The sequence below is a fragment of the Uranotaenia lowii genome, chromosome 3 (assembly GCF_029784155.1).
Source record: "Uranotaenia lowii strain MFRU-FL chromosome 3, ASM2978415v1, whole genome shotgun sequence".
Lineage (NCBI taxonomy): Eukaryota > Metazoa > Arthropoda > Insecta > Diptera > Culicidae > Uranotaenia > Uranotaenia lowii.
This window is the reverse complement of record NC_073693.1, coordinates 334,494,436-334,638,614: the sequence shown is the minus strand read 5'-3', so window position 1 is coordinate 334,638,614 and position 144,179 is coordinate 334,494,436. Positions and strand designations below refer to the sequence as shown.

At 39.0% G+C, this 144,179-nt stretch overlaps 6 protein-coding genes across 14 annotated transcripts; 3 read left to right on the top strand and 3 right to left on the bottom strand.

The window, feature by feature from the left end:
- Positions 1-591: 591 nt before the first annotated feature.
- On the top strand, positions 592-30,036 carry LOC129756366 (dual specificity protein phosphatase MPK-4). 2 transcript variants are annotated; one of them, XM_055753223.1, is made up of 6 exons: positions 592-870; positions 12,012-12,689; positions 12,752-12,851; positions 12,920-13,155; positions 27,420-28,100; positions 28,167-30,036. In XM_055753223.1, the coding sequence occupies exons 2-6, from the start codon at positions 12,386-12,388 to the stop codon at positions 28,268-28,270; spliced, it is 1,425 nt and encodes a 474-aa protein (XP_055609198.1). In that variant the 5' UTR covers positions 592-870; positions 12,012-12,385; the 3' UTR covers positions 28,271-30,036. The 2 variants fall into 2 exon arrangements, with proteins under 2 accessions (XP_055609198.1, XP_055609197.1); XM_055753222.1 differs by having other exon boundaries at positions 592-1,354.
- A 6,000-nt stretch (positions 30,037-36,036) lies between these two features.
- On the bottom strand, positions 36,037-113,750 carry LOC129751792 (high affinity copper uptake protein 1). 8 transcript variants are annotated; one of them, XM_055747514.1, is made up of 6 exons: positions 113,646-113,750; positions 112,871-113,418; positions 51,282-51,607; positions 46,364-46,653; positions 45,797-45,826; positions 36,037-37,963 (listed from the first exon to the last, which is right to left on the bottom strand). In XM_055747514.1, the coding sequence occupies exons 3-6, from the start codon at positions 51,507-51,509 to the stop codon at positions 37,759-37,761; spliced, it is 753 nt and encodes a 250-aa protein (XP_055603489.1). In that variant the 5' UTR covers positions 51,510-51,607; positions 112,871-113,418; positions 113,646-113,750; the 3' UTR covers positions 36,037-37,758. The 8 variants fall into 8 exon arrangements, with proteins under 8 accessions (XP_055603489.1, XP_055603487.1, XP_055603488.1 ...); XM_055747512.1 differs by having other exon boundaries at positions 113,552-113,744; XM_055747513.1 differs by having other exon boundaries at positions 112,871-113,408; positions 113,552-113,744.
- LOC129753853 (uncharacterized) lies at positions 99,044-103,213 on the top strand. The gene has a single exon (XM_055749701.1). It carries the CDS (start codon positions 99,044-99,046, stop codon positions 103,211-103,213), a length of 4,170 nt encoding a protein of 1,389 aa, XP_055605676.1.
- A 7,799-nt stretch (positions 113,751-121,549) lies between the features above and the next one.
- Positions 121,550-130,747, top strand: LOC129756481 (DNA repair protein complementing XP-C cells homolog). The gene is made up of 3 exons (XM_055753381.1): positions 121,550-121,863; positions 122,100-124,254; positions 129,596-130,747. Exons 1-3 carry the CDS (start codon positions 121,727-121,729, stop codon positions 130,520-130,522), a joined length of 3,219 nt encoding a protein of 1,072 aa, XP_055609356.1. The 5' UTR covers positions 121,550-121,726; the 3' UTR covers positions 130,523-130,747.
- A 353-nt stretch (positions 130,748-131,100) lies between these two features.
- On the bottom strand, positions 131,101-132,167 carry LOC129758172 (uncharacterized). The gene is made up of 2 exons (XM_055755634.1): positions 131,731-132,167; positions 131,101-131,664 (listed from the first exon to the last, which is right to left on the bottom strand). Exons 1-2 carry the CDS (start codon positions 132,084-132,086, stop codon positions 131,154-131,156), a joined length of 867 nt encoding a protein of 288 aa, XP_055611609.1. The 5' UTR covers positions 132,087-132,167; the 3' UTR covers positions 131,101-131,153.
- A 4,006-nt stretch (positions 132,168-136,173) lies between these two features.
- Positions 136,174-142,230, bottom strand: LOC129753852 (uncharacterized). The gene has a single exon (XM_055749699.1). The coding sequence runs from the start codon at positions 142,228-142,230 to the stop codon at positions 136,174-136,176; it is 6,057 nt and encodes a 2,018-aa protein (XP_055605674.1).
- Between the last annotated feature and the right edge of the window lie 1,949 nt (positions 142,231-144,179).

The window sequence follows — 144,179 nt, the reverse complement described above, 5'->3', positions numbered from 1 at the left end:
AGGTATTTTCATTCGTTGAAACCGCAACAACCGCAGGAACTGAGCCAACTGAGCTGTTAACAATGAATTAATTTTTGGATAATAGAATAGACCACTGAATAAGGACTGCAGAGTGAAGTTTGCGTGTCACGTCAAGTGACGCACAGAGTAAGTCCTTCTGTAACTCGATCATCAATGTATTTTTAATACATTAAGAAAAATCGTACTGTCATAACTTAGAACGGCAGACATCCGGTTCCAGAAATATTTTGCCTTCTTTTGTTAGTTCCCTGAAAACATACAGCCCTCGAATCGAGAGAATAATTTTGAGTTTGGCTGCCGATCTGCATTTTGAGTAGCAATACGATTGAAGACATGAAAAAAATTCAAATTGGAGTTCGACTTTAAAACTAATTTTTGGGTATGCCCGTCAAAGATGCCCAGTCGAACTCGAAGTTGAAGTGCTGTTTTGAACCAAAACAATACTTAGTTTTGTGTTTGAAAAAAGGAGCGTGTACACAAGAAGAGAGAAATCCATTGCTCGTTCGCTCTCTCGAAATGGTTTTCGCGCGCTGCCACTCCGCCACCATGCCTGATTGTTTATATCCGACCCACTAGTGCGGGTGGGTGGTGCTGGTGAATTTTCTTGACTTGAAAGGCTGCTGGTGGGCCAAGTTTTTCCGCTCCAGGACCTCCCATACTCTGGTTTTTCCGGCACAACAACAACCGCCATCAGGAGATAGATGTAAACAAAAATCAAAGAGCTGTGAGCACACCAGTTTTTTGTGCTCTTCGGAGATTTCTTTCAAAAGTGAGTCCGCAAAAGTGTGAATTTTCGTGACGTGCCCCGTGCCTGTATTAAGTCATCACCAGTCGTCATCGAAAAATCTTGTAAGTCGTATCGGCCCGTGATTTTCACTACATTGAAGAAAAAACAGCACAAAAAATTCCCTTTTGTTTTCAAACGCACATCATCCATAACACTTCATTCCAAAATCTTTGAAGCTGTGGCAATTTCTTCCCCCGGGTCACATCAGGGCGTATTATTGAACGGTGTTTTCCGTGACGGCCGCAATCACGATCCCGAAATCGCGTACAAAACAGTGAGCACTTCTCGCGCGTTGGTGTAGAAATTTCGTGGTTTCGATTACCTTACTTGCTGACCATTTGGAACTAACAGCCGTGACGACATCGAATCGATTTTTCATCATTCATCCTCACAGCGGAGATTGGATTTTTTTTCTCCTTCTGCAAGTTTGGCATCTATACTGGTCCCGAGTGAGAATTTGTATTCCTATTGTTCATTTGAGGATTCATTGGACCAGTTTCGAGGGTCACCTAGGAAGGAATTATTAAAAAAAATTCAGTGAAAAAGGTAAGACATTTTGAATTATGCTGCTTTTTGCTGCTGGAAGGACTGATATTTACATCATGTTTCCGGTCAAGTTCATGACCTGCGGGTAATGACCGGAAAATAAAAATATCACCAGACTCAGATAGCTTTTATGCGACCGTCCATGGAATTGATTTCTCAATTTATGAATCTTATATTCCTTTTTTTAAATATTTATCTTATAAAAATTTCGTTTTTCATGTTTTTTTAATATTTTTCATCAATTCGATTGTTGTTGATTATTTTTTTTCAATTCTGTCATGTTTTTAATTTTTGCAATGTTTCCATTTTTTGGATTTTTTCTATTTTTTTATGTAAAGATTGCAATTTTTACCATTTTTGTATCTCTGTCATTTTTAGATGTAATGTCATTTGTATTAATTTGTCATTTTTTATGTTAGGTATTTCAAATTTTTCTTTTCGTTTATGAAATTTTTATCTATTTGGCATTTCAGTTATCTATTTATGCCCTTTTTATCATTTTTTATCATTTTTGTCATTCTATAATTTTTTAGACGAAATTTTGATATATTTTTTTCCTGAACTGCGTTTTCCTCATTCTTGTTTTAATTTTTTATATTTTTGTAACTTTGTTATTTTGTTCTTTCAACATATTTGTTTTTTTTTATTCTTGTGATATTTTTCATTTTTGTAATTTGTTGTTATATCTTTTACTTTTGTTATTTGTTCCTGTAGTTTCATCTTTTTGTCATTTTTTAGTTTTTTTTCTGTCACTTTGTTGTTTTCATGTTTTAATTTCTATAATTTGGTTCGGTCATTTATGCCATTTTTATCATTTTTAAGTACATTATGGTAGTTTTTAGTCAGTTATGTCATGTTTATCGTTCTGTTTGTTTTTGTTTATTTGTCATTTTGTATCATTTTTGTTCTTCTACTAACAAACAATCATCAAGTGCATACACTTAGCTGCAGTGTTTGTTATTATCGGCAGAATTCGTTTTTTCCTTTTTTTCTCAGGGATTTTAAACCAAATTGGTTTATTCATCCCGAAAGGCAGAATTGCAACTGTATAAATTTTTCTCATTTTTTGTTATGTTGTTTGTTTGTTTTATTGAGTTTATAGAGGCATTAAATTTACAATTCATTCGCCTCTTGTAGATAAAAGAAAAAGAAGAGATAGGATATACAATACAAGTTACCTACTTAAATCTGGTTAAAAAGTTCCGTTATTCTTAAGAAGTCTAATAATTTGTCTTCAGTCGCTTTTTCATTTGCCAGGATATTTCGCACTCCGTAAGTCGTTCGCTATACGCTGATGCTCGTAGATTGGACATTCCGTTAGAATGTGCTCGATTGTTAGATAAGTTCCACAATTATCACACTCGGGTCGTTGGTTTGGTCCTCCGCCTGTATAGTGACTGTGGGTTATTCTTGTATGACCGACACGTATCCTGGAAAGCACACGCTGTTCATTTCGTTTGTCTGGGTCTTTCCATATTGAAGAAGTTCCTTTGATTTTTCTAGTGAACAAATTTCTCTCCCGGTTCCAGCAAGATTCCCAAGAAAGTTTTACCATTTTTTCGATCCATAGTTTCAGGTCTTCTCCGGCAGGGCTGGTAGCGAGTCACTTTTTAGTGACTTGGTCACTTTTTTTGTGTCAGTCACTAAAAAGTCACTTTTTTCATCATTTGGTCACTAAAGTCACTATTTTCCGAAAAATGGTCACTTTTATCACCAAAAGTCACTTTTTTCACCGAAAATAAACCAATCAAAGAGTAATTTGAATTGCGCGTGTCAATATTGACGGTAGTAACGGTAAATTACTTGATCAGTCAGTCAGAAATTTTTTTCGCCTCCGGCGGAATTTCAGCATAAATCACCCTTGGCTTGAGACATTTCGATCTACGACATTATTTGACGTTCATGCTTTGAAACTAACTTTGATTGAAGATTTTTGTTTTCAGTTCAATCAACCTTGGAAACTTGATATACAAAAACCCTATCTCGTCTTTAGAATGGTTTTTATTAAGAACTGTAACTAAGATTGGATTAAAACGAACCATTTTTTTATTAAAAAAAATCAAATGTTATGTTGATATGAAATATTCTTTAAATAAAACAATTTCAGACTCAATTTTATTTTGTGTTTTTTTTTGCGCGAGGAAGAATGACCTTAACGGGTTAAACTCCTATCAAAAAGAAAAAAAATGTTTACACAAGGCCACAAAATTTACAATTCTTATCAGGTGTAATAAATTTAAACGGTAATTTCAACAAATTTGGGTTCCCCGAATCTGCAATATTTCTATCAGGTTTTGTTATTGAAATGACTGTTGAAAATAAGTAAAAATCTTTAGAAATTTCTGCACTTTTTTTTTACAAAAACTCAAATCAAAAACATATTATTTAAAAATAAAAGTTTTATATGAATTGATGAGCTTTAAATAGAATCAAGTTTTTTTTACACTTTCTGCTGTGTTGTCAAAAATACTTGTAATGATATTTTTCCATAATCAGTTATCTATCAATGTTTGATTTCACTTAAACTGATAAATATAATAATGAACTCTTTATCACCGAAACTAAATGTGTTCGGCCGAATTTGACAAAATTTCTAGTTTAGGACACTATTTACCAAATCAATAATTCAAAAAAAAAAAGCACCAAAATGGTTATGGTGAAACATGTTTATTGAAAACACTCTTCCTGAAATGTTTTAAAAACTAATCTTTTTAATTTCCATTTTTTTTTTCATTTTCAAATAAATAACCGAATTTTGTTGCACAGTTTTTTTTCAATTTTCTAATCAACTTGTCGGATTTTTTTTAATCAAACTTTTTAAATTTTAAGATATATTTTCAACAATTGTTTCCTTGTTTTTAAATTCTGAATTTTCATGTCTTCAACCATAAGCCTTAAACTCCAAATTTTTAAGAATAAAACATAATTTTCAACCTTCTGTTCATTCTAGGACTCAATATTTTAATCAAAAGAAACAAAACACTCAGAGCTTGTAATTAAAAGCTTAAAAACCTGCGATTGAAAATTTAAACACTTTTTATTAATATTTTTTATATGAAATCATGTTTTTTGGATCGATCATGATTTTTAAAATTATCTCAAAAGTTTGGAAAATTGTTCTAAGTAGCAACTTTAAAAATAAATTTTAATACGCAGTGTTAACTAACTTTGTATTTGATTTGTGCTTTGAATATTAATAACAAAAGTTTTGAACTCATTATTTTTAATTTTTTATCAGTTTTTATCATTCACATAATTACTCATTTTCAAACATTTCTTTGTCAATGTAGTTGAACATGGAGGATTTTATTTTATTAAAGGTTTTATGTCTGGCTTCTATAACTGGCACTTTTAAAATAATTATAAATATATTTTTCTCTTTATAAAATTAAATTAAAACATCAAACATTGAATAAATTCTGTTCAAAATTCATTTCTTATTCAGTAATCGATAATTTACATTTTAAATCGTGTTTAATTATTTTTTGTTCAAATAAAAAAAATTACAGCGGAATTTCTCACTAAACTTCCAGTTGAAAATGAGGAAAAGAATTCCAAATTAAGATGAATAAAAATAACAATTACATTGAGTAACAAAAAAAGATTTTTTGAAAATAGTCCAGGGTTTTCCAACTGAATTAGACTAATATTGACTCCCTGAGTCCGAAAATTACCATGGTTTTGTTCAATCAGGTCAAAACCCCTATTAGTAGCATATTGAAGCCTATATAGCCATATGGCTGTATCTCAAAAAGTTGACCTGATACAGCAAAATCAATGTGATATTCTAACTCAGGACACAAAAATTAGTCTAAATCAGCTGAGAAACCCCAGACTATTTTTGGCTGTCACCCAGTGTTATTACCATTTTCCTAACATCTGTTCATGCTAAGTTTTGTACAAAATTTGACATTTATTTTAGAATTAAGATATTTTTTAATTTTAAATTTGCTAAGAAATTCTTTTGAAATTAATTTATTTCTTACTTTCTTGACTTATCGAGAATTTCAAACATTCATTGAAATAAGTTTCCAAAATTTTGTTTATCAGTCATTTTTTTAGTTTTTGTGTTGAACATGAGTGACAAACGGTGTAAGAAAACCCTTTCCTTTTCAATTGTTTATTTTTGGTATTGTTATTAATTTTATCTAAATTTGAATTTTGAAAACCCCCCCGGAAGGGTCCATCGCACGGGCCTGGGTGGTCAGATTTTTTGTACTTCAACGTTATTTTTTTCGTTCTACATAGTCACTATTTGGTCACTTTTTTCGGTCCTCAAAGTCACTATTTGGTCACTTTTTTTCAAATTTTGGTCACTAAAGTCACTACTATTTCATTGTCAAACCGCTACCAGCCCTGCTCCGGGGATATTCGTTCTCCAGAAACTCATACTATGTCCGATTCCAGCCAGTTTATCGGCTTCTTCGTTGCCCTCAATCCCACTGTGTCCCGGAATCCAGATGAATGTCATCTTAGAAAGGTCCTTCAACTCGAGTTCTTTTAACCAAGGATGTTTTGTTTCGAAAGCTTTCAATGCGCTTGCTGAATCAGTATATTCTTTGACTTCATCACTCGGAATTGAATTCACAGCGATATTCAAGGCTGCAATTTCAGCTGAAAATACAGAGCATGCATTATAAAGCTTGAGAGATATTGAATTATTTGATGAAAAAACTCCTGCACCAACTCCATTTGCAGATTTTGATCCGTCAGTAAAAATTTGTTCGTGGTTTTTAAATTTCCGGTTTACAAGCTCATTGAATATCATTTTTATTTTGAAGGGATTATCTCCAGCGCGAACTTTTTCTTTGATGCTCTAATCGATTTTAGGCATAGGGTGATTCCAACGTCGATCTCGTACACTGGGTGTCTCGGCCACTTCGGGCAGAACTTCTGCAAAGTTTTTTGTGAGTATACTGTTGATATGGCGTTGTAGGTGTGTTTCTTCTCCGCTTGTTTTCTCTAGAAATCCAACAATTCTGTTTGTTAGGATTTGCACTGTCTTTAGGTGAAAAGGTATGCATCCAGATTCGATCATAGGTACAGGAGTTAGTAGGTGAACTTGGCATATGACCTGATGCCTTTTTAATAATCTTATTATAGATAAGTGCTAATGTTGAAACTAGTAGATCTAGATTGCGGTATGTAATTTTGATACCGTAAAGCAATTTAGAGGTGAGTATACTATTGCCAACGCGGATTATTGTGTGGCGGTTATTATTTTGATGTCTGCTGCTTATGGCCGACAACAATCTCAGTCGACTATCGCACTCGTTTTTCACTATTTCAAAGTGTCGCTTGAAGTTCAAACTTCTATCGAAAGTAACACCCAGGACTTTTACATTTTTTTAAAAGGTATCGAATTGTATCTGATCTTTACTACACGGTCATTTGCTCTGTGATTTGAATTACAACAGTGAAATATGCAACTTTTTTCTGCAGAGATCATAAAATCGATTTCATCTGCCCACTTTGATACGATACGGATTGCATTCTGCTGTTTCCTACGTGTTTTAACATAAGATTTACCAACTGTTAAAAGTAGTATATCGTCGGCGTATGCAAATGCATACATGTCCTTGGGTAAGTTATTGAAGACATTGTTCATGGCGATCAAAAAGATAGTGACTGAAAGCACAGACCCTTGTGGGACTCCAGTTTCTTCGCAAAATGATTGCGAGAGTGAGTCACCGATTACTACTTGGAACAAGCGATTTGATAAAAAAATTTCAATGAACACACACAAGCGTCCATTGAGCCCCACTTCAAAAGTTGCTTTAGAATGGCATCCTTCCATACACGGTTGTATGCTTTTGATAAATCCAAAATTCCCATATCGACATGATGACCCGATTCTCGTGCATCGTCTAGCACTTCCCCTAGACAAGCGAGGTAGGTACCACATCCACGGCCCCTGCGAAATGCGAATTGACGATCATCGAGCAAATTATTTTCTTCTAAAACGGTAGTTAGCCTCCTATTAACCATGCGTTCTGCTATTTTACCAATGCAACTAGTGAGGCTAATAGGTCGATAACCCTCTACTGTACCGTGATCTTGTCCATTTTTCGGGATAGGGATAACAATGCTTTTACGCCATTCGTCGGGGAATGTGCCAGTTGTCCATATTTCGTTGATGCATTTAAGGAAAACTTTTTTCCCGATGTAAGGTAACCGTTTGAGCATCGGGTATCCTATGTAATCTGAGCCTGTTGAGGAGCCTTTGGTAACGCTGTTACTTACTTGGAATGGACTGATTTGAAACTCGATCTTGTTTTTAGTTTTTAAGAATTGTTCGCTATAATTCTTGTTGGCGGAAAGGGATTCGAAAAACTTGCCGAATTCGTTCGCGATCGTTGGAGCGTCGTCAGTTAACTGGTCATTTATTTGCAAAGTTATCCCTCGAGATCTTTTTTTACCGCTCAGACAGTTGACACGTCGCCACAACTCAGAAATAGAACTGTCTGGACTGATGCCATCTAAAAATTCCTCCAACGAAATGCGTTTGGATTCCTGCATACACTTACGGGCAGCGTTCCTAGTTTTTTTTAAATGTTCGAAAATTTCTGTACGTCTTGGGTCATCTTTGGGTGTTTTTTGTAATTTTCGTAGAGCCTTCCGACGTGTCTTGATGGCCTGCTCTACTTCCTTATTCCACCAATGTACAGCTTTCCTTCCAGGTTTATTACTGGTGCGGGGGATGTTTGCTGCTGCTGCTTCTTGGATTCGTTCGGCAAAATCCGATATGGAATAGTTCTGGTCAGGATCTAGGGAATCCATGATGGCATACTCGAAATTTTCCCAGTCTGCTTCTCCGTAGATCCACCTTTGGCGTCGAGTAGTTGTAGGGATAGAATGGTGAGTTTTAATTTCAATCGGGTGATGGTCGCTGCCCAGCGAGTCCCAACCGATTTCCCATCGGATTTGGTTCAGAAGATCAAAAGATGCGATGGAAAGGTCGATATGACTTGTTTGATTGCCCCGGCGAAAAGTTGTTGTCCCATCATTAAGAACAACCGCATTTTCTTCCTCAATGGTTTGGATTATTGAAATACCTCTGCTGTCATTTTTGGGGGAGCCCCATTCCGAATGATGGGCATTAAAATCACCGAGTATGAGGGTACGGTCTAGAGAGTTGTGATATCAAATCACGAAATGTTTGCTCGAAGTTGGTAAGATGGGTTGATGACGGGACGTAAATTGAGACGATTGTAATGTTATTACCGGTCAATTTTACTGCCGATGCTAATAAAGTTGTTTCTAATCTCAGTACTGAATGAGGGACAGTTTTTAGAACGGCAATGCTGACATTTTGCCAGTTGTTCGAGCCGTGCTTAGAGTACCAGCAGTAGCGGCCTCCTAACCAGGAGTTTAAATTTGTGTTGGGTTTGGTATGAGTTTCCTGGAGTGCAAGGACTATTGGAGAATTTCGAGCAGTGAGAAGTAACAGGTCGTTGAGGTTGTTCGCCAAACCGTTAATATTCCATTGAAGGCAGAGTCGGCGCTTAGCATTTTGTTGGTTGGATTCGTTCTGTAGTAGGACATCATCAGTTGGGTTCGGCGTGGGAATACGATTGATTTCCGATGGATCTTCGTCGATGGTTGATGCGTTTAAAAGATTAAGTGCACTGGTATATTGTTCTTGAGAAGAATGTGATAGGGTACTTGCCTGTGTATTGGCAGGTTGCCCTAAACGGACAACCGCCAGAGGATCTTCAGGTGCATCTGGTACTTCTCTGGTCGGGGTCAGAATTTGGCTACGCTTTGGTGATTCAGGTTGTTGAGATCGGTTGGCTTTTTCGGAAGATTCACCATCTGCGAGTTGGGGTATGAACGTACCGGATGGATTTTCTTTCCAAAAGCACTTCCGTATGCAGTTGTTGGGCTTTTAAAGGCATGTAGGTGGGTGAATTGCTAAAGGTAAGGGTATTATCGGAAACGGTTTGACGGAGTTTATTTCTATGTTGATCTTTGTTTGTTTTTTTCGTTTGGTCCGCCATGAGGAGTTCGAAGAGTTTGTTCAAGAGTTTCCGTATCAGATGTATACATATCCATTTGACGAGAAACCGTTTCAGTGTTTTCTTGATCTTTGTTGGCCATGTGGGTGGTATTCTTCATTGGAGGGCTGATGGAGTTAGCTACACGTGTTTGTGAAATTCCTCTGTTCCGCTCAATCTCGTTTCTTTGCTCAAATTTGTCGAGGTTAACAGTTCGTGATCGGCTCCTAGTTCGGTCCTTAGTATCGTTGTTTGGCGTAGTTTGTATATTGCTGTTAACGTATCGTACACTCAAGTCTTCTCTAAGGTTTTGAATTTCATTGAGAAGCCTTTCGATTTGCATTGACTGTTGTTTGTTGTTGTTTGTCAAACTTGCGATCAGTTCGTCCTTTCTTCTGTTTTCCTTGATTAGTTCGTCAAGTTTAATCGAATCTATTCGATTTTGGGCTGTAGCTTGAGCATAACTGTTCTGTCCGCTTTCGACTCGCTTTCGAGCTTCTGCATAGGTGATGTTGGAATCGATTCTCACTTTGACTATTTTGGCTTCTTTTGGATAGACTTCACACTTTTTGTATCCTGGTCTATGTTCTCCTTCACAATTGCGACAAAATTGAGGCATTTTGCATTCGGGTTGTTCGGTGCTATCAGTTTCATCAGGATTTGTCATCGGATGTTCTGCAGAACAGTTGAAACAACGTTTCGGCCCTTTACAATGTTTCGATGAGTGCCCATACTCGAAGCATTTGTAGCACAACATGGCGTTGGGATAGCACGTTCTGGTGGCGACTCGTAGTAGTCCTACCTTCACGTATTCGGGGTACGTTGTTTGTTTGAATCTTGCTTACGAATGATCCTGCGTACTTCTGAGACATTTTGGTTGGCGAGTTGTTCTTGAATTTCCGTTACGTTCATTTTGATCAAGTCATACGATGAGATGACGCACTTGCAGGAGTAAGTTGGGTGGTACTTGATTGTTATTTTTGTGCCATCGAGTAGACATTGAAGAGCCAGCAATTTGTGAACCTGTTCCTGTTTCCTGGTCTTTATAGTGTATTTCGTACCTTGGGCTTCGCTATGGGCCGATTCGACACTACCTACTGCCTTATCTATTGATTCGCCTATAACAAGCGGGTTTTTACGTAAGATATGACCGTCGATTCCAGTCATCTGAAGGATTATGATTCGACCGAATTCTTTGTTTTGGTCCATGAACGATGGGAATCTTCTACCAAGAGGTCCATCTCGAGGCCCTCCACTGGCGGAGGCCATTTCTTCTTAGTGATTCAATATATTGAGATCCTAAGTTTCGCACCGCTTAGCTTTAAACTGGAGCTAAGCTAAGTGATAGCAGTCACCTGCTACCTACCCCAAAAGGTGCATGTATTGTGCTGTAATCGTTATCAGCACAAATCGCGCCTTCAATTTGCATGCAAGTTTATGTGGCGTCAACAAGGCAATATGGCGTCTTCGAATGTGGAATATAGATTTCTTATTCGGTAAAAGTTTCGACAATATTTCACTTTATAGTCTTCTTTTTGTGAAAACCCAATACACTTAGCGTTCTCGACACTTTCCGAACTCAAGAATAATTAGAATTAGCATTAAACTGAATCGAGATCAATGCTAAAATAAGATAGGAAACAAGAGGTTTTATCTGCACCACAATGAACAATCAATTGCACAGTGGGACTGATTTTTTTTTGTTATTTATTTTTTATTATTATTTATTTATTTATGTTTTTTTTTCTTTTCTGACAATTTTTTGAATTTTCTCGTTCTTGACATTTTTTTTTCATTTTTTCATATATTTCATGTTTATGACTTTAAAATTTTTGTATTTTTGTTAACTTTTGTATTTTTTGTAATTTGAAATTTTTTTCAATTTTAGGATACCTTTTACCTTGAACATTTTAATTTTTTTTTCTCTCTTCTTTCATCTTTTCGTAATTTTTTTATTTGCGATTTCATCTGCATTTGGCATTTTTTCAAGTTTTTCATGTTTTCGTTGATCAATTTGTTCTGTTTAGTGTTTTTAATATTTCTGTCATTTTTTTTTCCTCTTTTGTCATTGTTTTTATTTGTGTAGTTTTTAATTTTTTATCTATCTTTTTTGTTACTTCTATCATTTTTGCCCTCTTTGCTATTTTCTTCATTGTCATCAATTTTGTAATGTGCTGTTTTCATTCGATTTTATCTATCTGTATCTGTATGTGAGTTCGCGAGCTATTTTGTTGGCAGCAAGATTTGTTACAGAAACTTCTTTGTCAATCCTATAAAATGAAATGTCGAATTAAAGACTTTTTGAATTATTGAGATTATTTTTTTTGACGGTCGCCATGCATAGAAATTTGTCAAAGTTTTTAACTTTTTGGCAGCTCTCCAGAAATGAAATTTTCACAGTCACATGAACAAAAAATATTATGTTATTGAAGTTGTTCAAATAGTTTTCGGATTTTATTAATCATGTTAGAATGTTTCGTCCATTAATAAATACATACATCACGAAACATGTTTGGCCGTGATCTCCGATAGCAGAACTCATCATCTTAATATTTCCTGCTCTTGTTAACAATATCAATAAGAATTTTATGACCTTTGCTGGTAGTGACGTTATTCGAGAGAAATTTAATACCGTTCCATTCAATATTCTTTCACCGTAGGCATAAGAAAGCACCAGACAGAAGCCGCAGAATCAAGGAAGGAAAGCTCAAAACCCACTCACAGAAAAAGGATAACTAAAGGATCGAAGAAAAGCATCTACACCTCTACAACACACTAACATCATACTTCTGCAGCGCCGTCGTGGCAACACAATAGCTTCCACAATCATCGGCAGTCGCTGCTAGCCATTCGGTGGCACCGGAACGCTTTCCTTTCAGTAACAGCAGCATAAGGTTTAAGGTCGCAAGTGCAGGTGGTGAGTCCACCAACGGGGCGGCACACACAGGAACCCAGAACCGAGGGCTTCGTCAACGGCTTCAAAATAGGTCAACTGAACAGCAACTCCCGTTTCAGCGTAAATTCTTTCCCAAATATGAACGACGGTGGTGAAATTGTGGTCAAAAAGGTGCTGGGGCACATACCGAAAAGCAGCACGATAAAGCCACGACCGAAACCGGATTCGAGTATACAATATCGGATAACGCGGGAGGATCTGTCCGGGGGGCCGGTTAATTTGGACGAAATCGAGCCGGGTCTGTGGCTGGGTAATGCTACCGCGGCAGCCGATTTGCCAACGTTGGAAAAACTTGCGATTCGAAGCGTGCTCACGATCGATTCCTGTCCACTGCCAGCCCATGTGACCGAAAACCCCACGCTGCGGACAAAATATATCCAAGGTATATGATTGCTTATTTTAAAAATGTCAACACAATAACGAAATTTGCTTTTTAAATTGCAGCTTCCGATGTGCCAAGGGAAGATTTAATAAAACACTTTGAAGATACCAACAAATTCATCAAGGAGAGCCTGGCTGAGGAACGGAACATTTTAGTACATTGGTAAGATACCGAGTTTTTTTTTTATATAGTCTAAAAACATGCGAACTAAATCATTGATTTCGTTTCAGCTATTTCGGTGTCAGTCGAAGTGCGACGATCGTTATTGCCTATCTGATGGAGAAGTATCGGATCGGTTTTGATGCCGCATTGCATCGTGTCAAATCGAAAAGGCGATTCGTAATGCCCAATCCGGGTTTCATCAACCAGCTCAAACTATACAGTATCATGGGTTTCCGTATCGATCCCACGAACGAGCGTTACAAGCTGCACCGTCTGAAGTTAGCCGCCGACAACGTGCGAAAAGGTAAGAGCAACTCTTTATCTAACAAAGTTAATTTAAATCATCGACAAAATCCATACAAATTTAAATTTGTATGTAGTCGAATTTTCTATGGGAAATTTGAACAAGATCTGCCCCAACTGTGTGTATTAAAAAAAGTAAAAACAACTGAAATATCACGGTTGTTCTCAAACAAATTCGGTTCACTAGTCGAATTTGACACTTTTCCTCGAAGCAATCGAGCGTGTCTTGGGAAAGAAAACCACACCCCGCTAATCGATGGGCAGGCAGGCAAAACTAATAAACCAAATCTCATTAATGGTCGGCCGATGGTTATACGTTCAATTTAGCCGCCGAATTCGTTTATATTCAGGAAGGCTCCGCAAGACTCCAACCGCATGCAACAGTCAGTGTCAGTCTCTCGGTCGTCCTCCAAAAGTCCAAACCTTTGGGCTCGACCCAGGGCCGTCAAAAAAGTGAAAGCGAAGAAAAGTTATTAGAAGAACTAACTTATGGAGCGAAGCCGGGGCTCAGCCATCATGTGATAAGCATTTCCGGCGAACGGAAACAGTCATCAACATGATTTATTAAAACGTGCGGGGGGAACCGATTCAAGTGGGTGGTTTTGTTGTTGGGGGGAGATCACGCGGTAGTTTGTGGAGAATATCAATAGCACGGAAATTTTATTTCGTCCTCACCGCGTCTCTGTTAGCAACCGCACAAAAGTTTTGCGACCGGCGGATAGAAAGATGGTTCGATCGGGAAACGATTTCGAGTTGGTCCCTTTTTTGCAGAAGAGGAGGGGAAAAAGGTTTTCTGTTAGTGAAGAATTTTATTGATGGCGAGGGGGGCTTCAAGCTTTGGTTTATTCTTGGAATAACAGACGGTTGTTAAAGCGTAAACGATAATGGCCTGAAATTAGGAGTCAAACAGACTGATAGGAATTGTTCCCAAATGAATGGGTATTTACGATTTGTCCACGAGTTTGAACGTTCTCCTTTATTAATCAACCCGTTCCTGAAGATTATCGTCATCATATCAATTAATTATTCTTTTGTGCTGTTTCCCTTTTTTGATGACCAAACCGACCGGATATCGTTCCACTGATTTTGTAAGGAATCTATTTCCACAAAGGGCTTTCTTTATAAATATCAATGACAAATGAGGGTTCTATTTTATTTATTATTATAAAAAAAACTAAGAATAGTTCTGAGTAAAAATATCTATTTCAAACCTTTATTTTTAACGCTGAACATAAAACTTCTTATTCTTTCCAATCCTTTTATTGCGATTCGGGTTCTAACATCTGACACATATTTTTTTAAAAAGACCCCAAAAGGGATTTTTTTTTCTGAGCGTCCATAAATAACTAATGATGCAAATTAAAAAAAAAAAGAATTCATTGGGGGTCCAGGAGAATTTTTTTGAAATCTTGTATGAGAAAACAAAATGTTTCGTTCAAAAATCGCCATAGATGTACCAGTCCTAAAATAAATAACGGTGGATGATGAATATTTCTTGTTTTTTTTTCATAAAATTTTATGGAATAAAAACTATCTTGTACCCCAAAAAAGATGTTCGATGTTGTACAAACAAAATCTAAATATATATTTTTTATGTTTATCATCTCTGATTGCTGTTTTGGAATCTCATTAACCTTAGCATGACAATAAAAACTCGTATTAAGAATTTTTGCATAGCCAATGAGTTTGTTTGTTCAGAGAACCTTGGCGAAAACATTCCATGAAATTATCGAAAACGCAGCATGCAAAATCTGCCATTTTTAACTACTTTGCATTCTTACTCGCTTTCCAAGTAATCAAAAGCCTAATATTTACTTAAATGAACGCTTTGAAAGTAACATATTTGCTGACAAATTTGTATGGGAAATTCAAATCCTGTGAAATGTTATGTGTTGCAGGCTAAATGCAGGCTAGGCCTACAAGATTTTATGCCAAAATTGAACAAATCGAGATAAACCGCATTTTGTCGAGTTTGGAATCCGACGCGTAGCATCATTGCGACACTAAATATAGTAAATAATCTTAGGGTTCAATTGAGATTGATAGAGCATTTTTTCTCAATTTAAGATATTTTTGGAAACTGAATTAAAAAGCCGCTGGAAATTGAATAGAAGGTCATTTAGACTTGTTTTGGAACTTAAAGTTTCGATAAGAACTTAAATTTTAAGCTGCATAGAACGTACTTCAGATCAATGATAGGGCTGAGTAAGCTTTTTCGTAAATATATGTATATGTAAATATATGTATGTGGAATCCACCTTGGGTTTACAGGGCTGGTAGCGGTTTGACAATGAAAAAGTAGGGACTTTAGTGACCAAAATTTGAAAAAAAGTGACCAAATAGTGACTTTGAGGACCGAAAAAGGTGACCAAATAGTGACTATGTAGAACGAAAAAAGTAACTTTGAAGTACAAAAAATGTGATCAAAACAGGCCCGTGCGAAGGACCCGTCCAGAGGGGACTGATAAACTAAATTTTGGAAACATATTACAATAAATGCTTCAAATTTTCGATAAGTCAAGAAAGTAAGAAATAAATTAGTTTCAAAAGAATTTCTTAGCAAATTTAAAATTAAAAAAAATCTGAATTCTAACATAAATGTCCAATCTTGTACAAAACTTACCATGAATAGATGTTAGGAAAATGATAATAATTGTTAACTTTTATTCATCTAAATTTGGAATTCTTTTCCTCATTTTCAACTGGAAGTTTAGTGAGAAATTCTGCTGTAGTTTTTTAATTTGAACAAAAAATATTTAATCACGATTTATAATGTGAATTACCGATTTCTGAATAAGAAATGAATTTTGAACAGAATTTATTCAATTTTCGATGGTTTAATTTAATTTGATAAAAAGAAGAACATATTTATGATTATTTTAAAAGTGCCAGTTATATAAGCCAGACATAAAACCTTTAATGAAGTAAAATCCTCCAGTTATCAAAATGTCATTTTTGAAGCTTAAATAATAACTTCATGTTCAACTACACTGACACAGAAATGTTAGAAAATGAGTAATTACGTGAATGATTAAAACTAATGAAAAATTCAAAATAATGAGTTTAAAACTTTTGTTATTAATATTGAAAGCACAAATCAAGTACAAATTTAGTTAACATTGCGTATTAAAATTTATTTTTAAAGTTGCTACTTAGAACAATTTTTCAAACTTTTTAGAATAATTTAAAGAATCATGATCGATCCAAAAAACATGATTTCATATAAAAAATATTAATAAAAAGTTTTTAAATTTTCAATCGCAGGTTTTTAAGCTTTCAATTACAAGCTCTGAGTATTTTGTCTGTTTTGATTAAAATATTGGGTCCTGAAAGAACAGAAGGTTGAAATTATGTTTTATTATTAAAAATTTGGAGTTAAAGGCTTATGGTTGAAGAACACGAAAATTCAGAATTTAAAAACAAGGAAACAATATTTAAAAATATGTCTTTAAAATTTAAAAAGTTTGTTTAAAAAATTCGGCAAGTTGATTAGAAAATTTAAAAAAAAACTGTACAGTAAAATTCGGTAAATTTTTTTGAAGATTGAAAAAACAATATGGAAATAAAAAAGGATTAGTTTTTAAAAACATTTCAGGAAGAGTTTTTTTCAATAAACATGTTTCACTATAACCATTTTGGTGCTTATTTTTTAAATTATTGATTTGGTAAATAGTGTCCTAAACTAGAAATTTTGTCAAATTCGGCCGAACACATTTAGTTTTGGTGATAAAGAGTTTATTACTAGAAAAATCAAACATTGATAGATAACTGATTATGGAAAAATGTCATTACAAGTATTTTTGACATCACAGCAGAAAGTGTAAAAAACCTGATTCTATTTAAAACTCATCAATTGATTCAATGATTTTGATTTGAGTTTTTGATAAAAAAAAAAGTGCAGAAACTTCTCTAAAGATTTTTAATCATTTTTAAAAATCTTTTTTTTTTGTGGCGTTTGAATAATTATTTTCAAAAGTCATTTCAATAACAAAAGCTGATAGAAATACTGCATACATATTTAGATTCGGGGAACCCAAAATAGTTGATATTACCGTTTAAATTCATTGCCCCTAAGAAAAATGTAAATTTTGTGGCCTTGTGTAAATTTTTAAACCCTTTTTTTAAGTATTTAGAAGAACAAAAAATACGAAATAAAATTGAGTATGAAATTGTTTTTTTTTTAAGAATATTTCATATCAACATAGCATTTGTTATGACATTAAAAGATTTTTTTTCATAAAAAAAAATGGTTCGTTTCAATCTCAATCTTAGTTACACTTCTTAATAAAAACCTATTCCAATACAAAAAATTGATTGAACTAAAAATTAAAATCTACAATCAAAGTTAGTTTCAATTCATGAACGTCAAATAATGTCGTAGATTGAAATGTCTCAAGCCAAGGGTGATTTATGCCGAAATTCCGCCGGAGGCGAAAAAAAATTCTAAATGACTGATCAAGTAATTTACCGTTACTACCGTCAATATAAACACGCGCAATTCAAATTACTCATTCATTGGTATATTTTCGGTGAAAAAAGTGACTTTTGGTGATAAAAGTGACCATTTTTCGGAAAATAGTGACTTTAGTGACCAAATGATGAAAAAAGTGACTTTTTAGTGACTGACCCAAAAAAAGTGACCAAGTCACTAAAAAGTGACTCGCTACCAGCCCTGGGTTTAGGGCAGCGCCGCGGTTGTGGCAAAAAAAAATAACACACACGTCTATTTTAGCTACCACGCAACACAATCATAACCACTCAATGAGACTTCTAAGGGAATGGAATCGTAAGCAGAGGCACTTACGGTATCCAGGGTTAAAAGGGGGAAAAAGTCTCGAGAAGCTGTAACCATGTTGTTGACTAACCAAGATAGCATGCAAACTATAATTCCGCCGCCAAGGCTTCCGAAAAGAGAGTGCGTCCTTGTTTTGTAATTTGTAATTTGTAATTTATTAACTTAAACGTAGCCTATCAGTACAAAAAGTTATCAAATACTTTATTTTTTCTCAACCATGCCAAATTCCCTTGACATAAATTGAGAAACGTCTAGTATTCGAAACGGGAACTAGCATGCATGGTAACCCCCTCTTTTTGTATAACGAGGATACCCAGATGCACCTACCCTTGATATAATTAAAATACAATAGATATATAATATAATAAAATATAATATGAATATAATGTTATAGCATATGCTTAGTATTACATACATGAATGAAGATGTGTTCAAATTATATAATTTAGTACAACTTAAAAAAGTCATCTACTGAAAATGGCCGGGCTTCGACCAGACCGAACTGAGCGCCATGAAAAAATTGGAAACAACTGAAATCGAATCTATTCTCATTTATATTGTAGATAGAAAAGGAAATAACAATAAATTCCATGGATAATAAACTATCGACTTTCATTGATCAAAATCAAATATTTTGTCTTTAGATGAAAATATTAGCTTTAAAAAAGCTAGCCAGTTAAAAAAAATGCTGATAGCTTTCAGTGCGGTTTGATCGAATCCCGACCAAATATGAATTTCTAAAAGAAATACGGCTGAAAATATGTTATACAAAATGATGCTTTAAATAAAAATAATATAAAAACATAAAGATACATAATTCCATGATGATATCTACTTATTGTGAATATTATTTCGTAAAGATTAACATTGTTGTTGAGTTATCCGTTCTATCATAATTTGTTTCAAAACAATTAATCTGAAAAAATTAAAACGTAATCTGAAAACATAAAAGTTTCATATGGTTGAAAATTTGAAAAGTAATGGCCCTTTTTCTGCGCCGCGCATGAGGTGACGATTGTCACGTCACCTCGAGTCACCGTGAGATTTGTCACCTTATTCCCGGAGTCGATGCGGGTAAAGTGATAGAGGTTCATTTCCTAGGTGAGTGACTGAGTGACCACGAACGTCAATCCGATCAGTTTGTTTTGATTTGGTTTGTGTTTCGGAATTACATAATCAAATTCCAGAATAACGGAGAAAAATTCCAGCTCTAAAAAGGTCTCCGCTGTTTTCCACGGCATAAGCAAACAGTTTAAGCGTAAAATAAGTTATTTTCCTACACCGTAGCCACCACAAGGTTGCTGTGGAAAAGCAGTAGTAAGCAACCGAGGAAGGAAAGTTTTCAACAGGCGTCTGGCTGAATGTTTACTTCTGTTGATTCCTGCGGAACGAGTTGAGTATATATCCACATGACAAATCCACACAGGTATTCAGTTATTAGATTGAGGTTTCATTTGTTATTACTATTTCAATTAATAAAACTCACTTCCCACAGTGACATCAACTGTGGATTGTGCATTCTGGGAGAGCCATTCCTTGAAAAGCCTGTGTTCCAGGAAAATATAGAGCAGTTTGGCCTAAAGCATCAAGCTAACATTTTAAATAACGGAAAAACCAAACCGTCGAAAGATTGCGTTTTTACGGCTCCTTTGGATAAGATGCTGGAATCGGATTCTGATGAAAGAACAACATGGCAAGGGACCCGAACCACGAACGTATACCGATCAGTAAGTATTTTTATGTTTTATCACCGTATATTTTAGCATAAATCTAAATTTATCATCCAAAAAGTTCTCTTTCCATCATGTCTAACTTTGAACTTTCATTTGTAGATTTCCAGCATCCACCTGGCAGGATGTTTACATACCGAAAAAGATGCGAATGCTTCTGGCAAAATTGTCCTGATTATATCACCCCTCAAAAGATCTAATGTTAAGATTATAAATTTCAATTCCGAATCAGATATCACATTACACTTTCTGATTGAGGTTTTAGATTTCAGTTTTTAGAATACGGTTTCAGGATAGAACGCAAATCTCAGAACCATTTTTTAGATAAGATTTCTTCTTTAGTTTTCTTGTTGAATTTTAAATTCCATATTTGAGGTTTAAGTTTATCATTCAGTTTTTATTTGGTCTAAAGCTTGGACGCAGTCTTTTCTGACAAATAACCCTCACTCATGTTTTTCTCTCGTTTGTTGGCTAGAAATATTTTTTAAGATAGGGGCATTATTAAACGAATCTATATAATTTTAATCACAAATAAAAATGCTATAATGAAATATGCCGTCTCTTTTTATAAGTCATATGTGATATGTTGAGTATTTATAAGTCGCCCTAAAAATAAGTTATATTTTCGTTGTTGAATTTTGGAGAAGATAAAAATTTAAGTTGAATGAAAGTGCGCGGCCATTGGTGGTGCTTTCACGGTACAAGCTGATTTAATTATAGAAAGATTCCCCGAAATTTTGAAAAATGAAAACGAGAACTATCCAGCAATCGCGAGCTTTTTAATTTTGAATTTTAATCCCAGAAAAACTGCATGAGCAATCTGATTGTGTTCAAAATTATCAAACTTCATTGTAAATAAATACTTAGAACCAAAATATTCCATTTTGTATAAATTTTCCGTTCAATTTCTCTCTCGTTGCCACCTGAAAAGGTACCGACAATTGTCACCAGACCAGAATGGGGTAAGAGCTCAAAAAGTTCATCCGAAGTGACGTTCCTCACCTAAACCGACTACTGGAATAGAGTGACTTGGGTGAGTCGACTATCGTCACGGCACTCGCGGCGCAGAATAAGGGCAAATATGTTTTATTTCTGAGAATGAATAATTTTAGGAATAGAAAAGTTATTATCCATTTAAAGAAATCTTTATAGAACTTTAAATCTACAATTTTTAAAGCTACCTACGCTTCGGACAACTTAAATGAATAGTAAAATTATTTCGATGGAATATTTGAATTCTCGATAATAACCAGATGCAGACAAATAATGTAAGCCGTCGTTTTTTCAAATTCTTTTTTTCTCCAATATATTCTGAAAACTGAACCTTAAATAAATTAAAACAATATGATAGGGTAAAGTGTTTATTATTTAATCCTTAAATATTTGTGTTAAGATGGTAAATTTATTGGGCCATGTTTAGAATGTGCATTATCTGAAAAAGTGAAATACAAATTAAAGCACACCCCCTTCAATGAAGAAAATTGAAATAACATTTAGATTTTTTACGCTTATGATATTTTTAATCACGTCATGTATGTATGCATGTATGCATGTAAGGGTTCCTCCATCTGTGACATCTGAAACCTGAAAAGTGTGTTGCTGGAAAAATCATGTCAGAATCTATTTTGGATAAATTTAATGGAACAAAATATGAGCATTTCTATTAAATGTACAGCAATCAGTTTGTCATATGAGTTATATTATGTATTTAAATAAATTTTTAGAAAAATAGTGAAATGACATAAAAATGGATTTACTGAAATATTTTGTAAATATTCTATGATGAAGAATTTACGGCACCTAAAAATTTATCAAGCTTAAAAAATTACAACAAACCACAAAAATCTAATAAAAAAATTGAGTAGTTCATAAAATATTTCAACACGACTCCTGCGTATTAGCAAAAACCAAATTTATGTACTCAAAGTATTTTTTTTAGAAAATCGCTGTTAATACCTAAGATTTGGAAATTCTAACAATTTTTTTTTAAATCTAAATCAATCACAACATTTTGCATGCTCAATGTTTGGAAGAAATTTGCAAAAACGTTTTGAAATATATCATCAATTTCAAAAATAAGTTTTACAACTGCGATGGGCCATAACTTTTAGAAAACTTGTTGTGTCTTTCGAATAAAAATAATATTGTTTCAATGAATCGTTAATCTCTGTTCACAGTATATAGCGCTGATGTGGTTTAGTGGATAGGCTGGCGCGAGTCTGGTAACCCAGGCGTACTGGATTCGATTCCCGGTATCGGCAAGAAAAACTTTTGGGTTCGAATGCCATAAGTTGCCGACAGGTGAGATGCTTGGGGAGTAAGTAGAGGCCAGTCTCGAACCCACCCTTGTCCTTCCTCCAACTGGTATCAGGAGGTGTTGGTTTATTATCTTGAACTGCATTCTGTCCATATCCAGCCAGAATGGATATAATGAGGTGCATAACCAACGTCTCATGATCGCTTACGCTTATTCTATGCTTCCTACTCTAAACTTTAAAAAAAATTCTTCTCCAAACTATCTCTAATTTTCATTTCCAGCGACAGCTCCCCAAGCTATTTAAACGCCACAAAAAAAAATGAATCGTTAATATCTGTTCACAGTATAAAAGAAAAACTAAAAATCAATCACACACCAATGTTCCGAAAATCAATCATTTTCACTGAGCCATGCTTTACTACTTTACATGCTTGAGTAAACCAATAGAATGAAAATCCCATAAAATATTTTTTCTTGTTTTCTTAAATGTAGTGGTCATGCACCATTTTGAACGAGAGCTCGAGTCTTTATGCCATTAGTACTTTTCCAATCATATCATTTTTGGTCCAATGCATTTCAGAGCATTTTTTGGCATAGAGTTGGCGCCGAGCGGCATTGAAATTTTGCAACCTCATCGTTGGATGTATCTACCTACATATTTTCGTTGAAAAGGGTGCTCATTATGCCCCGGATGCTCGTTATGCCCTTATTTTCGCGAAACAATCTCAATTAACCTCAACATTAGCCCAAGTAACACAGATTCAGCTAACTAGCATTCGGAAGTGTTATTATGGTTTTATTATGACATTTTATAGCGGTCGTTTTATAACGGTTTTATAATAACCAAATGAAAAATGCTTATTAGGGGGCATCCATAAATTACGTAACGCTCCTAGGGGGGGGGAGGGAGTAAGCTTTAGCGTTACGAATTGTGACATAGGGGAGGGGGGGAGGTATGCTCGTCGTTACGTAACGATAATTAAACTTAAAAATTTAGGTTTAATGGCAGCTTTTTTCAGATCATGCAATTTTTGCTGAATGATAAGCAATCCAAAATCAGCTTAAAATTTGTAAGCTTTTACAAGATTGAAACTGGTTTGTAACCATGGTTGTACTCCATTTACCCGAAAACCATTGCCCAGAATGTAAATCCCCAGAATTCCAATCGCCAGAAAAAACCATCCCCCAGAATTGTTTTCCCCAGACGAACCATTCCCCAGAAAAATTTTCGCCAGTATGTACCATTTCCCAGAAAATTTTTCACCAGAATGAACCATGTACCAGACATTTTTTCGCCAGAAGAACCATTCCCCAGAAAATTGAAAACATTTATCCTTACTAAAAATTATTTAAAAAAAAAGAATTGTCACAAAAAAATGGGGTTTCATAACTTTATTGTTTTGCGGCAAAGCCGCAACCAACGAGGATGAAGGGGCTGAGGCGGCACAAAGCCGCCGAAGCTCCCAAATCCGAGGAGGCCGCCGACCCGCCGTCGGAAGCGGCGGCCCTAAGACATTGGTCTAGGTCTGCCGGGGCTTCCTAGGTCTGCGTGAAAGCTAGGGGTGATCCCTTAGCCCCGTCCGCCACGCGACAGCGTGAAGGACAAAACGTCTTTCAAGTTCGAACGCGCAGCGTGAGGAGTCGGATACCAAAACGGTTTTTTAAAGGACCATGGTAAGCATTGAATCAATTAAAGTACCCAAACCATAAACAAAGCACAGTATTGGTTATAAAATAAATTTCGTTGGAAAATTTCAAAGTCGTAGTTTCATTTAAAAAATCATTTTGAAAAAATGAATTTCGAATCATATGAAATATTCAAGAATTCATTAGAAAAAAAAACAAATAAAAATACTAGGGGAAAAAATCTGGGATTTGTGCCATTCTGGTAAATGTTTCATTCTGGGGAAAAAAATTCTGGGAAATGGTCCATTCTGGGAAAAAAATTTCTGGTAAATGGTGCATTCTGGGGAATTTTTTTCTGGGAAATGGTTCATTCTGGGGTTTGATTTCGGGTATTTGTCATTCTGGGAAAAATTCATTCTGGGCAATGGTTTTCGGGTAAATGGGATACAATCTGTAACCATTCCTATTTAAAGATTCAAAGATAGACTAAACGTGTATTGGATATCCGTGAAATAACCGTTGAAAACCAAATATTATGTACATTTACCCCCAAGAACTCAATCCTATCTTGAAAAAAATAAAGTAAACAAGATAGATCACCAGTTAACAAGCACAGAGAAACTCGTAATAAGACAATTAATTTTTTTTTATCAGAGATTTATCATCAGTGTGTACTGAGAAGCAATTTGGAAGGATAATAATTTTGTTTTAAAGAACGTTAAAAAAATTATGTTATATTTTTTTTACCTTGGAAAATCAGTGTTTAAAATCATGAAAAGATGGGGGGGGGTTAATTGTCAGCGTTACGTAATTTTCATAGGGGGGTATGTCGAAGCGTTACGATTTGTGACATACGGGGGGGAGGGGGTCAAAAAAGTGCATTTTTTGCGTTACGTAATTTATGGATGCCGCCTTATCTTGTTTCGACCATTTTTAAGGGAGTTTTCAAAGTGAGTAAGCTTTTTCGTAACTGTTTTAAAAGACTTTTTTCTTGCCTGGATTGTTTTTTTCCAGTTCGTTTCTTGAAACCAAAGGAAACATGGAAGTAATCAGTACATTAATATTTTTAAAGCCTACTTTTTGAGAATCAAAAGTGGCATCGGGGGTCAGGGACGGTCCTAGAGCTCGCTAAGGGGGTGCTTTTACAAATTCTCAAAAATCAAACAATAAAAAAAAACTTTTATACCACGTGAATAAACCTGCATTTTTAAAGAGGAATGGGGGGGGGAGGGGGTAGGTGTAGCCCCTTTTCTTACAATATGAACTCATAGAACTTAGTTTAAGATATTATTAAAAATTTCAAAATTAGAGAATTAATTTTAACTTTTTTAACCTCTTCTCTATTTTTTTTCGATAATCTTTGATACAACTTCAATCTTCGAATCTATAATTTTCCATGTGAGAGAATGTTGATAAAGGCTTATTTTTTTACTTTGTATATCAGGAAAACTTTATGATCTTATTAAGAAATTTCTTGTTATAAATGTTAAAAATGATTTAGGCCTGTTGTTGAATAGAAGAGATTTTTAAGAAACTTTTCAATCTTTTTTTTTCATGGGCTTCTTCATATTAATGAAAGTTAATCGAAACGAAATTTAAATGATTTTCATTTCTTAACTAAACGTTCGAGAAACAAATATTTTAGATTTTATTTTGATTATAATTGTAATAAACTTAAAACTGATTTTAAAACAATTATTGATCATGTTATATTTTTCAGAATTATGATTCGAAAATATCATGTTGCTGTTAATCACTTCTCAAATTCATTTCTCATTGTAAATTGTAGTTCAAGAATTTCATTTCTAAATTTTATTCTATTCTCTCTTTATATTAGAACTTCAATAAATCTGAATCGAATGAATTGAAATTTGAATCATTTGTTTGGAATAGTAACATAGTAACAAGCTAACAAAGAGAGTAAATAAAATGAGAAATTATGTTCACATTTTTTTATATTTTTTTTCCTTTTTCTTCGATGTTTTAGAAATAATTTAAAAAATTGCTATGATTTTAAGTAATTTGGGAGTGTTTAAAAACTCGCACAGGTTTTATTGAAAACAAAACGTTTTGCAGTCTTCTATAAAGAAGTTAAATGAGTTAAAAACATTAATATTAAAAAAATTCAAAATGCCCTTTTGTGATGTCAGAAATGAAATAGTTATAGCATTTTCAATTGAATTTTTTAAAAAATTGACTAATAACTTTTTTTCTTCTAATATTAACATTAATATTAAAAAAATTCAAAATGCCCTTTTGTGATGTCAGAAATGAAATAGTTATAGCATTTTCAATTGAATTTTCTTAAAAAATTGACTAATAACTTTTTTTCTTCTAACTAAAGCATTGTATCTCTGAAATTCGAAAATCTAGGTAAAATCTTGATCCTTCATAAAATTCAGGATAAAAATATATTTTTAATCAGTTTCTAGTTTTTATGTAGGCTTTTTATTTCATTGAGCTGCAGTTTTAGAATTATACGAGCCATAGAACCAAAACTAGAGGTGATTGACAAAATCTGACGGAATGTTTCATGATCTTTCGAAACAGTTATTGAAACATTAGACTGAGTCGATTTGGGGTTTTTTTGAATTTGTCAAACCCTGGGGTCTTGAAAGCTTCGTTTTGGTCCAAAACCCATCCATGATTTTTTGCAGAATTTTTAAGTAACGTTTACATGAGTAAATTTGAACTTTAAGGTTTGTATGGGAAAATTGTACATGTTGTACTGAAAAATCAACATCATTTTTGTTTCTTCTGTGGAACCGAGCCTGCTAATGGTTTTTGTGCCAATTTATAAATTTCTTACAGGAAATTTTCCGCTGAACAACTTTGTCGAATATCTCAACTTCGCATCTTTTTAGACAAAAAAGTTATTAGCTGTTCAACAGGTGTATGTCTTTTTGGATTGATAAACCATGAATTCAATTGACACCACTGCTTGTGCCCCACGATAGCATGAAAAGTGATATTACAATGCTTCGCTAGGCACCCAGCAGTGGTGTCATCAACGGTTTTTATTCTTGATGTCAAAAGTACCTTGTAGTGGGTTTTGAATACAATTTTTTTGCTCGATTTTTCGTTGTTGCGATTGTCCGGGCAAAAAGGGGCATGGAAAGACAATTAAATCTGACTTATATCTTCCTTATCCAAAGAGCCGTATAAAAACTTTGAACTTCATAAACGGTTAAATGGAAAGCTCGTCGACTTTTAGTGAGATTTCGATCTAAAGGATAGCGTCCTTGTCTTCTAAGCCAACGGTTATAAGATCAAATCTCGACCGTCAAACAACCTTTCAAAATTAAGGTTGGCGCATTAAAAAAATGGAAACCTTTAAATAGAAAAAAATAGCAAAAAATTTACCGCATACTTTGTACCAGATACATCGTTTGTCATGGCTTGACTCAAAATAGATGATTTTGGCACTTGAGTCACAAATAAAAAAACATCAAAATCCTCGAAATAATAGATTTTACTTAGGCTCTGCAATGGTTTACACTAACACGGACATCTCTTTGAATGAATCTTGGAATGGTTTATCAGTTCAATAGGGCCATCAAATATAGATAAAAGAAAGGAAATTCCTATTTTCCAAAACAATCTCACAGCTGAGATTTACAGGTTAAACCAGGATCAGAATCACTGTCCAATATACAGAGTATCTGGAACAGGATCTACGATCAAATTTATTTTTAGATAAAGATCATGATGATCCAGGACAGGGGTTAGGATCAGGAAAAGGATCTGGATCCTATATCAAGAACGGCATCAGGATGAGAATCATGACTCGGAATTTTTTAAACCATATTCTACTTAGATCAGGATCAAGAAAATAACAGAATGTTTTCTTTTTCCAGCAAAACGCCTGCCAGTGAACTGCATGGACGTGGTAAAGCCAGATCCGGCTGTAACGCAGGAAACACCGGAACCGATCGTGTACCGGTGCCGCAAGTGTCGCCGGGTGGTGGCTTCGAAAAGCACACTGCTGGCCCATAAGCCTAGGCCCCCGGGACAATCTCCGGCCCGAAGGCCTATGCTGGGCGACATGCCTTACGCCGCTAGCATAGACAATGCCGACGAAAGTGACACTGGTGAGGAGGGTGGCAAGGAAGAGGGAGAAGATGAGAAGGAAGAAGGAGATGGAAAAGCAGAATCGGGAGATCAAAAACCGGAAGAAGCTCAAGGACCGGATGAATCATCTGGCAAAAAAGATGAAGAGGTTCTCGTAGAAGGTGCAGCAGGTGGCAGCGATTCGAATGCGGAAGAAATACAGGCCGCATCAGAATCGGAAGTGAATTCTGCTGCCGTTGGACCGATACCGGTGAAGGAATGTTCGGTACCGAATTTGGCAGAGCAGTTGAGGAGAAGTTCAATCGGCAGTGACCAAAGCAATCGATCATCAGAAAAGGACGGGCTCTGTAGACAGATTTACTTCACGGAACCACTCGCTTGGATGACCGATATTTTCCACAATACCCAGGGTCGGTTGTACTGTCCCAAATGCACGGCCAAGCTGGGCAGCTTTAATTGGGTCATGGGTAGGTTTTGAGTGATATGGATTTTTTGTAAATGTTTGTTCTTACATGGTTTAATTCTTATTTCAGCTACCAAGTGTCCGTGTGGATCGGAGATCTACCCAGCATTCTATTTGGTGCCATCGAAAATCGAATACTCAACAGTTGTGCAGAATGTTCAGGTAACGGTTTAGAAGATTTTTCAAAAAAGCCAATATAAATATGCTTTACACAAAACGATAAGTAAAATCATGTAAATCAAGGTCATGCGAAACGAGCTAATTAGCAGGACTTCCCCTTATTGCATTTAGCACTTTTCGAGATCATGGCTGTCAAAAGTTTTGTACTGAAAGATCAAACTTAGAAGTTTTTCTCTTCAGCGATGACGTACACGCGATCTTTTTAGAACAAATCAAGAAAAAAATCGTGACTGGACAGGTAAACTAGTGAGAAATTTAAGATGTAGATTTACTATTGAAAAAGCAAACAACCGTAATCGCGTTCAAGTAATGTGTAGTAGGTTTTTACAACTTTTACTAAATAATTATCGGTGTAAGTGAAAGTAAGGTCAACTGATATTACAATATAGAAATATTGCAACTGTTTTCAGGACAACCTTTGTCACATTTTCTTCACCAACTTATCTGAAAAGATAGGTTCTTCAAGTAGATTTTTCCCTTTTCATTTGTTTTTATCAGAATATTTTCCCCCGGGGTCTTTCGACACTATTCTTGAAGACAACTCGTTTTGCATTTTCCGTCAAATTTCAGAGTCAAAAAAAATTATAGTTTGATTCAAATGAGGTAAAAAATAAATTTTTAAACATAATTCAGTTAAAATTTCAGAATCAAAATTCAATATTAGAATCAAAATTTTTCACGTTTGTATCATTATTTTGATTAAAAAAAATAAAAAAAAAAATGTTCAGAGCCCAAATGCAAAGCTAGTTGTTGGCATTTCTCTGAGTTTAGAATCTAAAGAAACCCGAAAATGCCCTTCCTACCCCAACCGAGACCATATGAAGACAACTAAAACATATTTAAACCACCTACCTTTATTATATCTATACATTTATAATGAAAAAAAAATGAACATAGCCTTTAAGCGTCCAAGACACACAAGCACAACTCAGAGCCAGGCTTGATATAAAGCCAGGCCATACAAAATTTAAAAAAAAGCATAACTCAAAGCGGCAACCAACAAGTAATATTGAGAAACAATAATCTATTTACATTTGTCTTCTATAAAAATGGAAAGAAATGAAAAAACAACAAAATGCAAATTTAAAAAAAATGAACGTAGAGATTAAAGTTTTGCGAAAAAAGATTACAAACTGTCATTTATCGTAGTTTCATATACCATTTGCTGAAAATAAATAACTAGAGGAAAAACAACCACAAATAAAGTAATATAAAAAAAACATGCGGAAAATACGTCGTAAATTATTTTTAAAATAATAATCAATGGCTTAGCGTACGAAAAGAAAAAAATAAGAATTGTTACTTGCTGTAAAACTGAACAAAGAAAATCAAAACAAAAACGGAAGAAATTTGCTTAAACTTGCCTAAATTGTTAAAACAAAACAAAAACACATGTTCTTTAATAATGATGAGTGACTAAAACAAAACGATGCCTGATATTCTGTGAGCTAAGCCGAAACACGGAGCAAAACCATTCACACACGTACAGACAGACCGATACAATTCTTCCATTAGCTCTGAGAACATTTTTAAGGTTTTGCTGCGCTTTATAGAGTTTGTTTTTTCAACTGTTTACCTATGCTTTGGTACGATAGGCGAAATATTTGGCGCGGTCCGAAATATCTGAATCTGATTGTTTTCTATTTTATAAAGATCGAGCGTGCATTCTTGTTTTCGTTCGTCTCATATAATCAAAATCGCCATAGTGAAAAGAAATGTTCATGAAAACACACTTGTTAAACGCTGAAACAAATTAAAATAAAAACGACAAAAATAATACGGAAATGTTGTTGGAAATGGAAAGAAATCGTCCTGAACAAATTCTGAGATTTAGAAAAAAGTTCAAGAGGGTGTGTGTGTTAGACATGATCGCAAGGTGAACCTTATGACAGTCTACCTTTAGATTAGTAAACTTGGCTAAACCATTGCATCGAAGTTCCCGTGGAAATCTGAGAGATAAACTTCAGAGCAAATATTACAAGATTCAAAGTGTTCAAAACCTTTCGATGAGGTAAAAAGAATGTAGGGTAAAAAGAGCGAAGCTATTTCTAAAGAGGGCTGTGGACGGAAAGTTTTATGAATATCGTGTTTATCGACGAGAAACTCTTCGCTGTACAGCATTTTGTGAATAAACGTAGAACTGAGTTTGAATGCTATATAGGAAGGTCACGACGAACTGACAGTCGTAATAGTAACTTGCATTGGTAGTAGTAGTAGGTTAAGCCGGAATCAACATGGTGAACCTCAGAAATTGTCGAGCAGCGTGCTAGTCACCTTTAGGCTAGGCGGCGAGCTCAACAGGCGAGAAACGATGCCGACAGAGAAACGAAAGGTCCGTTTATCGAGCAGCCAGGGTAGCACTCAAGCTAGCAATCAGGACGAGCAAGAAGAACTGATACAGAGCACTGTAGCAAAGCGTAGACGACAATCCGTGGGGCCTAGCCTATGAAGTTGCACTAGCAAGATTCGGTGGCCGAGGTCGCCGAGCCAAAAGTGTCCAGAGAAGTTGAAGGAGATCGTGGTGCCCCTTTTCTCGCAGCATGCGCTAGCGCTAGCCCCGTACGACGCAGTAGTCCACGACATCGTTCCAGTAACGAACGAGGAACATATGGCCATCACTAAGAAACTTGCGGTGAATAAGGCCCGATGCCCGGACGGAATCCCGAATTCAGTAGTGAAGGTGGCGGCACAGACCGTTCCAGATATTTTCAGAGTGGTGTTACAAAAGTCGCTCGACGAGGGATCCCAACCTGTGAAAAACTGCGAAGCTGGTGTTTCTACCGAAACTGGGAAAACCTCTCAAGGGTATCCAACAGGCCTATTTGTCTGTTAAATACCCTTGAGAAACTACTAGAGAGGATAATCTTCAACAGACTTACTATATGCACAGAGGGTGAAAGTGGACTGTCGATCAGACAGTTCGGTTTTGGGGAAGGTAGATCCAAACTGGACGCCATCCGAATGGTGACAGAGTACGCGAAACGCGTTTATCAAAAGAAGAGGACAGGTGTTCGTCATTGCACCATTGTGACGATCGACGTTGAAAATGCCTTCAACAACGCTAGCTGGGAAGCTATTACTTGAGCGCTTCAGAGGATGCGTGTTCCCTAAACACTACAAAACCGAAACTGGGTTACGCTCTACTGCCCTAACAGCGGGTGTTCCACAGGGTTCCATACTGTTAACTCTGAAACTAACAGGAGTCGTGCAGATAGTAGGATTTGCAAACGAAATCGTGCTTATGATCATCAGCGAAACAATCGAGGAGGTAGAAGACCTTGCAACGTCTGTAGAAATGGTTGGCATCTGGATGGAAGGAGTCCAGATAACCCACCATAAACCCGAAGATCTGTTCGTAATCAACAAAAAAGTTTTGCCGCACATGACGATTACTGAGGACTGAGGACATACTACATCTTCGAAACAGCAGCTAAAGAACCTCGGAGTAATAGTCGACAGCCGCTAAAGTTTTGGTGCACATGTTAAATACTGTTGTGATAGTGCGTCGAAAGTCATCGACCGACTCATTGGCCTGGATTATGCCGAACTGCCATGGTCCGAAGAGTAGCAAGACACAGCTCCTTGCGAGCGTTGCATTGTCGAAACTACGATACGGAACTCTATCCTAGAGGTGGGCGCAATAGATCCAAACTACGGATTAGCTAATAGCTATGCGAGTTTGTTGTGCATACAACATCTCTACAGATGTAGATTTTGTCATCGATTCCCATAGACATCAATCGGGCGGAGGATAAAAAATGTTACGTAGCAAGAGCTGTTAGAGCAGTGCGTAAAGCTCAACGAGCAGGATTAATGCTCAAGTGGCAGGAGCATTGGAACGTATCAAGCAACGCAAGATGGACGCATAGGCTAATCCTGTGGCTTTTAGGCTTTTAGACTGGGTGAATCGGAAGTATGGAGAGGTCAACTTCTACCCGACACTGTTCCTTTCGGGTAATTTGGGCAGTGGAAAGGAGAGACTTTATCTGGTTGGTGATAAAACTAGGAATACTCTATTTCCAATGATTTGCTACCTTAAATACTAAACCATTTCCATGGTTACAATTATTAACTGTTTATTCATTATAAACAAACATCATGCGTGTGTTGCTATTCATCTCATCGATTGCTTCGATGAGACGAATCTGAACACTCCTCAACACTCGCATTCCGCAGTCTTCTTACTGCCTCCGGCGGCTCCTCCTGAAGATAGGGCTACTCCTCTTCAACGCACGCACCGGGACATGCTCTTGGGCCCTGTTGCAACTCGATGACCTTTCATGGCACCAGTTCAACGACCTCCACCGGGATCTGACACGACGACCCGACGAGTGGCTTTCGGTCCGATGACCTCCCAATGGGTCCAGCTCAACGACCTTCACGTGGCTTTCCAGTCCTACGAGCTTCCGTGGTACCCCGCTCGGCCCAATGACCACCTCCTGGTTCCTGACTTGACAATCTTCCAAGATACCGGCCCGCCAAGCTTTCAAGGCCTCCGGTCTATCGACCTACCAGTAATTCTGTTCCAAATGGCTCTAACCCAACGACTTTCTATGACACCGGTCCGAATGTGGTTTGGATACGGCTCGACGTTCTTATTTTGGGCCGATGCCTCACCAGTGGCACGACGACCTTCCGCTGGCTCCCAATTCGCCGACCTTCCAATGGATTTTGGTCCCCTTCCAATGGATCCGACCCAACGAGCTTCCAGAACACCGATCCGACGACCTCCCAGTGGCTTTGATCCGACGACCTTGTTTGGCTCGGGCCGGACGCTCTTCTTTTGGCTCGACGCCTCACCAATGGCACGACGTCCTTCCAACTGGCTCTCGGTCCGCCGACTTTCCAATGGCCTGGCATAACGACCTGGCTCAGCGCCGAGTACCTGCCAGTGACTCTGGTTTCTGTTTTGATGACCTTCCAATGGTTCCTGGCTCGTTGTCCTTCCTTCGGCTTCGTTGCTGGATGACTGTCTACTCTTGTTTCCACTTCTTCTCCTTTCCATCAGTGCTGGACTCATAGCCTGTTGTAGCAGCACTTGGGCAATGGAAACGAGAGACTTGTTCTGGTTGGTGGTAGAACTAGAAATACTTTATTTTTAATGATTCGCTACCTTAAATACTAAATTATTTCCATGGTTACAATTATGAATTCTTTGTTTATTATAAACAAACATCATGCGTGTGTTGCTATTCATCTCATAGATTGCTTCGATGAGACGAATCTTAACAGCAATACTTTCATCGGTTTAAGCTTATCAGCTCGCCATATTGCCCGGAATGCGGAGAAATCGGCAGAACATGCAATATTTTACGTGTGGTGAGGCTCAAAAGCTATCACGTACTCATCCTGCAGCAAGAGGATGTGGAGAAACTAAATATTTGACTGGAAAGTTCGAGCCCGAATGCAGAAATCGGTGCTTGATTCACCAGGCATGGATTCGATTAACGCATCATCTTCTTTCAGGGAGTTTCCTTTCTCCGGGTATTACACTTGCTCCGTGGCCATGAAACGGTAGGTTTTGATGTTTGATTCCAAATCTTTATGTCTACTCCCGCGTAGATAAAGGCAATGCGGTCGTTATCATGGACAGAAAAGGATAACGACAACAGAGTTCGAGACATGATAGTCAATGATCCATATGAGGAATGTGTTTTGAAAAATGGTGAACCAAAAGTTCCACTCAATACGACGATAGAGGAGGCTAACGTCGTGAGACAGAAAGTCACCCTCCTGATGGGTGATGTCAAACTAGAAAGAAAATTTCTTGTTCTGAACCCGAAAGTCGTCTCTCTCTATTGCTTGCCGAAAATCCACAAAAAGCCGATAGCTATGCGACCCATCTCCTCAAATATAAGTACAACTACGGTGAAAATGGCAGCACGGTTGGTTGAAGAAATGAAAAAGTACCCTGTGAAACATTGCAAGAGTGTAAAAAAATCAGTGGAACCGGTCGAACGCCTCAAAGGATTTAAAATGCGTCGAGGCGGAATATTAGTTTCCTTCGACGTCTCCTCACTTTTCCCCAGTGTACCAACCTCAGATGCCTTCAACAGCTTACGGGGGCACTTGGAACGTCGCCGGGTGCCTCCCAACGGAAAAGAAGCCTACCTTGCAGTTGCAGAAGTATGCATGAAGCAAAACTTCTTCGTATTTCGGGGTAAGTTTTTTAAACAAACCTTTGGTCTGAGCATGGGCAGTAAACTTTCTCCACTTTTGGCGGAAGTTTTTATGAGCGACTTGGAAGCAGATTTTGAGAAAAGCGAAAGACTTTTCCCACGTGTCGGGTGGCGCTACGTCGATGACATCCTTGCCTCGGTAAAGGAGCGTTATCTCACGCAGACATTAGAGCTTCTAAACTCCAAACACAGGTCGATAAAATTAAAAGTAGAAAAAGAATTTGGGGGAAAACTTCCTTTTCTTGACCTTCTAATCTCAAGGAAAAAGGACAACACCATCAATTCCGGAATATATCGGAAACCAACCTCAACCGACCGATACATAACAGCAGATTCCAACCACGTTGGTTCGCAAAAACAAGCCGCCATCCATTCCATGGCGCACCGCCTGTACCATATTTCTATGGAAATGGCAGAATTTGAAAAGGAAAAGCTTAAAATCCTTGAGGCAGGTTTTTGAACGGTTTTGACAACGAATTTTTCCTCAACATGCCCGAAAAAGGTACCGAAGTGATGCACCCACTTTCAGGCCAGAAAAAGAAGAGCCCTACAGAGTTAGCCTGCCATTCCACCCTAAACTAATTAATAGAAAAATCCTTTCTCAACACGGTTTGAAAACAGCATACAAGCGCGGCAACACCCTTAAGGATCGGTTGGTCTCCTTGAAGGATAAGATTCCGCAAGATTCCGCAAGATGAGAGATCTGGAACCTATGAAATTCCCTGTGAGAGTTGCTCAGCTGTTTACATTGGCCAAACTCGTCGCAAATTTAAAGTGTACATAGGAATGCTGTAGACAACAACAGGGTCAATGAATCCAGCGTAGCCGCCCACGCAACGGAAATGAATCACTCCAAACTGGGAAAAAGTGATCAATAGGAAATATGTAAGAGAAGCCTCACATTTGAACGCATGGGAGTCGATGTTCATTAGTACGAGAAACCGCTGATAAATGAAGATGACCCATCAATTATGTCGCCGCTTTTCAACTTTACCAATAGGAAACTCTCATAAAGGAACCATCTTTCGACGAATACTACGACACTCGTAATGCGATCCTGCTAGTAATTTCTTCGTGTGATCAGTCGAACATCGTCCTGTAGATGGGCAACATCAAGCCCGAAACCGGTCCACAAAAAGGTAATTTTGAATTCTTTTTTCTTTTTGTAAGAACGTTAAGTGTCGTGTCCTGTAATACGTCGTGTGTTAATTGTGTAGTTAAGTTCTTACATTGGCACAAATCCGTTTAAAAATGAGTGTCTTTTTTAGTATTTTAGCAAGAACCTCAAAAAATTTAAGTCTCATGCAAAAGCTGAATAGCCTCCTATTCAGCTTTGATTATGGAACTTGAAAGTATCGAAGAATAATGCTGTAAGTGGAATGCTTTGCATTTGTTAAACCAATCTTAATAAGATTTTAAGAGCCTGTTTTATGGAACTTTTGGTTACATACGATCTGTACCTACACAAAAAAAATGTCCGAATATCTATCGCAACACGTGATTACAAGTCCGAACCACAATTTAAAAATAGAAAAAATGGAAATGGTGATATAATCCCGTTTTAAGAAAAAAAAAACCCAATTCGGTTCAAACTGGTTGTATTTTGAAAAATATGTTGTTTTTTTGTTGTTGCTATTTTTGGGGTTGTAGTGTTTATGATGCAGTGTTTAGTCCTAAACTATTCACAAAACTAATTCGGTATATGTAGGTTGTTTGTTTGTTTTTCTCGGTTTTGCAAAGCTCAGTTGTGTATGTGTATCTTGTGTGCTTCAACAAAGATCTATTGCTACCATGCAACCAATGGGCATTTTTGTTGTTCTCAATATTAATTCATTTGTGAAGGTGATCACTTCGCATTGACTTGATATTTTCGGTTTTGTTTGCTTTTGAACTTGTTATAAATTTTTTGAGTCATGCTATAGTTATTGTAAACATAAAAAAAACTATTCAAATGAAAACGAAAATCTAGTAAAAATGGTTTTCCTTAATCGATAAGGCTTATTTTCCAAATTTTGATACAGAACTGCCAACCTTTCTATTTATTCTGTGCTTTTTGTCGATTTCGATTCTATAAATTCTTTACATTTTCAAATTGCTTGTCTGGTACTGTTTTTAATTTTTTTCTCAAATATTGGCACTCAGGGTTGCTTGGCATGTTTCAAATTATACCTCGAAAAGTGCATCAATGAAAGTAACATCAAAGTAAGAAGGAAAAATGTTTCAAATGGTATTCTACATTTTTTATATGGATTTTTATTATGAACACCTTTAGGAAGAACAATTGATTATTGGTTTCGGTTATGATTTTCGATAAAATTCAACGTATAATATCGATTTGAATTCAAACAATTTTCAAAGCTAACAAAACCACATTTTTGACACAGTTAAAAACTTTTACCACTGGTTGCATGGTTTCTCATTTTATGCAGTATTTACAACGTCGCGAGTTTTGCACCTCAAATCCTCAAATGTTAACCGTGTTGTTTGGGTAGGATGATAGATAGATATACAGTTCGGAAAACGGATCGGTCCGTTATCGTTTTAAAAAGGTAAATAAAAATGACATACTTACTAGGTAGTATGTATTATCAAATGCCTTACTGCAGTTGTAGTTTGTGTTTGATTAACCGTCTGTGTTTTCGTTTTCTGTGTTTGTTTAACGTGCAATTTTTTGTTTTTGCTTTCTCACTTATTTGCACTAAGCACGTTGGACTTTCGATTCCTGTTAAATACCTGTTTAGCACAATTTACTTTGCTATATTGTTTTATTACACATCTGAATATATGTATAGTATTCGTTTCTGTTGTACTGGCTACAAAATGTGTTTGGCGGCAGAGCCTCACTTGCTTGCTTGCCCGACTCTTAATACAGTTAACAATTTTTTTACATTTTTTTTTCGTTGAGAATCATAAACGGGATAACTAATCTAATACAGGTTAAAAAGAGAACAAAACGGGTAAACAAAAACCAAATTTAAAACCCTAACCACCTTTTATCGCCAACACTATCTTTTTTCTAGTGCAGGCGGTTACGAGTTATATAGTCTTTTAGGCAATATTCACAGTTTTTGTTTTTTATAATTTATATATACCCTACTATGTAATATACTCTAAAATGTAAAAAAATATTCCTATTTTGAGTTTCCATTCGTACACTTTGCCATTCGTTCTCCATTGCTTTGATGATGAGAGCATCGCCACCGTTTGTGTGTTTCCTTCGGCTGAGCTTCAAAAACGCCGATTGCTCCAACGGCGAATGACCAGCGTTTTTTGCCTCAGGGCCGGCTGCTGATCGGCGGACCACTAGTGGCAGTGTTCCGTTACGTCGACGACCACGGATTTCTTCCAGCCGAACAGGAAATAGCCGAGGGCAGCGCCCAGAACGACGGCCACGCACAGCCACGTGTTGTAGGTCATGAAGATCAACATCAGCAGGAAGCTCAGCGTCACCTGGAGGATGTGCAGGAACGTCTGGAACAGGTGCATCGCCGACAGCATCGTCGGTCTGCTTGGGAAGAAAACCGGGTGGAATCGGATTAATTGGTTTTGGGCATCAGGCTGAGAGAGATTTAGTTTAAATTTTGAAAGAGATGATTCTATGGCCGTGCTTGCTGATATGGTTTTTTATGTTATATAGACAAAATGTGTTTTCTTTATTTGCATTACATTTAAATTTGGAATTACAATTAAAAACCCCGATTTAATACACTTGACAAAGGATTGAAGCCTTTCTTACAGTTTGTTAATTATATGTGGATACATATTATACAACATCATAAACAAATGAAAGGTTTCTTAGTTCTGAATCATCAAATTATGATTAACGAATTTCTTACGCAGTAAATCCAAAATTATTTGAATTTATCATTTAAAATTGTATATAAGATAAAAGAATTTGAAAATTATCATAATTTTCATATTCATCCTAACTTGATTGCAACTTATTGGTGATTCTTAAATTACTGGATCCTGGAATATCCTGTATGGTCATGTTTCTATTATTTTTTTAGAATCAAGTATAATCTCAATGAATCCTTTTTGAAGTTACAGCTTATGGTAACTTGAAAATAAGAATTAAGAATACAATTTAAAAACAGATGCCCAACCATGTGTTTCAGATAATTTGACGTTCATCCGGATTGACCTCTGAAGTAGAGAAATAGTTTATATTGAAAACGTAATTGGGTAAAATTACAATCGCCGGAGTAAAATACGTTTCGGTAACGTTGGGCCCAAACACTAGTTTACAAAATTTGAAAAAAAGTCGTGAACTTTTTTGACCGACATATATTTTTAATCGAAAGCGGGCGCTGAATCCGAAAATGAAATTCAAAAAATTCTCATTAGAACTGTTTTTAAGTTATGCTCCAATTATGAAAATTTGAAAAAAAAAATACTTTTACTTAAATTAAAATATCTCGGACTGAATAACAGTAATTCGAAATCTCTATTTTCCATATTAAAGGTGAATAAATATTCGATCATTTGAACTTCATGTTTGCGTATTATCAACAGTATTGTTGATATCCGTAATAGTAAAAATTATATAAAAACGCATTCATTAGGAGGAAACGTTGTTTCAGCGAGAGTTTTAGACTCGATGGTAACATTTAAAAAAATCTGGTTTTCTATTGACCTTAAATGTCAATTCAAAACAAAGATTTCAAGTAGTTATTTATCAAAATCGGTTGAAAATTGAAGAAGTTATGTTTACTTTACCATAATAGTAATTTTTACACAACGCAGTGCGTAAAAAGTACTCATTTGGTGTTAGACAAAATTTGCGGACTTTGAACCGCAATAACTTTTTTGTTTCAAGTCCAATCGTGTTGCAGTCTTCGGCTGAAATATTTGTCTGACTTTGGCTTTAACAAAATGAATCATAAAAAACAAAAGGTTGTGAACAAGACTCCTTATGAAATGTGGTTTGATCGAAAACCCAGGCTGAATAATCTTCGGATTTTCGTACGCAAAGATTCCGAAGGAAAAGCGGCAAAAGCTCGATCCAGCTTCAGAACGGGTCGAGTCGATCCATTGAAATCCATCGAAACGTAGTCTTCAATGAAACCAGCATAATGGAGCCTGAACAAAACCGCGTAGATCCACTTTCCTCGTCCATCGAGAAGCCCAAGATTTCAACAGAACCAGAATCAACATTCGAGCGGTTAGCCAATGTACCAGAACAACAAAACACTGTCGAGCGGTTAGCCGAAGTATCATCACCCGAACCCACATCCGAGCGGTTAGCCGATGTGCCTGTTAATCCCATTCAAACTGTGAACAACAGTGCGATTGAGGATGAACCCGGCGAAAGCAACTATGAAAGCAGTGCAGAATTCCCAGACGATGAGGACGACGATGATGTACACAATTCCGTCGATCCGGAACCGGCACTGAGACGAAGTCAGCGAACTCGAGGAGTTACTCAACGGCTCGTGGCCAACGTAGCCGCTGTTATTGATGAGGAGCTACCTCAAAACATCTACGAATTGAAGCGCCGAGACGACTGGGAATCCTGGAAGATCGCCATTGACGAGGAGATGGCTGCCTTAGCAGAAAACAAGACTTGGGAAGCGGTCAGCTTACCCACAGGTCATAGAAAACCCATTCTATCGAAGTGGGTGTTCACCATAAAGAATGACGGTCGCTACAAGGCACGATTGGTTGCAAAAGGGTGTTCTCAGAGACCAGGACTGGACTACTGGGAAACCTTCGCTCCGGTGACCAAGATGGAAAGTGTTCGCACAGTCTTGGCGTTGGCAAACGAACTCCACATAGTCGTTCATCAGATGGACGTCAAAACTGCAATTCTTAACGGAAATTTAGAAGAGGTTATCTTTATGCAGTTGCCAAATGACGACATCGGCAAATCGAAGGTGGTTCGGCTGCAGAAAAGCCTGTACGGCTTGAAACAAGCGGGTCGTGCTTGGAATCAGCGATTCGACGATGAGATACGAAAACTTGGTTTCGTGCGTTTACCAATCCTGCAAGCAAGGACTCATTCTCATCCTGTACGTGGACGACATCCTGATTGCCGGCAAAGATTTATCAAAGGTTATCTGGATAAAAACCGAGCTTGGAAAGTTATTCCAAATGAAGGATCTGCTGGAGGTCAAGACTTTCTTGGGAATGACCATCAAGCGAGATTTCAGTAAGAGCATCATCGAGATTTCGCAATCAGGATACGTCGAGAAGGTTTTGCAGCGATTTGGTATGGCCGATTGTAAACCCGTAGGCACACCGCTTGACACCAACGTTCGGTGGACGAAGCTGGACGATGGTGAGGTCATCACCGAGCAGCCATTCAAGGAATTGATCGGTTGTCTCCAATATCTGGCGACATCTTCGAGGCCAGATATCTGTGCAGCGGTTAGCGCACTGAGCAAATACCAGGCCAGCCCGGCGGATAGGCACTGGCAAGGCCTGAAGCGTGTTCTGCGATACCTTCGAGGTACGACCGATACGGCGTTGGTATACCGCAGAAACGCGAAACCGGAAATACTCATCGGGTATGCAGACGCAGATTTCGCTAACGATTCCGATGATCGAAAATCTGCATCGGGCTATGCATACATGATCTTCGGGAATTTGATTTCGTGGTCAACGAAACGTCAGCAGACGGTCAGTCTCTCATCGACGAAAGCTGAGATTGGAGCGCTGTGCCACGCGGTGAAGGAAGGTTTGTGGCTAACAAACTTCTTGGATGAATTGGGTGTGGTTAGCACTCCTTTCACATTGATGGAGGACAACATCCCGTGCATCCAGTACCTGCAGGAGGCGAGGACCCATCAGCGGATGAAACACTTGGATGTCAAGTACGCGTTCATCAGAGAGATCATAAGAAGCGGCCAGCTTTCTTTGCGACATATCTCAACTGAGGATCAGCCAGCTGATGCGTTCACGAAGGCGTTACAGAGGGCGAGGCATGAGAAGCTGTTCAGCACTCTCAATTTGCGAACTGAGGGGAGGTGTTGATACTTACATTTTCTTCCGGAGAAACTCCCGGACCCGTTTCCTCGCGACCACATTCGAACCAAAACCGATTGTTTTGGTTTTGTTCTCTTTAGTCAAGTCGCATATTGAGAACAATAGCGTTTGACAGTTAATGATGGTCAATGATGATGACAACAATATAAATGTTGTCATCATGCACGCTAAACTTAGCCAACACAGCTAGTGGTTATGAGTTACCTAGAAGTGTTGGCAGTTTATTCTGGGTGGTTAGCCCAGAATACGATAGTATTTAAGGAATGATTCAGAGTTGGGAATCACCTAGGTTAAGCGACAAGATTGTTATGGCTATAGGTCTAAGTTAGCTTGTAAGGACTTGACGAACAGAAATGAATAAATGGTATCTCATTTCCAAACCAATTCCCTGTTGCTAAATCATTGAATTCAACAGTTATTTTGTCACATTGTCGTCAATTTACTAATTTTTATTTTTTTTTTTTGTTTCAATTATAGTCGTTTTACCATCTTTGAGGCATTCGCGACTTTATCAGTTGGCGGAAAGTTATTGAAAAACTTTTTGGTACAACTGTTTTCGATGTTTACTCTTGGCTCGAATTCACGGACATCGGCTCAGGAAGCAACTGACTTGCCAACTGACCTATATCAAAAGCCCCAGTCACTTTTATTGTTTTTGTCAATTTAGTCTCTTTTTTAAATTTTTGTCGTTTTTGTGTTATGTCATTTTTGAATTTTTTTTTCATTGTCGTCAATTTTGTCATTTTTGTTAAATTTGTCTTTTTTGTCATTTTTGTCGCCAATTTTGATTTGTTTTTTTCTTTTTTTATAAATTTTGTCTATTTTTTTCTTTTTTTGTCGTTGTATTTTTGTCATTTTCGTCAATTTTGGAATTTTTATCAAATAAGTCTTTTTTCATTTTTGTTTATTTTTTCATTGTCGTCAATTTTGTCATTTTGGTAATTTTTATCAATTTTTAGTCAATCTATTAGTCTATTTTATAATTTTTTTCATATTTGTCATTATTGTCTCTTTTGTCAATTTTGTCACTTTTATTATTTTTGTTAATTTTGTCATTTTTGTAGTTTTCGTCAATTTTGTGAAATTTGTCAATTGTGTCACATTTTTCCTTTTTTCATTGTTTTTTTTTATTTTTGTCATTTTTGTAAATTTAGCCCTTTTTTGTAAATTTTGTATTTTTTTTTTATTTTAATCATTTTTTTTTTGTTATTTTTGTCTTTTTTGACATTTTGTTAATTTTTGTCAATTTCATCATTTTTGAAATTTTTGACAATTTTCTCAATCAATTTAGTTATTTTTGTCAAATTGACCAATTATGTCATTTTTGTTAAATTTGTCAATTTTTTGAAAATGTTTTAGATTTTGTTTGTTTTTTGGAAGAGTGTCGTTCAACAGGTTATATCGTGAGACGGAACACCAAATAAATAAATTAATTTTGTTAAATTAGTAAATTTGATCATTTTTGGCATTTTTTTTTCAATATAGGGGAGATGAGGGCATAATGGGCACCTTAAGGAAAATGCTTATTTAACCATAGAGAACAGCTGTAATATGTGAATTAGATCATTGTTTCGTGTTCCGACACTCAAATAGTCTATTGTCTAATTGGATGAAACTTGAAAAAGTAGATAAAAACGTTTAAAGATGCATTTTAAAAAAAATTGCCGAAAGCTGAAAACCAGTCACTGTAGAGGCATAATGAGAAACCCCCCGAGGCAGTATGAGCACCATAAATGAAGGCATAATGAGCATTTTCTGCCGGGAATCTAGCAGCGAATTCGACTCGATGAAGTCAATTGAGTAATAGAGCTACAGCTCAACTTGTATCGTCTGACGATTTGGCCTATTGGTTAGATGTCGGAGAGATAATCAGTAGGCTCGAGTTCGATTCCTGGTGGAGGTGATTTTTTTTTTCTTCATTTATCATTTATGATCATGATTGCACTAAACGGTGAGGCGTAGATTCATCAAACAAAGCAAAAACAAAATAATCTAGGTCTGTTTGTAGAATTCAAAGAATTAACACATGTTCATACATTATGTTTCTGGTGTTTTGTTTGACGGATGATGCTTTGATGCTATTAGCCGTGTAATGTAACAATAAAAATAATCAATCATGAATGGTATGTGCAAAAAAAATCCCCTCGAACAGGAATCGAACTCGAGTCTACTGATTACCTCTCCGACATCTAACCAATAGGCCAAATCGTCAGACGATACAAGTTAAGCTGTAGCTCTATTATTCAGTTGACTTCATCGAGTTGAATTCGCTGCTAGATTCTCCGGCAGAAAATGCTCAATATGCCTTCATTGAAAGTGCTCTGTTCGCCTCTAGTGAACAAATTAAAGTAAAAACGCGTTTTACAATTGATTAAAGTGAAAAATCAAAAATTTTATGATGCTGAAAATTTAGAAACAATGTGTAGATCATGTTGCAATGCGTACATTTCAGATCAAGATGATTTAAAGGTCATAAAAGCTTATTTGGTGGTGCTCAAAAATTATAATATTTTCGTCACTTGAGAACCTAGCTGGTTATTATTTAATATTTCTGTAAATATGAAAAGGATATTTTTTTTTTGGTGAAAAATTAATACTATAGGTAGTACGAAACAAGTCCTCATGAAAATTTGTTTAAGAAAATACGTACTTATGTAGAAAAATGGACTTCTCATTATGCCTCAGGTGCTCGTTATGCCCTCATCTCCCCTATCATTTGTGTCAATTTTGTCCTTTCTGAAGGTTTGGTCTATTTTTTCAATAATTTCATTGGTCAATTTAGCCAATTTCTCCAAATTTGTCATTTTTTATTGATTTTGGAGATTTTTTCATCGCCCAACGTAAGATCTGGGAATGAAAAAACCGTGTCGTTTTCCCTTTCTCAGAGCAATCTGTGCTAGCGTTGGGTGAAGGATGGGACTTACAATTACAATCGCTATCAAAATATACGATGTGAAAGTCTAGTCCCTATGATTGACACATTCAACTTCGGGGTTGTACCCCTTGGTGCAATCCAATTTTCATTTCTATATTTCGGGGTTACAATCCTGAAATATTTCGATTTTTGTTCGGCCAAATGCTGGACTGGAACACAAAAAAAAAACAAAACTCTAAGGGATATTTGGCAGTGGTTTCTATGACGTTTTGAAAAATATGACGTCATGCGTTTGATCATCTTGATTATTGCCGGATATTGCTAGCAAGCCAAATGGACACGTTTTTGGAGTGTTTTTCAACTTTTTTGTTTTATTTTCTTTCTTTTATAGATTGAAGAGGAAAAAATTCCTTTTTTTGAAGATAAAATTCATTTTAATTGTGTACAAAAATTCACACTAATACACACAAATACACAGACATCGTCAGAGCTGATTCGATAGGTACCTATGAAGGTATATCTGAGAGCCATAATTAATTATCTCACAAATCGACCGATAACTATACCTTTCTGTAAGAAAGGCGAAATAAAAACATTCTAATAGGAAGTTCTGCCCAATTTCCGCCAATGAGCGAAAAACCAGATCAAAATAATTTCCTGGTGGGATTACCTTAAGGTGCTGCAGCTTAACGATAACACTTTCTACGAACTCGGCCGGAGGTTGCAATCAACCGGAAGGATTAAATGTACATTCGTAGAATTTTTCTCTCAGCCTTATATAGCAAGCTAGCTGATAATTCAGGCAAATAATACTTGGGAATTGGGGTAAGCTAGCTACGGGAATTTGTATTGTTGTTCCCGTAAGATCGTCGTTTGACACCCAGCACTGCATCAGTGGCTTATCCTTGGCCTTTGATAATGTAGGTACATACAGACTTTGGGGGGTGGTCTTCGCACTAGGGAAGCTGTATAAGAACAAACATGTTTAGCACAAAATTTATATCCCCCGTGGCATCGAATTAAGAAACTTTCTCCTGTCTGGTTTTGGCTTGGCGAATTTTCATATGCTGGCAAAAATATGCTTAGAGAAGCGTTTTGGAGACTGTAGAATACCGGTGCTAATTAATTCGCACCAGAGAGAAAGCGGAAGTTTAGCTCGAATGCATGTTTGTGTTGTTGTTAATAGTTTTAATAAAACTTTTAAAATATTTTCGTTCACTTGATAGGAATCATTTTTAAGAACCGGAATTAAAAGAGCTTCGGGTTTTGATACCACATTTTTCAAATTGTAGTTTGAAAACAGAAAATCTTTCCAATAACCCAGGTAAACAAATTGTTTTAAAATTTCCAATGAAACGAAGAGCGATATCTATTTACAAATCGTGATGAATGATTCCATGAAGTTTAATCAAATTCTACCGCCCGAATGAGCACGAATAATTTCGCGTGAATGAAAGTGAAATTTTTTCTGATACTTACGGTTGTTTATGGATGACTTCGCCGACCATGCTGCACGCGGATTGAATCGGAAGCATTTGTCCATCGAGGTGTGTGGATGGCGAGAGACATCCCGACGATGATGGCAGGACGATGTACGGGACGACGATGATGCAAGCAAAAACGGAAGCAGGCCAAGAATCGTGGACACGTGGAGTGACACAGAGCGGCATTCCCGGACGAGGTGATGCGATGAATGGAAGAAAGGCGATAAAATAGATGAAAATTGTTGAATGGAAAATGAATGTTGAGGTAGGTAGGGATGCCTACTCGTGTTTTTTGCGTGAAAGAATCTTTTCTGGCAACTTCCCCTCGACTCGACTAGTAGTGGTCGCTTGTTGGGCTGTTGAACAATTTCGTTGACGCAAACCGCACAATATTCACAACTATTTCGAAATGAATGGGAACATTCACCGGATGCCAGGTTATGGATTTTTCTAGGCTGACATTTTACACAAGCTTTCAAAAATCTCATCATGAATAATCCCATATAACGGGTAATTTGGGATAACATTTGTCCTTTTTTTTAAGGATTTAGGCAATACTCACTGGACAACTCGGGACCCATCGTCTCCGCCGGCACCGCCATTGGCCCCGGTTGGACTGCTGGCATTGTTGTTGGCCACGGCGCCATTGCGGGGACTACTCTTCTCGGTGACCGTTACAGGCCGATACTGCAGGGTGTTGTACGTTTTCCAGAACAGATGTTCCCGGTAGTATTTGAGACCCTCGTACAGGGCCGCCATGATGAAGATGAGCAGCATGGACCAGAGCAGTCCCGGCACGCTGTCGATTTTCCACTGATCGAACAGGATCGTTTCGTTGCAGCCTCCGTGGAACTGGAAAGTTAGAACAATTTAGTTTTAAAATTTCTTCCTTCAAATCAATTTTTGACGTTTTTGTCTATTGAACTTCCTATCGAATTTCAATTACACAATTTCCGATCATCATGAAATTGGACCATTCCCAAGGAGTTTAAAGATTTTATTGAAATACAAAAAAAAACAAACTTGGAAACTTTTAAATATGAATGGAAAATTTGATCCTTGAATCCTTCGAATTTAGCGTAACGAAACTTCGTCACTGTAAAAGACATTCTATTCGAAGGACATATTTCGAAATAACCTGGCCGGTTGTATACTGTTCACCGGATATTGGTGTTTTTCTTGGTGTAAAATCATTTGAAAACTAAATGTACCCAAATCTACACCAGCTACATTCGGACAAAAACGTCTGCAAAATCACATTGATCTGATATATTGTTATTTTACAAAAAGGTAATAAAGGGCGAACACGAAATTATTGCGACACATACAACAGGGCTTAACTTTTTTACCATTGGGTAAAAATCAACCAAATTTTGCACACTTTTTCATTGATGTGTATTGTTTACATGCTGTCAAACTCGAAGTCGTGTTTTTCGATTCAACGAAAATGGAGGTGAGCCAACGCAAGTCGAGAAAACAAATTCTTGCCAAACACCTAGAATTTTCTGACCTGTCGCACCGGGAGTTGGGAAAAATATTGAACATTCGCCATTCAACCGTCTCCAGAGTGTTGAAGCGATTCCAGCAGCAGTTGACGACGTTGACGTTGAACCACGGCAAAGGAGCTGGAAGAAAATCGGGACCGGAGAACAAAAAGACGGAGGGAAAGGTGAAGCGGATGATTGAAACAAATCCCAACGTCTCAAGCCGTGATTTGGCTAAAAAGATCGGTATGTCACAGAGCTACGTCCAGAATGCAAAAAAGAGAGCTGAACTACATACATACATGAGTGGCAACAATCGACGGCTAAAACTCGGGCACGGAAGCTCTACGAGAAGATGCTGGCAAAATATGGGTGCTGTGTGATGGACGACGAAAAGTATAAAAAAGCTGATTGAAAGCAAATTTCGAAGTCAGAGTTTTTCACTGGCAAGAGCAAGTTCGATGTGGACGACAAATTTAAGAAGAAGAAAATGTCGAAGTTCGCCTCCAAATATCTTGTTTGGCGGGCCATTTGTTTTGCGGACTGAGGAGTGAGCCTTTCGTGTCAAAGGGCACAGTATATGGCGAGATCTACAAATCTAAGTGCCTCGAGAAGCGCCTTTTTTCGTTCTTGGAGCAGTACTGGGCAATAATATAGCGGGAACTTCGGAAGAGCAAGAAGACATTCAAAGACGAGAAGAACATGTTAAGAAAATGAAAAAAAAAACTGAAAAACTGGTACCGGATGACACTATAAAGACTTTGATGGAGGACATCAAGCGAAAATCCGTTCAATTTTGCACTCAAGGCTCCATCAACTAATTTTTCTTTTGATTTTTGAAGTAAATGTATGTATAAAACTACCCTGAAATTTTGGTTTGATTCTAAACATTATAAGAAAATTAGCATGACATTTAAGGTGTCGCAGAAATTTCATGTTCGCCCTTTACTAGCTGATCCCTCAGCTCAGCTCAGGAACTCCAGAGAGTCCCCTCAGGAACTCCAGAGAGTCCCCTCAGGAACTCCAGAGTCCCCTCAGGAACTCCAGAGAGTCCCCTCAGGAACTCCAGAGAGTCCCCTCAGGAACTCCAGAGAGTCCCCTCAGGAACTCCAGAGAGTCCCCTCAGGAACTCCAGAGAGTCCCCTCAGGAACTCCAGAGAGTCCCCTCAGGAACTCCAGAGAGTCCCCTCAGGAACTCCAGAGAGTCCCCTCAGGAACTCCAGAGAGTCCCCTCAGGAACTCCAGAGACTCCCCTCAGGAACTCCAGAGAGTCCCCTCAGGAACTCCAGAGAGTCCCCTCAGGAACTCCAGAGAGTCCCCTCAGGAACTCCAGAGAGTCCCCTCAGGAACTCCAGAGAGTCCCCTCAGGAACTCCAGAGAGTCCCCTCAGGAACTCTAGAGAGTCCCCTCAGGAACTCTAGAGAGTCCCCTCAGGAACTCTAGAGAGTCCCCTCAGGAACTCCAGAGAGTCCCCTCAGGAACTCCAGAGAGTCCCCTCAGGAACTCCAGAGAGTCCCCTCAGGAACTCCAGAGAGTCCCCTCAGGAACTCCAGAGAGTCCCCTCAGGAACTCCAGAGAGTCCCCTCAGGAACTCCAGAGAGTCCCCTCAGGAACTCCAGAGAGTCCCCTCAGGAACTCCAGAGAGTCCCCTCAGGAACTCCAGAGAGTCCCCTCAGGAACTCCAGAGAGTCCCCTCAGGAACTCCAGAGAGTCCCCTCAGGAACTCCAGAGAGTCCCCTCAGGAACTCCAGAGAGTCCCCTCAGGAACTCCAGAGAGTCTCCTCAGGAACTCCAGAGAATCCCCTCAGGAACTCCAGAGAGTCCCCTCAGGAGCTCCAGAGAGTCCCCTCAGGAACTCCAGAGAGTCCCCTCAGGAACTCTAGAGAGTCCCCTCAGGAACTCCAGAGAGTCCCCTCAGGAACTCCAGAGAGTCCCCTCAGGAACTCCAGAGAGTCCCCTCAGGAACTCCAGAGAGTCCCCTCAGGAACTCCAGAGAGTCCCCTCAGGAACTCCAGAGAGTCCCCTCAGGAGCTCCAGAGAGTCCCCTCAGGAACTCCAGAGAGTCCCCTCAGGAACTCTAGAGAGTCCCCTCAGGAACTCCAGAGAGTCCCCTCAGGAACTCCAGAGAGTCCCCTCAGGAACTCCAGAGAGTCCCCTCAGGAACTCCAGAGAGTCCCCTCAGGAACTCCAGAGAGTCCCCTCAGGAACTCCAGAGAGTCCCCTCAGGAACTCCAGAGAGTCCCCTCAGGAACTCCAGAGAGTCCCCTCAGGAACTCCAGAGAGTCCCCTCAGGAACTCCAGAGAGTCCCCTCAGGAACTCCAGAGAGTCCCCTCAGGAGCTCCAGAGAGTCCCCTCAGGAACTCCAGAGAGTCCCCTCAGGAACTCTAGAGAGTCCCCTCAGGAACTCCAGAGAGTCCCCTCAGGAACTCCAGAGAGTCCCCTCAGGAACTCCAGAGAGTCCCCTCAGGAACTCCAGAGAGTCCCCTCAGGAACTCCAGAGAGTCCCCTCAGGAACTCCAGAGAATCCCCTCAGGAACTCCAGAGAGTCCCCTCAGGAACTCCAGAGAGTCCCCTCAGGAACTCCAGAGAGTCCCCTCAGGAACTCCAGAGAGTCCCCTCAGGAACTCCAGAGAGTCCCCTCAGGAACTCCAGAGAGTCCCCTCAGGAACTCTAGAGAGTCCCCTCAGGAACTCTAGAGAGTCCCCTCAGGAACTCTAGAGAGTCCCCTCAGGAACTCTAGAGAGTCCCCTCAGGAACTCCAGAGAGTCCCCTCAGGAACTCCAGAGAGTCCCCTCAGGAACTCTAGAGAGTGCCCTGTCTTTTTCCGAAGCATGTTTTTTGGATTTTTTAAATAGACTTTGAATAATGGAAAACGGAATTGTTGTAGCATAATATTGTCTGAGAAACATATTTGAGTTACATCACGAGGTATGCAAAACTATACATTTTGTGAAAATCGGTTGAGAAACAAGAGAGATAAATTATTTTTAGTCAAAAGTGTCAAATTGACAATCTAGGGACTGTAACGGGTTATTATTTATTATTTATTTTTCATGGTGAAGTGTAATTCAGCATTTCAAAGTTGTAGAAATCAGAGCTCAAGCAAAAAAAGGACATCAAAGTTTCTGGGTCGCTTAATTTCTCCTATACTTTCTTTCAAACAGTAGAAAGCCAAATTTCAAAAAGTAGAAAATTACTTTATAACCAGTGATTTTTATTTTATTCATTGTGAAATCGATTGCAGACCCAGCTGCAGCGGAAGGAAATTGAATAAAAAGTTACATATTTTCGGGGAGCTTTCAGAATTTCCTGGAACACTTTGGCAAGAGACTAAAAAAACAAACTAGAGCGTGAGAATCGGTCGTAAAAGCTCCCAAAGATTTATTTGCATAGCCAAAAGCAGTGTGCTGCTCTCGATGCGGTCGGTTGAACGTGATAGGCATAAGATTTAGAGACCTACTGAGTTTCGAGAGCTTGTTCAACTACTGTGTCACACTGGCTTTGTGGTTGTTAGAAATATTTTATCAGCACATGACTTTGATATTACTATGACTGTCTTATATGTAGTGTGTATCTGTTGAACGAATGCTTTCAGCAGTCAGATGCCCTTTTTTCGATGCATTTATGTTGGTTGATATCAGAAATTTAAATTAAGTGCCGAAGGTTGCAATTTCGGAACCGAATACACGGCAAATAAATAAAGGAATAATTTGGAAACATATTCAATAATACCGGACAACAGTAAACTCTCAATAAAGAACATTCTGGCGCTATGGAGTAAACAATTTTTTTCTTTAATGGAAAATATGAAACAATATCTTCATCATCGCACCGGACACAGACTAGCGTATTCTAGATTCATCCTAAAATCAATTCGAATTATTCAACTTCCGCATACACAAATTAACCGAGAATTGCACATATTCATGCTAGTTGACACACCGGTCAGCAGCAGCAATCTCTCTCCCCTCATATCGGAAACTAATTAAACTTACCGCCATCGACATCATGTGATGGACCATCCCTTCCATTCCTCCGGTTCCGTGGGCTCCGTGGCCGTTGTGCGATCCGTGATCCATCATCGTGTGATCCTGCGAGCTGTGATCCATCGAGCCGTGATGGCCTCCCTGATGGTGCCCATGCATCTCCATTCCGCCCCCGCTGCCGCTGATGGAATGATTCATGGCCCCGTGGCCGTAGTCGTGATGTTCCGAGTGATCCATCCGGGTGGTGGCGAGAGCTTTGATGTCAGTATGAAATTTTGAGCAGTTCCTTTCTACTCTACTCGGAGGGGAGGGAGAGGCCGGTGGTGTTGGTTAATCTGTTGGAACGAAAAAGGAAAGAGAAAAGAATGAATTTTTTGTCAATAATGGGAATAATGGGATAGTTGGTTTTTGGGGCTTAACAGGAAAATGGTTGAATTCCAAGTAAAAAAAGCAATTCCAGGAGCTATGTCAATATGGCCAGGGTATTTTCGATACAGCAAGTAATTGTGTCGCGACAGTTTCAATTAACTTTTAACATTTTCAAAGAATTGCCTCTAGTTATATAATTTATTTTACATAATTGGATACTTTTATCACTTCTTAAACACAATCGATTGTTGTTAGTCGATTGTTGATGCTTTGAAACAGCTTGTATAATATTAAAAACTAAGTACTATTCACGATGACGAAAGAAAGTGGACATAGGTTATTTAACGTTGTTAAGTAACTATACTGGCTAGAATTGTGGAAACAATATTGACTTGTTTATAAGACTTTGATTTAAGCAATACACGTGAAAAAGTGTTGGAATAGTTGGATTCCTGGTAATTTTATATGGGATCCCCTTTTTTAAGGATTCGGGGGGGACTAAAAGTGTTATAGAGACAATTCATAACCTCGAAAATGGCTACATACCAAATTTCACGTTGATCGATTCAGTAGTTAACGAAAATTATTCGAATTGTGTCCAATTTTAGTTAATTTTTGTATGGGAACTCCCCAATTTCGAATTTGGGAGTGTTTCAAAGTATTATAGAAACCATTCCCGGTCTTGAAAATGGCTTCAAATAAAATTTCACGTTGATCAGTTCAGTAGTTTACGAAAATTTTCCGAATTGTTTAAAATTTTTGTTAATTTTTAAAGAAGTCCCCCCACCATTATGGATTCGAAGGGGTTTTATAGTATTTTGAAAAACATTTCCAGTCTTAAAAACGGCTACACACCAAGTTTCATTTTTGTATGGGAGTCTCCCTTTCTTTTAGTCGGAGCCTTTTGAAAGTATTTTAGGAACCATCCCCGGCCCCAAAAACCTTTATATACCAATTTTTGCAATGTTGGTTCAATAGTTTCCGAGTCTAAAGGGAACATACAGACAGACAAACATAAATTTTTATATATATAGATTACAATGTTTATATGAGCTCTTTCTAAACAAACAGTGAGAAAAAATATATGGCTTTTGGAGAGCGGTGTAACTTTTACCGAATTCAAAACGAGATGGCATAAGGCTTTCCAGTTTCCATTTTTTACATTGGACACAATCAATGAAAAGATTTACTGGGACAATTAAAATAATATATTATTTCTGGCTCATTTTATTGACTGAGAAATCTCTGCATTTGCCTTTGCATTACATTGCCCAATATGTGGTCTAATTACTTTACTTCTTATACAGTTTATCGGCTGAACCAAGAAAAATACCGAAATTTACCAAAATCACTCGAACTGAAACATATTGAAAGACACTGACCTATAATAGGAATACACCTTAAGAAACATGGTGAAGAAGTCAACACCATGGAAAACTCGTGTAAATTTAGTCAAAAAATAGCACTTAAGATTACAATCAATATTGAACTAAATTTTCCAAACTATATTTAAAAAAAACTACAAACGCTCTAAAAACAAGGCGTTAGGCTCACAATTCTCATACATGTGATGAAAAGTACACTTTTTTACGATATTTCAAACTGAGTTATTAATATTTTTTATAAACTGAACTTTTACTTTTACTTTTTAATTTAATTTTAAAAATATAATCAACCAAAGTTCTGACCTTTTCCAGACGTTTAACCAATTTTTGCCATCTAGCTAACAATTTTTCGCAATGGATAGAAAGACAAAAAAAATTATTCTTTTGAATAATGGAAAAACAATTTCTCAGGTTCAATGCTTAGGTTGAATATCAGTTACCACAGAAATAGAGAAAAATCGAAAAATTGTCAAAGCTGGTAGAATTGTAATTATGCTTAAAAAACTTTCGCAAAACTGTCAAAGATTTCAAGGAAACTTTTTTTTTTTAAAGCTTAAAGAATGCATAAATCTGGTTACCAAACTGTTGGGGTTGGTGGAATCGAAAAGGCCGATGATAGTTCACATATGTTTTCGAGAAGTTCCGTATGTCAAATGCCCCGATTGCCATGAAAGTATTAATTCTTAAATTCAAGCAAAATAAAAGCTATCAATGCACTTGCTTTTTTTCAGATTCAAACCTCCTACTGATACTGGAAGCTCACCCGAAGTGTTATCAAAATCCGTTGATATGAAGCATTCGAAGAAACTGAAGAAACTACTGAAGATTACGTTGATCTAAATTCTGTTTCATGGAACTTAAAGAAAAAAAACTAAGAGCTAGATAGCTATGAAAAGTCAAAGCGTTACATTTTTTCGAACGAATATGTCTAGCCAAAACACAACGCATTTCGATGTCTTTTCGAAATTATAGAAGAAATGTGGATGTTGGATTTTATCGTTTTGGTGTCACTTTAGGATTTATCAAGGCCTGATGTCTTAAAAGTTTCTTCCATGATTTTCTGCAGAATTTCGAAGTTAAGTTAACATAGTTCGCATAAACTTCAAAGAATTTTTCACGAGCCAGGCAAATGGGAGCTGTTTTATCTAAATCTAGATAAAATCTGGGTCTTTGGCTTTAAAATTTTACATCCTAATTTCGGACTGGTTCCGGGCAAATTTGGGTAAAGCCCAAGAATTTTACAACAAACATAAAAAGAAAAACACTCGGAACACTTTTTTAATCGTTCATCGTTCAATTTGAGCTTTTTATATATTTATGCAAATAAACTGAATAAATCCGGGAAAAGTTCGGGCCTTTAAAAAAAAAAAAATCCGGGCAATAGGGCGAGACCGAACCTTTCTCGAAGTTTGTACAAAATATCCGGGCAAGTCCGGGTAGAATTGTGCAATCTGGCAAGCTTAGGTTAGCAGTAGGTACTTTTTCAAAGCACATGATGAGCAAGTTTCCATTTTCGAATTCCCGGTTTTCCCGATTGAGATTTAATCATTTTTCCGATTTAAAATCCGGTTGATAATAAAAAAAATTCTATAAGTAGGAACAAATTGAACAAAACACTTGCATGCAATAAACTTGCGTACAATCTTTATTACATAAAATCGAAAATTGGCGTTAATCCAGATCGAAAATTTGAAAACCTCTCGAATAGAAAAGAAATTTTATTCAAAAAAGGAGTTAATTTTCGAAAGTTTTACAACTTTGAGATCTTTGAAATTGACATAAAACTGTACAAACATTCAAATTAAAAAAAAAAATTTTTTCGAAGTTTTTCAATGGTTGAATATGTCTAATTTTCAAAATTAGGCCGGAACAAATATCAATTTCTTCATTTGTCACCCCCCCACCCCGCTTTCCCTCCTTCGAAATTTCTTAAGAACACGAAGGGGGGAATAAACAAAGTTAGAAGTATTTTATGGAAATTTCGAAAAAACTAGCAAATATTCGAAAGATTTCAAGAGCAAAAAACGAATTGTGAAAGAGTTTTATGACCTTTTGTATCCTTGATTTCATTGAATTTTTCGATAAAAAATTACTTGGTTTATAGGTTTTGTGCAATGATATAGTATACAATTTGGTTGCATACAAGCTTTCGTCCAATTGATTGGTTTTTTGCATTATTTTTTGTTATCCCTCCCCTTGCCAAGTTCCAACTCAGAGTGACAAAAGACGGATTTGAATTTTGTTCCGGCATTATAATTGCTTCAAAGTTGTTCAATTGTCTAATAAAAAAAATCATCTCGATGTCCGCGAATTTGAGCCCAAGAGTAAACATCAAATACAGTTATAAACCTTAATTCCCCTAAATTGTTTACATATTGAAGAAAAGCATGCTCGGACTTGATAAATTGGAACCAAATGGGATTTATGTTATGTGATTTTTTCTAAGAAATCGAATGAAGGCTATTTGAGCCACCGCACGCATTGGAAAATAGAGTTATGGCTGTCTTTATCCACTATTCCCCTACATTTTTTCAATTAATTTAGAAAAAAACAAGTTCTGACTTGAAAATTCTAAATCAAATGGTACTTATCTCGTACGTTTTTTCCAAGGAATCGAAAGAAAGCTGTTTGAGCATCGAGAACTGGCTATTTTACGCTCAACTTCCCAACGTTTTCAAATTAATTCATAAAAAACTTGTTCGCAAAGGACAATTTTGGAACAAATGAGTACGATTTGGTGTGATTTCGAGAAATTTGGTGCGAAGGCTATTTGGCTGCTTTACTCTCAATTCCTTTACAGTTTTCAAATATTTCAGAGAAATTCATGTTCGGACTTGGAAATTTCGAACCGAATGAGACCTTTCTTGTGTGTTTTTTTTTCGAAAAATCGAATGAAGCCTTTTTGGGCTACCGCACAAATGGAGTTATGGCTTGAATATTTAAAACATATAGGGGGATTTAGGGTTGAAACGGCCATAACTGCATTTTCAAACGCCTTCATCCGATTCCTCCGGAAAAAAAACACACAAGATACGCCACATTTGGTTAAAAATTTCAAGTCCGAACATGTTTTTATGAACTATATTAAAAAAAAGGAAGGGGGGATTGAGGGCAAAAAAGTCATAACTCAATTTTACGATGTGTGCGGTGGTTCAAATAGCCTTCATTCTATTTCTCAAAAAAAAAACTCACATAGGATAAGTCACATTTGGATAAATATTTACAAGTCCGAAAATGTTTTTTCTGAAATATTTGAAAAATGCTGTGGAACGAAGAGGAAAACGTCCATAACTCCATTTTCCAATGCAAGATGTAGCTCAAAAAGCCTTCATAAGATTCCTCGAAAAAATCACAGCAGATAGGTCTCATTCGATTCAAAACTTTTAAGTCCGAATTTACTGTTTTCAGAAGTTATTTCCTCGGGAAAAATTACACAAGATAGGTCTCATTGGGTTCGAAATTTTCTAGTCAGAACGTGCTTTCTGACATATGTAAAAATTTAGGGGAATCGATGTTGTAACAGCCATAACTCCATTTTCCAATGCATGCGCTGACTTAAATAGCTTTTTTCGATTCCTGGGCAAAAACCGCACCAGATAGGTCTCATTTGCTCTAAAATCTTCCAATCCAATCCGAAATTCCAAAGTTTTTCCCGGTTTTATCACGGTTTTTCCCCGGTGAAATGATGATTTATTTCTTTGTTATACTCGTTTTTAAATATAAAATCATGGTGAATAAAAAAAAATCAATGGAAATTGCCTCAATTTTGTTAACCCTCCAAAGCCGTTCGGGTCAATATGACCCGAAGCGCACATTTCAAACATCTTTATCATCATTCCAATATACTGATGAACTGGTAGTTTTGACAGACGAAGTATGTTCTATGAAAATAATGATCAAATTAACGCCAAAAAACTAAAATTTGAGTTTTTAAAATCGGTTCATTAAGAAATGAAATACAGCTAAGCAAAGCCAAAACTGGATGTCGTTTTTTTAAAGTAAGACTTTTTTCTACCGGAAGATCTGTCATAGCGGTAAAAACTTTCATTGGACCCCAACATATCTATACATTGTCGGATAGATGGATTCTTGACAATTTCAAACATCAATGAAATAATTAAATACAGAAAAGCTGTCAGAAGTTATGAGTATTTTAAAAATAAAATTGATTTTTCGGACTTTTAACTTTCTGAACCAGTTTCTGAAAACCTGGTAATACATATCGACTTTATTTTAAAATGTTGAGTAAATAGAATAAATTACCTACACAATGAATATAATATCATCAAAATCGGTTAACATTTACAGCCAGGAGAACGAAATCAAATTACAACTCATATTTCCCCGAAACGGATATTTAGCGAACGGCTTTGGAAGGTTAAAAAAGCCACTTGGAAAAGAAAAGGCTTAATAGCGAGAAGCCAGAATTTAGAAATAAAATTCAATTAAAAAAAAGTTCTTAAAAAAATCATGACAAATACTGCGCCGTCTTTTAAAACGTAGTCTTTTCCTATCAAATTGACAGGTTTTCATGATTATTTTTTCAAATGAATCTTACTAAATTGGCATCTATTGGAGCTTTTACTCCACTTTTTCACATTTTGCAAAAATAAGTCTGGTGAAATTGATCATGAAACTATAATGTAGTATATACTTTTCAGCTACTGTGAAATTTTCTAGAATTTTTATAGATTTCTTGAAAAAAAATTGTATGGTTTGTATAAAAAAATGTAAAAAAAATACATCGAAACATGATTAAATCAGCTTGTCAATTTGAATTGGGATTTGTCTTACAGGACTTAAAATCATCAGATTGCAGGAAAATATTCGGTTATTTTCTGAATGCAGTTATATATATATATATATATATATATATATATATATATATATATATATATATATATATATATATATATATATATATATATATATATATATATATATATATATATATATATATATATATATATATATATATATATATATATATATATATATATATATATATATATATATATATATATATATATATATATATATATATATATATATATATATATATATATATATATATATATATATATATATATATATATATATATATATATATATTTTTTTTTTAAAATCCAAAGATATGTTTTAGAAAAAAGACAGGGCTGAACTCGTTTGTATCAGGGTAAAGACCTTAGACATATATTCCAGCGTGGGAAACTTTAAGCAAAAGTTTGACGTAGGAAGAATTAAAAACTAAACACTTGCGATATAATGCATCGTTCCTAAGGTCAACTCAAACGAAATAAGGTGTAATTCTGCTTAAGAACGTCTCATGATGCCAAGTTATTTCCTCTTTCCATAAAATAATTTAATGAAATATGTATATCGAATATTGAATCATTTGATATCGAAAACACCAAAGCACAAAATCTCTATAAGTGAGAGTGTACCTATATAAGAGAGTCGTTTTCCAGATTAGACCAATGAAATTAGATAAAATATCAGTTTTGTATTGAAGTTTTGATACCAACATAATATTGAATTACCAAAGAGCAGATATCCACAGTTCCATATTGAAACTCACTCGAGAATACTTCGAACTGCTGCATCAACTTTTTTTTTATAAATCAGTGGATTTTTATCGAATACACATTGAATAGTAGCATTTCTAAATCACTTTACTGCATTTGATTGATGCTGACCCTCTAAATATAAAATGGAACCTGATAAAGTTAGAAATCTCTTTAAGCGAGAAAAAAAGTTTAGTCCTTTGGACTCTCATTTATTGACCTTCGATTGTAATTAGTTTTTTGTTTAGTTTTATCGATAATCGTTTCATTATTAAATTTATAACATTTGAATTATGCTTGAAAGTGTAGCACACTTGCGGCGAGCGAAAAAATAAGATATTACATATTGCTCCGCAATTAGTTGAAAAAGCGATTCAAACTTCCGAAAATAAGCGTTTATGACATAAAGCTATATCGAGAATGTCAAAAACTCCTCTTAAACTTAGATTTAAAATTTAAGACAATTTTCCCGGTGAGGTGCCGAAATTCTCGGTTTTTTCCCGGTTTCCTGATGACGCGATGAAATTCTAAAGTTTTTCCCGGTATTTCCGGTTTTCCCATTTCGCAAGCAACCGTGTTTTTCTGAACTGTATGGAAAATGTAGGGAAATTGAGGGAAAAACGGCTATGACTCCATTTTCCAATGCATGCGGTGGTTCAAACAGCCTTCATTCGACTCCTCAAAAAAATCACACAAGATAAGTCTCATTTGATTTAAAATTTCCAAGTCCGAACATGCTCAAATTGATTGAAAAATTGTAGGGGAATTGAGGGTAAAACTCCATTTTCCGATGCGTGCAACAGCCTTCATTTGATTTCTATGAAAAAATAAACACAAGATAAGTCTATTTTTGTTCAATTTTTTAGTCCAAAACAGTGATTTTCTGGATTGTTTACAAAATATAGGGGAATTAGGGGTTAAAAAGGCACTATATCTCCGATCGTAAGCTCGTGCAGCGTCATATGTCCAATCGATTTTCCGAGCATTTTCACTAAAGAAAAGCATATTTTCACAGATTTGTTTAATGTAGGGCGGAAGATATTGAATTTCTTCTCGGTTTATACACTTATTTTCCCAGTCAAACGATTTTAATTTTTCTAATTTCAGAAATTGTCTTAAAATGTTAAAAATTGTCAATATTTATAATATTTATAAAAAAAATTGTAAAAAAAATCTTCGAATTGTGAAAATTATAGAAATTTGTACCTATTAAAATTTTCAAATGGCGTTTTTTTCCTTCAAAAACACTTAAAAGTTCATTATTGCTAGTTACTGGCTATGTAGGCTATGTAGGTACAGAAAAGATTGTTTTTTTTTGTTTAATTCTTGGGAAAATTTTTGTTTTCTGCGTACATTATTCAACATTGCTGATGATGAGAAAACGTGAGACTTTAATCTGAAACGGTTTGGTATAAGCTTAAATTTATTTTACAGAACTAGGAATATACGGTTAAACATTACAGACCGCTTCACAAATTCTTTCACAGCCTCCTGGAAAAAATGGTTAATAATACAAGACCATTTTATGAAAGAATTAGAAAACAATTCACGACCATGTCGAATGTAGCAGCCCGCATTATGAAGGTAAATTTAATAGGAACGTGTTTTTTTCATCTCGTTGCCTTTCACCGAAATTCCATTGGACCGCAAACGGTTTCATAAATCTCACCTTCCCTCAAGTCCACCGAACTGGGTGAGTCTGTTAGTGATTTAGTTCCCGAAGGCCAGGGAGGTCAAAATCTACCAAACGGAATACAAGCGCCAAAAAGTGCTTCCCAGCCAAAATCAAGCCAAAAAGTTTTTCGTTCACAAGCCCCTTTTCATTTAAGAACACCCCATTCGTTTGCGGAGACTAACTTTTTACTAACCATTTTTTTTTGGCGGCTCCCGGCTTGGTAGCTTTAAATAGTAGGTACAATTTAAACACGTTCACTATGTATTTGCAACCAGTCAGCCGCCGGGTCCGGGCCCAGCTGTTCAACTCAAGGACGCCCAGTTCTGTTTGCTGTGGACAGTAGCAACTTTGGCGCTCTCTAGTGCTGTCTTGGACTTTTTGCTCTGGGGAACGTATGAATGAATTTTTGAGAGTTTCCGTATTGTTAAGAGCTGCTAGATTCAGGTTTTTAATTGTCGCTATCAATTCTAAAGTTAAGCTCCTGAATGTTTCATTACGCTTTGTTAGAAAAGCCTCCCATATTACTTTTCAAATTTAATAAATTCATCACATTGAAAGTATTTAAAGGATTTTTGCTTAACAAAGAAAAACCATGAGCAAAAAACTTAGAAATTGAAACCGCACCATTCGTAAAATATGTTGCAATGCATATGTGGTGTATAACAATTGAGGACAAAAAATAATTGTTTGCTGCCAACTGATAGACAATGTCAGGAAATTCTTCGAAATGGAATATGGGATATCAAACATGAGCCAAAACATCGTTTCCGCTCTCCTGGGTGGTTGCCCAAATTGAACACTCGGGACAAGGCTCATTCACAATAACTGGGACATAGTTTAGGCAGTTTATTCATGTTTCTGAAATATTTCATTTCGAAGTGTAACCCTCACTGGATTTGTTGGTGGCATTTCGAAAGTTTAGCAATTGTTTAAATTTTATAAATTCTTGTGGAATCCAACTTTTTGGTATTGAGTATTCGCAGGTATTTTAAAGTTTTATTTCGAAGATTTTGAAAGTAATTTGTCAGATCACTTCGACAAATTAAACAGAGACTCCGTTTCTCGACAGCAAAAATATCAGATGTTTTTGCCAATTTTGTTTTGATATGTACTAGACTGAGTCGATTTGAGGTCATTTTTTAATTTCTCAAACCCTGGGGTCTTAAAGGCTTCGTTTTGGTCCAAAACTCATCCATGATTTTTTGCAGAATTTTTAAGTAACGTTTACATGAATAAATTTGAACTTTTAGGTTTGTATGGGAAAATTGATTATTTTGTACTAAAAAATCAACATCATTTTTGTTTCTTCTGTGGAACCGAGACTGATTATGGTTTTGTGCCAATTTATAAATTTCCTTAAGGAAATTTTCCGCTGAACAACTTTGTTGAAGAGCGTAACTTAGTATTTTATTAGGCAAAAAAGTTTATAGCTGTTTATCAGGGGTATGTCTTTTCGCTTTGATAAACAACAAATTCAATTGACATCACTGCTGTAGCCTCGCGAAGTACTGCAAGAAAAGTAGTCATGGAATACTTCACTAGGCACCCAGCAGTGATGTCAATTGAATTTATTGTTTATCAAAGCGAAAAGACATACCCATGTTAAACAGCTAAAAGCTTTTTTGCCTAATAAAATACTAAGTTACAACTAAGTTGTTAAGCGGAAAATTTCCTTTAGGAAATTTATAAATCGGCACAAAAACCATAATCAGGCTCGGTTCCACAGAAGAAACAAAAATGATGTTGATTTTTCAGCACAAAATAATCAATTTTCCCATACAAACCTAAAAGTTCAAATTTACTAATGTAAACGTTACTTAAAAATTCTGCAAAAAATCATGGATGAGTTTTGGGCCAAAACGAAGCTTCTGACGCCATCTTGAAATCCAAGATGGCGGTTTCCAATGAACTTTAAAAATGCCATGAATCACTGAAAATCGTAAGAAAACCTCATAATATGAAAATTGGGTGAAAGGGACAAACTAGAAGAAGTTGAATTTCGCTATTTGACGCCATCTTGAAATCCAAGATGGTTTCCGCATTAGTTTAAAATGCTGTAAATCACTGAAAATCAGATGAAACCCCGCAAAAGGGCTATAAGAAGAAGTCGAATCCAAGATGGCGGTTTTGGTTTTTCTTTTCAAACCTGTATATTATTGATAATCGCTTAAATCCCCATAATATGGGTACAAGTTGAAAGATATAACCTTGAAGAAGTCGAATTTCTCTTTCTGATGCTTTCTTGAAATCAAACATGGCGGCCTTCACTGAACTTAAAAATGCTGGAAACTAATGAAACCAATGAAACCCCTTCACCCGTATTATGGGGGTTTCAAGCGATTATCAATAATATACAGGTTTGAAAAGCAAAGCCGAAACCGCCCTATTGGATTTCAAGATGGCGTCCGAAATTGAAATTCTTTTATAGACCTTTCACTCAATAAGAATATTGTGGGGTCTTCATTTGATTTTCAGTGTTAAACAGAATTTTAAACTTAAGCGAAGCCGCAATCTTGCATTTCAAGATGGCGTCAGAAAGTAAAATTCGACTTCTTCTAGTTAAGCCCTTTCACCCAATATCCATATTAGGCGGCTTTCATGCCATTTTCAGTGATTAACAGCATTTAAACTTCAGCGGAAGCTGCCATCTTGAATTTCAAGATAGCGTAAAATAGCGAAATTCGACTTCTACTCGTTCAGCCCTTTTCACCCAATACCCACACTGTGCAGATTTCATGAGATTTTAAATCATCTACAACATTTTAAAGCTAAGCGAAAGCCGCCATCTTGGATTTCAAGATGGCGGCAGACAACGAAATTCGACTTCAAATCATGTACCGTGTGAACGCTTTGGAAATTCTAAGATCACTGAATCAAAAAAAAAAAAAATAGAATTGCATCAAGGTCACTAAAAGTGAATTTTTTGGAACGATTATCAGAATAAAGTTATACTTTGCGATGGAGCTTGATGGACCAGACGGCTAGCAGTATTATTGGTATGATTTGCAATTGAATCGGAAGTTGAGATGAGCAGGAATTTTGGCGGTTGTACATTTTTGTGCTGGCGATTCTTTTGCAAATCCGGACAAGCTTTCTGCAGCGTAAACTTCCACAAAAATGTGATGCGAAAACACCTCAAAATGATGAATAGGGGCCTAAATAAACCTGAAAAATCAATATTGAGACTAAATTTGGTTTTAACTGCAAGATAGTGCTGCAATCTACGACTTGAAACTGGAAAAAAGTGTGGTTTACTGAACAAAATCAAAGTTTTTGATTTCCAACCTATTTTTTCTGTTTGGTTTATCATTTAACGTCATTTTAATGAAGAAAGTAAGTAGTTTGGTAAAGAATTACAGCTCAAATATCAAATTCCTTAACGCTAAAGGAGCATCTCTTAAAACCCCCTTTTAAAACCTTTGAAAAACTTTGGAATTCTGGAAAACTCCTTAAAATGCAGTTGTCTATTCAAATAATTCGTAGAAGCATTATTATTCACTTTTACACAGTAAATTTTGTAAAATAATCTAGTTTTTGCACCCCTTTTTCACAGTTTTGGTCCTCAACGCCAATTGCTACGTCCAAAAAAAGTAAACTTATGCTTGATTTATCCGTTAAGCAATTCAGAACAAACTGTGGAAGAAAATTTTCGTAATTTTTAATCCTTCATATTTTAACAAGCAAAACACATAGTGGTGCTATTCTTATTTCGCTCACTGTATCACCAGATTTTAGCTTTATTAGAGTTCTGGTGAGGTATAGAATTTGCATTTGCTATGTGGCGGTGTTTGAACTTAATATTTTAAAATTCAATCTTCCTTTTATGATTTGAACATTTTGACATTTTGAATCAATCATATTTCATGCTCAGAAGCAAATCAAAGTTTGGTTTAAACAGCCTGAAGATAAGGTTGAATTCGGCCATGCATGTTTTTTCCGTTTCAAACGTCACTTTCTGAATAGCTGACGCTCTGCTGTGCAGTGTTGTCACATTCAATAAGATTCGCCGCTAAGCTACTTTTTCCCTTTAATACATTTTTCTAATGTATTTGTCTGATGTATTTTGAAAAATGAGTAAGCGTATCTGCACAGCATTCCGAACTACCCAAAAGCAGCCTTTTTTTTTGCAGAATATTCGGTGATACAGACGGTATTTTAGACACCATTTAAAGCTTAAGGGCTTGTGATATAGCTCAGTTGGCAAGTCTGTTGTCTCCTGAGCCGATGTCTGCGAGTTCGAGCCCAAGAGTAAACATCGAACACAGTTGTACCGGATAGTTTTTCAATAACGATCCGCCAACTGACACGTTGATAAAGTCGCGAATGCCATAAAGATGGTAAAACGACTATAATCGAAACAAAACAAAAAATTAAAGCTTATTTACAATTTTTCATGTTGAAGGTCATAAGTAATTTTTTTTTTCAATACCTATTCTATTTGAAAAGCTGATAAAATTTCGATGCGTTTTGATGAGCTATTGTATGACTTCCGTTGAAAAATAACAGAGTTATGTAGCTTTGAAATATGGTTTTATTTTATTTATAAAAAAAATCAAACCGAATCTAACTCGAAAAAATGTTAGAAATCTGAAAACAATATCTTTGCTGGCTTATTGTTTCCATCCTGGTTTGTCTAGTGATAGGATATGGGATCTGATTTATTTGGTTTCTTTCAGACATATGCAATGCGGTTGCGCTGGGAGGACTAGACCAGTTATTAGAAAGCTAGTTAATGCCGTTCCGGCATAGAATTTTATACCGATAATTCCACCTCCGAGAAAGTTAATTATTGGAGTAGAGTCTGATTTGTGGATGTATTTCGATCATCTAAGCTCAAAAATGTAAAATTCAAAAATTTAAGAAACAAGATTTTTTTTTAAATTTAAAAAAAATATAAACGAACACAAACAGGATCTTAATGAATGAAACGTGATGTTTCCTCGGAGGGATTCCTTCTACTAAATTCAAAGCGTACAGCTTTAGGCTAGTGAAGTAGACAATGTGCAACTCGAGACCCCATACACCCAACCTTCGGGTAGTGGTCATATCACCGCTTGTCTGCAACTCCGATTCTCTACCTCCCCGTGGTACTAGCTGGGGTGCGAGCAACCTTAGCGGAGATCGGGTACCCAACCCCGGTGGATGCTTTGGTCGCATGCAGAATGAGTTAGGGGGCTTCGTACGCGTCTGTTCTCCATGTTAGGGGCGGCGTGCGGAGTGCAACAACGTCCTGGTGGTGTTCGGGACCCAAAACAGCAACATCACGACGGTCCTCCTGCGAGATAGTGGGGTTAGCTGCGGGCCTTGCGAGCCTGTGACTACTAAAAAACATAAGCAACGAATAACGAACAACAAATTTCGGATGGAAATCGGCAAAGACCCACGCGACGAAAAGGGACTAGCGATTGGAAACTTGGAACATGGAACTGCCGATCTCTAAATTTTGTGGGCAGTACCCACGTGCTCTCCAACGAATTGAAGAGCCGCAAATTCGACATCGTAGCGCTGCAGGAGGTATGCTGGAAGGGCTCCACGGTACGAACGTATCCAGATGGTCGTGCCATCTACCAGAGCTGCGGCAACACACACGAGCTTGGAACAGCTTTTATAGTGATGGGAAAGATGCAAAAGCGCGTGATCGGGTGGTGGCCGATCAACTCACGAATGTGCCGGTTGAGAATCAAGGGCCGGTTCTTCAACATCAGCATCATCAACGTGCACAGCCCTCACCTCGGAAGTACCGGTGACGACAAAGACGAATTTTACGCGCAGCTGGAGCGTGAATACGACCGTTGCCCAAAACATGATATCAAGATCGTCATCGGGGATTTCAATGCTCAGGTCGGCCAGGAGGAGGAATTTAAACCGACAATTGGAAGGTTCAGCGCGCACCAGCTGACCAACGAAAACGGCCTCAGACTCATTGATTTCGCCGCCTCCAAACGAATGGCCGTACGTAGTACCTTTTTTCAGCACCGCCTCCCACACAAGTACACCTGGAGATCACCGTACCAAACTCAATCACAGATCGACCACGTTTTGATCGACAGCCGGCACTTCTCGGACATCATCGACGTCAGATCCTGTCGGGGCGCTAACATCGAGTCGGACCATTATCTGGTGATGGTGAAGATGCGCCCAAAACTCTCCGTAGTGAACAACACGCGAAACCGGCGCCCGCCTCGGTTAAATATCGCGCGACTGAAGCAACCTGAGGTCGCGGCAGACTACGCGCAATCGGTCGAAGCAGCGCTGCCGGCAGAGGGCGAGCTTGACGAAGCCCCTCTCGAGGACTGTTGGGATACCATCAAAACAGCCATCAACAGTGCTGCGGAGAACGTCATCGGTTATGTGGAGCGATCTCGACGGAACGACTGGTTCGACGAGGAGTGTAGGAGGGTGATGGACGAAGAGAATGCCGCGCGGGCGGCAGTAGTGCAAAGAGGCACCCGTCGAAATGTGGAAAATCACCGACAGCGGAAGAGGCAGCGAGTTCGACTTTTCCAGGAGAAAAAGCGCCGCCTGGAGGAGGAGGAGCTCGAGGAGCTGGAGCAGCTGCATCGTTCCCAAGAAACACGAAAGTTCTATCAGAAACTCAACGCATCCCGCAAAGGCTTCGTGCCGCAAGCCGAAATGTGCCGGGATAAGGACGGGGGTATCCTGACGGACAATCGTGAGGTGATCAAAAGGTGGAAGCAGCACTTCGATGAACACCTGAACGGCGCACATGCAGGAGATCAAGACGGTGGGGGAAGGTACATCGCCGGTGTAGCCAACGATGAAGACGAGCCACTCCCAACGATGAGTGAAGTTAAGGAAGCCATTCGCCAGCTGAATAGAAACAAGTCGGCTGGAAAGGATGGCATCGCAGCGGAACTCATCAAAATGGGCCCGGACAGGTTGGCCGATTGCCTACACCGGTTGATAATCCGGATCTGGGACATTGATCAGCTACCGGAGGAGTGGAAGGAGGGGGTAATATGCCCCATCTACAAGAAGGGCGACAAATTGGACTGTGAGAACTACCGAGCGATCACTGTCCTCAATGCCGCCTACAAAGTGTTGTCCCGAATCCTACTCCGCCGCCTCACGCCACAAGCAAACAGATTCGTGGGAAGTCATCAGGCCGGCTTCATGGAGGGACGGTCTACGACGGACCAGATATTCACATTACGGCAAATCCTCCAAAAATGCCGTGAACACCAAGTCCCTACGCATCATCTATTCATCGACTTCAAAGCCGCATACGACACGATCGACCGTAACGAGCTATGGAAAATCATGGACGAGAACGGCTTTTCCGGGAAGCTGATCAGACTGATCAAGGCGACGATGGATGGAACGCAGTGCTGTGTGCGGATTTCGGGTGAATTGTCGAGTTCATTCGAATCGCGCAGGGGGCTTCGACAAGGTGATGGTCTATCCTGCATGATGTTCAACGTGGCGCTAGAAGGTGTTATTCGACGAGCGGTGAGCGAAATGCGGGGCACGATTTTCAACAGATCCAGTCAACTTATCTGCTTTGCCGATGACATTGATATAGTCGGCAGATCATCTGCGGCGGTGGAGGAGATCTACCGCAAACTGAAACGCGAAGCAGGAAGGATTGGGTTGATGATTAATACGTCCAAGACGAAGTATATGCTGGCCTGCGGATCCGAGACCGACCGAACCCGCTTGTCCAGTAATAACAAGGTCACGATCGACGGCGACGAGCTGGAGATAGTCGAAGACTTTGTCTATCTCGGCTCACTGGTGACCACAGACAATGACACCAGCCGTGAGATCCGGAGGCGAATTATCAGCGGAAGTCGTGCCTACTATGGACTCCACAAGCAACTGCGGTCGAGAAGACTTAGCCCTCGCACGAAGTGTAACCTGTATATGACGCTTATTAGACCGGTTGTTCTCTACGGGCACGAGACATGGATATTGCTCGAGGAGGACCTGCGTACACTCGGAGTATTCGAGCGACGAGTGTTAAGAACCATCTTTGGCGGCGTACAGGAGAACGGAGTGTGGAGGCGAAGGATGAACCACGAGCTCGCGCGACTCTACGGCGAACCCAGTATCCAGAAGGTGGTTAAGGCTGGCCGGATACGCTGGGCGGGACATGTTGCGAGAATGCCGGACGACTGTCCTGCAAAACAGGTGTTCGCTACGAATCCGGTAGGAACAAGACGAGCGGGGGCGCAACGAGCAAGGTGGTTAGACCAAGTGGAGCGTGATCTGGCGAACGTGGGGTGCCCGAGAAATTGGAGAACGGTTGCTATGAACCGAGTGAATTTTAGGAATTATGTTCGTCAAGTTATGTCGTGAGACGGAATACTATGTAAATAAATAATAGCTTTCAGGGATATGATGGCTAGCACCTAACAAATGCTGAATCCACCAACCCACAGGAAGAGTAATATGTATGCCATGGCCGGAATTCGATCTAACGACCGTGGGAATAGATGGCTTGAATACTAACCTCTATGCCACGGACTGCGGCCTTGGAATTACAGAAAGTTTGAAAATCTTCAAAAAAAACCCCGAACGATTTTTTTCTTAAGTATTGTGTTGGATAGGTGAGAGTCTCCTCTATAATTTGGCAAATTTTCAGAGATGCCGAATTTTTCTTTTTAAAGGTTCAAATAAAAGACACCGTGATTATTGATTGAAAAGTTAAGGCAACAGTTTTTCCATTTTTCTGCTGCTTTTAAGATCAGTATATAAAAAAAATCGAACCCTGTTGTCAGTCACGTAATTTCATTTGTTTTTTAAAAGGTTTTTCATTTAGTTGGACAATCAAACCACCAGAAAAAACGTAAGAGCCAAACAACTATTTACAGTCAATTTCAAAATGCCTCAGGTACGGGGATTCCATCCATCCATCGATTAAATCAGGACACGTTACGATTTGTTATCGTAATTTACCGACCAATACCGAAACCCAAACAAACGAAAACCTACTGCTAACTGCAATATATCACTACCGGATACATACGTATATGGGCGAGTATTGGCCACAGATTAAGCGAACTAGAAGGTTGAGTTAGTTAAAATTTCCCTGAACAAGTATATAATAACAACAAAATTTCTGTTTCTCAAAGCTATAAATCTTGTATTAAGATTAATTAACTTTTACCAGAAAATAATAATTAAAATAATCACTGTTTTGTCTCTTTATTGGTGCATCAGAAAAAAAACACTACATACTTCAACAGCAAACGATTGTCATCGTTTTGTTGTTGCAGGCAGACCAGGTTGTGCCGCTTCATGTATGTAAACAAAATGGTTAGAATTTGTTCGATGCTGATGGATGGGTACGTAGTAAATATATTGTATAGATTTCTACCGGAATGAATTCTCAGCATCGGCACTATGCGTCCAGCAACAAGTCAGTGCAATAATGGTCGGTCAGTATGCTCGAAGCTTTGCGTTTTATTTTCTGATTACGTCAAAACTTATTTGTATTGAAAACCGACGACTCAGGGCAGCGGTAATGTTGCTGGAATGGGGTTTGATTAACAATAAATTTCATTATCATACCGGTTCCAGAAGCTTACGCCTATCTTTTCTGCTTGTTTATGCATTTTTTGGAGTCATATTAATACTGGGGAGCTGGCTGAGACGGTCTGTCACTTGAAGCTCTCATAATATTGTCAATCTATATGTTTTCTTAACAGTGATTTGTACTGTGAAATAGATTGTTTAAAAATTCTCCTTTATGTCTACGTACATTGGCTATTCTACGAAGTCAATTTAAGATAAAAAGAGGACCTAGAAGCGATTCTTACGGTACACAAAAGTAATCGAACTGCTAGGATCATTAGTGGATTATTGATCTAGATAACCCTCTGAGGATGCTAGCTATTAGTTAGAAAAACACTAGCGGATCAAGGTTTTTATAAGGTTTATATGGCTTTTAAAAGCCATTTTTCGCAATAAGCACGAATTTTTACACAGTTTTCGCAATTTACATGGTATTTGAGAGGAAATTTTCCTATGCCTATGTGCTTTTCAAAGGAAAACACTTGGAAGTGTTTGAAGTAGGGAGAATCTTAGCTCTGAGGCTTAAATGACCTAAGACCTAAAATATGAGACATGAGACATAAGACTTCATGAGAACTGAGACCTGAGATGAGATCTAACACATGAGCCTCATGAGCCTATGATGTGAGACCTGAGATATGAGTTCTTAGACATGAGACCTGAGACATGGGACTGCAAAAATGGGACATTAGATCTTAGACACGAGACCTGAGACATGAGATCTAAGACTTGAGACATGAGACAAGAGTCATGAGACAAGAGTCATGAGACAAGAGTCATGAGGCAAGAGTCATGAGACAAGAGTCATGAGACAAGAGTCATGAGACAAGAGTCATGAGACAAGAGTCATGAGACAAGAGTCATGAGACAAGAGTCATGAGATAGGAGTTATGAGACAAGAGTCATGAGACAAGAGTCATGAGACACGAAACCTTAAAATAAGACTTAAAACATGAGACCTGAGACATAAGGCATGAAATATGGGACTTTAGACCTGAGAGATGAGACGCAAGACGTAAGAAGTGAGACGTGACTTGTCACATCTCACTTCTGACTTTTCACATCTTATTTCTCACTTCTCACTTCTCAAGTATCAGTTTTCACTTCAAATTTCTCACGTCATACTTCTCATTCTAACTTCTCATATCTCACTTGTCATTTCTCACGTCTCACTTCTCATATCTCACTTCTCATTTCTCACTTCTGACTACTTATGTCTCACTTCTCACGTCTCAATCCTCACGTCTCACTTCTCGCGTCTCACTTCTCACTTATCACGTTCTATATCTCACTTCTTATTCTTTACTTTTCATATCTCACTTCGAACGCGAACGTCTCAGTTCTCTCTGCTCGCATTTTATTTCTCACTTTTGACGTCTCACTTCGCACTTCTAATGTGTTTCGTCTTTCGTATCATATCTAACATTTTTCGTCCCACGTCTCACGTAACACTTATTACTTGCGTCTCATTTCTCACTTCTCTGATCTCACATACTGACATACAACGTTTCACGTCTAAATTTTCATGTCTCACGTTTCATTTCTCAGGTCTTGCTCAGGTTCAAAATTCCATGTTTCGGTCTCATATCTTAGGTGTCATGTTTCATTAGACTGAGTCAATTTAGAGTCATTTTTGGATTTCTCAAACCCTGAGCTCTTAAAAGCTTTCTTTTGGTTTAAAACTCATCCATGTTTTTTTTTGCAGAATTTTTAAGTAACGTTTACATTTGAACTTTAATGTTTGTATGGAAAAATTGAGTATTTTGATCTGAAAAATCAACATCATTCTTGTTTCTATCGTGGAATTGAGCCTGGTAATGGTTTGTGTGACATGAAGCATGAAATATGGGACTGAGAGATGAGACGTAGGGCGTGAGAAGGGAGACGTGAGATGAGAGACTTGACGTCTCACATCTCACTTCTGACTTTTAACATCTTATTGCTCACCTCTCACTTCTCAGGAATCAGTTATCACGTTTAACTTCTCACGTCTTACTTCTCATTCTCACTTCTCATATCTCCCTTCTTACTATTCACTTCTCATTTTTCTCGTCTCACTTCTCACGTCTCACTTCTCACGTCTCACTTCTCACTTCCTATATCTCACATTTTATTTCTAACTTTTAACGCCTCACTTCACACTTCTTGCGTCTTTCGTCTTTACATATCACATCTAACGTTTTACGTCCCACGTCTCACGTGACACTTATTACTCACGTCTCAGGTCACAATTCTCACGTCTAACTTCTCTGGTCTCACATCTCACGTTTCATTTATCAGGTTTCGCTCAGGTTCCAAGTCTGGTCTCTTAAGTGTCATGTGAACTTGAACTCAGGTCTCAGAACTCAGATTTCATGTTTCATGCCTCAGGTTTAAGTTACATGTCTAATTGTCTTAGTTTTGGAGCTTCGGAATTAGCACGATTTTTACATAGTTTACCGCAATCGCACGGTATTTTAACAAGGTTTTCTGCAATTAGAAGGGGGTTTTACACGGTTTTCGGAAGTAATCACGGTTTTTTTTTACGCAGAGCGAATACCAGTGTAAAAAACCTTGGTGTCTTTGAGTTTTTTTTTAAATATTGTGGTTGAATTGAAAGGAAAGCACCGACTACGGTGCAAAACTAAACGAAAACAAAATCTTCTTTTGAATATCCAGTAATCAAGTTCCTTCCTAATAGCTCACAATTCATGGTCAAACTTTTTGAATACGTTTTCATAATTTCATCTTCCGAATAGCAAGCTAGAAGGAATCGTTCGAATTATTGCGAATACCTTGCCTCAGTGTGAGCTTTCACGTTGATTTATCATCCAGCGTTCCGCCAATCCATTTATTTAATCTTATCAATCGAGACTCACCCAAGGTAAATAAGTACGTCACTTGAAGGCAGCGTTAGCAAAACTAGGGCAAAGGTACTTGAAAATCTTCCGGAACAAACGCCGGGAACATTCCTTCGTTGTGCAATGATTATGTTTCGAATTAAAATTGTTTAACGATCCAAACGAGAATCAAAATTCAACATCATCCTTCCAGTGAAATAACATTTAGCCTGGAAGAGGTACTTGAGGGTATACAAATAATTCCTTTAAAACTGCCCATTACTTCGCAAGTTTTCTGGAACAGCTAGGGGTTATTGGAGGATTCAAAATAAAAAAAAATCGCTTCCGATTGGAAACCTTCATAAAAATTGAACAGGATTTCCGTGAATTTTGTTGTGACATAGCAGCAGCAGCAAGTAACAACTGCTAGTGCTCTCTGTGCCTTCCGGAGCAGCAGACATCATCCGAGCGTGGCACATATTGCGGTACATGGCCCTTCCAGTTCGTTATTTCGAAGCGATAAATTTGGACAAGTGGTCGATCGATTTGCGATTAACATTCGCTCGATTCACACAATATTGTCTCTCTCAGTGGTGGTGGTGCTCTTTGCGAAGCAATTTCGGTCCAGAATCGATTTCGATGGAAGCGAGTAATGAGCCGGATTATGGCCGGCAAAATTATCTCTCGTTTGGAAACCAAATTTAAACCAAAATGGAAATAAATTGGGAGTTTACCGTTTAACAGATGTCACTTGCAAAGTTTTTAAACTGTCTACATATTATAGTTTACTTTAGAAAAAAAAAACCATTCGAATATCGGATGCATTCTTAGATGACATTTTCCAGTTCGTTTTACCGTTTCATTTTTCACCTAAAAGCCTCAACAAAAAAACTGATAAACAGCTGGCAAGTACCATCGCAAAAAAGGAACCCAAAACAGTTGTTGGGGCGGATTAATATATTTGACAACAAATATTATTGGATTGTTTTACGAAGCGACAGCTGCTGTTCTGTGCTTTTTTTTGTCATCCCTGGCTAAGCAAAATGTGCCGGGACGATACATAGACAAATTAAGTTTGATTGGTTTCAATAGCTTTGATTATTGGAAGCTGATTCGAATAAAAACCGAGACCGGTCGACCCAATTCGATGTTGAGCAAGTTTTTTGGAATTAATGTTCTCCTGGGAACAAATTTACAAATTTGTTAAAAATCCATTTTTAAACCATGAGGTAAATCCAATTTGAACTTTGCCCTTCAGCTTTGCAGAATCCGATCGGTATCGCTTCCCGTTAACTTGTGAAATTGCATTAATTCCGTTCAATGCATTTCCAACAACCGAAACGGAGAAGCATAACATATGCAAAACGAATTCTGTAAAATATTTAGTTTATCACGACTACGATCGCGCTGGTGCTGTTGGAGTAGCTGTTGCTCCGAAGGGACCGACCGGGTTTCAAATTAAGCGATAGAGGCGGCAGTGATTGCGTTGATGATACGTGCCAGCCAGCCAGTATCATCCTATCATATCGTTGCTGTTTTTGAATTCTGACCGCCGCTGCCCGAGCTTTGTGTTTTTGCAATGATTGGTGTCATGTGAAATGAGGAAAAAATTTAAAAAAAAAGATCCCGCTCTGGGAGACAACCTACGCACCGAGTTCCCTTCTGGGAGTTGCCCGCATATCAATGTAGGTTCAATGGAAGCCTAGTTCTACCTCGATTGCTATAAAGTTCAGTTGGTATAAGAGTAATATGGGCGGTGGTATTCATTTCAATATAAAAACAGGACACCCTGGACCGATGATGCAATTTAACTTCAAATAAAATGATAGACCTTTTGGAATACAGATTTTTTCTACTTAAGTAATTTTTTATGGATTTTAAGTACAGATCTTCGTTTTAGGTAGGCCATGATCCGTTGGCAACGGTCGTGTTTTGTTTTCTCTCCGTCGTTCGAAATTATTATTTTGGATGTTTAAGTGTTAAAACTGATTTAAAATGTAAAAACTTTTGAAGTGTCGGAATGCCGGAAGTGTCGAATTGTTTTTAAGTGTGATCAAGTGGTCGAGATCGAAAGCTACAGCATCCTTCGGCATAATGAAAAATCGACCATCGTTTTCCTTATGTGCTGTACAGCGCTGAAGCCGGCCCAGAGACGATGGGAAAGTGGTATTTGGTGAGTCCGTTCCATGATAATTATTTAAAGTAAATCAGATTATATTTAATATTGGATAAACTCAAGTATCTTCGATTTTCGAGAGTCGATGCGGAAAACCAATTGCAAATTTCAGAGTGTCCTGGTGCATCTTTTGGTTTTCCAAATCGTGGTCCGTTGGACTGATTCGTTTCGAGCACAGGAAATTGAGGTCTGTCTCACAAAATATCTACCAAATCAATTTTTAATAAATAATCATCTTTAAACGGTAATCGCAAACATTAGTTGTCCTCGCTGATATTCTTTGTGGAATTTTGTTTTGTGTAAATTCCCAACGATTGTTTTTCGGTTAAATGTTGCCTCTTTCTAACATGCCTCGACTTTTTTGCTTTTTAATTTATGAGTCGTTTTTTTAAGAAGGTTTTTTTTTCTCTATTAAATCAGTTGGGGCTAAGATTTTGAATGAGATTTTTCTTGAAAGTCAATTTTGTCAAATCATGCCTTACAATTCTTCTTCAGATAAATAAAAAAATTCTTCAGAGCATATCTTAAATGCACGAGAGAGGCCGTACATTATAGATTTTTTGTTCCTACAGTGAAAATTTAAATGAAACACAATAACATTAAGAACTACGGGATGAATAAGCAAACAAGTTTAAAATCCCAGATAAAAAAAAATAACATTAAGAATTGAAAGCTGATTATTTGTCGCAATCTCTCAAGGTTATAAAATAGTTAAATTTAAAAAAATTAATAATTTTTTTAAAAATGAAACCTTTCGAGCTACAAAGCTCCTTTCGAGCTACAAAGCTCTAAAGGTTTCATGTTCTACTAATGTTTCCCACTTCTTTTTTTTTTTACTTTTAAGAGCGAGTAAAGGCGCTTTATCCTTGGTCGATGACCAGAAATGATCGTACACTGAAATCCAAAACTGTTCAACAAAGAAAAGTTTTGCTTTGAAACCAAATCCTTTGATTTATAAAATTATATTCTTCAATATGATTATACACTCAGCGTTTGTGATTTCTGTGTACAAAATAAATCATTTCCAGCCGTTAAAAAATGGTCCCAGTGATTCGTGAAGTTATTTTACATAACGAATGGTTTCTTCATCAAGGAGCATTTTTATTAGCGTGCTTCCAACGATATTGCCCATTTGAAACGTATGGTACTGGTGGTCCACGTTTCTTCCTGTTCCTGTGTTCCAGATGTCTCTGCGTTCTCTGCTCCATGGTAGGCCCAACCATTTTATGTTTTTGATAATTTTAATGTTTTTATGTTAAAATAATCAAAAACATGAACAAAGACAAGAAGAATAATAACACTCTATTATTATTCTTTGGGACTCAGACATAAGTTCTGGCTGTGGAAGTAAGATTAGTGATTAGTGATTAGTGATGGATTTTAAGTACAGATCTTCAATCTGGCAATTAAAGTACAATATTGGGTTTTTAAAAATTGCTTAAATTTTGGTAGATAAAAAGATGGGAAGTAAATTACTTCGTTTAAGTCTCCAGATAATTTTCGTTTGATATACTCGAATATGTATGTTTCTATGCCGAAAAGTTGAAACGCCGTATTGAGTGAGTCATAAATAGCGGGAACAAATTGTTTGTAAATTCTACGCGACATGTGTTGGAGAAGGGGTAAACATCTATGCGTTGATCACTTCTCCTTTTTAAAGGCTTCGTTCGAGTCTAGTTTGTTAACACCACTTTCACAGGTTTGGGAAAATTTCATGTTGGGACATTTTTGTAGCAAAAAGCAATCAGAATTGCCGTCATCTTCATCATTGAGTTTGGAACTTTGTCCGGATCTGAGGTCCGATTGATCGCAAGTTTCTGTAAGATAGTCAATAGTTTCTCTTTGTAACTGACTGAATGTCGTGGATTTCTTCGTAAATAGCGCTTCTCGTCTCTCTGTAATCACCGTTTCTCGCACGTTAAGCTCGACTTTTGACTTCAGGCAGCTAGCTCGGCGATTTTCGAAGTCCACCAGCGTTTGGGTACAAACCCACCTAAGCGTGTGAGTTTAGAGGACGGGAATACATCCCGTGACGTAGATAGCAGCTAAGCCTGACCTATCCACCGTTAAGTTATCACTTTTGGATAAGGCTCTATACGGTTCGGACAGTAGCCTTTTGCTTTTTCGAATGAAGTACCCCTCTTGGTAGTATCCCCAAAAACTTCATGACCGATGAAGTTTGTTTCAGTTCCGGAATAGATGACCGAAGTCATAACATTTGAAGCAGCGCTGCATCTGTTTCGATATGCTGGCTGGGTGCAGTTTTAAAGTATCAAAGTATCAAACAATACTTCGAACTAGCTCCTTAAAGTCGGCGCTCTTTGCTACCAGGTTCTTCAAAACAACGAATAGTAACTCGCATATTTGGGTGCCTCTTGTTGTGGAAAGGTTCTCATCATGAACAGATAGTCATGGGGTAAGAGCGCATCTTTAGGAACAGGTACACATAACGCTTGTACCTTGTAGTCCGGGCTGGACGAATTGCGATCCGTTATGGTGTGGGCACAAGTACGCGGACAGGTAGAAGAGGTACGACAACAGGAGCACGCCTTTGGAAGACAACACAATTCGACCGTAACGTCTTCGTCGAAGTGTAATATTGGGAGCTAAACTTGGAAAACCTGTCCGCGGAAAACCTGACGAGGGTACTCGCACGCGCATGTGACGCTGCGATGTCGAGGAGGGCCAAGCGGAAAGACGCCCGGCAACCCAGCAACCCGTCTACTGCTGGAAATCGGAAATCGCAAAACTGGGTACTAGCTGCCTACGGGTTAGGCGATATATGCAGAGAGCGAGGGCAACGTCAACGAGAGAGGAGCAAAGAGTACCCTAAACAAGTGCGAGGTCTGCACTCTGTAGGGCTATCAAGGCGAGAAAAAGGCACGTATCAGGCAACGCTGCGAGGACGCCAACGACAACCGCGACGCCTACAGGATTATCATGGCCAAGATGCGGAGCGGAGTTGTACCGCAGCCCGCAGGAAACGTACCCGAACAAACTGCGCGAAATTGTCAACGATCGGCTCCCACAGCATATGAAATTACATGGCCGAGGGTCCCGTATGATTGGGATAAGCATGAGGAGAAGCAGATTTCGCTGAAGGAACTGCGGGACATTGCTAAGTCCCTCCAGTTGAACAAAGCTCCGGGTCCGGATAGCATCCCTAACGAAACAGTGAAGGCAGCGCTCATGGAACATGCCGAAATGTTCCGGTCATCGCTGCAACAGTAAGTGGATGAGAGGGTCTTCCACGACGTGTGGAAGCGGCAGCGATTGATGCTCCTGCGAAAACCGGGAAAACCACTAGATGACACATCAACATATAGCCCGACATGTCTCCTGGATACTGCTGGAAAGGTGCTAGAGAAGGTGGTCTAGAGCAGAATACAGCATTACACCCAGGGGGTGAACGGTCTATCCGATAAACAGTTTGGTTTTCGGAAAGGCCGCAGTGCGGTGGATGCCATTTGACTAGTAATCGAAGGGGCATACAAAGCCAGGCTGAAGAAGAGGAGAGAAGACCGGTTTTGCGCAGTGGTCACCCTTGACGTGAAGAACGCCTTCAACAGCGTCAGTTGGGCAGCGATTGCGTCGTCGCTCATTCGTATGAGGATTCCGGCATATATCTGTAGAATGGCGGAGTGTTACTTCCGTAACAGCCAACTACAGTATATGACTAATGAGGGACTGAAAACAGTGAGTGTCTTAGCAGGGGTTCCACAAGGATCGATACTTGGCCCGGTATTGTGGAACATCGTTAACAACGAACTGCAGAGACTGCGTCTCCCAACGGGAGTGAGACTTGTGGGAATCGCCAACGACGGGGTTCTACTGGCATCCGGCCCATCAACCGAGGAGGTCCAGCTACTCGCCACAGTAGCTATTGAGAAGGTTGAAAGTTGGATGCGCTCCTAGAGCTTGCGTCTGGCTCACCACAAGAACGAGATGGTGCTGATCACAAACCTGATTTCACCACAATCAGTGACAATTGCAGCTGGACCGTGCGCAATTGAATCCAAGCGTGCGATCAAGTACTTAGGGGTTATGATCGACGATCGGCTGGGGTTCACGGCCCACGTCGACTGCAAAAGAGTGGCAATGGCAACGGCAGCCCTCACGCGAATCATGTCGAACAACTCAGTTATCCACTGCAGCAGGAGGGGGTCCTGGTGAGCGTGACCTCGTCCATTGTGTGGTACGGAGCGACAGTTACCATATCAGTGTCCTCTGTAGCTGCTGATGTTTTGGCGGGGGACATGCCCATCTCGGTCTTGCTAGAGAAAGATATCTTCTGCAACGAGTACAGGCACATGCCCGAAGTGCGGAAACATGTCAGAGAGGTTTCGATGGCAGCACCAGTGGGACAGCTCGGAACGTGGCCGTAGGACCCATCGCTTGATCCCTGACGTCGGATCCTGGATGGACCGGAGACATGGAGAGGTGGATTTCTGAATGACGCAGTTCTTGACGGGTCACGGATGCTTCATGTAGTATCACCATCGGTTTGGACATGTGGCCTTGCCATTCTGCCCAACCTGTGGTGACACAGTAGAGACACCAGAGCACGTAGTATTCAACTGTCCGAGGTTCGAAGGGGTACGCGCTAACATACTTGCCGCCTGCGGACCAGACACGACAGCCGACAACATCGTGCGGATGATGCGTGAGGATGCCAATTCTTGGTGCGTGGTCAGCGATAGGTTCACCCGGATCATGACTGCCCTGCAGAGGAGTTGGAACCAGCACCAGTCCGCGACCGGTGTAGGGTGACTCCTTCGCCGGGGAGCATCTGAGTAGTGGCAGTAAAGCATACAAAGATAAGACTTTGCCTTCTGCGTATGCCGAGCTGCCTGATACGTTGCGTGCGTGTGTAGGATATCTCCACCGTTACCGTCGCGGAGTATCTGAGTAGAACTCGCACTCTGCGACAGAGGCTGCGGGGATAAGACATGATCTTCTCCGCAGTCGAACTCGTAGGGGAAAGAGTATTCACGTCGCGGAATACTCTCGGGTAGATCGGGCCGTCGGATGAGCCACTCGAGCCGGGCAGGATGACATCACCGTCGGGATTTATCTAAGTCGTAAGCGTAAAAGACCCGTACATAAGCTGTGACTGGCGCGAGTCTAGGATAAGCTGCTCTCGATTCGGCACACGGCGGGCAAAAAGGCTAGGGTTGTCAGCCAAAGGAAGGAAGAAGACTGGACCACGGTTGGAGTAGAATGCTCTTTCGGCGGGGGACTTTCGAGTAGAGTGTGTCCGATCCTAGCAGTAAAGTATACAAAGATAAGACTTTACCTTCGGGGTATGCCGATCTGATAGGTGCGTCGCAAACGCTGTGTAGGATAGCTCCGCCGCCACGGAGTATCCGAGTAGAACGCGGTCCCTACGACGACGGAAGCTGCGGGGATAGGACGTTACCTTCTTCGCAATCGAACTCGTGGGGAGAAGAGTATTCACGCCGTGGAATACTGAAGAGTGACTTCATGTCGTCGGCGGGTGAGTCCTCTTGTTACGATTCAAGACTAAGTCGTCACAGGAAGTCCTTAGTCTAGAATCGTAACGTAAAAAGAATTTACCACCTGGGTAAACACCTAATAAAAAAAAACCTCCTGGCAATGGTCACGGACGCACTCATACGAATTATGTCACACTTCTCGGCATACTGTCGAGGCCCTGGAAAGACGATGTTCAGAAACTTAGCAGCGTACAGCAGATGAACCTACAGGTTTTCAGAAAATACCGTCTTATTCGAAGCGGCCTGTGTAGTTACGGGCTTCATGCCCTACTCGGTGTTGTTAGAGGCAGATGGAAATTGCAACTACAACTATGACATCTTGCAAAGGAGGACGCGATGTCCAACTGTCCAACATCGTCGGATCCCGTACATCGCGAGCTAGATTGGGTGAAAACAGGGTAAAGTAAACTTCTACATGACGCAATACCCAACTGGTCACGCATGCTTAAAGAAGTAAAACTAACGGTTCGGACACGTTATAGTTCTGTGCAGTGAAGGTCATGGGAGAGCCGCGTACGTGTGTAGGGTTACTTCACCGTCGGGGAGTATCTGAGTAGTGTCGCACGAGAAAAGTTATGATGCTGGTATGGGACATGACCTACATCCCCATGAACTTGTAGGAAGGGGATAAAACATTGAGAGAGACTTAGGGTGCCGGATGAGACTCTTTTGTCAGCGAGACAGGATTGAGTCTTGTATAAGCGACACTCGCCGGCACACGATAAGCGGAAGAAGCCGCGAGACCAAAAATCATAGGATTGCTAGCCAAAGGAAGAGAAGAGTGTCGATTAGTGTGCGTACGACCCTACGGTTAGAAGCTACAAAGATAAGGTCGTATTGTAGGCCGTGGGAACACCGCTTTTAACGTACTACTCACATACTCCACCATCGCAATGCATCGGGAAGCATGTGAGTAGTACGTTTCATAACGGTCGAAGCTGTGCGGATAAGACATGACCTTGTTCGCAGTGGAGTTTGAAGGAGAAGAGTTATTCCATAGGCGGGGAATACCCGAGGAGTACGGTGGCTCTCGACGCCGGGCGGGTTATTCGAGTCAGTAAAGGGTGGCGTCTTCGTCGGAAATTATCCGAGTAGTAATGTGAAGCCCCGCGCGTATGATGTGACAGGCGAGAGTCTAAGATAACCTGTTTCGAACCTCAAATCTTGGTGATGAGATGCAGGACACCGAATCGTTAGAGGAGAAGTCAGACTTTAAGTCTCAAAGAGAAGTTTGTATGGTCAACCCCGAGTTTTGATGATGAGACGTCGGATTTCAAATCGCAAAAGGAGAAATCAGGCCCTGAGTCAACAAGGGGAGGGGTATGCGTGTTAACCTCGCGTCGTTACAAGGAGAGTTCAGATCTTGAGTCTTTCAGGCTTTAAGTCGTGTAGAGGAGAGGAATTTGTATGTTAACTTCAAGTCATTGCAAGAAGAAGTTGGATCTCGAGCCGTTAAAGGAGATGTCAGGTCGCGAGTCATTGAAAAGAGAGCTTTGTGCAGGAACATCGAGTCATTACGAGGAGACATCCGTTGCGAGTGAACCTGGTTTCGTCTATCAGTATGCTGTAGAGCACAGTAGTGCAAGTATGCCTTCCCACCATTAAGCGATAGCTAAACAACAGTTCGAGGTGGAAATCTAGGTAAGAGGTCCCAGGAGAAGTTTAGGGAACAGAAGTTGATATACGTGGAATATATCATGAATCGTTTTATTGCACCAATGGACCAAGAGTAGCAAACTGAGGTAACGCATTGACTCACCGTGCCTAAAAATACAATCCGAAAACTTTGATTTACCACCTGGGTAACACACTAATAAAAATAAAGACGGTTACCCTAAAGAAGTTGCAGTTTGTGACCACGACGAAAGTCGTCGACCCCTTTTACTCTAGAAGTAAAGGGTGATACGGTCAAAATTTGGTCAATATCAACTTGACGTATTTCTTTCAATTTTGCATTTAAAAAAACTGAACACCCCTCATTTTGAAGGTGTGTGCGTGTGTAGAATGTTGCTCCTATTTTGATTTTGGAATTCACTCTTCAGTTCTCAAAATGCCACCCAAGGAAGAAGAGCAGCGTATCAAAGTTTTGCTCGCGCATCGCGAAAATCCGAGCTACTTGCACGCAAAGCTGGCAAAATCGCTAAAAGTTGCCAAATCAACCGTTACAAATGTAATTAAAGTGTTTGGGGAACGTTTGTCGACATCCAGGAACTCTAGATCGGGGGAAAATCGAAAACCGGAAGCTACTGAGACGACAAAGAGAGTTGCCGGTAGTTTCAAGCGAAACCCTAACCTCTGTCTCCGAGATGCCGCAAATAAGCTGGGTGTATCGTCTACAACCGTGCATCGTGCCAAAAAACGAATCCGGGCTATCGACTTACAAGAAGGTAGTGACTCCAAATCGCGATGATAAACAAAATACGACGGCCAAAGCGCGATCCCGGAGGCTGTACACGACGATTCTGACGAAGTTTGACTGCGTGGTAATGGGCGACGAAACCTACGTCAAAGCCGACTACAAGCAGCTTCCGGGACAGGAGTTTTATACGGCAAAAGGAAGGGGAAAGGTAGGAGATATTTTCAAGCACATGAAACTGTCAAAGTTCACGAAGAAATATCTGGTTTGGCAAGCCATCTGTACCTGTGGCTTGAAAAGCAGCGTTTTCATAGCTTCCTGGACTGTCATCCAAGAAATTTACGTGAAAGAGTGTTGGAATAAACGTCTGCTGCCTTTCCTGAAGAAACACGGTTGTTCCGTACTGTTTTGGTCGGATTTGGCATCTTGCCATTACGGTAAAAAGGCCATGGAGTGGTACGCCGCCAACAACGTGCAAGTGGTTCCCAAGGACAAGAACCCTCCACACACGCCAGAGCTCCGCCCAATTGAGAAATACTGGGCTATTGTCAAGCGGATACTAAAGAAGACCAAAAAAACTGCTAAGGACGAGCAGCAGTTCAAGGCAAACTGGCTTTCTGCGGCGAAGAAGGTGGACAAGGTGGCTGTACAAAATCTGATGGCAGGGGTTAAGCGTAAGGCCCGGTAATTCGGATTTGTAAAAGCGGAAGCCTAACTGAATATTTTTCCTGAATTAAACTTGAAAAAGAAATTTAATTTGATTTTTCAAATAAACGATTTCACCGATTTACACGCGTTTCCCTTGACCAAATTTTGACCGTATCACCCTTTACTGACCACAAAAACATCTGAAATAAGAAGAATCCATTTCAGTGCAGAATAAGTTGAACATTTTGTCTTCCTGATAAACTAACAAATAAAATAAAACAAATAAAATAAAAGCAATACCACTAAGGCCTTTGATATATTGCGCGAGGCTCCAAATTGAATGATTTGCTCAACCACACTCTGTCTACAATACTCATATTAAAACTTTTTGTAAAATTATGCGAAAACCTATGTTCGCACTTTTTTTATACCAAACCAACCACTTCTACACCGCAACTGTGGCGTGCCGCTCAATTGAACATACACACATTTACACGTATTGGGGAAGTATCAATGAAGTAGCACTACCTCCACTCCACTACTGCTGGCTAGCTTGGCTGGTGGTTGAAACATTATTTGCATTTTTATCACTTCAATTAGCGCCAATTGTTTTTCATAATACGGTGCCATTCAACCGTAGAGCGATACGGTATATTCTGGTCCGGGCCCCCCGGTCGACGACGATTCTACGCGGTGCCGCAATCTGATTCGATTTTGATAGGAGTAAATTTAGTTATGTTTTGGACTCCTCTGGGATTCTCTTTCGCTCTGTAATATTTAATATTCCACTGTCAATGAATAGGAGCATTTGAAAACTAAATGTTTACATTTTCTCGAACAAAAAATGAATTATCATGCTGGACATGCTTAAAATGGTGAAGCGGAGGTAGTTCACGTTCGATTTGAAATAATAATGATAATGAAGTGATGAGTTGTACTTATATTTTATAGCTGGGTACTTAACAAAATGTTTTATAAAGATCTGTTGAGTGGACAATCTACGTTCATACACAAGGTTACGATTGATTGAGATGTACTTTAGTCAAAATAGATCGATGAAACTGTACTAAATTTTATAGTAAAAAAAATATTTTTCGAAAATTATCGGAATATTATCACTGTAATTTGTAACCTGAAGTTCGGATTTATTCAAATTCAGCTTTAAAAACGAATAAAGCAACTATCACTATATTTCTCAAAGCGTTAAACACAAATCTGGTTCGGTTTCACTTTCCCGATGTTTTTGTTGCTGCACAACTACTCAACAATTCCCGTCGTCAAAACCACAACACAACAGCGATTACAATCATCACAGTTAGGTGCTAAGCTGTTGTTATCAGGCAACAGCAGCAGGGAATGACAATATTTGACCACAATATCGATAAGCCTGCTGGAATCGATCCGAGGCGTTTTGAAGCAACAGGCAGCTCAACTTGAACAACAATATCATAAACACCAACAACAAAAACAACAACAACAACAGCAACAGAAGTGGTAAAGTCAAGTCAACAAACTGCCAACCACATCTCAGTTCAGGGTCATAATTTATGGGATATGATATTTATTGTTGCAGAATACCCGAAAGGTCCAGTTGTGAGTGTATGTGGTTAAGCCATGTGCGATATGAGAATTCATGAATTCGTTGAAAAGGTTGTGGTTCTACTGATAACTGAGAATTTTGAGGTTTGTCAAAACAAAGATTAATGCGAACAATCGGGTCATTATGTGGGCTGCACTATTTATTTATCGAGCAGCGAAAAGGACAAAATAAACAGAGACACTGAAGATTGGCAACATCATGAATCGAAAATGGAAGCTGGAAGATAAATATATGCATTGATTGCAATTTTACTCGATACAATTTTGAACATAAGACCACGAGTTTAAAAACTATTCAGGCAATTTTGAGTTGCTGAAAGTATGATTATGCAGGAATTTTCCACGAAATTATGGGAATTTGTGCTTCATTCAAGTGATCGATCTGGTGGGACACATGCCTGCGCGTTTGCTTCGTTGAACGTTTAAAAAACTTCTTCGGAAATAATGTTTTAGAAATTTAATCTAGCGGAACTAAATAAAAAGTGCTCCGCGGTTCTACATCGTCCTGACCACTTGACTAGACCACGTTAAGGTTTGGGAAGAAAAGAAGGTTTACAAATGCAGTTTCTGTTTAGCATGAATTCAGGTAATTTTGATAGTTTAATGTCGTCAAATTTGTGTACTCTGTCTCTGTACAAACACAAAAAAAGTATAGAAAAGTAGTAAAAAAACTTGGTGATTCGATTTCGCTAATGACAAACTTAACAAAAAATGTAAGAATTAAACGAATATCGGGTACGACATCAAATCTTGCTCAAATTAGACGTTGTAGACACAAGAATTAGTTTCAGAGAGTAGTGCTCACTTCTTCGAAAAGATTCATAGACGCGCAGACAAAAACCAAATCTACCATTGTTTTCGATTTGAAATCTGGCTTACAATAACTTGATCTCTTGTTTCTATACCAATCTGTACAATATAAAAAGCTTTGGAAATCTTATAACGCAACTTAATATTTTAGTCAAATTTTTAGCCAATATTCAACTACAATCTATCAATTCAACCGTTATTCAGAACCTTAGAAAAAAAAATGCTTCAGAAAAACAGCTGTACATCAAATGCTAGAAAAATCAAATAAAAGCTGAAAAAAGAGCACATACAGTTCAATTTTATGGATTGTTCAAAGATGATCATGAACATTAAAAGGTAAATAAAGCGGTCGTGTAACATCGTATTTGTCAATCAATCAACCATCAAAGGTATTCCACATACACATTAGCGAAATTTAGTAACAGTAGATGGAAAAATTGAAATATTTGACACATCTTGGCATCATTGGATACTTAAAATTCGGAACCAAACATTTGCACGAATTCTCTTTCTCTCTCTCTGTTGTTCCAAAACAACAAATCAGAATCAAACTTTAATTTAATGTTTTGATTCTGGATAAAACATCAACATCTTTCTTAGCTTAAAATATTTCTTTCAATCTATAGATATAAAAATGGATTTCTGTCTGTCTGTCTGTCTTGTGTGTTCCTTATAGTCTCGGAACCTAAATTGCGTAAATTTGCATCTCACGATTTGCGTAAAACTTTGCAGGGTGAGATATTGGAGTCCGGTTATGGTTTGAGACCCCTCCCTCTCACAGGAAGGGGGAGGGGGCTCCCTTACAAAAGATAAATGTTTGCTAAATTAAATGACCAATTTAAATTAAGAGATTTTAAAAGATTAACAAAACTAACAAAGCTTACACGAAAGTGATATTTCGTTGGATCGATGCGACTAATTCTACCGTCAATTCTTAACAATGTAATACCATGGTTATAAAAAATGGTGATTTTTGGATACCGTTTTTCTCAGTTCTCATATCAAACTGATGAATATATACATCAGCTATTTCACTCTTCTGGCGTTCAATATTTGAGGATCATCTGCTTCGTGGGTTTAAAAAAAACGAACACAAATACATACAGGATCTCAAGGAAACTTGATGTTTCCTCGAAGAGATTCCTTTAGAAAGCGTACTATGTATGCCTTGACCGAGAGTCGATCTCATGCCCGCTGGCTTAGAAGACTTGAAGGCTATCCTCTACGAACAGACTGCGGGTTTGAACATCATAACATCGCGCTTAGGGTGGTACATCAACAGCCCCGGCCCATCCTGAAATCGCTCGAATTTCTTAACCTAAAAATAATGAAAAGAATCTCGCGAACACAAGGGTGGATGCTACTGATCTTTCTGAATCTTCAAGAAACTAAGCTTGATTGTATTCTGGTCGAGATGCGGCTGGCAAAAAAAAACTAAGTTTTACGACCGGGCGCTTAGGAACTCCTGATGCAATTTTCTAGGTTACAACCCACACGACTCCATCAGATCCAGGATGAAATTGTTCGATACTTCACTTCCATCTGTACCGTTGAGCCGTCAACACGTACGCCGGAGCATCGTATCGTTGCTGTGTACCTGCAGGAACATTTTACATTATTTATTTTTTTTCCTTACCTGTTTTTCAATCAGCACTTTTCAGTGCTAAAATTATTTTCATTTTCTTTTATTCATATTTTCTCTTTTCTTTCCAGCATGGGGAAGTCATCGGCTGGCTCAAGGGCTGGTAGAAAGCGTATTGCCGAAACTAATTCAGGTCCATCGCCCAAAAAAGTTGAAATTTCCAACTCATTCGATGTCCTTCATAACATCGGTGATGAGGAAATATTCATATTTAATTCTGATAAGAGTACTAAGAAACCTTCTTCTTCTTATACTCTTAAAAACGAAAAGATTCCACCAATAACGGTCACGATTCCTGACTTCAATGCCTTTCGAAAAGAAATCGTCACTTCCGTTAAGGATGTGAAGATTTCTTTTCAGATCGGTCGAAGGGGAACTGCTCGTATATTGGCGGAATCTTTTAATGATTTTCAAAAAATTTTAAATTATTTGAATAATAAAAAACATCAATTTTTTACTTACGACACTAGAAGTGATCGTCCATTTAAAGTTGTACTTCGTGGTCTCACCGGCAATCAGACACCGGATGAGATCACAGCTGAATTAAATTCTTTGTTAGGTTTTTCTCCAATTCAAGTAATTCAAATGAGGAAAAGAACCAACACGAATAATACCAGTAGTGTTGGTTTTGCTCCTGAGCTTTATTTGATCCATTTTAAAAAGGATCAGGTCAATAATTTGCAAATTTTGGAAAAGGCTCGTCTTATGTTTCATTGTCGAGTAAAATTTGAACCTTTTCGTAAATCCCATACCAATTTTTTACAAAATATTACGCAATGTCGTCGTTGTCAAGCTTTTTGTCATGGCACTAAAAATTGTAGAATGAATGCCAGATGCATGTTTTGCGGCTCATTCGATCATGAAAAATCTAAATGCCTTTTTGGTGGTGATTTGCCAAAAACAGAATTTTTTAAGTGTGCGAATTGCGCAGGTAATCATTCCTCGAATTCTCTAGAATGTCCCGTTAGGGCAAAAATTGTTGCTTCTAGGAAAAATCCCAAAGTTTCCAGAAAAGTTTCTTCTCCTCCTTCCTCTTTTTCGTCTTCACACGTCAGACCGGCAAACAACTTGCCTGTTCGCAGTCAGCCTCGGCCTACATTGGAATCACGGCTGGGTAATACCCGAAGTGATTTTAATGTTACCTGGGCTGATTCTGCGCCACAAACTCGTTGTTTATCGTTCTCAGAGGTGGTTGAAAATGGGTTGCCCTCTTCAGGTTTAACTAATAAAAATGGGAAAAAACCAAGTCTCAACGTTCACGCGAAGGCTTGGGAAAATCCCCGAAATTCAAATACTTTTTCTTCTCCTTCATTTTCTGATCCTAACAATTTTGTTGATTTGGGTGAGATTACTGAGGAAAAATTAAATTTTTTGCATCAAAATTTAATGGAAATGATGCAACTTATGTTGAAAGCAAATTCAATGTTTGAAGCTTTCCAAACTTCTTTTAATTATGCTAACAAAATTATTATGACTTTACGATTCTCTCATGGATCAAAATAGATGTTTAAATATTATGAATTGGAACGCTAGATCTTTGCTGGCTAACCAAGATGAATTCTTTTTATTTTTGAAAACTCAAAACATACATATTGCTGCCATCACTGAAACTTTTTTAAAGCCAGACAATAACTTGAAAAGCAATGCTTTCTTTAAAATTTTACGAAATGATCGACTTGATCGACAAGGTGGGGGTGTAGCTATTGTCATCAATAGTCGTCTCAAATTTAGACTTCTTCCTTCTTTCAATACAAAAGTCTTAGAAACAATTGGAATCGAATTAGAAACTTCTATGGGGAAAATTATAATTGTTGCCGCATATTTGCCTTTTCAATGCAGCGGCGAACAGAAAAATTTTTTGAAGGGAGATTTGCAAAAACTCACCAGAAATAAATCTAAATTTTTTATTATTGGTGACTTTAATGCAAAACACCGATCTTGGAATAATATTTCATCAAATTCAAATGGGAATATTTTGTTTAATGACTGCTCTACAGGTTATTATACTGTTGAATATCCTAATGGGCATACTTGTTTTTCTTCAATTAGAAATCCCTCCACAATTGATTTGGTTCTAACGGATTTAGGCGAGCATTGTAGTCAATTAGTTACTCATGCGGACCTCGATTCAGACCACCTTCCAGTAACATTTTCTTTATCCCAAAGTCCCATTGAAAACCCTTTAAAATCAACTTTTAACTTTCAAAAGGCTAACTGGGAGCGATATATGAATTTTATTGAACGTAATTTAGATGTAAACGTTCCACTGAATTCAATAGAAGATATTGATTTGGCTGTAGAAAATTTGACAACTGCAATAGTCAATGCTAAAGCCGCTTCAATACCTAAAGTTAAACATAAATTCAATCAACCTTTGATCGATGATGATCTTCAGTTTTTGATACGACTGAAAAACATTCGTCGACGCCAATATCAACGTACTAGGGATCCTTATTTGAAATTAATTTATTGCGACCTTCAAAAAGAGATCAAACGTCGTTTAAATTTCATTCGTAATGAAAATTTTGCTAAAGCAGTAGAGGATATAAAACCCTACTCAAAGCCATTTTGGAAATTAACTAAAATTTTGAAAAAGCCTCAGAAGCCAATTCCTACTTTGAAAGATGGGGATAAACTTCTTTTAACTAATTCAGAAAAGGCTAAAAAATTAGCCCAACAATTTGAGTCTGCTCATGATTTTAATTTAAACGTTGTAAGTCCAATTGATGCTCAAATTTCCCTAGAATTTGATGATATTCTTTCTAAGCAAAATGTGTTTGAAAGTTCTTGTGAGACAAATATTGATGAACTTAAATTGATTTTCAAAAAATTTAAAAATATGAAAGCTCCAGGGGAAGATGGGATTTTCTATATTCTTATTAAAAAGTTGCCTGAAAGCACTTTAAATTTTTTAGTTAAAATCTTCAACAAATGTTTTCATTTGGCTTATTTTCCCAATAAATGGAAAAATGCCAAAGTAACTCCAATTTTGAAACCTGGAAAAAGTGCTTCAGAGCCTTCAAGTTATCGACCAATTAGTTTGCTTCCATCTTTAAGTAAACTATTTGAGAGAGTTATTTTGAATAGAATGATGATTCACATTAATCAGAATTCTATTTTCCCTGATGAACAATTTGGTTTTCGTCATGGACATTCTACTACACATCAACTTTTGAGTGTAACTAATATGATTAACGCTAGCAAATCTGAAGGTTATTCAACTGGTGTTGCTCTTCTTGATATTGAAAAAGCTTTTGACAGTGTTTGGCACAAAGGTTTAGTAGCTAAATTAGCTCGATTTGATTTTCCTGTATATCTCACCAAAATTATTCAAAATTATTTGACTAGCCGAACCTTACAAGTAAGCTATCAAAATTCATGCTCTGAAAGGACACCCATTAGAGCTGGTGTCCCTCAAGGCAGTATACTTGGGCCAATTTTATACAATATTTTTACTTCTGATCTTCCTGATGTACCAGAAGGAAAAGGTAGAAGATTATTTGCTGATGATACTTTGCTTTCAGCAAAAGGTCGAAATTTACGGGTGGTACGCAGTAGATTGCAACAAAATTTAAATTCCTTTTTGAATTACTTGAAAATGTGGAAAATTTCTCCTAACGCTTCCAAAACTCAACTTATTTTATTTCCCCATAAGCCAAGAGCAAATTTTTTAAAACCTAATGAAAATCATTCCATAACTTTTAATGGGGTTTCATTAGAATGGTCTGATCACGTGAAGTACTTGGGACTTACACTTGATCGGAATCTTACTTTTAAAAATCACATTGAAGATATTCAATCTAAATGTAATAAATACACTAAATCTCTTTATTCTCTCATCAACAGGAAATCCCGGTTGTGCCTGCGAAATAAGATGCTCATCTACAAACAAGTTTTCCGACCAGCGATCATGTATGCAGTTCCGATTTGGTCTAGCTGCTGCGCGACGAGGAAGAAAGCCATCCAGAGGATTCAGAACAAAGTTCTGAAAATGATTTTGCGGCTTCCACCTTGGCACAGCACCGAAGATCTTCATCGGATTGCAGGCATTGAATCTATCGAAGAGATGGCCAACAAAATCATCTCCAACTTCAGAGGCAAATCGATGCAGTCTTCCATCGCAGAGATTCGTTCTCTTTATGTTTAGTTTAATTTTAAGATAGTGTTTAGTTTTAAGTATAAAATATTTTTGCTATTACAGGATGTTCTCCTACATTAAAAACTTGATTGCGCTCAGCAAATTTAAATCTTATAAATAAATTTTTATAATCTAGTTACTTATAGGGCTATGAACAGTTCATTATTGAGCTGAACACCTAGTTTAATGCAATAATGTAATATAAGTGTAATCATGATTTGATACAAATAAAGACATATTTAAAAAAAAAAAAAAAAATTGTTCGATACTTCCAATCTTCTAACGACTTGGCGGCAATTATCTTCCTTGATGATTATCAACAGTCCAGTCTTGACATCTGTCAGCTTCTTCCATCTTTTAAAACGCCCCTGAAGTTTTGTCAAGTACTCAACTCTCCTATGATCCTAAAAATGTTTAAGCCACTTCTGCAATGTCTTGCTTCGGTTTAATCTGTTTACTTCAAGGTTCTTCACGGTAACTTCTCTCAGTCAGCTGTAGAAATGGTTTTCCAATAAGGAAATGTCCCGGTATAAGGGGTTCGGGGTTGTCAAGATCATCTGTTAAAGCTGTGATTGGTCTCGAGCTGAGGCAATTTTCTACCTGTACCAAGAGCGTAGTCATGTCCTCAAACGGGGTAGGATTTTCCCCTCGTCTATCGTTGTTTGCACACTCCTTAGAAACTGCTTCCTTATGTTGATCACTGCGTAGCACCCCTGCTCCGACGAAGTTCGTTCCATTATCCGAGAATATGTCGGAGTAATGGTGTTTTATCCAATGAACCGTCTAAAGACTTGGAGGAAACGATCTGTTGATAAGTCTGATACAATTTCTAGATGAACAGCTTTCGTACAAAGGCAGATGAAACTCTAAACATACACACTTAATTTTTTCTCCTGTGATCGGGACGATTCTGTCCTGTATTTTCAACAGCTGAAATTACAGGACGATTTCAGGACAGCAAAACAGCTCAGGAAAACAACTGTCAAACGCATCTGTAGGTTCGAAACAATATTCTCCTGTAATTTGCAGGGAGCTCGAAACGGGTTTCTCCTGTGATTTGCAGTTAACTCTATCCTACCCAATCTTCTTATTCTTTTTTATTATTAAAACTAGCTGACCCGTTGTGCTTTGCTACACCTTCCGGAAATAAATGTAATTTGTGAAAATTTATTAAAATTTAGATTTTAGAGAGCATTGTTTTAAATCAAACCTCATCATACTTCAGAACGAACAACTTTGAAATAAGAGCTGCAGCTGCAGTTCTGAATAGCAATTTAAAGATGGTATATATTATTTACTGATCTCTAAACTCGTTTTTCAAGATCTGAAATTTGTACTCTGTACCCAAAAAAACCTTTTTAAATATCGTCCCTTCTTTGAAAAGCTCTTTATCTTAAATTTACATGAGAGCTCTCCCATCTTTTTCAATTTTGTCCCCCACTGCTTGGAGAAGGTAGTCAAATTTAACCGGCTCGATACCCAAACAGCACTTATCATGGTAATGAAAAATATATTAAATTAGTTATGTATTAAATACAGTGCAAATTTCTTTTTTTTAAATAAATTTACTACGGTAAACATATAAATATTTAAAAAAATATCAGTTGCATCACTAAATAAGTTCTCAGCGTTTTTTTTTTATTTTTTCTTTGAAAGTCAAATTTTCAAAAATTTAGTTAAAAACAAATTTCTAAGTTTACATTTGTCCCGCATATTGGGGCAAGTGTCAATGCAAAGCTTATTTACAGATGCGTCAGAGTAATGGCTTTAAAATGGATTTAATACGAATTCCTGTTTTTTGTTTTATCAAGTTTCACTGATACCTCTGCAGTATTCCTGCAATATAAATTTATGTTTGTTACTCCACTTTTAACGAATGCTGTTCAAAGGGAATGACCTTCATTTACAAAGACATTTAAGAATTTTCAATATCCGCTGCAGTTTCAACATTCGGAATACCCCTTCTGGTCTTTCCAACATATTGAATCATTTTGAAGATGAATTTCTTAAAAGTTCGACGTTTGCCCTTGCCCCACCGTGTAATTTGACAGAGAGGAATATTGTTTTTAACACATTAAGGGTAAACTAAACATTTCTTTTAAAAATTTTGCGTCCAGTTGAATATCGGTTCTAAAGTCTCGCTTTTCAAAAACGAAGAGGATCAAAAGTCTCTTTTATGCAGCCATGTAACAAAAAAACACTTTTCATGTTAAGTACGTACTTGAATTGGTATGTAAGCAAAAAGTACAATGGTTTTTTCAGAATTATTTAAAATAAAAAGCTCCCATTTTCATTTCTAAATTCGTTTCAGTTGTGTATTTGGGCCGAAGTAACAATTTCTAGAAGAAAACCTAATTTTTAATTTTTTTTTTTTTAACAGAGAAAGTTGAACGTTTGAACATGTTCTAATGTTCCTTGAATGAAAAGTCGAATGCTACCTACATTAACACGAACTAAATATGGAAGTATTTTAGCAAATCTTTCAATTGGTTTTGATTCGATTAATAAAATACCAATCCGTGTCACATCTAGGCGTCATTTATTACCACGTGCCGTGTACAAATCAAATAAGCAAGAAAAAAACACATCTAGGTTGCATATCGCCCCACGTGTTTGAGAAACAGGCGCCTTATTGTTAAATTTTCCAGCAATCAATGAACAGTGTGCTTTGGTTACCATCCTCTTGCGACGACGTTTGCTCGCCCATGGAGACGAAAAACAAACCCCTCAAAGAAAATATGCTTGGTTGAGAAATACGCGCCAAAATATTCCTACTGATCAGTATGCTATGCCTGGGTTACTATCCTTTTGCGACGTTGGCCGCGACGCCTCGACCATAGAGACGAAAAACAAACCGCCCAAAGAAAAAAAATCTCAAGAAAATGGATGTCATGACTTTAATTTGTTTCGAAAAACTACAAATTTTGTATGGAAGCCTCTCCTTCCTTAAGTCGGATGGAGTTTTGACTATTACAGAAACCATCCCCGGCCTCAAAAACCCTTAGATGCCAGTTTTGACGATGATCGGTTCAGTAGTTTCCGAGTCTATAGGGAACAGACAGACAGACAAACATTCATTTTTATATATATAGATTATTCCCAATCTATGCAAAAAAAAGAACACAATTGTTTCATATTAAATATATTTTCCAATGTTTAAGGAAATGTCTTTTTTTCCAGAGTGGACACATTTTCACAATTTTCACTTTAACACTATACACATCACACAAACGAAGCAGTTCCTCATCATTCCTTCTGTAAATAAATGGCGCTTCGGGGCCATACCATTAAGCCTGAGACGAGATGAATTGGCCAAACACGAACCAAACCGGGGCAGGGAAATCTTGTGCCCGAATCAGCCTAGTCGTAGTCCATCTCAAGTTTTGTCGGATCCTGATTCCTCCAAGCCACGGACTCTGGAGCTGTAATATGAAGTACAAGATGAGACAAAATTAGGGTGTGAATAAAATTTTAAAAAATATATTTGGAAATTTCAGTCCAACGCAAAAGCAATCTTACCGGAATCGTTATAGGGGACAGCTTGTAAACTCCAGCCAAATGTCATGTCCTCTTGTTTCCTTTAGGGATTCAGCTTCAATCACAACTTATGGTTCACAAGATCTTCTCGTGAGCGGCTACCGAGCATCAACAACAGTGAAAAAAAATGACAGTTGATGATTTTGGATCGAACAGAACGCAACACGCGCAAAACACATGGTAAAAAAGAGACAAAAAATCTCGGTGTTTTTTTAAGGCAGGAGAGCAAAGGAAAGAAAACATTTGACAGCAATCAATCTACAGTGATTCGGGAAAACACTGTTCTGAATTCACGGGGATGCTTCAAGTCCCTGTGCTTTCGTAGCAAGTTTGTATCGGATTTCAGGAGAGATGAAGCGTCCCAAGATTCGGGAGAGTTTCTATTCGAATTTCGTTTGATTTGAGCAGTTTTCCTGTGATACAGAGAATCACGGTCCCGAGCGAGATAAATCCAATCTTAGTGTGTAAGCTTTGACCGCTGTTCTTCTGGGAACTTGACGAACAAATATCGGTCCGAAATAGTCTACGCCTGTTCTTCGAAAGGTTCGAGCTACTATCACGCATGCTTAGGGTAATTCACTCATAAATTGCTCAATTGTATTTGGTTTTCAGCGGAAGCATTTCATACAATTATGTACAACCAGACGCGGTATATTTCTGCCTCGAAGACTTCAGCCTAACTGTACTAAGTAATAGTTGAGAACCGGCGCGTAGAAGCTTGATATGGTAATATTCCAAAGGTATGGTAAGTCTCCAAAGATAGTTTTCGGTGAGTGTTTGTTTTTTCGGTACACGGTTAGCTGCGAATGTTGACCATGTCACCGGGACTGCCTTCAACCATTGAAGAACATACGTTGAATCCGTCCAAAAATGCATGTCGACCTGCATCTTCAACGCCGCCCGTACCTTGCTGGATAATTTCGCCGACAAAAGTGCTCCATACAGCGCTAATCAAGAACAGGACAAGATAGCAGATCGTACTTAGTTCCTTCAAATACGAGTGAAGATCCTAGCATCGCTCCAGCCTAAGGCTGATGTCATGCTGAAGCAACTAGCAACGCAACACAACGCAACGTTCCAATAAGAAAGCGTTGCAACGCATTGGTATGTCATGCTGGCGCGACCTGTCACTTTGAAATTCCCTACAAATCATCACTTCTCTACATCTGATAATGCTTTGAATCGTCTACTTTCTTTCGGGAGCCATCAAAAACTCATCAAATCACGACCCGGATTGCAAGAATGCCGAAATTTGAACCGACAAAATTCCTTGTTTTTTTGCCGGAACTAAGAATTCATGAAAATTTTCTCGCCGATTAAGATATTTTTTAGTTTATTATCACAAGTTCGGACAGATATTCGTACTAATGTGCTTAAAACCCGGAATCACTGCTTCAAATCGAGAAAAAAAACATTCCCATTGGATTTCCTACTAGTCGCGCTACAAAACACACTGGCATCAGATTTGTCGCGCTTTACAAAGCGACCAGTATGACAGGTCTGCACTTTTTCCATGGAGATCAAATGAGAGCTGGTTTGTCGTGTGAACGTTGCGTTGAAGGTCGCGTTGCTAGTTGCTTCAGCATGACATCAGCCTAAGGCGCACGAGAATAAACTGGAAGTTTTTCAATGACAGAAGAAAAACAACGATCCCAGAATGAGAACTGCTCCGACAAAACTTCCTCTGCAGAAACTGTTTTCGGCGTAGCAACCAAGCTTCGGATTGCAGATCGAGCCAAGTTTGTCGCAGATGCAGAGGAAAACATCATACCTTAGTCTGCTTTCGAGACGATGGCGGAAACACCAATAATCGCGTCACACAACCCTTTGCACCTGCTCTGAATCCCAACCAATTCACACCAGCAGCCAACTCTGGATTAGTTTCATAGAACATGTCCGGGAATCATTCGCCAACAGTGCTGCTAGCTACAGCGGTTGTCTTAGACGAAGACGACACAGATTTTCCAAGCGCGGGCACTATTGGACTCGGGTTCGTAGTGCAATCTCATGACAGAGGGACTCTGTCAACGTATGAAAGTGTCTAGTAGGCGTTCGAACATTTTCGCCCAAGAGATTGGCCAATCTAACACCAGCGTCAAATATAAAGTGTCAGCGGTTTTTAGGTCAAGAATGCCAAACTTTTCTCGGTCGATGGTTTTCCTTCTACTACCCAAGGTCACAAAGGATCTACCTCACTGCTGGAAATAAGTATAAATACAAGCTGTATATATGTATGTACTTTCCTGTGATTATTCAATTCAACACTTGTCCACGGTCGGTTCATAGAAGAATGCCATTTCTTGAAATACTGTTGTTTTGCAAGATTCATGCATCTTAAAATAAATATGCTCTAAAAACGGATTTTCGGGTTGGAAATAAGTATAAAGACAAAGGCTATTTTATTAGAAAAACACGTTTTTATTGATCTGATTTTCAAAAACAAAGGACTTTAATAATGTGTAGCACCGCCTTTCTTGGCAATGACTTCTTGCAATCGTCGTGGCATAGAAGTTATGAAGCTTTACAAAACGTTCGGATCCAGATTAGACCATTCGTCCTGAATCGCCATTTTAATTTGTCCAGCCGTTTCATAACTTCGGCCATGCTTGAAAATGTTACGGAGAGAAGCCCCCAAACTTTTTCGATCGGATTTAGATCCGGACTGCAGGCTTGCCACTCCAAAAGAGGGATGTTATGAAGTTCGAAGAAATCTTTCGTAGCTCTGGACGCATGGCAGGCAGCATTGTCTTGCTGGAAAACCATGTTTTGGCCCATAAAATTTTCCGAAAATGGAACAAGAACTTCTTCTAATAGCTGGCAATACATCTGTGAGTCCATCCGGGTAGAGATGAAACAAATAGGTGTCTTTCCGGCCATGCTTATGCCGGCCCAGATCATGACAGAACCCCCACCAAAGTTTCGGTTCTCTCTCGTTGGCCTCTTCTGCCTCTTGTCGTACCAGCGGCTGCTAAAACCATCTGGCCCGTCTAGGTTGAACTTCTTCTCGTCACTAAAAACCACGTTTGACCACTTTTGGTCCCAAAATTGGTACTTTTCGGAAAAAGCAAAACGAGCTTTTTTGTGACGAGGAAGAAGTCTTGGTACAGGCGTTGTTTTGGTGAAGGAAACATTAGGATCGTCTTTGAGAACCTGCCGAATCTGACGCCCAGATACTGTCAGCTTCATCTCCGCCTTGATTTCCTCAGAAGACAGCTTTTGGTGGACCGCCAGTCGTTTTATTTCCCTCTAACACCTCGGCGTCAGGGAAGATGAACATCCACATCGCTTCTTTGTTGCATATTTTTTGCCTAGCCGCAGATAATAATGCACCACATCTGTTGCTACGGCCCTGAGAGGGTGAAATTAGGGGGAACATCAAACCCATTTTGTGACAGATTAGTTTGACAGTTTGATAGTTAGACAGGTGAGAAGAGAAAGGAGAAAAGAAAAAGTAGGAAAGTCGGAAAAAATTGAAAAACGTGTTTGATAGATTGGTTGGTGAAAATTATAGTTCTGCTTGAAATTGTATTCTCTCGTGCCGAAGTGCAGCATTTTCTTAGCTGAGTTTGATGCTATTCTAGCAAGATACCGATCAGTAGGTTGATTAAACGTAAGTTATGATAATATTCTCCAAATATCAAATACGATTTGCTAATTGAAGAAATGTGTTCCGATTAGGTCGAATTCACTGCCGTGAATTGTCGTTCCCGGATAAATATTGTATTTGCGAAATATCTTGCTTTATATTCTCCATCAGATCGTAAGTAACCTTCTTTGTTATAAAAACACCAGAAAGTAACTTTATCGTAACTTAACAGGAATCCGAATCCAGAACTGATTGTAGGATCTTCGGCAAACTCGTTTTGATCGAAGTAGAAGACTTATTTGTAAGTAATCTGGTCTCATATTTATTAACAACATTGTAAATTAACAAAAGAATAAATTTTCTAGTTGAGTCACGTCAAATACGGACTACAAAAAGTCTACAAGCTCAAAAATAATGAGTTCGCGGGATCCTAACCTCAATCAGTCGAGGACGACTGCTGCGGAACACAACTGTCTCGCCTGTTCCCGTCCGGATGGCGCTCGTAGCATGGTTGCTTGCGATGCCTGCGATAATTGGTGGCATTTCGATTGCATCGGCGTTACCGAATCTGTTGCCAATCGATCGTGGATCTGTGGTACCTGTGAGAAGAAGCGCGGAATGGAACATCCTGCTGCATCGACGAAATCGATAAGATCCGTGATATCCGTGCGATCTAACAGTTCGGCAAGATTGCGCCTTCAGCAGCTCGAGGAGCAGAAAGCCCTGGAAGATAAGATCCAGGAGAAAGATCGCCAATATCTTTCTCAGAAGCACCAACTTGAGCTCGAGATCGAGCAGGAGGAAGCAGTCGGTGGCAGCGTTTCCAGTTTTAGTGCTCGGGATCGGATTAAGGCAGTGAACCATTGGGTCAGCGATGTACGACAGCAGGCGAATCCGGAAGTGATACCTGCTACTTCCACGCCACTTTCGAGAAACGTACCGACTGGAGCGGTTCCGAAACTATTTAACCCGATTGCTCATCAGCTTTCCGTGATTCCCGAATCAAATCAAACTGAATGGCAAACAGCAGCACTGATGCCCACATATCGAGCTACACGTTTCGCAATCCCTCCGGGATTTTCTACAGTTTTGCACAACGAAGCAGTTCCCCCGACGGAAAATCCGGACAGAACGTGCGTTCAGCAGAACGAGTCAAACCAGAGGACCCGGGATATTGGACAGTTGCCAGATAAGCAGTTCCCGGCTGCTTGCACAGGAGTTGGAGCGGCTCCCAATCCGTATGGAATCCACGGCGTTGGATCAACGGATAATTCACAACCGCGGCAGGCCCCAAATTCCTGGGCCTATCCTGCTGCTGGTGTGATCAGCGCACAACAAATCGCAGCGAGACAGGTGGTGTCGAGAGACCTACCCAAATTCTCCGGAGATCCTTTAGAGTGGCCGATGTTCGTCAATGCTTTCGAGTCTACCACGCGGATGTGTGGTATCCAGCCCGACGAAAATCTAGCCCGTCTGCAGAGAGCCCTCATAGGCAATGCCAGGGAAAAGGTTCTCAGTATTCTGACAATTCCGTCCGCCGTACCGCAAATAATTACGACCCTTCGGGATGAATGCGGAAGACCGGACCAGTTGGTCAACTGCTTACTGACCAGAATCCGAACAGCAACACAACCGAATGCCAACAAGCTTGGAACGCTTGTCACATTCGGTCGAGAAGTCCGGAACCTGGTGACGTTTATGGAAGCAGCACATCTACATTCTTACCTCTCAAGCCCTATCCTACTTACGGAGATGGTAAGCAAGCTCCCACCATGTCTGCAGTTACAGTGGGGCCATTACTTGATGAGCGTTCCGGTACCAAATCTAGAAGCGTTCTGCAACTTTATTTCGACGATCCGGACAGCAGCTTGTAACGTTTCGACAGCGACGGAATCCTCCGTAGAAGTGTCGACGAAAAGGGAGAAGCGGGAGGAAAAAGTAGGAGGCTTTTTGAACGCCCATCAGGAAGTTACAGTGAAACCAGAAAATCCGAAACCCTGCCTCGCCTGTGACAGCGTGGGGCATAAGATTCGTGAGTGCGAAAGGTTTCGCAAGCTTTCAGTCAGCGAAAGATGGAAAATAGTCGAGCGAAAGAAAATGTGTCGAAGATGCCTATTTCCACACGGCAAGTGGCCCTGCCGCACAAAGTATCCTTGTGGAGTAGACGGTTGCTCCGAGGCACATCATAAACTGCTTCATTCTACCAAAAGGTCGGACCAATCGGATGCACAATCGGGAACCTCAGGAACTGTATCGACGCATCGGCATTCTCGAGACAAAACGCTATTCAAAATTCTCCCCGTGAGATTATTTGGAAACGGGAAATCTGTAGCGGCGTTTGCGTTCCTGGATGACGGTTCCGATCTAAAGTTAATCGAGAACGAATCGGCAGAAGAACTTGGCCTCGAAGGCACGGAGAGTCCACTATGCCTCGAGTGGACGAACAACGTAACCAGAAACGAAAATTCTTCCCGTCGTGTCAATCTAGCCATCGCAAAGATTAACGGAGGAGAAAAGCATCTGCTGAAAAACGTCCGTACAGTCAGAAATCTGGGTCTCCCGAAGCAGACAGTTAACTATCCCGATTTGGTCAAGCTCTACCCGCACCTTCGAGGGCTACCAGTCGAAAGTTACAACGAAGCAACCCCTAGCATTCTGATTGGGGTGGACCATGCTCGGCTGATTATGACGCTTGGTAAGCGTGAACGTCGGAACGATGAGCCTGTTTCCGCCAAGACTCGCTTAGGCTGGGTAGTGTTTGGTGGCAGAAGTTTAACCGCAGAACAGTCTCGAGCCAGAGTGAACATCTGCAGATGCGCTTCGGATGAACACCTTGAAGACATTGTCCGAGAATTCGTCTCTAGCGACACCATCGGCATTCAAGGGCAACTTCCACCGGAATGCGAAGAGGACATGCGAGCGAGGAAGATTTTGGAGGAAACCACGGTACGAACCGCTTCCGGTCGAATTCAAACCGGATTGTTGTGGAGATCGGACTGCGTCAAGCTGCCAAACAGTTACCATATGGCGAAAAGACGAAATGATTGTTTGGAGAGGCGGTTGGCAAAAGATCCAGAACTGAAAGCGAACATCACTAAGCAGATTCTCGAATACCGGCAATACGTGGGCTTTCGTGTGGGTGAAATTCTATCGATATCGAAGATCAACGAGTGGCGCTGGATACCCTCCAAAATGAACGTCGCTGACGATGCTACCAAGTGGGGCAATGGTCCCAATTTCTGTTCCACCAGTAGATGGTTCGTAGGACCCGAATTCTTATACAGTCCGGAGGATGAATGGCCAAACCGAAAACCGAATGTAGCAGAGACGCCTGAAGAAATCCGATCGGTTCATATTCATCGCGGGACCAACAGTGTACAGCTGGTTGACTTTTCTAAGTTTTCGTCGTTCGAACGCCTCGTCAAAGTATTCGCCTACATCCACAACTTCATCGATCGTTATCGTCCTGTTAGAGTCAACAGCGATTCTGAAGTGGTACCTACGCAGAAAGATTACGAAGCCGCAGAAATATCGATATTCCGGAAAGTGCAGAGCTCGGCGTTTCCCGATGTAGTAGAAGCTCTTCTAAAAACAACCGATCTTCCTGAAGCATGCAAAAAGATTCCGAAATCAAGTTCGTTAGCTAAATTGTCGATTGTAGTGGACGAAAATGGCATTTTGCGGGCCTCAAGCAGGATCAACTCTCTGTATTACTCTGACGATTTCCGGAACCCGATAATACTTCCAAGATCTGACCATGTCACAGCACTGATCGTTTTGAGATATCACCAACGTTACGGCCACGCAAACACAGAAACAGTTTTAAACGAACTCCAGCAGCGATTCTACATTCCGAAGTTCCGTGCCACAGTGAAGTCCATTTTGAAAACCTGTATGTGGTGCCGCGTCTACCGAGCCAAGCCTGACGTTCCAAAGATGGCTCCGTTACCGCATCCTCGAGTGAAGCCGTATGTACGACCGTTTACGTTTACCGGCCTGGACTACTTCGGCCCACTGACGGTCAAAAGGGCGCGAAGCTCGGTGAAACGCTGGGTATGCCTGTTTACCTGCCTTAGCGTCAGGGCAATACATCTCGAGGTTGTCTATTCGCTGTCGACGGTGTCGTGCATCAGAGCGGTTCGCAGATTCGTAGCCAAAAGAGGTCCACCCCAACACTTCTTCAGCGACAATGGCACAAATTTTCGAGGGGCGTCCAGAGAGCTTATCAACGAAGTTAAAGCCATCAACCAGTGCGCGGCGAGGACCTTCACGAACGCTACCACCGAATGGCATTTCAATCCCCCCTCGACCCCTCACATGGGAGGGGTCTGGGAGCGTAAAGTAAGATCGGTCAAAGACGCATTGAAAAGCATAGCTCCTCGCAGCCCACTTGACGACGAAGAACTGATGACCCTTTTGGCTGAGGTTGAGATGATAGTGAACTCACACCCGTTAACATTCGTTCCACTTGATTCACCAAATGCTGAAGTGCTCACACCGAACAGTTTCCTGTTGATGAGTTCAAGCGGAAGTAATGCAGCGAAAGTGCCGATAGATGAACCGACGGCGCTGAATACGAACTGAAAGGCGATGGATTACATGCTGGATCAATTTTGGAAGCGGTGGATTGCGAGTTATCTTCCAACCATAGCGCGTCGTACCAAGTGGTTTCATGATGTGAGACCCTTACGTGAAGGAGACCTAGTGGTGATAGTCGACGAAAGCGTTCGGAACGGCTGGCTTCGTGGAAGAGTGTTGAAGACGTTTCCTGGAGAAGATGGACAAGTTCGGCAGGTCGACGTAGCAGCCAGTACAGGGATTCTTCGCCGTGGGGTAGTTAAGGTTGCATTGCTAGATGTATGTGAAGGTAAAGCCCCCTAAAGTGGGCGTTACGGGGTGGGGTGTTGCTACGGCCCTGAGAGGGTGAAATTAGGGGGAACATCAAACCCATTTTGTGAGAGATTAGTTTGACAGTTTGATAGTTAGACAGGTGAGAAGAGAAAGGAGAAAAGAAAAAGTAGGAAAGTCGGAAAAAATTGAAAAACGTGTTTGATAGATTGGTTGGTGAAAATTATAGTTCTGCTTGAAATTGTATTCTCTCGTGCCGAAGTGCAGCATTTTCTTAGCTGAGTTTGATGCTATTCTAGCAAGATTTCGATCAGTAGGTTGATTAAACGTAAGTTATGATAATATTCTCCAAATATCAAATACGATTTGCTAATTGAAGAAATGTGTTCCGATTAGGTCGAATTCACTGCCGTGAATTGTCGTTCCCGGATAAATATTGTATTTGCGAAATATCTTGCTTTATATTCTCCATCAGATCGTAAGTAACCTTCTTTGTTATAAAAACACCAGAAAGTAACTTTATCGTAACTTAACAGGAATCCGAATCCGGAACTGATTGTAGGATCTTCGGCAAACTCGTTTTGATCGAAGTAGAAGACTTATTTGTAAGTAATCTGGTCTCATATTTATTAACAACATTGTAAATTAACAAAAGAATAAATTTTCTAGTTGAGTCACGTAAAATACGGACTACAAAAAGTCTACAACATCCTTACTCCTACCAATCCTGATGCCGAATTCACGCAAGGTTAGCCCTTGTTTTCGAAGAGTATCTACTCTATCCTTCTCATAATCGCTCAAAGGGCTATTTTTTGGAATTTTTCCTGTAAATATCAAATAAAATGTGAAAACCTTCACCAATGATGTTTTCTTCCTTTGTCACCATCAATTCACTTCGTATTGAGCAAAACTTTTCACTTTCAGCGTAAAAAATATCATCCGCGAGCGAAATTGAACAGAAGCAAAAAACTGTCTTTATACTAATTTCCAGGCGCAAAATGAAAATATTTATACTCTGACACGCACACATGCATTCAAACCCATTCTGACACACAGATAATATTCTACTCATCACTACATTTACATTGACTAACATTCGGTTACAATTGTTTACACTGTAAACGTAAGAGCAGTAAAAATTATGTTGTCTTTATTCTTTATACTTATTTCCAGTAGTGTAGGGGAGATGGGGGCATAATGGCCACCTTAAGGAAAACACTTATTTAACCATAGAGAACAGCTGTGATATGTGAATTACATCGTTGTTTCGTGTTCAGACACTCAAATAGTCTATTGCCTAATTGAATGAAACTTGAAAAAGTAGATAAAAACGTTCAAAAATGCATTTTAAAAATTTTTGCCTAAAGCAGAAAACCAGTCACTGTAGAGGCATAATGAGAAACCCCCCGAGGCAATATGAGCACCATTAATGAAGGCATAATGAGCGTTTTCTGCCGGGGATTCTAGCAGCGACAGACGAAACAAGTCAAGCTGTAGCTCTATTATTCAGTTGACATCATCGAGTTCAATTCGCTGCTAGATTCCCCGGCAGAAAATGCTCATTATGCCTCCATTGAAAGTGCTCTGTTCGCCTCTAGTGAGCAAATTAAAGTAAAACCCCGTTTTAAAATTGATTAAAGTGAAAAATCAAAAATTTTATGATGTTGAAAATTGAGGAACAATGTGTAGATCATGTTTGCAGTGCGTACATTTCAGATCAAGATGATTTAAAGGTCATTAAAGCTTATTTGGTGGTGCTTAAAAATTATAATATTTTCGTCACTTGAGAACCTAGCTGATTATTATTAAATATTTCTGTAAAGATGAAAAGGATATTTCTTTTTTGTTGAAAAATTAATACTATGGGTAGTACGAAACAAGTTCTTATGAAAATTTGTTTAAGAAAATACGTACTTATGTAGAAAAAAGGAGTGCTCATTATGCCCTGGGTGCTCGTTATGCCCTCATCTCCCCTACAACCAGCGTGGCGGTTTTAACATCGCGCTTAGGGTGTTACATCAACAGATGGGTTAAGTGAGGATGCAAGTTGAATCATTGATGAAGATAGAAAGTAACCATGATTAGATTGGTATTAAAGAATTGTGTTCTGAATACGATTCTTGTACACAAAAAGAATAGAAAATTTCATGTGTCTCGTAATTTCAGTTGAATGAATTTACTAGAATGTTCTGGAAAGGTTTTGGTTATTTTAGTTATTTGTTTATAGTGCAAAGTGAAAAAAAATAAAGTTAATTTTTTTAGCCCCCTCCCCTACTAATCTATATAGCGATAAATGTTGAATTTATAGATACCCTCGGCACATTTAAACTTTGTCAAAGTAAAAGGCTTAATAAACATAGTTGTAAATAAAAAAAAATAGTATAGAAATTTGATTTACAATCTTCATCAATTTATTATAAATGAAGGAATCGCCTGAAAAAAATTATAGCAAAGTTTGATAAAAAGGTAAAATCAACTGTTGGTTCGATCGAACGAAACCAATCATATACGAAAAATTAGTTTGATTGATTGATCTTTAAAACGTGTATCTGGAGAGAGGAGGCAGAAAGAGAGTAAATCGCATTTGGCGTTACATAACAATGGGATAGTAATGATAGTTAAAAAAAACTTTCAAATCTCTTTGGTCCAAAAGTTGCCCATTCAACTGAAATGGCGTCGCTTTCAAGATTAACTAAGCTGAAGCCCAGCTGTCATTCACTATAGCGAAATATGTAGTGCAGAAAAAAAGAATGACAGCATTCATCTACAGCCGGCTAGCTGGGTAAGCAGGTTTTGCATAATGGTTGAACAGTTAAATACTACTGACTGAACATGTCGGCTTAATATAAGGTACTCGTTGACTTATGGAGGTGGTTAGAGATGTTATGGATTTTCGAGATATAGGGTCTCTTCTCTAAGGTTGTTAGAATAAATTTTAAAAAGAACAATCAAATCTCATCAAACACGAGTTGAAACCCTAACTCATATGCAATCCAATATTGATTTCATCGTTTGAACTCCAAACAAAATTCGATGAAACCTGAACTTCTTTTGTAAAATTGCAACAAAACTTCTTGGAAGCAAAGTTGTTCCGATTCCTACACACTTGAAAATTGGGTAAAAATATTACAACGGCATGATAGCAAACAATAAAAAAAAACCTAGTCATTCAACAAAGCTCCCAACGAATTGAACTGAAAAAAGAGTTTTTCCTTCGATCACGTTTCGGTGCAGAAACTTCCACAGAAAACGAATAACATCCGTCGTAGCTCGGTACCTATCTCAGATTCGCAAAAGGTGGGCTCTCGATTGCATCACCGGCGTACGTTTTGTTGGAATGTGCACTAAAAGGTACTAACACCTATGCTAGGGTGGGTCACCATGATTTAAGTAGAATTGTTGTGTGCCTTGGTCTCTTAGGGAGAAGTCGAGGGGCTGAATATTTTGCCGAGGGACCCTCAATTCTCAATTTAATGATTGCATAGTAATTCCGAAAAAATCGAATCATCCTAGATTTTGCACTAACAAAACTGTAGATCCGATAGGTGCAAAGCAACATTTTTTTTCAACCGGTACGATTCAATCTTTTCTTTCCTCGTACAAACCTCTCTCTTGGTACAAATCGGCCCAGCGCTTAGTGGGTTAGCAGTGCAAAAAAGCTACACTTGTTCGAGACAGCACCGATTATTAGCCATGTTAAAGTTGCCGGGCTGGAAAACTGGCTGCTAACAAAACGTTCATCGTCTAGAGTCCACATCCACTATCATAAAGCTTTTGAAGCCTATACCTATTTGAAGCGAATGGTAAGTATCGGTGCATCCCCAAATGGGCACCGAACAAACAACAACGTCAAAGAACGCCAGTCAACTTTATTTCCATGCACGGTTTGCGTCTGCTGGCGCAGACAGACACTGTCGTTCAAATTCGATTCTAAATTGCAGCAGCAGGGATGCTGTGCCGGTTTTTTTTTTGGTCCAGCCAAAAAATAAATGGATATGGGATGATATTTCGTTTTGGTGCAAACGTATTCTAATTCTAATCGAGAAAAAAAAACAGATGAAATGCTAGGAACGGAGAAGAGGAGACAGAAGCCATTAAAAACTATAACGAACTGGTAACTCTGTAAAAGTTTGACAGTTTGATAGATTAAAAGGTTTTCTGGGTCAGGATTTGTAGTATAACCTTAAGACTATATACACAAGGTTTTTTTTTCTGTACGTCTTTTTTTAACATGCATTTTCGCTATAAGCATGGTATTTTTAACACCAGTCCTTTTCAATAGAAAACACTTAAAAAACTTTTGGTTGGGAGAAACTTAGATCTGAAGCTCGGAATGTGAGACCTGAGACATGAGACATACGTCCAAAGACTTTCTGATCTGAGACCTGAGTCAAGAGACCTTTGCCTTGGGACATGAAAAAAGATGGGACTTTAGACCCGAAACTTGAGAATTGATACCTGAGACACTCCTCGAGGCTCACTTTCTCACTACTCACATCCCATTTATAACTTCTTCCGTGTTACGTCTAACTTCAAACTTTTTACGTCTCATTGCTCACTTCTTACGTCTCACTTCTATACGTCATGTCACTGATCCCATGTCTCTTGCCTCAGTTCTAATGTGACAAGTTTCAGTTATCAGATTTCAGATCTTAGGTCTCAGGGCATCGGATGTTAAATCTCATGCCTCAGGTTTCAAGCTAGAATCCCGTCACGGTCGTCCCCGGATAGATTCTCCGCTTCCTCTTGCTGCAGGTAAGATCGTAGATGAGTACGTGAGATCAATTCAGCCCTACCGCCACGTATGGGTCCAGGTTAGAGTTATACCGCGCCCTGAAATCGCGTTGCTTTTGTTTGGTGGTGTCATACGAGGCCCAAGACCTTCGTCTTGGGTCCGGCAATTGAAGTGCTACATTGAAATAAACATATAAATTGATAAAAACAACAACTTTTTATTTAAAATTCATTCAATTTCTCTTGAAAACAAATTAATTTTTCAAAATTCACTGGTAAAGTTTCACTTGTTCGCCCTTGAGTTTAACCACTCGCCGCAGACGGTCGAGGAACGCATCGTATGAGGCCCGCAGGTGATCTTGTGGTATTTTATCCCAGGCTGCCACGAGATTTCGCTTCAGGACCTCCACACCTTCATGGTTTTTAGAGCAGACTTCGGCTTCCAACATACTCAAAACAGCGAAGTCCACAGGGTTAAGGTCTGGCGAACTCGCGAACCCTGGAAAATGTTGCGCAATCCAAAGTTGGGTTTTCTGCGCTTTGTGAGCCGGCGCCGAGTCGTGTTGGAAACCCCAATCTCTGGAACCAAAAAGTTGACGTGCCCACGGTTCGACGACATTCTGTAGAACTAGTTCCCGATATGTAATTTGGTTGATCTTCACTCCTTCAGGGACAAAAACCAGCGGAGTCCGGCCATCACGGGTGATTTCGGCCCAAACCATCACCGATGCTGATTTCTGTCGCCGGGTGACCATCAGCAAATCGGCATGGCTTCGTGATCTGTCTGGCAACCAAACTCTGTCGTTCTGCTTATCCACGAACTGCTGTACGGTGAAGAGTTTCTCGTCGGTAAACACGATATTCTTCAACCTTACTTCCGCGGCCCTCTTCAGCAGCGCTTTCGCTCTTTTTACCCGTTCTTGTTTCTGCTTCACCGTAAGGTCTTGAATCTTTTGGATCTTGTAGGGCTTGGTCTGAAGTTTATCTTTCGGGATCCGACGGAGACTTCGATCGGATATTTTGAGATCCTCTGCCAATTCAGTGGCACTACGACGAGGATTTCTCTTGAGGCGCTTCTTGACGATCTTCGCCAAGGCAGGTGTCGCCACAGTACGTCGGCGTCCCCCACCATATCGTTTTTTGGCACTTCCGATCTCCTGGTATGTTTTAACTGTACGGTATACAAAATTTCTGCACACACTTATATCGGACAGCTCACGAACTATGTCATTCTGAGCATCAGTGGGAGGTTAAGAGTATAAGCACAATTCTTAAAAACAATGGTTGGAATTCCATTAGAGCCTGGCGATGAAGACGGTTTCAGTTTATTGATTGCAACGTTGATTTCGTCAACGGAATAACGGGGTACTGGGATGTTGTATTTTTTGGAACATACGCTAGAGCCGCGTCGTTTGTGTGCGTAACTGGGGCGAAAACACTGGAAAAGTGTCTGGCGAAAAGTTCACATTGACCGTCTATGGAGTCGCATACTACGTCATCTTTCCTCTTTTCGTTTACAAAAGACCAGAATAGTTTGGGGTTTTGTTGCAAACTGACTTGGATGCGGATCGAATATCTTGGAGTGCATCCAGCTCTCTACCGCTTCTAAAGCCTCTGAAGCTCTTAGCTGGACGATTTCTGTTGAGTAACCCGTCGCTAGTAGCACGACGTCTTCCGCGAAACCAATTAACAGCACTCCCTCTGACAGGCTCCATGTCAGATCTTCATCGTACGATACATTCCACAGGATCGGGCCCAGTATCGACCCTTACGGTACTCCAGCTGTAACATTCATTTCCTGGAATCCTTCGCTCGTCATATATTGTAGCTAACGGTTCTGGAAATAGCTTTCCAGTAATTTGCATATTTTACACAATATTTCGGTATCGTTATTTTTATAAGCGAAGATGCAATCGCTGCCCAGCTGACACTATTGAAGGAGTTGCGCACGTCCAGCGTTACTATCGCACAAAAACGATCCCCTCTTCTCTTCTTGCGTTTGGCTTTATCAGCCGTTTCGATGGCAGTTCTAATGGCGTCGACTGTGCATCGCTCTTTTCGAAAGCCGAATTGATTGTTGGACAATCCGCCTTCGCCCTCGATGTACTGCTAGATACGATTCAAGATTACCTTTTCTAGAACCTTTCCAACCGTATCCAGTGGGCATATTGGCCTGTATGCCGATGTTCCAATGGCTTTCCTGGTTTGGGCAGCAGAACCAGCTTCTACTATTTCCAAATCTCTGGAAACATCCTTTCCTGAATACAAATTTGCAGTGACGATCGGAACTTTTCGGGAAATTCCATAATCGCGGCCTTAACTTCAAGGTTCGGTATACCATCTTGACCCGGATCTTTTTCGAGCTGAAGGGATTTTGCGATATCACGCAGTTTTTCCAACGATATTAACTCCTCCTCGCTCGTATCTCAGCCGTAAGGGACTTATTGAGGGAACAGCTCTCTCGTTTTTCCTCTCAGTTTGTTGGGGCACATTTCAGGTGCGCTATCGCTTTTGTTTTTTGCCATGACTATTCTGTAGGCATCAGTCCATGGTCGGTCATTGGTCGCTATGAGTGTAGTCCTTGATTACCCTCTAATTACTTGTCCATCTGGGACTAGGAAATAGGATATCTATAATGGATTCACGTCCCTCTGTATGGTAGGTCCTAGTATTACCTACGTTCGCCAGGTCCACATTCAGCCTTGCAAGTGCTTCAAGTAGACTTTGTCCTCTGGCGTTCGTAAGGGAACTGCCCCATTACTGGGCCAAAGTATTGAAATCCCCCGCGATAATAACGGGGCTTCGACCTGTGACTACTATCTTATCCATCGTAGCTCTAAATATCTCCAAGGTCCAGCTCGGTGGAGCATAGCAGCTACAGAAGAAGATCCCATTGACTTTGGCTATCACGAAGCTTTCCTCATTCGATGTGACCACTCCTTGTATGGAAAGTTTTCCTGTCACCCCTATTGAGGCCAGATTGGCACTATCGGTTACCCAATTTGTACCATTCAGGGCTCTGGGTCTAGGGTCTGTTAATAACGCTATGTCTAGCTTCTCTACCATCGCCATCTGTCACAGAAGCTATTATGCTTCGTGATTACTTCCAAGCCCTTGGTATCGCTGCTAGCGCCTTTGGTAAGCAGGGCACCTTGGGTTGCCAGTTACATGGTCACCAGTGCAAATAAGATACTTCGCCGGCTTACTTCAGCTAGCCGCTATGTGACCGTATCTCGCCGGGACATGTACGACGGATCCTCCTACCGTTTTCACCTAGTCCAGCTTGTCGTCGGTCCGCATCTGACGAAGCACGTCAGCATACGTACCCTTCGGTGCCTTAACTACGATAGCTTCACCTTTTTCCCTTACGCGGCCTCGTTGCTTCTTGGGCTTGAGGTTTGTTTTCGTAGTTCGCTCCTTACGGTGTTTACGCGTTAATGTCTGCCATTCGAAAGGCCGTTCCATCGTTGGGCCTGTCGTCCTTTCCTTTCAATTGGCCAGGGTCCTGTCGAACTATCGGGTCTTGGGTCCTTTTCTTGGATCACCTGGCGACCCTCGTTTCCTCTTTACACTCTTAGAGCTTCTCGGAGTAATGGGCTCATTCCTCACCGTTTGAACGAAGGTATCGATCCGTTTCGGGCGACTGACATTCGCCTTACGAGGGTTTCGCCGCCTCTGTTCCTCTACTAGTAGCGCTGAAATTTAGCGCTCTCACCATCACTAGGGCTGCTTCGTTTGCCTCTGTAAAAAAGGCCATAGCCTTTACAAGCTTGTCCTTGACCTCCTCATGAATGTTTTGCTTGCTGAAAACCAAGCTAGTCAAAGCCTTCATTTCTGCCATCGCTTCCTTCATTGCCTTCGGCACAGGAATTTCTTCCTTCTCTGGAGAGCTGACAGGCTCTCTTCCTTCTTCCGCTATCGAGCCTTCTGGAGTTTCTGCCAGTTGGACAGCAAGCTGCCTAGCTTGAGATCGCTGTAGACGCTTACCGCCGAACGGATTAGAGCTTGCACCCTTCTACGCACTCTCCTTCTTCTTTCTCTTATCATTATCAGTTTTAATAATTTGAATCATTTATAAATCACACGAGTAGCTAGGGAAATATACGGTCGACTGCGCCAGTGGGACTTACATTAAAATTTAACTTAAAAATTGCACAACTATAAGAGGATTTTTGTAGACCTCTCCGTCTTCCAAACATGGGATGAGTGACTCCCATAAGAAATCAATACAAAACATTACAGAATTTGAACCCTTTTTCAAATTCATTTTCATCAAATTGATAGTTTGGACAAAGTAGATAATTATGTATTGTGTTTTGAGACCGTTTCTGATGACCGTTCGCGACAAAGAGGAGGGGAGGGAAAATCTATAACTTTTGTTTTCAAGATGTATCTATGGCTAAACGAACTTTACCGGATACCCTTTTGTTTATCGTTTTTAGTACAGTTTGTGCAGTACCGACAATTTTTCGCTACACTGTATGGTTGGGGCGCGTTTCATATGTCGGTCACTGTAAGTTTTAAATATTGCTTATTTTTAATCAATCTAGCTGTAGCGAAAAATTTGCATAACAATGTAAAAGCTGAGAACGCAACCGTGTTGGCAGCTCTGTCAATCTTAAGGGTACAAAGGGGGTTAAGAGATGATTGTGTAAATACCTGTTAGTCAAGTTGGCCTCCTCTGGTTCTGGGGCGGCTTCGAAACTGCAAAATCAGCCCAGCTTGCTATGGTTCAATCCGACAGGTATCTAGTACACGTTGCTGCTGAGGAGCAGCCAACTTTACCCGAATGCTCGACCGAAAAAAAAACGGAACGTGATTCGGTAAAGTTTCCTTCAATCAAAGCCCCGTTCAATTTTCCTCCTTGTCGTTTCAGTAACTTTCAGGGTCACACACTTTCACACCTTGCGGTTTTATTTAATCAATTTTCTTTTCTCGGGCAGAAAAAAAACACAGAAGCAAGTCGGGTGGCCCTGGAAAGGGACAATCACTTGGAGCCCGAATCAGACTGATAACACCGATAAGCAACGATGAAACACTCGGCTGTAGCTGATTATTTAACTGCACTGATTGGGATCCCTAAGATGGTTGCAGACAGGATTTTTTTGGTGTTAGGAAGCACACGTGAGATTCAAGGCTATTCACACATAGGTCTGACAGATGACGGCTGGAATCGGTGGAACCTTTCCAGAGAACCCTAGATAACGCTTGAGCAAAAATCAGAAAACGAGAACCCACCAAGGGGAGCAAAGAAAAAAGATGATGAAAATCTGTTTTGTAATCACTTCTCGTGCCACTTTTTTCGCAGCTACGTCGCTCTTCGCACGCAAAACAACAAACCCGAGACAACGATCGAACGGTACTTTTGGCCAGTTGGACACACGAACCGATGATGAATGATGGCTCTCGAGGCGGGCGGCCTTGCTTTACGTACCTACACTTTTCAATGAACCACTAAAAAGTTGAAACCAGAGCAACCGGACGATTCCTTCTGAAGCGATGTGTGCACGACGGATACACCCAGAAAACAACACAAAACACGGCCTACTGAAGTACATTGGCTGGCCAGCAGCGGTCGAAGAGCAGCTGATATTTATCTCTCTTGTTTATGCGAGAGAGAGGGAGAGAGAGAAAATGGCTCTCTGGATCGTCTTTACTCTCTTTATAACATTTACGGTTGCCACATGGACAGATTTATCTAGAAGAGCTTTTGCTTCAGAATTAATATACGCACAGATGACAAATTTTTTGAAATTGTGTACATATGTACAGATTTGATTTTGGTCATTTTTTTTTAGTAAAGGTACTGACAAAAGACGACGATGGTTAGTTGCCTTGCCTGAGCAAGTTGCATGATTTGAGTTGAATTAAAAAAAAACTTCTATAGAAAAAAACATTTTTTGAAGGCTGCACTGTAAATTTTTGCCTCGATTTCCAGCAAAAAAAATTGCTGGAAACGTTCAGCAATCCAAATTTTTGCTGGAAACCAGTAATCGGTTTTCGAATTGCTGGATTTTTCAGCATTCGGTTATGTGCTTGTCATTTTTGCTGAAAAATCAGCAATCGGTTTTCAAATTGCTGGACTTTCCAGCAATTGATCCAGTTTGCTGGAAAATCAGCAATCGAGTTGTCAATTTGGAGTTTGTTTTTGTTTCGTACGCTGAAGTAAGGTGAGATTCTATTTTACGAATTAAGGTTAAATAATTATAATTATTTTATTTTCCTCTATATTCTAGCCAGTGTTCTGAATATCACTCATTTTCAATGAATGTTTCTGATTGCCCTTCGCACCTGAACGTATAGCGGTCGGGTTTCGTTATTGATTGCTACTGGACCTACCCGTTCATCGATCGTTCAATTCATCGCTAAAATACAGATCACCTCGCACGATGCTTGCTGTCAAAACAGTGCAGCACCATCATCAAATTGGAATCTCACCAATGCGCAATGCATATGGCGAATCTTGTTGGTCTTCGATCAGGAGTGAATGAATCAGGCAGTGAGTGAGTGATACATGAAGCCGATCATTAGCGTATTTTGTTTGATTTGATATACAGCAAATTAATAAATTTATCTGTTGTTATAACGTTTTTTAACATCAGTATGATTAAAATCAAATTGTAGTTGTGTTTGTGAGGGAAAGATGTTCACTTTCGCCGTGTTTTTCAATTTTTACAAGTTCTTTTATTAAACTGTCGTTTGTCACGTTAAAATTACTGAGAATTTATGGTGTTCCTCACAATTGTTTGATTTTTCTCGTCCTGCAAAAAATAATTTTGAATTTCATATAATTCAGGCAGATACTGAGTGAGCTACATTCAGAATGGATCAGTTTGTATCTCAATCATCTCCGATATGCGATGTTTGCTAAACCGATTATTCTGAATGATGCGACTCGGTTTGCATAGCTGATAGGAGCGCTGATCGAGATTGCATACCAGCCAGGCGAAGCAGTTGCGAGAGGCGCTATCCCATTATACAATCTGAATGTTTCCAACAGGAAACGCATCCTGAGTGTTTGTTTTGATTGATATTCAGAACACTGATTCTAGCAACCACACACAAAACTTTCGGGGCTCCACTTAGCAAAATTTGGCTGTTACTTTCCCTTAGCAAAAATATTTTTTTACTGTTGAGTTAGCAAAAAGTTCAATTTACTTGATTTTAGCAATAAAAAGGTTCATTTTACTTGATTTGAGCAAAACAAAATTTTTCTAGCCGCTTTGTTTATGGACAGCAGCCGCCGCCGGTTGATCAATAAAATAACAACTTGACGCGATTAAGTGCGGTTCCGGAGTTCGATGCTGACGGTTCTCGTTGTGGCTAAGTAAACGACAAAATGATAGCCAAATCGACACCGGATTCGGACAGGTAAGGGCCGATCATATAAAGCGCAAATTTTGGATTTTTAAATTGAAAATTTCTTGTTTTTTTCTAACAGGTTACAACTGGCAGCGAAAACGACAGATTTTAGCAACTGTCCGGAAATTTTGAGGGTTGCATCCGGCGAATTCGTTAGTTAAGGTCGGAAACTTGGCATTTCCCTTGCCGGAAGGTACATTTCCAGAACGGTACTAATTTAATTGCATTTTACAAAAAAGTGTTTAATAATTCACGAAAAAAGTATGAAAAATAAACTAAAAGTTTAATGATTTGTGTATTCTAGTCAATAATCAAACATTCCCCTGATTCTCCAGAGAAAAAATAACAAAACATGAAATTACGGATCCGGACAATCTTTTTCTCCGGTTTTTGCTAGAAATTTGAGCAAAAACTGCGGCGGCTAACTTTTTTCTCGTTTACTAAAACTTTAGTTAAAAAATATTGCTAAATTGGTTGCTAAGTTTTTAGCTGGTCAAATTTGAGCAAAATTTTGCTAAATTCCGGCCTCGAAAATTTTGTGTGCAGGCATCAAGTCAAGGGTAAGTTTTTATTGTACAGGTAGATATTCAATAGAAGATAGTATCTTCAAGATACTAATCAAAACTATTTTTACAGGTGGCGGATGATCAACATTTTGGCACAAAGCGGCCAAGCCAAAGCCGGTGTTAGAAAGTTGTGAAAAAAAAAGTTTTTTTTTGGAAAATAAATTAATTCCTTATTGAAAATGGGAGAAAATAATTGTTTTTATTGCTTATTATATGCACAGCCAATATTAAACTTCAATTTTGAATTGAAATATAAATTTCATACTAAATACTGCCGGTTGTGTTGAAAGAAATAGCTGATTTCCAGCAATCTGGATTGCTGATTTTCCAGCAATTTGAATTGCTGGAAACCAGCATTAACGTTTGCTGTTTTTTCCAGCAATTGAAATTGCTGGAAATTTTGCTGGAAAGTCAGCGGGACAAAAACCAGCAAAATTTTGCTGGTTTCCAGCAAAAAAAAAATTGCTGTGTGTATTATATATGTGTTATGATTTCAAAATATCGAGTAAAAATTATTTTTTAAATGCCTGTAAATTTCAAAGATTCAAAAACTGTTTCAAATCTGTGTCAAGCAGTTTTTCAAAACAGTTGTAATCGTTCTAAGATAAAAGAAATTCGTCCCGAAACCAAACAAACTAAACAAAACTATTGTTTTATATGCTCAGCTTGATGAAATAAGCAAATCTGTCTAATGAAAAACTTTTTCTAGAAGAAGTTTTTTAATGATCATTTTTAAGAAACAAAATTTTTTACCCGCTCGCGACGGAGTTTAAATTTTAATCAGAACAATTTGTAACAAATTATGAGTAATTTTTTTAAATTTTCCAGCCCTGCCTCAATTGCTCCTCTCACGAGAGTATAAAACAAAAGTTTTGACAGAAGAGGGAGAGGAATTTGGTGCCGCTGCTAATAAAATACACGAAACTGTTTTGAATTCTATTTCAGCAAATAAAATGAAAGCAAATTAAACCACTGAAACAAATATTTATCGGTTTTTTTTTATAAACATAAAAGCTCTTTCAATTATGTTGTTAAGTTTTAAACAGAAAATTCGTTGTTTGAACACTCCAATTTTCTATCTCCAAATATTAGATGACATGTTGCTGAAAATACTATGTCTGTAAAAAACCAAGCACATTTTGCCCCAATAATCTTTAAGATTTTTGTTATCAAGATTTTTTAAATTTTTTATCCGTTTTGGTCATTTTTTTCATTATTACTATTTTGTCATTTATGTCATTTTTGTCATTTGAACTATTTTTATCATTTTTGTCGTTTATGTCGGTTATGTCATTTTTGTCATTTTTTGTTAATTTTGTAAATTTTGTAATTTTGGTAATTTTTGTCATTTTAGTCATTTTTGTAAATTTTGTCATTGATGTAATTTTTGTCATTTTTGTAATTTTTGTAATTTTTGTGATTTTTGTAATTTTTGTAATTTTTGTAATTTTTGTCATTTTTGTAATTTTTGTAATTTTTGTAATTTTTGTAATTTTTGTAATTTTTGTAATTTTTGTAATTTTTGTAATTTTTGTAATTTTTGTAATTTTTTAAATTTTTGCAATTTTTGTTATTTTTGTAATTTTTGTAATTTTTGTGATTTATGTAATTTTTGTAATTTTTGTAATTTTTGTAATTTTTGTAATTTTTGTAATTTTTGTAATTTTTGTAATTTTTGTGATTTTTGTAATTTTTGTAATTTTTGTAATTTTTGTAATTTTTGTAATTTTTCTAATTTTTGTAATTTTTGCAATTTTTGTCATTTTTGTAATTTTTGTAATTTTTGTAATTTTTGTAATTTTTGTAATTTTTGTAATTTTTGTAATTTTTGTAATTTTTGTAATTTTTGTAATTTTTGTAATTTTTGTAATTTTTGTAATTTTTGTAATTTTTGTAATTTTTGTAATTTTTATAATTTTTGTAATTTTTATAATTTTTGTAATTTTTGTAATTTCTGGAATTTTTGTCATTTTTGTAATTTTTGTAATTTTTGTCATTTTTGTAATTTTTGTAATTTTTGTAATTTTTGTAATTTTTGTAATTTTTGTAATTTTTGTAATTTTTGTAATTTTTGTAATTTTCGTAATTTTTGTAATTTTTGTAATTTTTGTAATTTTTGTAATTTTTGTAATTTTTGTAATTTTTGTAATTTTTGTAATTTTTGTAATTTTTGTAATTTTTGTAATTTTTGTAATTTTTGTAATTTTTGTAATTTTTGTAATTTTTGTAATTTTTGTAATTTTTGTAATTTTTGTAATTTTTGTAATTTTTGTAATTTTTGTAATCTTTGTAATTTTTGTAATTTTTGTAATTTTTGTAATTTTTGTAATTTTTGTAATTTTTGTAATTTTTGTAATTTTTGAAATTTTTGTAATTTTTGTAATTTTTGTAATTTTTGTAATTTTTGTAATTTTTGTAATTTTTGTAATTTTTGTAATTTTTGTAATTTTTGTAATTTTTGTAATTTTTGTAATTTTTGTAATTTTTGTAATTTTTGTAATTTTTGTAATTTTTGTAATTTTTGTAATTTTTGTAATTTTTGTAATTTTTGTAATTTTTGTAATTTGTAATTTTTGTAATTTTTGTAATTTTTGTAATTTTTGTAATTTTTGTAATTTTTGTAATTTTTGTAATTTTTGTAATTTTTGTAATTTTTGTAATTTTTGTAATTTTTGTAATTTTTGTAATTTTTGTAATTTTTGTAATTTTTGTAATTTTTGTAATTTTTGTAATTTTTGTAATTTTTGTAATTTTTGTAATTTTTGTAATTTTTGTAATTTTTGTAATTTTTGTAATTTTTGTAATTTTTGTAATTTTTGTAATTTTTGTAATTTTTGTAATTTTTTTGTAATTTTTGTAATTTTTGTAATTTTTGTAATTTTTGTAATTTTTGTAATTTTTGTAATTTTTGTAATTTTTGTAATTTTTGTAATTTTTGTAATTTTTGTAATTTTTGTAATTTTTGTAATTTTTGTCATTTTTGTAATTTTTCATTTTTGTTTTTTTTTGTAATATTTAATAATTTTGCAATTTTTGTCATTTTTGTCATTTTTGTCATTTTTGTCATTTTTGTCATTTTTGTCATTTTTGTCATTTTTGTCATTTTTGTCATTTTTTTCATTTTTGTCATTTTTGTCATTTTTGTCATTTTTGTCATTTTTGTCATTTTTGTCATTTTTGTCATTTTTGTCATTTTTGTCATTTTTGTCATTTTTGTCATTTTTGTCATTTTTGTCATTTTTGTCATTTTTGTCATTTTTGTCATTTTTGTCATTTTTGTCATTTTTGTCATTTTTGTCATTTTTGTCATTTTTGTCATTTTTGTCATTTTTGTCATTTTTGTCATTTTTGTCATTTTTGTCATTTTTGTCATTTTTGTCATTTTTGTCATTTTTGTCATTTTTGTCATTTTTGTCATTTTTGTCATTTTTGTCATTTTTGTCATTTTTGTAATTTTTGTAATTTTTTTAATTTTTGTCATTTTTGTCATTTTTGTCATTTCTGTCATTTTTGTCATTTTTGTCATTTTTGTCATTTTTGTCATTTTTTGTCATTTTTGTCATTTTTGTCATTTTTGTCATTTTTGTCATTTTTGTCATTTTTGTCATTTTTGTCATTTTGGTCATTTTTGTCATTTTTGTCATTTTTGTCATTTTTGTCATTTTTGTCATTTTTGTCATTTTTGTCATTTTTGTCATTTTTGTCATTTTTGTCATTTTTGTCATTTTTGTCATTTTTGTCATTTTTGTCATTTTTGTCATTTTTGTCATTTTTGTCATTTTTGTCATTTTTGTCATTTTTGTCATTTTTGTCATTTTTGCCATTTTTGCCATTTTTGCTATTTTTGTCATTTTTGTCATTTTTGTCATTTTTGTCATTTTTGTCATTTTTGTCATTTTTGTCATTTTTGTCATTTTTGTCATTTTTGTCATTTTTGTCATTTTTGTCATTTTTGCCATTTTTGCCATTTTTGCTATTTTTGTCATTTTTGTCATTTTTGTCATTTTTGTCATTTTTGTCATTTTTGTCATTTTTGTCATTTTTGTCATTTTTGTCATTTTTTTCATTTTTGTCATTTTTGTCATTTTTGTCATTTTTGTCATTTTTGTCATTTTTGTCATTTTTGTCATTTTTGTCATTTTTGTCATTTTTGTCATTTTTGTCATTTTTGTCATTTTTGTCATTTTTGTCATTTTTGTCATTTTTGTCATTTTTGTCATTTTTGTCATTTTTGTCATTTTTGTCATTTTTGTCATTTTTGTCATTTTTGTCATTTTTGTCATTTTTGTCATTTTTGTCATTTTTGTCATTTTTGTCATTTTTGTCATTTTTGTCATTTTTGTCATTTTTGTCATTTTTGTCATTTTTGTCATTTTTGTCATTTTTGTAATTTTTTTAATTTTTGTCATTTTTGTCATTTTTGTCATTTCTGTCATTTTTGTCATTTTTGTCATTTTTGTCATTTTTGTCATTTTTGTCATTTTTGTCATTTTTGTCATTTTTGTCATTTTTGTCATTTTTGTCATTTTTGCCATTTTTGCCATTTTTGCTATTTTTGTCATTTTTGTCATTTTTGTCATTTTTGTCATTTTTGTCATTTTTGTCATTTTTGTCATTTTTGTCATTTTTGTCATTTTTGTCATTTTTGTCATTTTTGTCATTTTTGTCATTTTTGTCATTTTTGTCATTTTTGTCATTTTTGTCATTTTTGTCATTTTTGTCATTTTTGTCATTTTTGTCATTTTTGTCATTTTTGTCATTTTTGTCATTTTTGTCATTTTTGTCATTTTGGTCATTTTTGTCATTTTTGTCATTTTTGTCATTTTTGTCATTTTTGTCATTTTTGTCATTTTTGTCATTTTTGTCATTTTTGTCATTTTTGTCATTTTTGTCATTTTTGTCATTTTTGTCATTTTTGTCATTTTTGTCATTTTTGTCATTTTTGTCATTTTTGTCATTTTTGTCATTTTTGTCATTTTTGTCATTTTTGTCATTTTTGTCATTTTTGTCATTTTTGTCATTTTTGTCATTTTTGTCATTTTTGTCATTTTTGTCATTTTTGTCATTTTTGTCATTTTTGTCATTTTTGTCATTTTTGTCATTTTTGTCATTTTTGTCATTTTTGTCATTTTTGTCATTTTTGTCATTTTTGTCATTTATGTTTGCAGTTCATTGAATAATTGTTTTGTTTTGTAGTTTATTGAATCAATCAATTACGATTCATTTCTGCTTGTCTTTAAAATTATTCCTGCTGTGGATTTCCGCATTCTGTAAACATTTTAGAAAAATATTCATGAAATGAGTTAATCAAACGAATCATACTATGAGTTATTCATTCGAAATGGTTAATTTCCATTGAACAATTTTCATTTCAATCTTAGCGTGTACAGAAATTTTGAAAAAGAAGAAGTCGTAAACATTGCGAAATGCGAAAAAATAATTATTATACGTTTCTTGTTTATTCCTGTGGAAGTCGTGCGTAAATTTGTGTTTTTCACGTTATTACAGTAGTGTGACAAGTTAATTTAAGTAATAAAGTAGTGCAAAATAGTTGGTTACCTAGCAAACTTTTGTTACATTTAGAATAATGAATACGGACGGTGAAATGCAATCGGATGCAGAATCGCTTCCAGAATTTTCCGCCAGCGAGGATGATTGGAAACCGGATGAGGACCAAGGTGCTTCTAGTATTCTGGGAAAAAGGACAAAAAAGAAGCCCAAAAAGTAAGTTACAAAATTATTAAAATTTTTCCAAGTTATATTTTTAAATTTTAAAGTTATATCTGCCTACAATGACAAAATATAAATTTCAAATACTTACGATTGTCAAAAATCTTTTATCAATGGAAAAGAGAAAGGTGTTTGTGAACTATTAAAACTATACAACGTTTACAAAAATATTCAATTCTATGTTTTTTCTCAAGAAAAATCAAAACTGTTAATTTTTTTTTTCGTTTTAGAACGGTTCCTGCTAAAAAGGTTCCCCCACGAGCCACTCGTGTCTCTCGTCGGATTGCTTCCAAACTGGGAAAAGAACTGCCAGACGATGATCTGGAACCGATTCCTTCGGTTTTGCCAGCAGACAAAGTTGTCTCAGACGACGAGAACATAAACTGTTCCTCATCATCGAATTCCGATGATGAGGAAGCTGATTCGAAACCAACCAAACGGAAGGTTACCCGTAAGATGAAAAAGAAACCTACTCGTCGAACAGAATCGAAAAAAGATGTTGAAGAAGAGCAAACTCCAATAAAGTTGACCACTTTCACCGTAGAGCAGTTGTATCGAAAGTATCGTCCTGATTTGGTCGGAGGTCCTTCGACTTCGAAAAAATCGAAAAAAGAATGTCATAAGGAAAGGGGTGATGATGATGGCAGTAGCAGTAGTAGCAGTGGAGATGATTATCTGGTGGATCCTTCGGAACTGAATTTGAATTCCGATTTTTTCCATCCCGTGGAAGACATTGATTCCAAAAAGAAGGAACGGATTGAGTTTGATTGCAATGCGGGTATGAAGATAGAAGAATCAGAGGACGAGGAGGAAGACCAACCGTTGAGTTCGGTAAAGGTCGAAGAGAAAGAAACAACGGATTTCAATCGAAAGTTGATTCAACAAATAAACCAAACCAGTCAAGATTGCATGGCTTTATTACGAATGGCTGAAGCATCAAGAAAATTGGAAGATGAGCGATCGAAGTTGGAAAAATTATCTAAACAAAGATCAGAAAAAGCCCAAAAGTCAGAGAACGAAGACGTATCCAACGTCCTGTTTGACGGCGAAAAGATTAAATCTAAAAGCAAGAAGCAAGACGGAAGGGATGATTTTGTGGCCGTCAATAGCAAAAAGAAAGAAGACGAACAAAAATCAGTTCAAATCACGATCAAATTCGAATCTGCAGAAAAGGGCAAGAAAGTGAAGAAAAAAGTAGACCTCATGACTGCCATCAAAAGGTTAATGAATAGGGAAAAACGACAAAATCAAATTCATCTGCACAAAGTTTCGATCCTCTGCTGGATCGGTCATGGCACATTCCTCAATAGGACAATCTTGAATCCGAGCCTGGCTCAACTGGCCACCAAAAAGTTACTACCTTCTGCAAGCTGCCGACCGAAAGGTCTTACAAATCTGCTCTATTTTGAGCAAATAACTAGATATTTTAAGAAAGTTATCAAATTGAAAAATAATGTAATGTATTTTCGATCGGCTACAAAAATGCCTCCCCTGTTGGCTACTCTTAAGTACCAGCTAATTCAACGAGCAGCATTTTCCAAACGGGACTACATTCTCCTGTATGTGATCATGCTACGTTCCCTGAACATTCACTGCCGGCTAGTGATGTCTCTGGTTAACCCACCAAAACATGTTCACTCCAGCGAACTCTATCGAATGAACCCCAAAACCCGAGAAGAACTTGAAGCTGACCGTCGACTCCTTCTAGACTTTCGGAACGCCCGAAAAAATAGCACAATTTTCAAAGTAAAAGAGAAACTAGCTGCACTAGTACTCAAAAACTCCGATCAAACCAACCGAGAAGCTGCCCGGAAGCGTCGACGGGAAGGATTTTGTGCAACCCCTAGTATCCCGCAGCTAGATGGAAGTCACGATTTTCATCCGCCACACAAACCCTCAAAATCAGTACCGAATAAAAAGCTTAAACTTATGGAACAGTCCTTCATGGAGATGGAACAAAATCTCAGGGCCAAAATAATCGCCAGTTCCACTGATAAGGATAAAAGAGCGCTAAAAAAGCAAGAGGAACCAGCCTTTTCAGAAGATCTTGACGAACAGGTTCGTCGAAGACGAGAAAAGATCCTAGCAGCCTATCAAGCTTCCAGGGAGGAAGAGTTGGCAAGGGCCCGGGCCAAGAAGCGGGCTCAGCTGGCAAAAGAGGCCGGCTACGAAATCGTTGAAGAGTACGATGCTGGAGAAGGAAGTAGCGGTTTGCAGCTTCCAGCTTCTCCGCCGAGGAAACGAGGTCGAGTTAGTGCGGAGGAGCTGGCTCGCCAAAGACGACCGGGCGTTGATCTTTGGGTTGAGGTGTATTGCGAGCATGAGGATAAGTGGGTCACGATTGATGTGGTGAGCGGAAAGGTGCACTGCCTCGAGGATATTGTGGTAAGTTGGGTAAAATTTTTTCACATCATACCTACTTCTTGGTTGTTTTTTACATCATAATCTATGATTTGGAGCCATTTGGAGGTCAGCTCCTAGGATCATAAACATAATGCAATTTTGGGCTGTAGTGCTCAGTAAGCATCGTTTTTTTTCACGACTTAACTTGGTGAACACAATTCCTAAAACTCACTGGACTCGGTCCATGGAAACCATTCTCCGATTTCTCGGGCATCCCACATTTGCCAAATCACGCTCCGCTTGTTCTAACAACCTATGTCAGCATCGACACTTCGGAAATTCAGCTTAAGCTTAAGCTTGACAATAAACCCGATATTATTCAATAATGACAAGGGTCTCCGTCTCTTCCTTTCGTTCGTCTTGACTGAGATTCTTCGTAATTTCCGACCCCATGGCATCATTCATTTTGAACCGGGTGGCATTCTAAGAATCCTCCATTGTGAAAGCGACAAAAGAGCATTTTATGGGAATTAACACTGTAATCATCCTTCCATTGGGTAAAAGATTATATGAGAGATAAACTCAACATCCAGTGAACCATTTGTCAGACTGAAATCAGTCCATTACTGGACTAAAAATTAGCCATGCTGTCAGCGTTCAGGCGTACCTTATTTGGTTCGAGGAAAGGACCGGAGTCTAGATAGGAGCAAGTCGACCCGAAATGGATGCGGAATGATGGAATGCGACTGAGTGTATAAGAGATGAGCTCTAAATATCGGAGGAGTATTCTAATGCCTCCAGCATCTAGCTATCGATAAGGTAAGTTCTGCTACCGTCTTAATTCGGTGGTCCCTCAATAAGGGCCACTACTGGGAATACACATTTGCTGATCCTGCCTTAGTTCGATCGAAAAAGAGGCGAAGTTTGGGTTGGAGTATTGATCAACACGGAAAGTTCTTAGGGGATTCGATCTCTCGGCAATGGGCAAAGAGATATTCGATAGCTTAGCAATAGGCAAAGAAGTATTCGAGCACCCCGAATGTTAGTTCCCAATAGGTTTGTGCCCAGATCACAGTAGACGTTATTTCCAAAGTTTTTTCGCTGTCAAGTCTGGAAGTTTCGGGAATCGCCATGGAAGGAAGCAAGGTTACTATCGTAAAGCTGAATGGTTCCAATTCTCGGTATGGAAATTCAAGGCTGAAATGCTCCTGACTCGTGAGGACATGTGGAAGTACATTTAGGATGAAACTCCGGCGACGATGACGGATGCACGAAACGCAGGAGATCGCAAAGCCGAAGACCGCCAGGGAAGCTTGGGACAACCTCAAGAAGCACAACGAAAAAAACGTCCCTCTGCTCGAAGGTTGCGGCACTGAAAAGGATCTGCAACAAACGTACAAGAACGGGACGACATCCAGAGCCATCTTTTTGAACTGGAAGAGCTGTTTGTGAAGCTGCCGTGTGCTGGATTGGATCTCGGCGAGCCACTGATAGTCGCGCTGGTCCTTAGGAGCTTCCCTGATTCCTTCGACACGCTCACGACGGCACAAGAGAGCCGTTCCGACGATGAGCTGAAACTGGAGCTGGTGAAGAGTAAGCTGTTTGACGAAATGGCGAAACGAGAACGCGGACCGTCGGATGCAGCGCTGATGGCGCTGGTGTGCCATTTCTGCAAGAAAAGTAATAACAAACAAAAGGAATGTCGGTTATATGCGAAGTAAATAGAACCGGAAAAAGGTCGATCGCCAAAGGCAAAAGCTGCTCGTAGTGGAGAGGAATCCGTAACATTTGCTCTGATGGGTAGTACGCAAACTCATGAAGGTGACAGGATTGTGGACTCAGGAACGTCCCGGCATATGTGTGGCGATAGAAAATTTTTCAACAAGATTGTCGAAAGCCACGTGAAAACGATCAGCCTGGCCGATGAAAAATCGCAAAAGTTGAAGGTGTTGGCGATGGTCAATTGTGTTACCTTGACAATGGAAAAACTACGAAGATCACCCTTGGAAACGTTCTATTTGTGCCGAGCTAGGGAATGAATCTGCTATCTGTACCAATGCTAGTCGAAAAAGGTGCAAAAGTACTATTCAAAGGAGAATGCTCGATTCTCATCGGAGGCCAACAAGCGACGACCGCAGTCAAGACTGGCCGGCTCTACAAGGTGAAGACATTGCGACTGCTGTCAGAAGGCGAAAATGAGCCGGAAGCCGTTTCCGAAGTCGGTGGAAAGAAAATCTTGTGCTCGTGCACACTGCCGTTTGCGGCCCTGTGGAAAACATGTCGGTGTCTGGTCATCGATATTTTATGACCGTCATCAACGACTATAGCAGATTTTGTGTCCTGTATCTGTCGCGAAAAAAAAACGAAGTTCCGGAGAAGATACTGGAATACGTGGCCATAATGAAAACGCAATTTGATCGGAAGCCGAAAGTGGTCAGAAGCGACCAAGGTGGCAAGTACAGCGCACTGAGAAATTGAGTGCTACTTAGCCGAGGCGGTGAGCATTTCCGTTTATTTGCAGAACGTTCTATTATCGAAGTCCGTTCCTACAACGCCGTTCGTATGGTATGGAAGGAAAGCCAGATGTGACGCGGAAAGTCTTTGGGAGTGCAAACTGCGTTGAGGAGAAGCGCCTGGTAGAAAGAAGCCTTATGCAGTCGGTGGGCAGCCAAAACGAGAAAGATGTTGTAGAATTTGAGTATTCAGTGAAGGACGAGTCGGACATTGATGATAATCAACTGGACGACGTTGATTTCGACTACAACACTGCAACTGATTCTACGCTAACCGAAGCTGACATCAATTCAACGACTGAAAATCGCAGAACTCGCCAAACCAAAGGTGTGCCACCAGCTCGCTATTCTTCAGCTGTTGGTATGGCATCGAATGCAGCTGCGAAGATATGAGGAAGCAATTACCGGATCTGAAAGCGTGTACTGGAAGGCTGCGATGGACGAGCGATTCCGTTCCTTGATGGAAAACGAAACCTAGGAGATCACAACCTACCACCTGGTCGCAAGAAGGTTGGATCTTTAAAAGGAAAGAGGACGAAAGGCGAGGTTAGTCGCCCAAAGATACTCCCAAAAGTACGGTGAAGATTTTGACGAAGTCTACGCGCCGGTGGCTAAGCAAGTCATTTCACGGGTTTTGCTAACGGTGGCAGCTGAACGGAATCTATTCGTCAAGCATGTGGACATCAAAACAGCTTATTCATACGGTACGCTGCCAATATGTGCCGTCTCAAGCGGAATCTGTACGGGCTCAAACAAGCAGCCCGAGTCTGGAACAAAACGATGGACGAAGTGTTCAAGCAAGCTGGATTCGTGCAATCGTCCGCAGATGGGTGCCTCTACGTTCGGACGAAACAGGGTCGACAGTCATTTATCCTCATCTACGTGGACGATATTCTTGTGGCCTGTTCGAGCGAGTCCGAATACGCAGAAATAGTAGCTCAACTTCAAGGATGCTTCAACCTGACCTTGTTGGGAGATGTCAAGCATTTCGTTAGAATCAAGGTATCTTAACGGATATCTCCTGAATCAGCAGGCCTATATCGAGAAGTTGGCTGCGAGGTTCGGTCGGACGGATTTTAAAGGCTCGAAAATTCCGATGGACCCTGGTTACCAGCAAAAGGAGTACTCAGCTGTACTGCCGAACAGCGACCAGTAAAAAAACCTGCTGTATGTCACGTCCAGATCTGTCAGTCAATCACGCATCAAGGACTGGACCGAGGCCAAGAGAGTTTTGAAGTCCCTGTTTTAAACTCGAAGTTACTAGCTGAAATTAGGAGTGACAGATAAAGGCTTGGAAGTTTACTGCGACGCTGACTGGGCTGGAGACACTCGGGACCGGAAATCAACTTCAGGGGTTCTGATTTTTCTCGGCGGTGGAGTCGTGAGTTGGGCCTCCAGGGAACAATTGTGCGTAGCGCTGTCTTCCACAGAATCAGAATTCATCCCCGTGGCCGAAGCGTGCCAGGAAATTCAGTGGATCACGAAGCTTTTGAAGGATTTCCAGACGAAAGTGGATCAGCCAATCCGCATACGGGAGGATAACCAAAGCTTTATTCGACAAGTGGAGAACGAAAAGGTGGACTAACGATCAAAGCATGTGGATACAAAATACTGCTTCATCAAGAACCTGCGGAGCAAGAATATCATCAGTTTGCTATATTACCCAACGGAAGACATGCTGGCAGATATGATGACGAAACCGTTACTTAGCGTGAAATTGGGAAAACTACGTGAAGCGACAGGAACAGTAGCTATCGATGTCGAGGAGGAGTGTTAGTAGTTACGAATCGTAGCAATAATATATATTGCTACGTTATATAATAATATAATTGCATGGAAATAAAACTTAGTCTTAAGTTAACAGCCAATCAGTTCAGTTGTACTTTACTTGTCCTCTGAATCCCCAATACCGAAGTAGGTAAAGAAGTATACGATAGCTTAAAAGGCAAAAGCATGCGATAGCCAGAAAAGGCACCTACATGACGCCCTAAGAAGAGCAAAAGATATTGCATAGATAAAAACAAATAAATTTCTTCAGGTTAGGGTAATCAAAATGGTACATTGGAAATAACAGATAATTTGAATTTTACCTGCATAGGTTTCAGATCAGGCGAACTCACTGGCCACTCCGAACTCGAAATGAACCCTCATAAAAAAATTGTAATCAAACTTGGGGTTTCTTCCCTTCGTGAGCCACTGCGAAGTCTTGCGGAAAAAGCCAACTGCTGAAACCGGTCACAGAAAAATTGGGATACTTAGAACTAGGGACGCTTACATTGCCATTGTAATGTAGCGAGAAGTTGTGACTGTGACGATTTTCGGTCTGTCACACTCATTCGACTGTTCATTAGACTGAGTCGATTTGGGGTCATTTTTGAATTTCTCAAACCCTGGGGTCTAAAATCTTCGTTTTGGTTCAAAACTCATCCAAGATTTCTGTGCGCAGGTGATTTACGAAGATTGAACAGCAGGGGTCCGAGATGACTTGCTTGAGGTACTTCTGGCTGCGTGGAAAACATTCGTGAGCGTGTGTTTCAGTGAAAGCCTGACGGTCCGTTAGATATGATGCAATCTACTCGAGTTCCCCCCCTTCAGATCTGGAATCTGATTTCCGTTATACAGTATTATTCTTAACGTTTATCACAATTTGAGTATACAGAGATGCCTTTTGGGCTATAAAATGCTCCAACAGTGTTCCAACGGCTGATAGATATGACGCTGAAACCACACATGACTGAGCTGTTTTATTTTCTGTATTTATTTTACATTCACAAGTTATGAAAACCGTTTTTAAATTTTATTCTTGAGATAATTTTTATTTAACAAATTCCAATGCATCTAAACAAATTACCCGTTTTTTTAAAATCCAGAACCACGCGTCACATCCCATCGCGTACGTTTTGGCCTGGAACAACAACGGAACCATCAAAGACGTTTCACCGCGGTACATCTCCCGGTTGGGCAGTAAGAAAAGCAAACTTCGTATCGAAGACGAATGGCTGGAGAAAGCTTTAAGACCGTACCGGGCCACCAGACCTTCGCGCCGTGATCGCACCGAGGACATGAAATTCGACAAATTGTTGAACAAACGACCATTCCCGGAGCAAATCGCTGAATATAAAAACCATCCGCGGTTTGCACTTGAACGGTTTCTGTTGAAAACGGAAGCCATCTACCCGCCGGATGCTGTTGTGCTGGGATACATAAAGGAGGAACCGATTTACCCTCGGGATTGTGTGCACGTTTTGTTTTCGAGGGAAGGTTGGCTACGTCAGGCCATGACGGTTAAGATGTTCGAGAAACCGTACAAGCTGGTGAAAGCGAAGGCCAAGTATGATCGGTACACCGGAACGACGATTACCGGACAACAGATGGAGCTATTCGGGTCCTGGCAGGTTGAGGACTATGAACCTCCGGTTGCTAAGGACGGGCTGGTTCCTCGAAGTGCCTACGGTAATGTGGATTTGTTCAAACCCTGCATGTTGCCTAAAGGAACGGTACATCTGCAGTTGCCCGGATTGAATCGCATATGCAAACGGCTGCGGGTAGATTGTGCCCAAGCAATAACGGGATTCGAGTACCGGAACAACATGTGTCAAGCCGTGTACGATGGTTTCGTCGTGTGTGAGGAGTTCCGGGATCAGGTGATCGACGAATGGTATCAGGAACAGGTCGAGTTGGAGCGCAAGGAAGATGAAAAACGGAAGAAACGCGTTTATGGCAACTGGAAGCGGCTGATCAATGGATTGTTCATTAGGAAGAAATTGAAGGATCGTTATAATTTCGATAATATGTAATTTAAATTTTGTATTCATTTTTTTGATAAATTGTTAAAAATCTAAGTCGCATGAAGAGTCGAATTATCGTTGTGTATTATTGTGACATTAACAAATAATGTACCTAATGTAAGGATTATATTTATGTTCTTTGAGACTGTGAAATCTTCAAAAGAGTGAGGTCGAACCAACTTGTGTATGGATTACTTTCAATTTTGCAATTATTAATTTAGTTACGTCCAAGTATTTGCATGTTTATTAATTTTGAAATAAACGTATAACAACTGGAATTACTCAACTTTTAAAAACTTTCTTCGAAATATTGTGCCTTTGAATATCACTTAAAAAGATTTTGAAAAGCAAGGTGAAGTAAAATTTACCATTATTCATGAATCAAGAAGACACAAATAAAATTGAGAGCAGAATTTCAATAATGACAAACTCAAAAACGTGCTACAAAATAACACGGCACATTCGAAAAGCGTTGGGATACTTTGAATTTGCACCATCTTCCTTGTATGACAGCTGTTAGAAATAAGTTTTTCTGTTGAACTTTAAAAAAATCACACTTGGTAAATTGAGTTGGTATTCAACACTCTAGCTTTATTTGATTTTATCTGTCAGTTTTTTTTAAATCAAAATTAAAAACTTATTACGTATTTGTGCATGCATGTTCATTCTCAACTTCCATCTGGCATTTATGAACAATCGATATGGCCTTGGAGACCCCTAGCAATTCGGTGGCCAAAATTCGCTCCTCGTCGTGTGCCGGCAGATACAAGCAACCCCTTTGCACGTCCTGTATGACGCTTCCAATAAATTTGGCCAGCCCAACGGCCAAATGAATGTACAGCTCGTGGTCGTGAACGGACATAGGCTTCCGGGTGTAGCCGGTGATTGTGGCAAATATCACATTGACTAACCGCTGAGAGGCCGGATCCAAGTCGGACAAATTGGTTATGTCGGCCTCAAGGACCGTCCCGGGTAAGTTTTCAAAAATTCTTTCCATTAACCGATCCAGAAAAACCCGTTTTAAGTTTTTGTTAAATTTTTCCATGTACTGTGCAGTTTTTTCCGGAACAAACATTTTTTTCTGGTAGATCGGTGGTTTTGGTACTGGTTCGTGGATGCATTTCAATGAATGCTGGCTGTAAGATTTTTGTCTAGAAAAAGACAAAACGTGTTCAATAATAACTACAGAAATAGTTCTTCTATGAAAAATAACCTACTTCACCACGCTTTGCTCAGCTAACATCCGTTTAAGGTTTTCGACGCTTTTTTCGGGTAACATTTTACCGAACCGTTCGATCGTTCCCTTCATGTTGGTTGCCTTGGGCCTTGCTAGGGCATCCCAATATAACGTGGACGTGGATAAACGAGTCTTCGATTGGTTGTCCTCCGTGGCCGAATCAATGCCTGTGGCAGTGAACGATACCCCTTCGGGAAGTGCTTCAGAAGCTTCTGCTACCAAAGTCTCTACACCCACATCTTCGGCTATCGGTTCTGCTGACGATTCCTGTTCCGGTTCCGTTTCCGCTTCGTTTTGTTCGTTAGTTGCACTTTCGGAGGCGTTTTCCGGATCCATTTTTGTCAAAAAAAAACTCAATGTACTTTGAATTTAGAAACTGATTGGAGGGATTTATAAATTATTAAAATTTATGGACAATTTTTTTTATTGACTAACCTACCTACTACGATTTATGCGATTTGGAAACAAAACCGGCGTGTGTTTTTTAAACCTAAGAATTTAGATGTTGAATCGTAACTCAGAATTAGGATTCTAAGTTTAGTTGAGGAATTCAGATTTAGAACGCAGATTCAGAATTTAAAATTCAGATTCAGAATTCACATTCAGAATTCAGATTCAGAATACAGAAATCAGATTCAGAATTCAGATTCAGAATTTAGATTTAGAATTCAAATTCAGAATTCAGATTCAGAATTCAGAATTCAGATTCAGATTCAGATTCAGATTCAGAATTCATAATTCAGAATTCAGGTTCAGAATTCAGATTCAGAATTCAGATGCAGAATTCAGATTCAGAATTCAGATTCAGAATTCATGCAGATTCAGAATTCAGATTCAGAATTCAGATTCAGAATTCAGATTCAGAATTCAGATTCAGAATTCAGATTCAGAATTCAGATTCAAAATTCAGATTCAGAATTCAGATTCAGAATTCCGATTCAGAATTCAGATTCAGAATTCTGATTCAGAATTCAGATTCAGAATTCAGATTCAGAATTCTGATTCAGAATTCTGAATCAACGATAACAAATGACGAAAAGTAAAAACTGATAAAAGGTGCAATAAATGACAAAAAAAAAACAACAATAAACAACAAAAATTAATTAAAATAAAAACTCAATTCATACAATTTTTTGTTCCAGCTTTTTCGTTTTGCTAAACTTGTTAGACCGCCCTAGCGAAAAATTAATTTTAGGATGCGTAAAAAATATTCAAACTGTGAATATGTTAATTACACTAGTTTACAAAATTTAAAAAAAAATCGTGAACTTGATTAACTGACCAACATTTTTAATGTAAAATCGGGCGCTGAATCCGAACATGAAATTCAAAAAAATCTCAGTAGAACCGTTTTTGAGTTATGCTCCAAATATGAAATTTCGAAAAAATTAAAAAAGTTCTTGTACTTAGATGAAAATATCTCGGACGGCATAGCAGTAATTTGAAATCCCTCTTTTGTATATTGAAGGCAAATAAATTTTCTATCGATCATCTGAACACTGTTTTTGCGTTTGACCAACAGTATTGTTGAAATTAGTGACTTTATGAGAAAAAAAATTATAAAAAACGCATTTTTTTAGAGAAAATTTTGTTTCAATGAAAGTTTTAGACTCGATGGTAGCATTTAAAAAATCTGATTTTCTTTTGCGCTTGAATGTCAATTTAAAACAAAGATTTCAAGTGGTTATTTATCAAAATCGGTTGAAAATTGAAGAAGTTATGGCTACTTTACCATAACTTACATTTTTGGAGTTTTTAATAATTTAACGAACCGCAGTACACTTATCATAGTATAGGAAGAATGGAACATGATAAATCTCACTCGCTCTAAGTCAAAATTATTTATTAGCTTACCAGAATGTCACATGCCAAATTTCAGGAAGATCTGACCATAGGTAGGGGTTGCTTAAGTCTCAAACGTAAATAAAATTTTGAGGTATTTTGCCCGGAAGGAACGAAAAATACTGGTTTTTCATCAATAACTTTTTTCATCACTAGCTGATTGTTTTTTATGGTTGATTTTCTCAAAGCCTAAGTTGAGACAAATATTTCACTCGAAGACTGTAACTCGATTGGATTAGAAACAGAAAAGTTCAAAGGCCGCAAATTTTGTCCAATACGCGATGAGTACTTTTTACGCATTGCGTTTTATACGACAATTTTCGACCAAAATACAATCTTTGAACCGCAATAACTTTTCTGTTTCAAATCCAATCGAGTTACAGTCTTCGGGTGAAATATTTTTCTCAACTTAGGCTTTAAGAAAATCAACCATAAAAAACAATCAGCTAGTGATGAAAAAAGTTATTGATGAAAATCCAGTATTTTTCGTTTCTTCCGGGCAAAATACCTCAAAATTTTATTTACGTTTAAGACTTAAGCAACCCCTCCCTATGGTCAGATCTTCCTGAAACTTGGCATGTGGCATTCTGGTAAGCTAATAAATAATTTTGACTTAGAGCGAGTGAGATTTATCATGTTCCATTCTTCCTGTACTATGATAAGTGTACTGCGGTTCATTAATTTATTAAAAACTCCAAAAATTTCAGTTATGGTAAAGTAGCCATAACTTCTTCAATTTTCAACCGATTTTGATAAATAACCACTTGAAATCTTTGTTTAAATTGACATTCAAGCGCAAAAGAAAATTAGATTTTTTAAATGCTACCATCAAGTCTAAAACTTTCGTTGAAACGAAATTTTCTCTAAAAAAATGCGTTTTTTATAATTTTTTTTTTCTCATAAAGTCATTAATTTCAACAATACTGTTGGTCAAACGCAAAAACAATGTTCAGATGATCGATAGAAAATTTATTCGCCTTCAATATTCAAAAGAGGGATTTCAAATTACTGCTATGCCGTCCGAGATATTTTAATCTAAGTACAAGAACTTTTTTAATTTTTTCGAAATTTCATATTTGGAGCATAACTCAAAAACGGTTCTACTGAGATTTTTTTGGATTTCATTTTCGGATTCAACGCCCGATTTTACATTGGAAATGACTTTCAGTTTACTGAGTTCAAAAATGCTGTAAACTAGTGTTATTAAACATTCCATATAAAGCCACCGGTTTTTCGAAATTAGCTAATTCCAAGAAGTAAATTTTTGGCGTCTACACTACGCAAAACAATACTATTCGGTTTTCCAACAATCTTTTCATTGAAATGCAGTGTACAAAACATAAGGAAGCTTCCCAGGCCCCTTTAGGAAAGGGACAGATACACCACATTCAAGAGAAACAAGAAAAACATTTAAGAAGATTTTCATCCTATTGGATAATTCATGAAAAAAAAAAAAATTATGTGAGAATCGAACTCACTGCAACATCTCATTTCTACTTGCCAGTCTGATATCTTACTCAGTGTACCATCTGAGTCGGTTAAAAGGTGATACGGTCAAAATTTGGTCAAGGGAAAACGCGTGTGAATCGGTGAATTAGTTTATTTAAAAAATCAAATTAAATTTCTTTTTCAAGTTTAATTAGTATAAAATTCAGGAAAAATATTCAGTTAGGCTTCCGCTTTTCCAAATCCGAATTGCCGGGCCTTACGCTTAACCCCTGCCATCAGATTTTGTACAGCCACCTTGTCGACCTTTGTAGATTGTTACTTCCGGATCGCGGTAACAATGAAAGTTCGTTTTCAAATTCGTAACGTTCCCTTTTATTTGTCCGTTCGAAGCTCTACCGGGACACGTTTTAAATTCCTACGGTATTAATTACAATTAGGTACAATAAATTCTAAATTGTAATTTGTTTTCTTACGTTTAGTGAACCTTCTACCGATTTATTCTGCCTCGATTTCAGCCTTTCGCTTCCGCTATTCCCTACACCTTAAAAGACCTAGGTTAGAGATAAATCAACTTAATTTTTCTATCGATTTCTCACCTTAGTAGGAGTTTGGTTTAATATGGCGATTCCGAATTGAAAAACGCTTCGCTGCGTGGTATTGTGACCTGAATCGAACAGTCGCACATTAGGAATAATCACTTTTCATATCTAAGCATAAGTATACCTGGTTCAACTTTCCTGCGCAGTTTTTACTTCGCACCCTTCTGTACTAATAAGTACTTGCAACTGCCTAGATAGAGATTAATTTTTATTTAGAATTTATGCTACACAATTCCAGTTTCATTCCGGGCCTACCTTAGCACGTAAATTTAGGGTAAGTATATAAATTTCACAATAACTACTGTGCACTAATTAGCCTTAGTTTTTTTCTTCGGATCACCAAACTACTTCAATTGAAATTCCACTGTCTTTGTTTTGTTTACAATGCTAACTCGATTTTATTTTTCCCGCCTTGACTGCAAAGATCACTTCTCATCTACATTCGAACTCATCTCCGAATCCTACAACTGTCATTGCGTGAGTGCGTTCAATGGCACATTTGGGTTCGAAATTCAGTTCAGTGACACTCCCCCCTAGTTTGCTGACTCCGCCTCTGAGTCAGCAAACTCCTCCTTAGCTCTTACGTTTATCACTGCAACCTTTACCGCCGGTCTCTCGTAGACGCCTTTCGCCGTCTTAATTGTTACGGTACGCACCTGCCCGTCTCGGTTTACCGTTCCGATAACTCGTCCCTTGGGCCAGCAATTCCTAGGCAGCTCCGAGTCGACTATAACCACGATGTCACCTTCTTTGATCGGTGGTACGTTCTGATGCCACTTGGAACGCCTGGTGATCTCCGGCAGGTACTCCCGCAGCCATCTTTTCCAGAAGTGGTTCGCGATCTGCTGCGATAGATGCCAACCTCTACTCAAAGCGATGGAGTTGACTTCCACTTCGGCCCATGGTTTGAATCCGTCGGAACTGCCCAGCAACCAATGATTCGGTGTGAGTGCTGGTGCGGCGTCGTCTTCGATGGGTACGTGGGTAAGCGGCCGTGCGTTGATAATGCCTTCGATCTCGACCAGAGCACTCCTCAGTTCTTCCTCCTTCGGACGATGGGGTAGCTGCAGTTCCACTAAGGTGCGCTTGACGGACTGCACGAGTCGTTCCCAGCTCCCCCCCATATGGGGAGCTGCCGGTGGATTAAAACACCAATTGGTGGTCGCCGAAACAAACTCCTGAGCCATCTTGTGCTGGTCGACGTCTTGCAGGGCTTGCTTCAACTCCCGATCGGCTCCGATGAAGTTAGTTCCTCTGTCGCTGTAGAAAACGGAAGGTGTTCCTCGTCGCACAATGAAGTTGCGGATCACCATTATGCACGAGCTTGTCGTTAAAGAGCTAGCTAAATCAAGGTAGACCCCGCGAATAGTGAGACAAGTTAATAAAACCCCCCACCTTTTTTCAACCCTTCTCCCTATAGCCACTTCCATCGGTCCAAAATAGTCGATGCCGGTATGTGTGAACGGTCGAACGAAAGCTGCTAGTCGACACTTTGGTAGGTCAGCCATTGCTGGAGGTCGGGGACGAGCTTCCGGCAGCTTACAGCGTTGACAGTTAGACCTGACCTTGGCGTATACTCTGCGTAGACAACTGATGCAGTATTTCTGGCGAACTTCGTTGATGACTGACTCGTGGTTTTGATGATGAAACTTCTGGTGGTAGCTTTCAACGATGAGATTCGTTATCGGATGGTCGCGCGGAAGGATAATAGGGTTGGCGATTTCCACTGCTAGAAACTTGCACGCTCCAGTCCTGCCGTGCATGCGCAGCAATCCTTTTTCATCGATGAACGGGTTGAGCTTGTACAGCTGACTTTGCTTGGGAATCGTTGCGTTGCGGTCGTCGCGTCGGAGAATGTTTAGCTCGGTTCGGAAGACGTCTTGCTGTGCGGTGCGGAGAAGGTATTCCTCAGCTTGGTGTATCTCCTCGCTCGAAAGGATTTCGATGGTGCGGGTGAATTTCTTTGGTCGAAGCTGGCGTAGATACCGAAAAACGTAGGCGGTTGTGTTGACCAATCGTCTCCAGGTTGAGAAATCTTTAACGGGGATGATCTCGCTTTCCGTTTGGAAGTGCGCGTTGACGCACGCTCGCAGCTCTTCCACCGGTTCTGTCAGTTTTTCCGGGGTATCTGGCCATTCTTTTTCTGCTTGCCACAGGAATTCTGGTGCTTTGAACCATCGGCTGTCGTTCGTAAGGGAGGGTTGACACTGCCACTTCGTGCCTTCGTCCGCCACATTCCACTTCGTTGGGACCCACTTCCAGCTCGATACGCTCGTGTGATCTAGGATTTCGCTGACTCTTGCGGCGACGAATGCGTTGTATTTGCGGTGGTCGGCACGTATCCAGGCGATAACGTTGCGGGAGTCTGACCAAAAAACTCGACGGGCAACCTTGACCGATAGTCCCTGCATAACAAACGCAGCTAATCTGGCTCCAATTACTGCCGCTTGAAGTTCGAGCCTCGGAATCGAGAGATACTTGAGTGGTGCTACACGACTCTTAGCGGTGACGAGACTGCATTCGATGTTGTCGCCTTCCACGAATCGGAGATAGACAGCTGCCGCCGTGCCATTTTCACTAGCGTCGACAAAGGTGTGCAACTGGATCTCGGTGTGATGACCGATCGATGAAGACATCCTGTAGCACCGCGGAATACTGACGTTCTCAACGTCCGGAAGAAGATGCAGCCATTTTCGCCACTTTTCGAAGCACTTATCGTCGATGTTTTCGTCCCAGCCTACTCGGGTCCGCCAGATCTCCTGTAGCAGTACCTTGAGAAACATTAGGAAGTGCGCGATGAGACCTAGAGGATCGTAGATGGTCATCAGGGTGCGGAGTACCTCACGTTTCGTAGGGCAACGATTGCCTTCCAGCAGCTCACGTCCTAGCCGATCCCAGTTGATTTTGTAAGTGAAACAGTCGGACTTAGTACACCACCACATTCCCAATACCTTCTCGGTCGCTAGGCTGGATGACAGGTCGAGGCTTTTCTCTGCACAGGAATCTCCACGAAGCGCTGATAGTATGCCAACGGAGTTGGACATCCAATTGCGGATTTCAAACCCGCCTCGATTGTTGATGTCCCAAACAGTCTTCGCCAACTCAATCGCCTCCTCTTCGGTCTCTGTGCTACACAACATGTCGTCGACATACGTACACTGCACTATGGCCGCAGAGGCCGCTGGGAACTGCTCGCTGAAACGTTCCGCGTTCATGTTCTTCACGTACTGTGCACTTGAAGGAGAACAGCACGCCCCGAACGTCATCACCTGCATAACGTAAACATTGGGTTCACCTAGCTCTCTCTCATCTCGCCACAGAAATCGCTGGCTATGCTGGTCTTCGCCTCTAATTCCAACCTGGTGGAACATCTCCCTGATGTCGCCACAAATACCAAATCGATGTTCGCGAAATTTGAAGAGCACGGAAACCAGCGGAGTGGTAAGATCCGGTCCCGTGAGTAGTAAAGAGTTCAGCGAAACTTCATGCGTTGTTGCTGCGGCGTCCCAGACGAGTCGAACTTTTCCTGGCTTATTGGGGTTGATGACCGGAAAAACTGGTAAGTACCAGACACGCTCGTGGTTTTCCTCCAGTTCCTCCTTCGTAAGCTTCCGAACATAGCCCTTGGTGACGTAATCAGCCAGTTTTTGCTGCAGTACTCCCCTCAGCTCCGGGTCTTTCGCCATGCGTCGCTCGAGATTCAAAAACCGCTTCAGCGCCATCGGTTTGCTGTCTGGCAGATGCGTGATGTTGTATCTCCAGAGCAGGCCGGTTGTATATCTCTCGTCTTCGAATTTGGTTAGCTCACGTAACAGCTTGAGGGCCCTCTCATCGTCGGCGGAGCGCATCGTCTTAGTGGGTGCTGTTATTCCTAGACTCTCAAGAGAGAAGAAGTCCTTCACCGCGCGGTCCAGCTTCCCGTCAGCATCGTCTTGCATCTGGTAGTCACAGGCGTAAACGTGGTAGGTATAGTGCACCATACTATGCGACTCTCCCGTCGGCACTCCTCCGTAGATCGTCCACCCCAGGTTGGTCTTAACTGCAATTGGTTGACCGGATTCGCCCTCTCGACTCTTCCTGACCAACGTCGCGTTAGCGTGTTGCACTCCGATTAGCAGGCGAGGTCGGACATCGGTGTACGAATCTACGGGAATTCCTCGTAGATAGGGGTTATCTCTCTGAAGCTGCGTCACGTCGAGCGTTTGAGACGGCAGTTGCAGCTCCTCCACTGTCCTTACATCCTCCAGGTGATACCGCTTTCCTTTAAGTCCGGACACATCCAAACTGACGATTTGACTGTTGTCCTCTGTTCGATATGTGCCTCCAGTCCACTTGAGGCCCAAGGGACGAAGTTCTCCTTTTAGGTTCAGCTCATCTGCTAGGTCTTGGTCCATAAGCGTTAGCGAGGATCCGTCATCCAAGAAGGCGTAGCATTGGATCACAATCCCGTTTCCATGCACCACGACTGGAACATAGCGAAACAGGACAGCGCTTGACCCGGACAGGTGAGTGTTGCAGGACCGCTCTTCCCGTTGCGCGTTGTCTCCAGTCTGGATGGGCGTAGACTCTGAGTTTGGCTGCATAGGTGCGGACTCTGGGTTTAGCTGCTTGTGCAGCAATGGGTGATGTTTGCATGAACATCCGTTGACTCCGCAGTTCCTGGACACACATCCTCCTCTGTGGCGCTTCAGGCATTTCCGGCACATCTTGGCTTCGCGTGTGATTGCCCACCGCCCATCGTATGACAACTCCCGAAAGCCTTGGCAGTTCGCAAGAGATGCACAAGATCCCCTACAGACAATGCACGCTGTGGGGTAGGCTCTTCTGGCACCGGCTGATGATGTACTACGTCCTGGCAAATGAGCGTGGTACTCCCCTTGGTGCTCAACGTGAGCATTCACGTATGCCTTAGTTCTCCTGCGTGGCTCCTGATTGTGGGACGATGCTTTGGTCTGGCGCGGCTTCGAAACCAGACAGGCGTCTTCGCCTATTTCGTAGATCCACCTGCCGAAAGTCTTCAGGTTGACCTTCCGAATACTTCTGGAGTGTTTCGCCCACTGTAGTTGCATTGGTCCCGGAAGCTTGGAAACCAGTGAGTTCAGCAACGAAGCATCCTGCTTGAGCTCCTTCCGACCACAGGCGTCGATCGTCACCGTCAGGTTCTGGACGTCCAGCGCGAAATCGACCATCGCGTTCATCGACTCAGGGTCGACCGGTGGAATGGCAAGAACTTTGTCTTTCAGGGATTCGATGATAAACCTCGGCTGTCCAAACTTCAACTTGAGCGCATCCATCGCCCTGTTCACTGTCTTCGGATGGAGAAGAAAACTTCGAACGGCAGCAAACGCATCTCCCTTCAGGCAGTTCCTCAGTCGAATCATGTTTTCGTCGTCTGTGTAGCCACACATCCGGGTCGTGCTCTCAAAAGTGGAGAAAAACATCGGCCATTCCTCGGGATTCCCTGAGAACAATGGCAAGTCCTTAGCGACAACATGGCGAGCGGCGAGCTGATTGCGCGTCAGGTTACAGGTTAATCGGCTACTGGTTGCGTCTTTTCGCTTGCTTTCGCCTTTCTTTGCTGGCGTAGAACGACCCTTCGGATTGAAGCTAGATTCGTTAGTTCCTCCCTTTTCGTCCTCACTAGAGTCATCGCTGCTGTCTGTCACCGATTCCTCCTCGGAATCATCGCTGGAATCCATTTCTCCACCTTCTTCCTCTTCTTCGTCGTCGGAGCACTCTTCTTCTTCATCCGCACTAGGAGATTCCTCTTCTTCTTCTTGGCGCCTTCCACCAGTGGCGCCTAACCAGTTCTGCACCTTGGTATCAGCGTCCACTTCTTCTTCATCAGCGTCTTCTTCGTCCTCCAGGTCGACCAACTCCTCCAGAATGCTGAAGTGTTTCTCCATCAGCTTCCTTTTCTCTTCTAACAGCTTCTGTTCTGCTTCGAGTTTCTGCAATTGCAGCTCCAGATGCGCCTTCGCTGACCTTCTCGATCCCGCTGACTTAACAGATGCTGCTTTGGTTGGTTTCGTGGTTCCCATGGGTTTCCTCGGCAAAGAATCTTCCATCTCTTTCATCGCAGATGGAGTCTTGTTCTTCTTCCCGTCGCTGGTTTTCTCCGGCTTTGACTTTTTGACCTTCTTCGCTGCAGCGGTGTTCCTGGCAACCTTCGTAGCACCCGTCTTCTTCTTTTTCTTCGCCTGGCACTGTGCACAATTCCACTTTTTATTCTCCACACTTTGGTTCACTCCCACACAACAAAAATGGTTCCATCCATCACAATCATCGCACTGAACCATCCGGCTGTTATCGACCGACTTACAGGTTCCACAACTGTGACCGACATTAACGACCGTGTTCGCGGAGGAAGTATGGCAAGTATTGTTATTGGCTATAGGGTAGTGTTTTTCGGAAGAGGTTTTCTTTTTGGTTTTTGTCGTGCCTGGTTTCGATTTGCCGTTCTCAGTGTTAGGGCCAAGAGCAACGGACTTGAGTTGAGGGGGGGTATCACTTTTCGCCTTAGGGGAACTACTCGCTAAGCTCTTACCTTTTGGGGCAGCAGTGGCTGCGGTGCTGGCTGAATCGGACATTTTCGTAAACGAATTTAAAATGTAGATTGTTACTTCCGGATCGCGGTAACAATGAAAGTTCGTTTTCAAATTCGTAACGTTCCCTTTTATTTGTCCGTTCGAAGCTCTACCGGGACACGTTTTAAATTCCTACGGTATTAATTACAATTAGGTACAATAAATTCTAAATTGTAATTTGTTTTCTTACGTTTAGTGAACCTTCTACCGATTTATTCTGCCTCGATTTCAGCCTTTCGCTTCCGCTATTCCCTACACCTTAAAAGACCTAGGTTAGAGATAAATCAACTTAATTTTTCTATCGATTTCTCACCTTAGTAGGAGTTTGGTTTAATATGGCGATTCCGAATTGAAAAACGCTTCGCTGCGTGGTATTGTGACCTGAATCGAACAGTCGCACATTAGGAATAATCACTTTTCATATCTAAGCATAAGTATACCTGGTTCAACTTTCCTGCGCAGTTTTTACTTCGCACCCTTCTGTACTAATAAGTACTTGCAACTGCCTAGATAGAGATTAATTTTTATTTAGAATTTATGCTACACAATTCCAGTTTCATTCCGGGCCTACCTTAGCACGTAAATTTAGGGTAAGTATATAAATTTCACAATAACTACTGTGCACTAATTAGCCTTAGTTTTTTTTCTTCGGATCACCAAACTACTTCAATTGAAATTCCACTGTCTTTGTTTTGTTTACAATGCTAACTCGATTTTATTTTTCCCGCCTTGACTGCAAAGATCACTTCTCACCTACATTCGAACTCATCTCCGAATCCTACAACTGTCATTGCGTGAGTGCGTTCAATGGCACATTTGGGTTCGAAATTCAGTTCAGTGACAACCTTCTTCGCCGCAGAAAGCCAGTTTTCCTTGAACTGCTGCTCGTCCTTAGCAGTTTTTTGGTCTTCTTTACATTTCCGCTTGACAATAGCCCAGTATTTCTCAATTGGGCGGAGCACTGGCGTGTTGAGAGGGTTCTTGTCCTTGGAAACCACCTGTACGTTGTTGGCGGCGTACCACTCCATGGCCTTTTTACCGTAATGGCAAGATGACAAATCCGGCCAAAACAGTACGGAACAACCGTGTTTCTTCAGGAAAGGCAGCAGACGTTTATTCAAACACTCTTTCACGTAAATTTCTTGGTTGACAGTCCCGGAAGCTATGAAAATGCTGCTTTTCAAGCCACAGGTACAGATGGCTTGCCAAACCAGATATTCCTTCGCGAACTTTGACAGTTTCATGTGCTTGAAAATATCTGCTACCTTTCCCCTTCGTTTTGCCGTATAAAACTCCTGTCCCGGAAGCTGCTTGTAGTCGGCTTTGACGTAGGTTTCGTCGTCCATTACCACGCAGTCAAACTTCGTCAGCATCGTCGTGTACAGCTTTCGGGATCGAGCTTTGGCCGTCGTATTTTGTTTATCATCGCGATTTGGAATCACTGCCTTCTCGTAAGTCCGGCTCGTTTTTTGGCTCGATGCACGGTTGTAGACGATACACCCAGCTTATTTGCGGCATCTCGGAGAGAGAGGTTAAGGTTTCGCTTGAAACTACCGGCAACTCTCTTTGTCGTCTCAGCGGCTTTCGGTTTTAGATTTCCCCCCGAGACCTCCTGGCTGTCGACAAACGCTTTAATTACATTTGTAACGGTTGATTTGGCAACTTTTAGTGATTTTGCCATCTTTGCGTGCAAGTAGCTCGGATTTTCGCGATGCGCCAGCAAAATTTTGATGCGCTGCTCTTCCTCCTTGGACGGCATTTTGACAACTGAAGGGTGAATTCCAAAATCAAAATAGGAACAACATTCTACACACACACCTTCAAAATGAGGGGTGTTCAGGTTTTTTAAATGCAAAATTGAAAGAAATACGTCGAGTTTGACCGTATCACCGTATCACCCTTAGTAAACGAAAGATTATTGTCATATTGGCATTTGACAATATTCTTGCTGG

Coding starts and splice junctions, on each gene's coding strand:
- LOC129756366 (XM_055753223.1), top strand. CDS start 12,386: ATGAACGACGGTGGTGAAATTGTGGTCAAAAAGGTGCTGGGGCACATA. Junction 12,690..12,751: donor GCGGACAAAATATATCCAAG/GTATATGATTGC, acceptor TTTAAATTGCAG/CTTCCGATGTGCCAAGGGAA. Junction 13,156..27,419: donor CGCCGACAACGTGCGAAAAG/GTAAGAGCAACT, acceptor TTCTTTTTCCAG/CAAAACGCCTGCCAGTGAAC.
- LOC129751792 (XM_055747514.1), bottom strand. CDS start 51,509: ATGGATCACTCGGAACATCACGACTACGGCCACGGGGCCATGAATCAT. Junction 46,654..51,281: donor ATCACATGATGTCGATGGCG/GTAAGTTTAATT, acceptor CTAACTTTCCAG/TTCCACGGAGGCTGCAACGA. Junction 45,827..46,363: donor GATGGGTCCCGAGTTGTCCA/GTGAGTATTGCC, acceptor ATCCGCGTGCAG/CATGGTCGGCGAAGTCATCC.
- LOC129753853 (XM_055749701.1), top strand. CDS start 99,044: ATGAGTTCGCGGGATCCTAACCTCAATCAGTCGAGGACGACTGCTGCG.
- LOC129756481 (XM_055753381.1), top strand. CDS start 121,727: ATGAATACGGACGGTGAAATGCAATCGGATGCAGAATCGCTTCCAGAA. Junction 121,864..122,099: donor ACAAAAAAGAAGCCCAAAAA/GTAAGTTACAAA, acceptor TTTTCGTTTTAG/AACGGTTCCTGCTAAAAAGG. Junction 124,255..129,595: donor ACTGCCTCGAGGATATTGTG/GTAAGTTGGGTA, acceptor TTTAAAATCCAG/AACCACGCGTCACATCCCAT.
- LOC129758172 (XM_055755634.1), bottom strand. CDS start 132,086: ATGGATCCGGAAAACGCCTCCGAAAGTGCAACTAACGAACAAAACGAA. Junction 131,665..131,730: donor GCTGAGCAAAGCGTGGTGAA/GTAGGTTATTTT, acceptor GTCTTTTTCTAG/ACAAAAATCTTACAGCCAGC.
- LOC129753852 (XM_055749699.1), bottom strand. CDS start 142,230: ATGTCCGATTCAGCCAGCACCGCAGCCACTGCTGCCCCAAAAGGTAAG.